Source organism: Rhinolophus sinicus, chromosome 14 (genome assembly GCF_057876585.1).
Source record: "Rhinolophus sinicus isolate RSI-liver-muscle chromosome 14, RSI-T2T, whole genome shotgun sequence".
In the NCBI taxonomy this organism is placed as follows: domain Eukaryota; kingdom Metazoa; phylum Chordata; class Mammalia; order Chiroptera; family Rhinolophidae; genus Rhinolophus; species Rhinolophus sinicus.
This window is the reverse complement of record NC_142514.1, coordinates 18,108,992-18,221,259: the sequence shown is the minus strand read 5'-3', so window position 1 is coordinate 18,221,259 and position 112,268 is coordinate 18,108,992. Positions and strand designations below refer to the sequence as shown.

The 112,268-nt window shown below is 44.7% G+C and overlaps 1 protein-coding gene and 2 long non-coding RNA genes across 7 annotated transcripts; 1 reads left to right on the top strand and 2 right to left on the bottom strand.

Annotated features, from left to right (window-relative positions):
- Positions 1-28,949: 28,949 nt before the first annotated feature.
- LOC148755520 (uncharacterized) lies at positions 28,950-33,325 on the bottom strand. Its single transcript, XR_016018463.1, has 3 exons — positions 32,588-33,325; positions 32,126-32,323; positions 28,950-31,750 (listed from the first exon to the last, which is right to left on the bottom strand). It is a non-coding gene; the product is annotated as an uncharacterized LOC148755520 (long non-coding RNA).
- LOC148755519 (uncharacterized) lies at positions 31,674-41,017 on the top strand. The gene is made up of 2 exons (XR_016018462.1): positions 31,674-31,766; positions 40,554-41,017. It is a non-coding gene; the product is annotated as an uncharacterized LOC148755519 (long non-coding RNA).
- A 24,340-nt stretch (positions 41,018-65,357) lies between these two features.
- On the bottom strand, positions 65,358-98,154 carry RPS6KA1 (ribosomal protein S6 kinase A1). Of its 5 annotated transcripts, XM_088790624.1 has the most exons (23): positions 97,990-98,154; positions 91,851-91,895; positions 89,832-89,942; positions 83,681-83,797; positions 83,335-83,416; positions 81,503-81,583; positions 81,258-81,337; positions 80,116-80,222; positions 79,326-79,363; positions 78,853-78,995; positions 78,382-78,452; positions 78,001-78,089; positions 76,922-76,986; positions 76,579-76,681; positions 75,008-75,138; positions 73,746-73,871; positions 73,443-73,532; positions 72,899-73,057; positions 68,300-68,461; positions 68,040-68,116; positions 67,650-67,767; positions 66,632-66,769; positions 65,358-66,314 (listed from the first exon to the last, which is right to left on the bottom strand). In XM_088790624.1, exons 1-23 carry the CDS (start codon positions 98,050-98,052, stop codon positions 66,192-66,194), a joined length of 2,319 nt encoding a protein of 772 aa, XP_088646750.1. In that variant the 5' UTR covers positions 98,053-98,154; the 3' UTR covers positions 65,358-66,191. The 5 variants fall into 5 exon arrangements, with proteins under 5 accessions (XP_088646750.1, XP_088646752.1, XP_088646753.1 ...); XM_088790626.1 differs by lacking the exon at positions 89,832-89,942 and having other exon boundaries at positions 97,990-98,152; XM_088790627.1 differs by lacking the exons at positions 89,832-89,942; positions 91,851-91,895 and having other exon boundaries at positions 97,990-98,152.
- Positions 98,155-112,268: the final 14,114 nt, after the last annotated feature.

Genomic DNA, 112,268 nt, shown 5'->3' with positions numbered 1-112,268 from the left:
ATGTTGTTCATCAATTTGTCTTAATCCTTCCTCATAAGTGGCTGTTATTCTTTCAAACAGATGTGTGGGTGCCAGGCAATGTGACCCCATCACCCACTCCACCCAAAGGAGCTCCTTGGTGCCCCTACTCCCCGAGGAGAAGCCTTTCTCCCGTCATTACTACCTTAATAAGGAGGTCTGTAACAGAGTTCCCTTTTCCCATCTTCTCCCTGGGACTTAGCAGCTCAAGTGCAGCTGGCCCTTGGCCAAGTTCTCTCCACAACACCTGCAGGCACTACCAGTGCTGCCACCTTATGCCCACTTCTTGAAGTAGTGGACACTGGGTCAGGCGCTGTCTTCCTCCCCATGAGCCCTGCTCTTTGCTGTTTCTACAGCAGTCAAGGTTGTGACTCATGACAGAGTGTGACCAGGAGAGGTCGAGGGTGTGCCGTGTGGGAACCCATGCCTGGTACCTTCAGACAACCAAGAGGCAGAGAAAGAAGCAAGTGCAAATGCACTTGGGGCTAAAGTGGGGCCTGATTTTGCAATCTCTCTTCCTGCGTCTCTTGGCTGTTTCTGCAGCTCCCATTGCTCTTCCACTCCTCAGGGTTCACTTTCATTTCCCTATGTTAGTCTTCACAGAATAGGGAACCTAAACGTCTCTCCCCGTCCATTTCTACCTGGATTGTTTGCACTTGCTGCTTCCAGCAGCATGACAGTTGTGTACTTAGACATTTGAATATGCTAAGTTACTTCTATAAAAAAAAAAGTCAGTTTAAACACTCTGCCCAACTGAACAGCAAAATGAGGAAAAGGTTTTCTGTTCTCCAAATCACGATGTTCTTCTTTGATAAATGAGGCTTATCCAAAGCCAAATTTTTGTTATGAAACATAAATTATCAGTCCCTTCAAAAAACTAGCATGGTAACAAAAGCACTTTCCCTGGATTCCCATGCCTGGACTTGGGACCTTGTCTGAGTTCATTTTGGGGCCTATAGTTCCATTACAGATTGTTGTACACTACCCCGTACTCCCTGAGTATCCCATCCCAGGTCGTGCCCTTACTCCTGGGAGTCTTTCCAAATTAAGGCTCCAGGTACCTCAAGCCTCACTGCCACTCTACCACACTCATTCAAGAAATGTTTGGACAGTCCTATATGCCAGTCCTGTGCTGTATATAAGCTCTCATGAGATTTTGTTCCTGGGATTTGGGGGAGGACATATAATGGTAGACTGCAGCTCTAATACATCAGTCATGTGCTTGGCTAATTTCCTCAGTATGTCTTGACGATCCCTACTCTCCCTGAGTGAGGCAGGTAACAAAAACCTTGCTGAGCTGGCCCAGTGACTCAGGCGGTTGGAGCTCCGTGCTCCTAACGCCAAAGGCTGCTGGTTCGATTCCCACATGGGCCAGCGAGCTCTCAACCACAAGGTTGCCGGTTCCATTCCTCGACTCCCACAAGGGACGGTGGGCTCCACCCCCCGCAACTAACAACAGCAACTGGACCTGGAGCTGAGCTGCGCCCTCCAAAACTAAGATTGAAAGGACAACAACTTGAAGCTGAATGGCACCCTCCAAAACTAAGATTGAAAGGACAACAACTTGACTTGGAAAAAATCCTGGAAGTACACACTGTTCCCCAATAAAGTCCTGTTCCCCTTCCCCGATAAAATCTTTAAAAAAAAAAAGAAAGAAAGACCTTGCTGTCTAGGACAGCAAGGAAGAAAAGCATATGGACTCATGTGGCCCTAGCTGGTAGACTTGCACATTTTCAACTTCGACTTACTTTGGCCTTTGAATAACCCGACAACCACAGACGTATCACAAAGGCGGAGGAACTTTGCGATAGCATTAATGGACTTCATGACATTATTGAATTCTTAAAAAATATATATATATATATACACATATATGTATATATGTATATATATGTATATATATGCATATATATATTAGGCATTGCTTAGAAACTGTTATTATATATCATCTTTGTTAATTTATATAGTTTCATATTATTCAGCAGTATAAATCACATCGTGGCGTTTTTTGTATGGTCATCCTTTAAGCCCCTTGGGAACTCAGAATAAGGTGTTACATACCTTTCCCATTTTCTACTCTTTGTCTTCCACAGGGCCAGGCATACCAATGGGAGCTTGTTATACTTTTACTGTTAGTCAGCTTGGAGAGGAATACATTATTTATTCGCTCTTGCTTGGGGGTCAAAGCAACCAACCAGATCTAAAGACACATTTGGAAGATCTGTCGATATAAACAGGTGTGTATTTACTCTGACTTTGCTATTACAATTTAGAAAAGCTTTATTTATCTAACACCTTTGGAGAATGTGAAAAGTCTGAATTAGTTTTCTAAATAATTGAAACTAATCCCTTTAAATACAAAATGTTTAAAAATTTGCCTTTAATGAAATATTATTTTACATAAATAGATCCCTGCCTTCGTAAAATACAGCAAATGTAATTTAACCTCTTCTTCTTTTCTTGGATTATTAGCATTCAGAACTAGAATGCAAAGTAATGCATCTTTAGGAAATATTAGAATATACTAGGCTCTTTGCTCTACTGAAAGTAATCCAGGGCTGGTGTGTTTTTGTGCTATTTTATGTTTTTCTAATAATTTTTTTGTGTTTTCCCCCTCTTTTGTTAAGCTATTAGACAGTACCTCTTGCTACTTCCTGGGTGCCTGGATTTGGCAGTTCTCTTCCTAATCTACGTCCTAGGAAACCGATAACCAAGTTTATGAGCATTGTGTATAAAGTAAGAGCAAATAGGTTTAGAATTTGAGAGTCTCTCCTGGAAGTGTGTAGTACAGGCTTTTCAAAAGCAGTTCAATGTTTCCTTTCACTTGCTCTAGTATTCTCAGTTCCCCTACAGATGCCCTAGATTGTTGGATAAATTACCTGCTGTAGAAAACGGAGGTTTTCTGCTAACACAATTCAGCCAGACATGATTTTCTCCATCAAAAGTTCTCCTTTGTTTCTAAACTATTCTTTTTAGCTCCTCTTGATTTCTGATTTCAAACCATCAGTCTTTACAATATGGGCATAAAGAGAACCTAAATAACTTAGAAACCTGGTAAGATTTACAGATCTCCTTATAGGTTACAGGGAGTCTTCCAAATACAATGTTTTTGTTCTGATAGTAAAAAGGCCCAAGTTGTAGTTTTAAGTTAAAACCAATGTACTCAATTTAGAAAATGTAACAGCTGGGCCGGCTTGGTGGCGGTTGGAGCACAATGCTCCTAATGCCGAGGTCGCTGGTTCGATTCCCACATAGGCCACTGAGCTGTGCCCTCTACAGCTAAGATTGTGAACAATGGCTCTCTGTGGAGCTGGGCTGCCGTGAGCAGCGGGAGGTTGGCGTGAGCTGTCGCAGGCTGCTGTGTGCTGCCAGAGCGGGCGGCAGCCAGTGTGAGTGGCCGGCAGCCGACCGGCAACCGACGGAGGGAGTGCAAGGCTCATAATATAAGCATGGGTCAGTGAGCTGTGTCCTACACAACTAGACTGAGAAACAACAACTTGAACTGGAGTGGGGAGGGTGGAAAGGGGGGGAAGAAAATGTAACAGCTACCATTTAGAATTGAGTGTCCACTATATGCCAGGTGCACATATTTTCTTCCCTATATTTAGAACAGTGCTGTACAGTATATAACAATCCTACTTTACATCTGTGGAAAACTGAAGCTAATAGACATTAAGTGACTTAACTGGGGTCACAGGAATATTAAGTATAAGAACTGAATTTCAAATTCAACCCTGAATCAAAAATCTGCATTCTTTTTTTTTTAAAAAAAAGAAAACAGAAGTTCATTTCTCAAATAACAGTCTGGAAGATCCTAGACAGCAGCAACTCTGCTCTATCTGGTCAATTAGGGATTTGGGTCCTTTTTATATTGTTGCTTTACCCTCCTTAAGGATTTCACCTCATTGCATGGTCAAAGCTCAGCGTCAGGAACATCTGGTAGTTAGCTCTGGAGTGGCAGCCGCTAGACAAAAGTGGGCAAGAGACCCTTCAAGTGCCTGTGTGTTAACAGAAAGGAATAGGGGATTTGGGTGCCTCTGGATGAATGAAGAGCGGTAAGGACTGGGAGTGCCTCCCTCCCTCCTTCCCTCCCTCCCTCCCTCCCTCCCTCCCTCCCTCCCTCCCTCCCTCCCTCCCTCCCTGTGGTACCCAGACCTAGAAAGCTACTCTCAAAGTCTGAATCAAGCTGCCTTCCTTATACTATTGCTCAGAGGTAATAGAGGGCATTCAGCGTGTATCCTAGTAATGTGGCCAACTTGACCATGGACATACTGGTAATGAGTGTTAACCAACAGAGTCTATAGTCAGCAGTTATTATGACAAAGTGGAAGCGGTTCTTCCCAACTGCTGGATTCCCCCCCTGAGGGAGGAGGTGGGAGTGACTTGGATTAGCCCATCTGGTTTGGCCCACAATGGCCAAATGGTTTAAAGGCCAGGGTTGGGTTCCATAAAAGCAGATCTAAAGCCACGTGATGAAAGCCAGATGGCCATCGGGGATAGGAACACCTCCATCCAGAGTGCAAAGGCAAATATTGGATTGATGGAATATGGAGTTGAGACTTTGATGAGAACAGGCACAGGAGTAGTTCAATAAGAAGAAATCTTAGGCAATTTCCTAAAACACCTGTGACTGCAAGATGTAAAGTGGTCAGCCTGGATTAAGGGAGACGTGGCCTTCTGTGAGAAGACATGAGATGATTTGACTCATAGGAGCCATTCACAAGTTCTGTCAGTCAGTGGTATGGTCCCCTGATGAATAAATGACAATAGAATTATACTTTTCTGAGTTCTTATTTAATATCTATAGCAGCCTTTTGAAGTCTTTAATTCTTTAGTTGTTTTTTTTTCTTTAATTGTGAAAAACCAATATTGGTTTGCCTTAATTAATTCATGTTTTTTCTTCCATTTTCTGCTTCTGCTTTAGGTTAGGTCAATATATATGTATATAGATAACTGCTTCTACCAAGTGAGCTATATTATATTATTCCATGATTCTCTGGCCAAAACCATCTTGGTTTTTTTTCATGACTTTTTTTCCCTTCAGATTTACAGTTTTGTCTGTTACTTGGCATTCAGTGCACCTACTACCTTTTTACCTAGAAGATGGAAACATTTCATCTTCGTTGTGGTAAACAGGGTCGGGATTCTAGAGGTTCTTTCTTCAGACCCTCCACTACATCAAAGTTGGGGCCCAAAATCATTTGTAGTCAAAACTTAGTTTAACTAAGAGTTTAAAAAGGTCAAGAATTCACCATTGAAAGCTTTGCTTTGGATCTTTGTGTGAGGAAGAGGGGGAAGAGGGGATGTGAGTCTTGAGCTCTGGCACTATCTTAATGTTGGGTCTTATGTTTTCTTATTAGTTTCTTGTTCGTTCAGTTCAAATCATTGTAAGCTATAACGATTGAGAATGGGGTTAATCTAGTGTATCTTGCTCCAATAAAGACTCCTCTCCAATGTATTATGACATATCCCTTCATACCTTATCTCATGCTGCTTCCTTCAGCAGAGGTACCCTATGGCTCCCCTAATTCTCATCTTAAATATCACCTCTTTGGTGATATTTGGAAGCAGTCTCTAATTCCCTGTAATCTGGGGTTGGCAACATTATTCTGTAAAGAACCAGATAGTAAATATTTTAGGCTTTATAGGCCAAGAGCAATGAGAGTGCTAAATAAAGTCTTATGTCCCAGTAATTTAACTCACCTCTTGCAGTGTGCAGAAATAACACCATTGGGAGAGGCTGTAGTGCAACAAAACTTTTATAAAATAGGCAGTGGGCTAGATTTGGCACATGACCATCAGTTTGTTGATCCCGACTCTACTTAGATATTTCTTCTCCAATCTAATTGCTCAACGCATCCATTATCCCACTTGTACTGTAAGTTTACCTCCACTAGAACATGAGCATCTTGAGGGCAAGTATTCTGTCTTTACATCTCTCTGAACTGAGCAAAACGAAGCTCCTAATGATTATAGGTACTCTATAAGCATTTGTAGAATAAAGTGGAAAAGAAAGGTAGAAAGAGGTTGGGTTCCTGATTAAGGAGGAAACGGGACACGCAAAGCCTCTCCTGATATGCAATTAAATATGACCTTCCCTTGGAGACACAAACAGATGCTGTTTATAAAATGGCTGCATTAGGCTCTTCTAAAAAGTTTGAGTTCAGCAAGCTGACATTTGGTGATTCATATATATGGCAGCCAGCCTCCAAGATGGCCCTCAATGTTCCTCACATCGTGGTATTCCAGGCACCCTCACATGCTGAATAGGGCGAATAGAATATTGTGGAAATAAAGATATATGACTTTTGAAGCAAGTCATGAAAAACGTGCGGCTTCTGCTTTGCTCTCTCTTGGCTCACTTTCTGGAGGAAACTATCTGCTATGTGATGAAGACAAGCAACCCTATGGAGTGTTCCATGCGGCAAAGAACTGAGGCTTCCTGCCAACAATGAGAGTGAACCATCCTAGAATTGGATTGTCCTTCCTCAGGGAAGCCTCAAATTGTTGCAGTCCGGACTGACATTTTGACTATAAGCTCATGAGACACTCTGAGGCATACGACTTAGACACTCCTGAACTCCCGACCCATAAAAACTATATAGTAAATGTTTATTATAGTCTTAAGAGGCTAATTTTGGAAATTATTTATTATCTGGCAATAGATAACATACAATATGCTAAGTGGCTTTCCTTCTGTCTAAATTTCCTGTAGTCTATCAGAACACCTTGTTTTTCTCTTCTTCGCATTTAAAATATCCAATTCTATGTTTGTTTAATTTTTGTCTATCTCCTTCTCTGGGGAAGAGACAACATCTAATTTTTCATCAAGCACAACTCCCAGCATTCAGGAGGCATTCAAATATTTTTTAGTAATTATCTAGCAACAAACAAAATAAAAAATCCTAAACCCAAGAGTGATTTGCTCTCAACATTTTGTATCCATCCCTAAAATAATATTGCAATTCTGTGTTTCCCAAAATCATCCTTCACATAGGATTAAAATATTTATGTGCCTCTATGGTAGCATTATCACACCAAGTAATAGTTGGCAGTCTGCGAGCTCCATGAGGGCAAGGACCTTAACACATATCACCACATATTTCCAGCATTTGCAAGTGCCCACCACAAAGGTGTCCAATAAATGCTATTGAGTGATAAATTAAGAGATGTGATCAATTTGTGGAGTGACTGATGATAGACTACCCATGATACTATTCAAGACGAGATAACGCCATCTCACTCAAGATTGTTATTTGGGGGGATTCTTTGCTTTTTTGTGGTATCATCAGTTATATTGAATTAAAAATTTCCAAAGCAAATTTAAATACGAGGTCCTACTCAGAGAGACAGTAAAATCAGAGGAAGGATAGTAGCATCTTCTGGTCTAGAAGCTGTTTCAGTTCGGCAGGCGGAGAGCACAGAAAATACAGATTCCTTAAGATATGTGGGTCCATGGACTAATCTATCCCTGTTTGTGCTGAACCAGCAAATCCAAGGATACTAGGTACAGATTCTGCAATTAGAAGGGCTCCCTTGAGAGCGAATGCCATTCAAAATACTAGAAAGTTCAAATGATAACAGAGGATTTGGATGATTTATGATACATGGAATAGTAAAGCCCAGAGCAAAATGCCTCAAGATTGTATAGTATTTACAATAATACTCATAAAAGGCCATGTGTGCAAATGCCATTATTATGATATCAACAAGTCAGCAGATACTTTTAAAATTAATTTTTATTTTATGTTACTGTGAAAATTTAGAGAACTAGTGAAGTCATTCTCAGTGGAAAAAGTACATCTAAAGTATCATATTATACCACAACATATCAAATACGATCTGTCCTGACTTCAACCAAAGCTGCTGATACAAATTATATAATAAAATATACACACTAACTAAAACTAGCAAAAGTATCAGTTGATTTACAGATGACTGAGAGTTGACTCAGGTAATTTTCTCTTGTTACAATTCTGGTCACAGTGGCTACTAGTATAACTTTTTCACACTAATGTATCCATATAGAGTTTCATCATCAAAATAATGATTTCATATCTTTCACTAGTTGTCTCTCTGACAGTCTCATGTCATATACAAAGAATTGCCATAAATAAATATCAAAAACAAATCTACCTTAAATTGCCAAAGTACAACGACCAACATAAAACACAGATCCTGGTAAAGAAGCAAAGACCACATTTAAGCTGACACTCTGAAGGTACTCCCATATTGAGATATTTTCATATAGATCATATCTAGCCCAAAAAAGGGGAGGATACACTAATTCCAGCAATGGACCACATAGCTTTGAAGATCTCCTAACAAACTCAGGGCAGCCGCCACTGTACATAGGGTGTTTGAATGGAACATTCAAACATGACGCTCTAGGGCTGGGCTCTGTTTATATGATGTTGATATAAAGAGCATCTTAGCTCCAACTGTGGCTTGCTCACCAAGTGTCTGTCATTGCAAGGGTCATTAGGGAAGGAGCTCTGTTACCTAGTTGATAAAGCCGACAAAGCTGTTAATTAACGGTTCCCACACCGATGAAGTAACCACGAAGACCTGAATTCCAACTTCCACAGAAGTAGCTAACTTCATTGTATCGCAATTTAATATATGCAATTTTATTACATATTCTTAAGCTACAACGGTAATCATTCATTCAAAACATACATTTTAAAGACCTACATTTTGCCTGACACTGTTTTACATGTTAAGGACACAGAGATGAACAAAGTGAACAAAAGTCTCTACCCTTAAAAACTTTCATTTTAGTGGTGGGAGACAGACAAAAATAGAAGTGGATTATATGTCAGATGATTCATTGGAGAAAAATAAAGCACGAAAAGGAGAAAGAGAATGCCAGGGTTCGGTAGGGCGGTGACTTTAAAGAAGATAATCAGGAAATACCTCATGAGAAGGGAACATCTGAGCAAAAACCTGAAGAAACTGGGGGAGGGTATCAGTCAGCTCATGGCGGCCATAACAAAACACCATAGATTGGGTGGCTTACATAACCGATACTTATTTTCTCAGTGCTGGAAGCTGGAAATCTGAGATCAGGCTGTCAGAATGCTCAGGTTCCAATGAAAGCTCACTTCCTGGCCTGTAGACCATATGGTTCTTGTGCACTCACATGGCCTTTCCTTGGTGTGTGCATATGGGGGGTGGGGAGAAGGTGAGAGGGAGAGAGAGAGACAGAGACAGCAAGAGAAAGGGAAAGACAGAAAGGGCTCCTCAGTCTTCTTGAGAAGACACTAATCCTATTAGATCAGGGCCCCACCCTAATGACATCACTCAGTCTTAATTACCTTCTTAAAGGCCCATCTCCAAATAGTTATATTGGAGGTTGGGGCTTCAACATATGAATTTGGGGGTCAGGACACAATTAAGTCAATAAGAGAGAGTGAGTAATACAGATATCTGGGGGAAGAACATTTCAGGCAGAGTTTGGACCAGAGATATAAGTTAGGGAGTTGTCAGCATATAGATGATATTTAAAGCCATCAAGCTGGATGAAATCACCAATAGAGTGAATGTGAAAGAGAAACAAAGCCAAGGTCTGAATCCTGGTGCACTCCAATATTTAGAGGTCAGAGAGATGAGGAGGAACCAGCAAAGGAGACTGAGGAGGAACAGCCAGTGAGTGAGACAGGAGAAAACTAGGAGAGTGTAGAATCCTGGAAGCCAATGAATAAAGCAGAGCATTTCAAGAAGGAGGGGGTGAGAGCTCCGTCAAATAAGAATGAAGGCTGAGTCTTGACCATTGACTAAACAACATGGAGGTCACAGGTAACTTCATCAAGAGTAATTTCATTGGAGTGGTAAGGGCAAAAGCCTGGTTGGAGTAGGCTCAAGAGAGACTGAGAGGAGAGGAATTCAAAACATTGAATAGACAAGCAAGAAAAGAAAAACAGATAAATTGGATTATACCAAAATTAAAAACTTTTTGCTGCAAGTAATAACATCAAGAAAGTGAAAAGACAACCTACAATATGAGAGAAAACATATGATAAGAGACTGGTATCCAAAAATATAGTTTTTAAAACTCTTACAACTTAATAATTTTTTTTCCACAATGGGCAAATGGACTTGAAACAAATTTCTCCAAAGATACGTAAATGTCCAATAAGCATACAAAAAGATACTCAACCATCATTAACCATTAAAGAAATTCAAATCAAAACCACAATGAGATATCATTTTACATCCACTAGATGGCTATCATAAAAAAGACAGATAATAACAAGTGTTGGTGATGATGTGGAGACCCTGGAACCCTCATACATTGCTGGTGGGAATGTAAATGATTCAGTATTTTGGAAAACAGTTTGGCAGCTCCTCAACAAATGACACCGAGTTACTCAATGACCTAACAATTCCACTTCTAGGAATATAGCTAAGAGCAATAAAAATATATGTCCACACAAAAACTTGAATACAAAGAGGTGTACATGAATGTTCACAGCAGTATTTTTCATAATGGCTAAAAAATGGAAACAATCCAAATGTTCATCAACTGATGAATGGATAAATGAAAGTGTGATGTTCAAACAATGGCATCGTTATTCAGCAATATAAAGGAATCAAGTACATATATATGGTACAACACAGAATGACCTTCAAAACATTATGCTAAATGAAAGAATCTAGTCACAAAAGACCACATATTGTATGATTCCATTATATGAAAAGTCCAGAATATGCAAATCCATATAGACAAAAAGATTAGTTGTGTAGTGTTCTATAGGATGGAGAGTGACTCTGTGAATATATTGAAATAATTAAGGGGGGTGGGGGGTGGGGGGTGGGAGATGAAGGTAAGGGGGATCAAATATATGGTGATGGAAGGAGAACTGACTCTGGGTGATGAACACACAATGGGATTTATAGATGATGTAATACAGAATTGTACACCTGAAATCTATGTAATTTTACTAACAACTGTCACCCCAATAAATTTAATAAAAAAAATAAAAATAAATAATTAAATTGTATGCTTTAAATGAGTGGAATTTATGGTATGTGAATTATACCCCAATGAAAATGTTTGTTGTGTTTTTTTTTTAATGCATAGTGATTACTTAGAGGCAGAGAAATAAAACTCTAGTAGATACTTAACAACACCATTTGGAATTCAGTTCTCAGTGTATCTGACTCCAAAACCTTTGTGTTCTTAACCACTCTGTTATACTGCCTCCTAAGGATTATTTCCTTACATTAGATTCCCAGAAGTAGAATTAATTAATTACTTTGACAAAGGATAAGAACAATTTACTGGAAGGGTTGAAGGAGTCCATGCAGCCATCTAGGCTTGCCAGGTACATGGCTCCCTTCTAGGCAAAGTAAACTATTCTTTCCTGCTCAAGTACTATGACTAATACAACCTATTTTGAATGAAGCAAACCCTGGCATCATAGCTGATTAACCAGTGGCTAAGACAAAAGCCAAAGGCAACTACAACATGCTAGCCCACAGACACTGAGGCAGTAGTGTTCAAAAGGAGCATTGAATACCGAGTAATGGCAAATCAACCCAATCAAATTCTTTCTTTAGGAATATATAAATGCCAGGTGAACAAAGAGAAGGCAAAAAACCCAAGTTGTTGAGCTTTGAGCAGATGTGTGGTAAGTACAGAAAATGAATTATTTGTGGAGAAGCTTTCAATTGTCATCCAAAGAGTGAACCCAAACACCTCCTGACCACTAGGAATCCAGGCATAACACAGGAGGCCAAGTCACTTATACTAATCTGATCATATGAAGCGTTCTCCAAGGATAAAGGAGTTTTCAAAGGGAAACCAAGTCATTCTGGGTAAACAGAAGTTAGAACATCTAATCCCATAAGGACTCTAACGCTTCTCAATCTTCATCTTTCCTCAAATATTAATAACCCCTTCCTCCCCTAAACTCATCCAGTGAAGTTGCCTTCTATGTCAGTGGGGAAATATAGGCACTCAGACAGGAAATTTCTCCTCTCACCACCAACATCTGCATCAGGAAATTTCTCCTCTCACCACCAACATCTGCATCGCACCCAAATTGTCTGTCTTCTCTCCTGTGACAAAGGGAGAAGTGTCTTTGCTACTATTAAAGGTCAATCATCCCATTTGGGTTCTGTACCCCTAGTCCTAGCCTAGTCATGGACTTTGCTCCTGAGATTTTCCCTAATCTCTCCTGCATCATCAATTCCCCACTTTCTATTGAAAACATGCAAGCATGCCCTAGTATCTCCTTCCCCATACTTAAAAAACTCTTCTGGGAAATTTAAAAAAATGCTTTTGGAATGGGGAAGCTTTTAAAAGTATGACACAAAACTCAGATAAATTCAACTATGTAAAGAAAGAAAATTCTGAGGGGTGGCCGCTTAGCTCAGTTGGTTAGAGCATGGGGCTAATAACACCAAGAAGGGAGCAGCTCACAGTGGCCCATGCGGGGGGAAAGAAAAATTCTGCGGGAAAAAATTCACTATAAACAAAGTGACAAGACATTTGCAACTCATATCACAAATAGAGGCTAACATGCCTGATATAATAAGAGCTCCTACAAATCAATAAGAAAAAGACCAATAACTCACTAGAAAAATGGGCAAAAGGTAGGAAGAGACAATTCAAAGAAAAATAAGTACTAATAGCTTTTAAAGTTTTAAGAATATATTAAATCTCATTCAAAAGAAATGCAAAAAAAAATAAAAATTGGGCGGCCCGTTGGCTCAGCAGTTAGAGCAGTGCTCATAACACCAAAGTCACCGGTTCGATTCTCACATGGGCCAATGAGCTGCGCCCTCCACAACTAGATTGAAAACAATGACTTGACATGGAGCTGATGGGTCCTGGAAAAACACACTGTTCCCCAATATTCCCCAATAAAAATTTGAAAAAAAAGAAATGCAAAATAAAAGAGACCATTGCTGATGCAAAACCAAGAGACAAGTTTTCATTTATTAGATTGTCAAAGATAGAAAATTTGATAACACACTGCATGGGGAAACAGGCCTTCGCATCATTGCTAGTAGGGTACATTGGTACAAATTATATTGAAGCATTTTAGCACCATATCTATCAAACCCTCAAATGTACTTACCCTTTGACTCAACAATTCTTCTAAATAATTTTATCCTACTGATATATTGCCACACATGCGAACAGACCTATGTACAAAATTATTCATTGCAGTGTTATAATAGCAAAAGATTGGAAACCACCTAGATATTTATCAGTAGGGATTCCTAGGGGGTTGGCTAAATAAATTAAGGTACAACAACAAAATGCAACCATAAATAAAGCAGAAGACCGTTTTATATACCTACATGGAACAATCTTCACAATATGTTGTTAAGTAGAAAAACAAGGGGCAGAAACAGTGTGTATAGTGAGCTACCATCTGTATATTTGTTTAAAAGGAGGGAAGGTGGAAAAATACATATAAATATTTGCTTGTATATACAGAGAATATTTTCAGAAGGACTCATGAGAGACTGGAGACATTGAAATGAGGGAGGAAAACGCTGTTACTGGGGGAAAGATGTGGGAGTGAGATTTTCACTGTATATCCTTTTGTACCTTTAAAACTTTGTACCATGTAATATAATCTATTAAAAAATTTATTTTTATTAAAAAATATTTTTAAAGTTTTCCCTGACCCACCTCCCTCCCAGCTAACATTTTATTTCTTTACAAAACTACTCAAAGGGTTTGTCTCTATTTGCTGTCCCTGCTTTCTCATCTCCATTCTCTCTTCAATCTATTCCAATCTAGGTTTCGTCCCCACCATTCTACTGAAACTGCCTTGTCCAGGTCATTACATTCTCTATCTTGCCAAATCCAGTGGTCGTAGCTCTACTTTCATCTTAACCTCTCAACAATATTCGACACTGTTGACTACTTCCTCCTTGAAGTAATTTCTTTCCTTTGCTTCTAGGATACTTCATTCTCCTAGTTTTCTTCTTGCCTCCTTGGTCACCCCTCAATCATCTTGGTAGGATCATCCTTTTCCTCTACCTAATTTCTAAAGATTGGCTTTGCCTTTGGCTCTTTTCTACTCTATCCACACTGTGCTAGGTGATCTCATCTAGTCCCAGAGCTTTAAATATTGCCATTGGCCACCTAATTTATAATCCAGCCTCACCTCTCTTCCCTGAGCTCCTAGATTCACATGTTAAATATACACTTGACAAATCTACTGGGATGTCTAGTAGGCATCTCAAACTTAATATATTTAAAACAGAACTCTTGATTTTTCTCTTTCAAACCCCTGTCTCTCTCAGTCTTCTCCAGCTCAGTAAAAGGTGCTTCTGGACATTCACAGTGGCTCGGGTCTAAAACCCAGAAATCATCTTTGATTCCTCTTTCCCTGGTACCTATATCCAGGCATCAGTAAGTTCTTTCAGTTTTAGCTTTAAAATATAACCCAAATTCATTCACTTCTTATGTCCAAAGCTTCCTAGCCTGAGACACCATCATCTTCTAGTGTGATACTCATCCTTTTGATATTTATTTGTAATTTAACATTTCTACCTCCCTAAATATACCATGAGCTTCTCAAAAACAGGACCACGTCTTACTTATTTTTGTATTCTGTTATAATACCGTGCTTGGTACATTATAGCTGCTAAATAAACGTTTGTTGAATGAGTGAATAAATTATTGGAGGAATCAATGAGTGAATCATGACAAGTAAACCATGACTCTGGTAGCTAATAGTATCCATATCCGGTGCCTCCTGTCATTTCCTTGCAGTTCTTTGCTGGAGAGGCCACATCTTTACAAAATTTCACTTAGTAGGTACCCAATTAGGTTTTGTGTCCAGCATCCTATTTTCTGTGAACTGCTTTCACCACCTCTCATCACATTAAATTCACCTGATAATGGTAATGGGTCTTTGGCAGCCATTTTGTGAAATTTTAGTGTATCAAAAGATTCCATAAACTAAATCAAATGGAAGAAAAAGCCCTTGTAGACAAAGAGCTAATAATACTAATGTAAAAAGAACTCATATAAATGAATGACAAAATGATAAACAACACAGCAGGAGGGGAAAGTGGGTGAAGGACAAGAGCAGACAATTTATAAATGATGAAACTCCAATGTCCAAAAAAGCAAAAGGTACTCAACTTCACTAGTCGTCAGGGATATACAAAAATAGATTTATTTTCATTGTGGTAGAATATATATAACAAAATGTATCATTTTAACCACTTTTAAGCATATAGTTCGGTGGCATTAAGTACAAATACACTCACATTGTGGTGCATCTATAACCACTAGCCACCTCCAGAACTATGTCATCATACCAGATTGAAACTCTGAACCCATTAAGCAGAAACTTCCCCTTCCCTTTACCCCCAGCCCCTGGTAACCTCTATTTCACTTTCTGTCTCTATGAATTTGACTATTCTAGGTACCTCATATAAGTGGAGTCATATATTTGTCCTTTTGCATCTGGCTTATTTCACTCAGCTTAATATTTTCAAGGTTCATCATGTTGTAGCATGTGTCAGTATTTTGCTCCTTTGTAAGGCTGAATAATATTCCACTGTATGTATCTACCACATTTGTTTATCCATTTATCTATCAGTGGACACTTCGGTTGCTTCCACTTTTGGCTATACTGAAAGCTGCTACTATGAACACTGGCATACAAATATCTGCTTGGGTCCTTGCTTTCAATTCTTATAGGTATAATATATCCAGAAGTGGGATTGCTGGGTCATATGGTAATTCTACATTTGATTTTTGGAGGAACCACGGACTGTTTTCTAAAATAGTGCACCATTTTACATTCCCACCAGCAATATGTGAGTTCCAATTTCTCTGCGTTCTCATCAACTCTTGCTATTATCTGTGTTTTTGATTACAGCCATCCTGGTGAATGTGAAGTGACATATCATTGTGGTTTTGATTTTCATCTTCGTAATGAACAGTGATGTTAAGCATCATTCATGTTCTTGTTGGCCATTTGTATATCTTCTTTGGAGAAATGTCTATTCAAATCTTTTGTCCATTTTTTAATTAGGTTTTTGTGTGTTTTTTTGTTTTGTTTTGTTTTTGTTGAGTTGTAGGAGCTCTAAATGTATTCTAGATATTAATCTCTCGTCAGATATAGAATTTGCAAATATTTTTCCCATCTGTGGGTTACCTTTTTATTTGTTTATAGTATCCTTTGATGCACAAAAGTTTTTAATTTTAATGAAGTTCAATTTATCTATTTTTTCTTCTGTTGCCTGTGCTTTTGGAGTCATATCCAAGAAATCATTGCCAAATCCAATGACATGAAGTTTTTCCACTAAGTTTTCTTCTAAGAATTTCATAGTTTTAGTTCTTACATTTGGGTCTTTGACACATTTTGAGTTAATTTTTGTATATGGTGTAAGGTAAGAGCCTTTGCATGTGGATATCCAGTTTTCCCAATATTATTTGTTGAAAGACTATCCTTTCCCATTGAATGGTTTTGACATCCTTGTTGAAAATCATTTGAGCATATATGGAACAGTTTATTTCTGGATTCTCTCTTCTATTCCATTGGTCATGTATGTTTTATGCAAAATAGACTTTTTAAGATACCATTTTTAACTCTCCAGATTGGCAAAATATCAAAACATTGATAACATTTAGTAGTGGAAAGAATGTGAGGAGATGAGAACTCTCACACATTACTGGGGGAAATGAGAATTGCTATGACCTTTTTGGAAAGTAGTGTGGCAGTATCTTTCAAGTTTTAAGACATCCTTTTCATGTAGCATATGGGATCTTTTCTATAGAAATAAAAAATACTTGTGCATAAGCATATGTGTACAAAGATATTTATTGTGGCATCATTTGTAGTAGGAAGAGGCTGAACTGAAAAATAGTCAGGTAGCTACTCTCTGCATCTTTCTCTCCCTGGAGTCACATGCTCTCTTATCTCTTTCTGTATTTCTTCCTAGACTTGCAGATAGACCAACCAGTAGACTTGAGTCTCTTGGAACTTAACAAATTTCTATGTTCACCACTTTCTCAGCCTAGAGTTTCCATTTTGTTCATTTACAAATCTACCATATTGTTTTTTTATGTCACTTTTTGTAGTTTCTAGTTCTCTGCCAAGGTTTTTAGTTTGGCTTTTATCTTGAACATAGTACACAGAGTTGTTTTATAGTCTGTGTCCAATGACTGCAGCATACAATCCTTGTGAATCTGTTTCTATCATCTGTTATTTCGCCTCTACTCATGGTGTCTTGTCTCCTCATGTGCTTGGTTATCTTTGTGTTGGACACTGTATTTGAAAAAAAAATTATATATATATATATATATATATATATATATATATATATATATATATATATATATATATATAATTTGTGGCCTAGAATAATGATATTTTCCTACAAAGAGGATTTTTATTTGTTCTTACTATTAGTAATTAAGGCCAATTTAACACAAATTCAGGCCCTGGGATTTTTCTAGACCACTTAGATGGTATTGAGTCAGGCTGCAGTCTGTAGGAGGGTGAGTTTACCTCTAGTGCTCCCTTACACCTACAGTGCAGCATTTTAAAGTCCTGGGCCAAAGCAGTGGGTGACATATCCGGGTCATCACCCTTTATGGGTCCTGGACTCCAACTTTTGTCCCCATCGGCTGTCAAGGCTGCCAAAAGTACAGCTTGGCTTCCCAGTTCCTTCTTCTGAATCAGTAAGTGCCTCCAGACAGAAGCAGCATGAGTGCTAGGCTCATCACTGCAAACTCCTTACCTAATCAAAATCTTGGTGCTATAATTCCTCACTATCTTGCTAGTGATTAGATGCTTTTCGATAATGCTTTTTATGTTTCATCCAGTTTGTTTAGTTGTCTTCAGTAGGAGGGTTGACTTGAATTACATAGTCTACCATTACTAACAATGAAAGTCCATTTGATTTATTTTATTCCTGCAAGAGAAAATCTCATTAGCTCCTGTCAAGGGCCCATTCTTGGTCTTGTGGCCAGGGGTACAGGGTCATTCAATATATATTAGCTTTGAGGAGGACAGGTTCCTAAGAAGGGGATGTGAGCATAAGAGAAATGATTGGCATCTCTAATATACCAAATTATTTGCTGTTCTCTAAATGTACCGTCCTGTATCACATTCCTGTGCTTTTTCAATGCTATCTCCTCAGCCAGGATTTCTTCCCCTTCCTGTTCACTAGGCAAACTCCTATTTCTTTTTCAAGACTTAAGTATTGTTACCTCATCTCAAAAATTAGCAAACAAAAACAACAAACAAACAGACACGTCTTCCTGTGTATGCTCTTTGTAATGTGCATAAACCTTTTCGTAGCAATTATCCTATCCTTGGGGACAGGAATTATGTTTTTACCTATGTGACCTGACATTGTACCAGGTACATTCAACAAATATTTGTGGCATAAATGAATGAATGTGAGTAAAGAATAATTCTTTCTAAGTTTCCTCAGATCTTAAGTGTCATGATTCTATAAATTTCAACTCCAAAAAATAGCTCATTTTGGTGGTTTGTCATTCACTGGAACTTAATACTTACAAAAAACTTTCCCCCTTCCTTCTAAGAATAAATGATACAGGCATGTTTTGAGGAAGAGTAGACAACATCATTTTAGAGGCAATTTCCTAACTTCTTTTACTCTTACTAGATTTGGTACTCTCAGATTCTAACTCTTTATTTTCATGCCTAGAAGACAAGGGCTACAGACTCATGAGTTGAATTTTGGGCTACTTTCCTTTTTGCCGACCTCCCTCTTCATTCCAACAAACTCTTATTTTTTCCTTCCACATTTTCATCCCTTCTTCCTTCTAACTTCTTTTTTTTTAAGGACGGCACAGCTCACAGTGGCCCATACAGGGTTTGAACCAGCAACCTTGGTGTTATTAGCACCATGCTCTAACCAACTGAGCAAACCGGTCACCCTCCTTCTAACTTTTAATTCCTTCTTCCATACAAAGGATATTCACTGATCACACTACTGGTCAAATCCAGCAACAAACAAACAAGCAAAACACATTTTTCTATCTACATAGTTCTGTAACTTCTGTAAAAAATCAGAGACCTTAAGCATATATCAAATATCATAAGGAATCAAAGCAATTACTAACAAATACAGAGCATTCCTCAGGCACCCCTATCAACCAGTTCTAACAGTTACACTCCAAGGGAGAAATGGCCAAATATTTGTGAGTACCAAGGAGCCACCTTTTGAAATCTTCTTGAGAAAGATTAAGAGGGCAGCCTGGCCAGTCAGATAGGCCACCCATCAGCAATCACCTTCACCAGGATAAGGAAAACGGAAAGGACCTGTTTAACTATATTCCCCCAAAAAATAGACAGTAGGAAGTAAAAAATAGACATTAGGAAGGAAACAGAAAAGCAATAGTAGTTCTTTCAAGAGGAACAAAAAGAAAGTTTGAAGTATGATCAGTTGTACAAAGCTTCTTAGGATGCAAGAAAAAAACTGTCATTAAGTAGTTGCTTCAACTCTAACGTGAAGATACTGTCTTTAGAAAAGCATCAGTAGTCCAAAACTAAAGAAGTAGCAAAATAAAATGAATAATAAAGTTTTACCCAAAGAATGAATCACAAAGTAGATTTTCTAGTTTTGTTCTTAAAATATGCTCATTTAATAATAGTGAGAATTTTCTGGTATTCCATAGGTACTGTTAATTTAAGCCATTTCTTTGATCTTTTGAAAGGCTTCTTTTTCAATAGTTTTGGCCTCTAGGCCCAAGACTCTTTAGTGACAGACCAAGTAGCTTTAATATAATTTCCCAAGGTCTGCATGAGAATTTTTCAGCCATGATGTTCAAGAATCTCACTTATTCCAACCCAATATTTGTATTTTTGTATATAAAAGAAAAAAAATTAAGTTGGGGAAAGGGCTAAAGAAAAGAGAGACTAGACCAATACATTTTTAAAGGCTGCTTTGGCAAACGCTTGGTGGATGAACAAATGGCTGGCAAAGAAGTGTTAGGGGGGAACCAGGGATGAGCAAGTGGCCAGTCACCCCAGAGCACACTCTTTCTTAAAGAACAACTGGCCACTTACGTAATATTTTTGCCAAAATGTTTAACTTTAATCACATGTAAATAATCACATTAATCCAAACAGGCCCACCTCAAAAATGGCAATATTATGAAAAAAGTGGGGAATTGTTTTAGAATAAAGGAAACTAAAGAACTAAACATATCTAAGGATAAAATGCAATCTTGAATTTAAAAAAAACCAAAACTATAAATTATGAGGACAAATGGTAAAATTTCAGTGTGGATCATATATTAGGTAACAAAATTGTATCTGTGTTAAATGTCTTAAGTGTGGCAATTGTATTGTGGATATGTAAGTTTACTGGGCTGAATGACAGCCCCCCAAAAGGTATGTCCATGACCTAAGCCCCAGAACCTTTGAATGTTATTTGGAAAAAAGAGCTCTGTAGATGTAATTAAGTTAAGGATCCTGCGATGAGAAGATCATCCTGGGTTATCGGGGTGGTCACTAAATCCAATGACAAATGTCCCTATAAGAGACACACAGAGGAGACAGAGACGAGAAGGCAATGTGACCACAGAGGCAGAGATTGGAGTGATGTGGCCACAAGTCAAGGAACACCAAGAGCCACCAGAAGGTGGAAGAGGCAAAGGAGAATTCTCCCATAAGCCCCCAGAAGGAGTACGACCCTGCCAACACCTTGATGTTGGACTTCTGGCTTCCAGAACTGTGCAAATATTTCTGTTGTTTTAAGCCACCACATTTGTGGAAAATGTTACAGCAACCACAGGAAACAAATACAGTAGGAAATGCATGTATTTTTTTTCTTAGGCAATACATGCTAAAATATTTAGCATATTTAAGAAAGTGCCATGATGTCTGCAGTTTGCAATTTACTGTTGAAAGGATAATAAAATAATATTTTTTAAAGTATATATGTGTGTATTTTATATATATATATATGTATACATACATATATGGTGTATAAGGCAAATATTAATTTAATGTTAACAATTGATACATTTAGATGAAGGGTACATGGCATGGTTGTTGCACTAGTCTTTCCAATTTTAGGCAGAATTAAAATTTATAAAAAATTAAAAGTTTGAAAAAATAATAAAAGAGTACTTCTCTAGCTTAAATATATATATATACATATATATACGTATATACATACGTATATATACGTATATATGTATATGTATATGTATATGTATATACATACGTACATACACGTATATATGTATATACATATATATGTATATACATACGTATATATACGTATATATGTATATACACACACACATATATGTTTACTGGCCACGCTGGGGCTGTCAGTTCTTAAAAGTAGCACCCATGGGTGAAAGACAGTTATTTCAGAAAGCTTCTTGGAAGTCCCAAATCAAAACCAGCAGGATCTGCTGCCTTATATCCCCAACCCAACCCTCAACATGCTAGAGCTATGAAAATATCTAACGCTTCCGAATGGCAGAGCTAAGCAGGCTCTGTATCTTACTTATAAACTGGGGTACCAAGGAAAAGGTATAGTGGCCAGTTTAAATAAAGCCAGAAAGAACTTAGAAGATAAATTTATTTCTGATCTTCCCGTTTCAGACTCATAATCATTTGCATCACCAATAATTACCCCTGCATGTATAGTTCCCTTTACATCCTGCCTTTACGGAGCTAAGTACAGAGACCATTAAGTTGAATGGTGCTAATATAATTAAAGCCTTCTGGGGAGGAAACACAAACTCAAAGTAACAGTTTTTAAAAATAATATAAATATTGTAAGCAGTGATCAGACAAAACAAATTCAGAGCCACAGTTAAACTCTTTGCTCTTAAAGCTAAAAATTAAGTGAAAGCAATTTTTACAAGTAAATCAGAAAAATAAATACCTTGGAAATGAGGAAAGCATGGACTAACCAGCTCAATTCTGTGATATGTGACCAAATGGCATCTGTTCAAGTGGCAAATCACAACAAAAGTGAAGAATAATCTTTGAAGATAATTTAGACTTTTTAGTTTCAAAGATGTTGGTCTGCATTCATACGCATTGCTAATTTAAGGAGAGAATTAGGTAACTGTCTTTCTGGATCCTAATGATAAAAATATAATCAATTATTTCAATTTAATTTTCCATTCATTCATTCAAATATCTTTTTGTGCACGTGCTATGTATAAGGCACTAGGGTTGGGGGGAGGGGATTTGAAAATACAAAGGTGAAAGTGAACTCCTAACTTTAAGGTAGATACTATACATACATATTTTTTTAATTGACATAATACACATACCATAAAATTTACCTTTTAAATTTAAAGTGTACAATTTAGTTGTTTTGAGTATATTCACAAAGTTGTGCAAGCATCACCACTGTAGAATTCCAGAATATTTTCATCACTCCACAAAGGAAACTTTGTATCTATTAGCAACCATGCCCCATTTCCCCCTCCCCTTAGCCTCTGGTGACTCACTAATCTCCAGGCAAATGGATTTGCCTACTCTGGACATTTCATATAAACTGAATCATACAATATGTAGCACTTTGTGACTGGCTTCTTACATTTAGCATAATGTTTTCAAGTTTCATCCATATTGTAGCATGAATCAGTACTTCATTCCTTTTTAATTCTGAATAATATTCCATTGCACGGATATACCACATTTTGTTTATCCATTCATCAGTTAACAGACACTTGGTTGTTTCCACTTTTTGGCTATTATGAATTATTGATGTGATGAACATTTGTGTAGGTTTTGTGTAAATAAAGTAATTAATACAGAATGATTAATTAATGTACTAATTATGTATCAATTAATATACCAATATTAATTAATACAGAAGAAATAGAATGTGGTGAGCATCATGTAGTGGATTTTTATTGGTTTTGGCTGCCCAGCATTTATTCCTTCTTCTTCTTAGTAATAATATCCATATTCTCTTATTTGTAATCACATAAGGAAGTTTCCAAGAAAGCTGACTTCACACCCAAATCCATGGTAGACCTATTTGGTTTAAGGCCAGCCCATCCCATTTCCAAGGACATTGATTAGTTCAGTGATGGGCAAGTGACCTTAATTCAGGCCAATGAGATATGAAACAACCTTTGCTGAGGCTTCTGGAAAAGATGCTTCCTTGCTATTCTGAAGTAGCTTCCACAAAAGATATTCTCAGGGTGGCCGGTGAGCTCAGCTGGTTAGAGCGCGGTACTCTTAACAACGAGGTTGCCAGTTCGATCCCTACATGGGCCACTGTGAGCTGCGCCCTCCACAATTAGACTGACAAAACTACTTGACTTGGAGCTGATGGGTCCTGGAAAAACACACTTAAAATAAATAAAAGTAAAAAAAAATAAAAAAAAAATGTTCTCCTCCTATTAGAGATGAGGGAGGCACACGTAGCTTTCCTAGAAACTGTTAGTCATATTGAGGTCAAGGAGCAAACTTTAGAAACTCGAATATTTTAGAAGAAGAAATGGAAAGAGACCAGGTATTTGGTAACATCATTGCGCCTCAATATTGAGGACCAAACTTTATCTGAGTTTTCAGTTGATGACTAGTAAATTCCCTTAATTGTTTAAACCAGTTTGCAATAAGGTTTCTTTTGCTTACAAACGAAAGATTACACCATAATATTAACAGAAACTAAATTTTTATAGCACTTTATACTGTAACTCTGAGCGATGTGAATTTAGTGGTGGATACGTTGGATACTGTCTGTGGGAATCATGAGAAGCTTCATGTAGAAAGTGACATCTGCATTACAGCTTGCAATTTAGAAAGTGTTTACTAAGTACATTGGGCTAAACAAAATTAAGCAGATTTCTTTCATTGGAGACCTTCTCAGAGACTTTAATATTCATTTATAATATATTCATAACATGAATTATGAATGTATTCAAGAGACGAATATAATATACAGTGTTTCACAAATTTATTTCACTCTGAACACCTAGTAATATCTCAAGGAATCCAACAGGCTTGGGAAATACTGGCATGCATAATGTGTTAATGGATGGCTAGAAGAACAAGATTATCTTGGCCATCTTATTAGGAAATTTGTATGAAGATTAGGGCATTTGAGACAAATTTTAAGACTGGTAAATCCTAACCAAGCAGAATGAATCTAGGTAGCTTTTTGACTAAGTCAAGTTTATCAGCCAAGTTCTTTAATCAAGAAGAAATCTGAAAGGGTAGTCATTAACCTGAGTCACTCTTTAAATTTTACCAATAAGGCTCTTTTTATTTGGAGTCCTGGAGCAAATTCTACAAATAAAAGAATAACTATTAGTAAAATAAGTTAAAGTGAAAATTTAAAAAATGTATTGCCTGCTGTATTTATAGGAAATACCTGCAGAACAGAGGCATGAGTAATGAGCAACTGATTCCTTTATATTTGAGAAGGCACCTGGTAATGCATTTGTCACATCTCAGCTTTACTATATAATTAGAATGTATCCTGAAATAAATACTACATCTTCTCTAATAGGAACAACTGATAGTTGGAGAAAACTGCAAGTTCACAGTTGATAAAATTAGAGAATTAAGGGTTGTTCCTTTATGAAGACAGAATCATTAAGTCTCTAAAACCCATTTACAATAATTGATGGTAGCTCCATTTACTCCAGATGAAGAGATCTTTCTCCTCTATGTTTTTCCAAATCAGGTCTATGAATAAGAGGATGATTAAAGCTTGAAAAGGAAAAGAGACAGATACTCACATACATATCCATCTTCTATTTTCCAAAGAAAATTATACAACTTTGCCATAAAATGCTTTCAACAAAAAGCAATCATTTACACATAAAAAGATGGTGAGGAGGTGAGGATGGGGGTGGGTTAGAGGGTAGGAGTGGAAGATTAACTAATAAAAGAAACCCAAAGACTATTTCTAGAAACAGCAACGTGGCAGAAGGAAGAAAATACAAACACTGACCTTTCTCTTTAAGAGTTAACCCTCCATTGACTGCTTACCTCTATCAGCCAGTGCTTATCCAAACTCCAGTCTGGAGTGGTGTCTCGCATACCACACATGTACCAACAGAAGGCCAATTTGTCCCAAAGCAGAAAAAGCACACAAAATCAAATTTCTGGCCTGCAAAGATGCAAATGCTGACAAAATAGGGGTTTACGAGGAACTTCTTATAACAGGTAAGTCTTTTAAGGTAACCTGACATACTCCTCAATCCCTGAGATGCTCCTCAAGGTCCCAGATTTATACACCAAACATTCAATCCTAAATTTTGCTACTTAGTGACTGAGTGTCTAGCTGAACTGTTGTAAAAATACATAAATTATGAGAAAGTGATTGCCTCTGCTCTGCCCTTTAAAATGTGTTACAACATTCTTAGGACCCAAAGATTTGCTCATTACCCTAAAATCTTTGACTTCTCTCATGTAAATATATTTTCTTGATATTTTACTCTGCTCCCCTGAACATAATCCCCAAAGGTTTTTTTCAAATAAACGATTTAGTATTTTAGGAATAAAGATAGGACATATTTTCAGCAGAGTCAAAAGGCAATTCAAGACTACTCCTGGGGTGGCTGGATGGCTTAGCTGGTTAGAGCGCAAGCTCTCAACAACAAAGTTGCCGGTTCAATTCCCACATGGGATGGTGGGCTGCGCCCCTTGCAACTAAAGATTGAAAATGGCGACTGGACTTGGAGATGAGCTGCGCCCTCCACAACTAGATTGAAGGACAACGACTTGGAGCTGATGGGCTCTGGAGAAATACATTATTCCCCAATAAAATTCTTTTAAAAAGTAAAATTATCCCAGCTACTCCCTCATGGTATCACCCCGAAAGTAAAAAAATCAGGAAATACAATTATTTCTTCACCTTTATTAATGGCAAATATGGAAAGAGAAAGAATGCACAAGCTAAGGCTGCTTTTGAATAGTAAAAAGGCAAAAACAAGGAAGATTGAGGTGATTAACTGAGAAGCATTGAAAGCTACAGAAAAGATAGGGGAGGAAAGAGAGAAAGAGAGATTAACAGATAGACCCAAGTCCCTACAATCGGGCTGTAGAAAACATAAGGTCCAGGGGCAGCCGCTTAGCTCAGTTGGTTAGAGCACGATGCTCGTAACACCAGGGTTGCCGGTTCGATCCCCACATGGGCCACTGTGAGCTGCGCCCTCCACAACTAGACTGAAATAACTACATGACTTGGAGCTGATGGGTTCTGGAAAAACACACTTAAATAAAAAATTAAAAAGAAAAGAAGATATAAAGTCCAGATAGAATGTGGGTGCTGAGATAGAAAGACCACTATACTGGGAGTCAGGATATTGTATTCTGGCCAAACCGCTGAGATAACAGCTTTATGATGCTAGTCTCTGTTTTCTCGTCTGAAGTAGAAGGAGATTGAGCAAACTGCCTCTGATATTCATTCCATCTCTAACTTTCTATGAATTGCTGGAAGACTCCCAGGTGGCGGAAGCTAATATAAGCCAAGATGGAAATTTGGAGGAATCTGAAGCCTAGCAAGAATCTTACAGTGTCAGGACAGAGGAACAGCCAGGGTAGGAAAAGAAACGGAGAAGTTGAAGAGTCAAAAGCAGATACACACGAACTATTTCCATTTTTCTGCCATTGCCATAAGAGAAAAATACATCACTACCTACTGATATGCTTACTTCTATTAGGCTGAGCCATATGAAATTGTTGATACTCAATTGTCACACACAAAAAAGGGCAATTTCAAATGGTTAAACTGAATATTTTCCCATTATCTCATTTGGAGAAAAGGAGTCTTCACACTGATGACAAGTAGCTGATTTACATGGAAAATGATAGATTTGATTTCTTAATTTTTTGATAAAGCTGATATTAAATGGCCCCACCACCTATTATTACAGTTAATCTCCTTATTTCAAGACTATAATTCTGAGATGCTATATTTCCCTTTTTTTCAGTATATTATTGCCTTAATTTTCCACCAATTAAGGAAACTGTCATATTAGGTTGGTGCAAAAGTAATTGCGGTTTAAAAGATAAAAAATAATTGCAAAAACCGCAATTACTTTTGCACCACCAAAATAGACTCACAGAAATGAAAACATACACTCTTCATTAGAATGGATAATATTGAAGAGATTTTGAAATGGAGTGGCCTATGAAAATGAGTTTAAAAAACAATACACTATCACTCTATGGGAGAGGGGGTACAAATAATAGCATACAAAAGAAGCCAACCATGTACAGAAAAAGGTTGGCCAAATAAAAGGTTTTGAACCTATAAGAGGACAGGGATATCCTAACCATACAGCTTTTCAATTTGAAAAGCTTCAAATTGATCCTTGCCTAATCATGAAGGAACTGAAAGAAACCTACAGTTTTGTTACTCTGGTTCTCTAGTAGAAGGAACTAGCTCTAAGGAACCAAGAAAATAAAAAGAGAAGTAAAAGGGGTGGCTCAATCTTTGCCATTCAAACACAAACACCAAGAGAGTCAGTTGAGGACCCATATCTGGAGACCTGAGTTTTGGGTCTAACTTCATGGTTAACTTGTTGTGTGACCTGGAGCAAGTCTTTACCTTCCAAAAGCTGAATTTTCACCTCTTCAGAGTAAGGAGATGAAACAAATGATCTCAAGCAATATCATTTCAAACTTACAGAAAAATTTCAAGAACAGTAGAAGGAACTTCCCTAAGTCCTTTTTCTGAATTCAAAATTATTTACATTTTGTTTCATTTGCTTTATGATTCTTTCTTCACATAAAGACTTACAAATATATGCATTTTTTCTGAACCATTTGAGACTGAGAGACATCATACTCTTTTACCCCAAATACTTCAGTGTGCTATTTATTAAGAACAAAGCCATTCTCTTATGTAACCACAGTATAGATATAAAAATTAGGACATTTAACATTGATATAATACTATTATCTAATTCACAGCCCATACTAAACATTGTCAATTATCCTAAAAGACATTTAGGGCTGTTTTTCTTCCTGGTCCAGGATCAAATCTAAGGTCAGACACTGCATTTAGTTGTCATGTCTCTTTTGTCTCTTTTAATCTGGACCGGTTCCTCAGCCTTTCTTTTTGTTTCCTGACCTTGACATTTTTGAAGAGTACAGGCCAGTTATTTTTTAAAATGGCCCTCAAATTGGGTTTGTCTGACATTTCCTCATGATTAGATTCAGTTTGTGCATTTTTGGCAGGGTTACCACTGAAGCGATGTTGTGTCCTCAGTGCTTCTTATTAAGAGATACATAATGTCAGTTTGTCCCAGTACCAGTGATATAGGTTTGATGACTTGGTTAAAGTGGTGTCAGTGAGGTTCCTCCATTATTTTCCCTTTATAACTATTAAGTAATTTATGGAGAGATACTTTGCCGTGTAAATATCCTGCTACTCATCAAACTTTCATCCACCATTTTCTCACTCCATCATTCCATCTGTATGTATTAGTTGTCATCCTACTAAAAGGAAAAGCCTTCATTTTTCCTACACTTATATAATGCTTCATTTACTTATTTATGTCAGTGTGGATTCATGGATTCCTTTTTATTCAATGGTTTATAACGCATTACTAATAGTATTTATTTTGATTACAGTAGGGGTTCTTAATCTTTCTTTGTACCATAGGCCCCTTTAGCAGTGTGGAGAAGCCTATGGGCCCCTTCTCAGAATAATGTTTTTAAATATACCAAATAATTACAAGGATATTATGAAGAGCCCTATTACACTGAAACAGTTATCAAAATATAAAAAATTTATGAGAGTAATAAATGTGTTTCTTTATTAACACATTAAATAACAAGATCTAGTAGTGAGTGCAAACTATATCAACGTGTCTGCTACAACTTCAGTGTGATAGGAAATTATCTGTGATTTCTATCAGTGACAGTCACAAGTATGGTACTGCTGTGGTTTTGTTACTAACATTTACACTAAAAGGAAATGCTAAACTTCAAAATAAAGATGAAATTTCCCCCTATCCACGTTCATGGACCCAATAAATTCTATCCTGGATGCCAGGTTAAGAATCCCTGATACAGTCTCTTTGTGCCCCTAACTTCTCTAAGGCCCTACCTTAAAATTACCTTATTTTTCAAGACCAATGTAAAAGTTTTCTCATCAATGTATAAAAATTAAATAATTAGGCTTGAAAGGACAGAGATTTGAGTAAAAGAACTTGCTTTAAGAGTCCAGGGTCCTAAGGCAAAGAAGTGGTCCCCTGAAGAATGGCCTGCAGGTGGTTGTGGATCCAGCAGACCCAAGGCAGAGAAACTGAAGCCCGTATAAGAGGAATGACTTATCCAGGATCCCACAAAGAGTGGAGTCAGAGGCAGTGCCCAGAAAAGTCGTCTTTAGAAGGTGTGGTGATGGAAAGACTTAATAATGGGCATCTATTCAAACCGTGGCTTCTAAAATGACTGAAGAAATAGTAGCCTTATGAATTCTAGCTTGGATAGGAGACCAACAATAAGGATCTGTTTATGTTACATGACACAAAGACAATAAAGGGAAAACAAGGCTTGAATTCAATTATGATCAAGCTGATGAGTTGTGTCAGTTTCTCTACAGGTTTTAGTCTACAATGTGATTTTCCCTTAAGAAATCAGATAGTGCTACTGTCTTCCCAGTTCAGTGATAATAAACCACAGCAACTTGACTATAATGTCTATGGGGCACGGTTGCAGGTTATAAATATGAATACAGTCACATACAACAGTTCTGAAAATTATCCCTGGATTTAATAAGTAATGCATTTCCACATGTTAACTTTTTTCATTTTACTTAAGAAAGACTATATTCTTGGGGTTCTTAAGATTTAACTTCTGAATTTAAATGTCAGAAACAAAATAGGATTGAGTTGAAAACCTAGTTACACTATCTTATAGCACCAACCCCATGAGAAGCATCAGTTTGCAGACCAGGATGTAATGGCAAGGTTGAAGTTGCAGTGAACTCGGGAAGAGGAAGCGGGAGCCCAGCAGAAACACTTAGAGGAGCTGAATAAAGCTAAAGTTTATAAAATCACTTTAGAAGGGTAAATTTGAATAATAAAGTTCAAATGCAATGCTTTCTAAATTGGTCAAAAGGTATTTCGATTTAAGTTACATGTTTAATCTCTGGACTATAAGTGATTTTCTTTGGGGGGTGGGGATCGGTAAGAGTTTTGGGGTCCCTAACCCAAATCAAAGGATTCTCCCCTTCTCTTACTTTAGGAAGTTTGAATTTCACTGCGAACTAAATTTTGCTTTTCTACCACTGGTCTTCCTTAAAAGTCTTCAGCAAGTCTACATATGTAAGCAAGTGCTTAAATGCAAGACTACTTCATCCTCCTTGAAATACAGGCTATGCTTTGGAACACTCATGCAAAGTTAAACAATCATAATTCCTAAGGCTTTCTCATCTTTCTTCAGTATTTAAAATCTGAAGACCTGGACATCGTTACATTTAAATTTATCTTTCCTGCCATTCCTACAATCTTATTTTTCAATATTGGACTGTGTCATTATTCATATTACCATGAAACCACTGCCCATTCCTGCTCCTTTCTGTTTTATGCTTAACTAGTTGTTGTTCCCATTTCTTGATCTACATATTCAGAGCTTGAGAATTCACTGCACATAAACAAGGGGGAAATTTTTGGAAACCTCAAATAATACATAACTTAAATGATTTTTAAATCATAAATTAATCTGGAAATAATGAAACTTTTACTGATTTGAACTAGTGGTAGGGAGTTTTATCTCCACTACTAGATTGCTTCTTAAGAATAGCCCTGTCTTGTCCAACTTTATAGCCCTCAAAAGACCTAACATAGTGCTATGCACACAGAAAGCATTCATCTACTGAGAAAATGTTCAGAAAGTGTTAGCACGCAACCTTCTCAGTCTACTTAAAGAAAAACACCGTCTTGTAACCAATCTGGACTCGTTCTTCAACCACTATGCTTATAAGACACCAGCCCAATAAATAATTTAGAAATACTTGCAATAGAGGAAAATCATGATAAAACTGTCATTTAAAACAAAATTTAACAAAACATCCATATTTACAATGCTTGGAATGAGGCTTTCAAAACATTTGAATCTGAAATAATGAATCTCTAGATGTACATAAAATTACATAAATATCCTGTTTCTTTTAATTCCCAGTTATAGCTTTAAAGTTTGTGGCACACAAAGTGTACAGGGGCAGTGCTTCAAGATTCTCGGTGACATCTCTTGCAAGCCTCTCATGGACTCAAGATAACTTTAATCAGAGCTGAAACCCAGGGAAGAATTGACTTTGGGGGTTTGGAGAAACTCAAGATAATAATAACCAACCATACTGACAAAAAGGAAAAGTTATCTTGTAAAATAATATTTTTAAAAATCTGAGACGTATTCCCTCAAAATGTTTTCAAAACGGAAATGACCTCGAATGGAGATAGGAATAAGAGAATTACAGTCTGAGAACGCATTACACATCATGTTAAAAAATGACTTTGAGCAAATCACCTGCATCATCTCTAAAAGCCTCTGTGCCTGCTAATATCTCCAATTAGCCCATCTTCTAACGTAATAATCGCTACGTAGTTGATTTGTGGTAAATTGTTTCTGTGGCTTTTGCTGCCTGGACTGAAGTGGCTTGACCCAAAGGATTGAGTAAGATTTGGGGATTGGCTCTCTAAATTGCTTAAATTACAGGAGGTCGAGGGTTAATCCTTCCAGTTGCGGCGGCGTTTGAACTTGGGAACTCGTGGAACCTTTCGAGTCCAGCCTGTCAGAGTTCTGGATCTGAACTTCCCCATCTGTAAAATGGAGCAGGTGATAGCTACTTGGAGGGAGGAAGAACGCAGGATTATAACCCGCGGCCCCGCTGTGAGAGGAGCCATCCAGTCAGGGAAAGTAGGAGGCGGCGCTGAAAGAAGCGAGAACAGGGCAGTTTGCAGGAAGTGCTTTAGGCTTGGGAGGGGAGCTAGAGGGCGGAGGCGGGAATGTGAAAGCCGAGCCTAGCTGCGGAGTTTGTACCGAAGCTCAGGGGAGGCGGGGCGAAGCTGGGGTGAAGGGGTTAGTCAGTAGATGGGCAAAGACGGGCCACCTCCCCCGAAAAGAGTGGGCTGCGAGCGGGGGAGGCTCGGAGGTGGCGGCTGAGGAACGTGGGGGGAGGGGGAAAGCGAACGCACTCAGGAAAGGGGCGGGAAGCGCGCGTCCACCGCACGCATGCGCGCGCTCGGCTCCTCCAGCTCGCAGGCCGGGGCTTCTGACTGACTGCACACCCAACGCCGACGGTGCGGACGTTAGAGGAGGAGCCACGCGGCCCCACCCCGCCGGGGCCTGCGTCCCGCCGCGCGTCCCTCGAGGTGGCGGGTCGTCACTTGTTTCTTTCATGGGGATTTGGGAAGCAGAGAACGGGAACACGTTTTACCCCCCTTGCGCTTTTCGTCCCCCTCCCCCACGAAGAATGGGGTGGGAGGTCCTGGGCGTGTCAGGGAGAGTCCGCTCCGGGTTTTCCCGCCCACTTTAACTCTGTGAGCGCTTCGACCGCGCGGCGGTTCACTCCACCGGGCGCGCCCGAGCCCTCTGCCGGAACTCGTTCCGCCTCCCCCACACATCTTTCCCCAGGAATGGAAAGTGGGAATTCGGACCTCTCCCTGAGCTCCTCAGGCCGGACAGCCACTTTCCATCCTTTCGGGGTTCCAACTCCGACAGCCCCTGGCAGCTAGAATTCTCTACTAAGGTCGCTCCGAGGGACTACTTGATGTCTCCGTGCGCTCGGTGCTGCGGCCGCGCTCTGAGCTCTTCCTGGAAACTCCCGCCTCGGGGAGCCAGGAGAGCCCGGCCGGGGGGAGGGGAGCGGAGGAGACGCACACGCCCCCTGTCCCAAGGGAAGGCTCCGCGCCCCCGCCCTCCTTCCCGCGGGGAGGGGAGGGAAGGCGTGAGAGGGGGAAGGGAGAGAACGGGGCACGGAAACGGGGGGAGCGGTTTCCCGCCCCACCCCCCACCTAGAGAACAACGGGTTCCCGCTGCTGCCCCCTGCCGCCCACAGCGCCCCGCACCCCACGTCCCTGTCCGGCTCCGAGAAGGGCGTCCTGGGCGCCGCAGCTGCTGGGGCCGTGGGAACCGGAGCCGAAACTTACAAGAACTGACGGGTTTCCTGTCAGAAAACTTCTAGTTAGAGAAGACCGTTGGGCCAGCTTGGTCCCAGCCGCCGTTAGCCACATTTCGCTACACGCTGGTGACTTCCCTTCTACTTTAAAACAACGGGGAATAATCTTGGGGAAAGCAGTCAGTTGATAAAACTTAGAGCAACACCAAGTTGGACTGCCCTGACTCAAAGGAAATTAAACAAAATACTGATTGTGAGGAATTTTCCTGACAGAAGGAACCCGAGTTTTTCAAGTTAAGGCTTTCCACTCCCCATATGTACACAAATATTTAAGTCATGAGAGTTTATTACAGCAGTACATCTGCTTGTAAGCTGACTAAGTTTGTGGTTTAAAAACCTTCGTGAACTTTTAAAAAGAGAGGCGTTTGTTTCTGAATCCAACAGGAAAAAAACCAATTCGAAAGAGCCTGAAAAAGTTCAATTAGAATAGCAGCCACATTTCAACATTTCCCAGATTTTGCAATATTAAACTGTGAGGGTTTGTGCCAAATTTTAAGGCAAGAATTCTTACTGCCAAAATCACAAATTTCTCAAAATGAGGGGTGTTCAACCAAATTGCTGCCAGACCCCATAAACAAGCACTAACAGCACTGCTATAATTACACCTTATTATCTCGCTCGCAGCCTTATTTGATTCACTGCCGGATAAAATCTTCATCCCGGGTGTCACTAGCTGGCCTTTTTCTGGGTCTGAACAATCACACACGTCCCAAGCCTTAGTTCGTCCAACGCCTCTTGAGCTGTGTAACCGAGCGCCCTCTATTCCATTCTTCAGAGTCCATCTATCTCTTCCTAAAATACAACCCAATCGGTCAGGTTAGTCTCACCCCAGCTTCCCTAGGGACTAAGAAATGAAGAAGGTGAAAAATTTATCAGAATTACAAGAAAAATTTCTTCTTTGAAGAAAGGGTTGTAGGCCAAGAAACCAAATTTGTTGTTTAATTCAAGCCCCCTACAGGGATTTAGCATAGTGGGTTGAATGCAGTTAAACCAGCTTAATCACTTTCTTTGTTCTGGGCTCTTTGCATTTATTTACTGTTGTATTTTAACACGATTTGACACAACCTAAACTAATTTCTTCTGTTAGTGTAGAGTCTACACTGTAGATCATACAACATAACCAAACATAAATTTCTGTGGAATCTTATGGACATTTTGTAGATTTTTGTACTAAAGCTGCTTTATGACCAAGATTAAAAAAGTGGGGGGGGGGTGTGTGTTGGGGGGGAGTCATGTTTTCATTTATTTAACTCCAGAGATTTTAAAAGATTGGCCATTGTACACCACTTAATTCCTTTGGCAGGATCTGTAGCTCCACAGCCCTCGCTGGGAGCCACATTTACTCATTTTTGTCATTTTTTTTTTTCTAATAAGGAGAAAAGGAAGCAATTTTGCTGGATCTCGTCCCTGGCAGATTCTAATTCTTCTAACCTTTACTCTCTTTACTAAATAACAATTCTATCCTGCTTCTCACCAGCCCCTGATCGAGGGGCAATTCATTCGCAAATGACTCTTGAGCCTCCTGAATGTCTACTTCCTTATAAAGCCAAAACCTCAATACTGTGCCTCAATAAATTTAGGCTTGTAAAGATGCAGGCAGAAAACCTAAGTGCCTGGGAGAAATAATCTCTTTTCTGATCGACCTTTAAATTCTCTTCCAACATGCAGGAATAACAATATCTCTCCTTTACTATGTGTGAGCCAGGCACTGTTCTAAGCTCTTGATATGAATTACCTCCTCACAACAGGCCTAAGAGGAGAGCACAATTGTTGCTGCTATTTTACAGATGAGGAAAATAAGACACACAGGAATTAAATAACTAGCACAAGATCACCCAGGCTGGAACCTACAGAGCTAGGATTTTGAACCCAGGCTGCTTCCATTATACTCATCATCAAAGCTGGTTATCAGCTTAACTATCATAGAGTGAAGAGTCATCATTAGTTCACTACCTTTTACATTCAGGGTGTCCCCTATATGACCAAGTCCTGGGCCATGCTTTTTCCTCTGGAACTCCAGTAAAGTAAAATTTGTTGTGAGATCTGCTTAGGAAAAGCATTCCCCAATCAGATTACTCTCTCGGAAGCCAGCCTCAAACTGTCAGCATATGCATTGTAAATGCTAACCAGGACAGACACACCCAGCTTCACCAGATTCAGAACATGCCCACCTCACCATTATAAAAAAGCAAGATGGTTAGAAAGCAATTTGGATTCTCTGATGTTGAGCTAGGTAGAAACCATGAGACGAAATGGGAAGAGAAAAGGTGATGGAAACCAAGAGGAAATAAGCGTAACATATATGCAGATGGAGAGATCAGTACTACACTACAAAGAATGTGGAGGATCAAGGTCATGCAGAAAAGAAGCATGTGGGAATGTTATGACAGACCTAGAAAAGGAACATAAACATGAAAAACAAGTACCTGGCAAGGGGAGGTGGCAGAGAGTTAGGTTGCAATTTTCCCCCTGATAATGGAGCTTTGGATGAATTAAATACAATTTTAGTCTGGATTAATAGAAATACAGCATCTGGAACAAGGAAAGCAAGAGCCCCACTTCATTCTGTGTTAGACAACATCTAAATAAAGTGTTCACTTTTAGATGGATACAATTAAAAACAACTAATCAAGATGGTGAGGAGACTTGAAACCCTGGTTTTTAAGGAAGATTTGAAGAAGTCAGGAGAGATTGAAGAGCCATCTTGAAATACCCAAAGGGCTATTGTGTAAAAAAAAAGAAGAAGAAAGAAAAAAAAGAGAAGAAAAATTGCATTTTTCTTCCTGAGGGGCTCCCCAGAATGGATAGTTAGGATCTTCAGAGATACACATTGTAGCTCAGAATATGGAAGAAGTCATGTAAATATGAAATACTGTCTTAAAATGTAGCAAGCTCCACATCCATCACCTGAAGTATTCAAAATGCATGTGGTGGCTAGACTATATAATGTTTAAGGTACCTTTCATTCTTACTCTGTCATTCACTTGAACACCCAAAAAGGGGAAAACAATAAAACCTACCTTATTAGGTTGTTGAAAAGCTCTTAGCACTCACTAAAAGTCAGCTGATAATAACATCCTGAAGTTCTAAGATTTGGTATTTCTAAATTTATCAGTGGGCAATTACTTAAATCTGGTGTTTATAAATCACTTTTTTTGGTATTATCATTATCCTGAATGGTGGCTTGTGTATCACTTGGCGCCCTTAGGATATCCTGGTGCAACTAAAACTTACTTAGTAGAATCCAGCGAGCAATATTGGGAATTCTATAACACCAAGATGTTAAAAATTGAATTGTTAGCACCATATTGCAATTCCAGAGGTAAACAACATGGTAAGATAATGTAGGGTAACTATAGAAAGGGTAGAGAAAATAAACTTAATAAAATCTGGCAGACTGAGAGAACTCAAGCAGCACAGCGTCGTGTTGAAGTTTGAAAAAGCAATAAATGTAACGTGCAGATGGAGAGATCAGTACTACACTGCAAAGAATGAGGAGGATCAAGGTCATGCAGGAAAGAAGCAATAGCAGAGGAGGTCGGCCTTATACTTCACATACAAGATTCAAATGAGATGGTTTGTCTTGAGCAAAAGGTGTCATGAATCCTATGGAACTAACTGGGTAAAGCTGGGAATGGAGACAAAGACAAGCCAACTGGGGAGCTGGTTACCTGCTCACCCTGGAAACTAGTTCTGTAAAGACTTTGTTATTTCATGGAGAATAAGGCTGACATCAGCAGCATCCTCAAACAATAAGAAAGCACACATGATGATTGAAAGGGACAGTGAAGTGGTCTTAGCACAGATTTACTTTAATTCTTATTTGGTTCCTCCAACCCAAAAGGGAAAATGGATAGGAGGCAGTATGGCTGTGGAATAAAACAAACCTGGGACTAGAATCCCAGCTTTGCCTCTGCTAGCTGAATGATTAGAGCAAATAACTTTACCTCTCCAAGTCAAAGTTTTCTCATCTGTGGAATGGAAATAATAACGCCCACCTCATAGCATTGTTGTGAGGATTATATGATATATTACATGTAAAACACACTTAGGACAATGCCTAATATGTTAACAGAATAAAGCTGGGGAAGTGGGGAAGAGATTAGTGGTTGTGATACAGATTCTGCTATATAGAGATAGCGACATTGTACAAAGGGAATGGAAAACCATGACCACCACGCAACCCTCGCATCTTAGGTGGGCAACAAAGGGCCTAAACCTTAGAACTTCTATAACTTATAGGAGAAAGCAGGCTGAAATGGAATTGCAAGTGTCCTTGCTCCAAATGCAAGATAAATGATTTCCCTTCTCTCTCCTCTGGTTCTGTTTTTCTCTTCATGCTTTAATCATTTTGACACCAAGCTGTACAAAAGTAATTTAAAATTAACATGTCTGACACTTGGTAGCTAGCAGAACCTGATTCTGAACCCTGCCCCCTCTCCAGGGCAGCCAGAAGTCTTTTTTGATTGGCTACTGGTCCTGCAGCAGCTGATGAAGGGCCCAGGAAAACACATCCAACAATTAATTTGCTAATTTAGTTTTCTGTTTAATTTGAAACCAGAAAACCCTCAGTCACCCAGGAGGTTGGCTTTCTGGCTGGAGCCTTGGCTTCTGAAACTTCTTGGTCAGTAGTGAGCAAAGAAACAGAAGAGAAAGGGAGAAAGCTTACCTACATGGTACATACCATACCCCGTGTGCCCTTCTATCCTCAAAATGGTTTTCTCCAGGCTCACAGTTGACAAGTCCTTTTACCAGGAGAATTCGGAGCAATACATTCATACTTAATGTAGGTAAACTACTTCCTGAATTATGGGGAATTTCCAGACCAATATATGTTCAGGATTTAGAAAATTACTTTAGGGTTACAGATAGACCCAGATGGGTTTCTAGTATTAGAATAAGCATTGCTCTAAACTGTGAAGCAGCTTTCAGTTAGTTTCCCTGGGAACTTTCTATTGATTTCAAAAGAGGCAACGGGAGTTTGTATCAGAGATGGAAAACATTTGTATTAGAGAGTTAGGCGAGAAGAAAGAGAAAGATATCTTCCCACAGGTCCCTCTGCCAGCTTTCCCTTGCTGGAGAAAGTCTCAGAATTAAGAGAAGGGGGTAAGCTTAACACTCAAGTGTGTACCACAGCCCATACTCTTCTGCCACTCAGAGAGGTTTTTGCTCAGTTGATGGTTTAATTTTAGTCTCTATTTTCCCACTTCAGGCAGGTTTAATTAACTCTTCTGCCTGACTTCCAAGACTTTCTATAATCTGGCCCAATCCTACCTATCAATCCCTATTTCTAAGTCTTCATCAAAGTGTATATTCTAATCTGTTCAGACTCAGTGTTCTAAGAACATGTTGCTATGTTACTGCCTCTGAACCTTTGTTCATTTCCCTACTGATTTTCCTCCACACGCACCTCTCCTTTATTCAAATCCTATTTGAACATCGAGGCCACCAAGATCTTATTTACTCCGTTCATTCTTCTCCACCACTGACTTACCTTCCGTCTTCACACTGGTAACATGTATATAATGTGCTACATGTTGACCACTGTGATGAAACCATGTTCAGTTATTTCTTATCTCAGTTCTAACTTTCTAAATCACTATAAAGTTCCTAGAATAGGGTCCATATCATATACAGTTAGTTGGTATCCCTTGGAGGGGTTCCCCAACCTGGCCATTCATGATAATCATCAGGTGCTTGTTTAAAAACATGGTTTATCAGATTGGACCCTCCCTGAGCTTCTGTTGTTAGATCTAAGATGGGACCCAGGAATCTGTATTTTTTGCAAGTGTCCCAGGTGTAGCCAGTCCCCTGATAGAAGTTGGAGAATCACTGCTCACAGCATGTGGCATAAGAATCACTTGACTTAATAATGGACATTCGGGTATAAACTATAATATATGTACTTATAACCACATGGTAACCTAATCAATGGGCACTCCCACTGCCAAATCGACACCTCAGGGTACAAACTGGGAGACAGATAACCTGGATTACTTTCTGTAACACCAGTCTGGTATGTTAGGAATCCAAGTCTCCTCTCTACCATATGATCTCTTTGAAATTACAATTGCAGAGATCAGGTTGATAGAATCGATGGAATGGTAGCTGGTTAGAAACACATACCCTCCTTGATCAGTTGCAATACATAGTATTTGTAAAGCGATATTTTGGGTCAAGGGGACTTTGATGTGTGAAAAAAGGCTGGTCATATTCTGCTCCAGACACAACTGTAAAATTGGTAAAATGAGTCTTCCTGCCCAGTCCTCACCCCATATCCTAAATCCAGCTCAAGTGTTAAATGATAAAAGATTAACTGTGATCTCCTCCTGGGGTACTTGTGTTTCAGAGGGAATCCTCTAGAAGTGAGAGGAGAGGATTATCTTAATGATAGTCATCTGCCAGAGTCCAAGATTTGGGAGAACATGCTCTTAGAAGATGACCCCCGAGCACCCCTCTGCTTCTTCCCATCCTCAATAAAGTAAATAGTGACCATAAAATTTCCAATCATTGTTCTCAGAGCTGAGAGAATGGGATATTTTCGGTTTAAATGTAGACACGTTGGTCTGCTGTAGCTGATGTTAGAAGAAGCATGGGGGTCACAGAGTCTCATTACTGTTTTGTCAAAATGCCATATTCTAGATTTCCCATATTCTTAATTTTCCATATTCTTACAGTATTAAATTCAAAGAGAAAATCCATGACGAGTTCTTTTGTTTCACAAATATTTACTGAGTACCCGTTATGTCCCAAGTATTGTCCTATTTCTAGAGATACAACAAGGAACAGATAGAATTCATGGAGGTTACATTATATTATAATGAATTATAATGAATTATTCATTATATTATAATGAATAGTATTATTCATTATAGTGGGGGACAAGGGTGGAGAAGGGAAGGGGCAAGATATAAACAAAATAAATAATTATATAATATTTTAAAGAACAGATGCTGTGGAGAAAAAAATAAGCAGAGTAGAAATGAGGAATGTTGGGGAAGATTTAAATTTTAAACTGAATGGGCAGGGAAGTTCTCACTGAGAAGGTATGTCACTAGAGTAAAGACCTGAAGGGGGTGAGGAAGCAAGCCATGTAGATACCTGGGAAAAGAGAATTCCTGATAACTGGTTTAATACCTCTCAGATCGTAGGTTAAGAGTTAGAACTTGCAAATTCTAACCTAACTCTAGTGCTTTGCTAAATGCGCAATCATTTCCCCTTTGAAAGTTACTCAGTCCTTCAAACTATAAAGTTTCCTAAGGCTTAGCTGAAAATTTCACATCAAAAAGTATATTTTATTGTTTTTCCTGAAAGCCAAATAGTGCTACCATAGTCACAAAGAGGTATGGAAGTCCACCCAAAAAACAAACAAAATTTCTTGTTATTTTCAGTTAAAAGATTCTCATTTATTTTAATTAAATACTTTAAAAAATGTATTCCCACAGGGGCCGGCCCAGTGGCTCAGGCGGTTAGAGCTCCATGCTACTAACTCCGAAGGCTGCTGGTTTGATTCCCACATGGGCCAGTGGGCTCTCAACCACAAGGTTGCCAGTTCAATTCCTCGAGTCCCGCAAGGGATGGTGGGCTCTGCCCCCTGCAACTAAGATTGAACACGGCACCTTGAGCTGAGCTGCCTCCCAGATGGCTCAGTTGTTGTTTGGAGCGCATCCTCTCAACCACAAGGTTGCCGGTTCGACTACCACAAGGGATGGTGGGCTGCGCCCCCTGCAACTAGCAACAGCAATTGGACCTGGAGCTGAGCTGCGCCCTCCACAACTAAGACTGAAAGGACAACAACCTGACTTGGAAAAAAAAAGTCCTGGAAGTACACACTGTTCCCCAATAAAGTCCTGTTCCCCTTCCCCAATAAAATCTTTAAAAAAAAAAAGTATTCCCACAAATAACTAGACATTGGATTTTAAATGGATTTGTTTTTTAAAAATGAAAAATAGTTTCTTTCATTTAGTTCTCAAAACAAATTATGAAATATGCAAGACTGGTATAATGCCCAGTTTACACATGAGAATGCTAAGACTCAGAGAGATTAAGTGCCTTGCCTTATGTAGCACAGCTAATAAGTAGTCAGTGTTAAAACTCGGGTCTTTTGATTTAAATCCCATTTCTTCCCTCTATCATAGCTGCTGTTTCAGTTCCTGCTCTTTCAAATTAGGAAAACAGCTCCACCACAGTATACTTACAGAATGTAAGCAACCTCTAGATGCCCTGTGAAACCACATCTGTCATATAAAAAAGAGAAATATCAACAGTATGTTGGGAAAGCTAATTGTGAAGTTAAACGTAAAACTGAAAGGATAGACAGCTGGCACCAGTTCCTAAGGCCTCAGTCTTAAAGGCTGGAAGTCTCAATCACAGCAGAAATATTATACCTTTCTACCACTGGGCTCCGGTACAAGGAATGCTTTCCACCTTGGGCCGAGTAGATGCTAAGAAACAGCACAATGTTTCATTAAGTACTAAAATTTATCAATACCCTAGTTCAGGCAAAAGAAGATATAGATAAAGTGGTTATATTTCTGGAATTTGGGTCTTTTTCCTCATTTCCAAAACCACCCTCATCAGGGCCCTTGTCACTTATTCCTCACATTTCGGTAAAAACCTACTATCTGTTTCTCCCACCTCTGTTTCTCCTCTTTCCTTGACCTCTTTCCAAAACACTTATTGTACATTCTCCAGATTAACCTTCTTGCAGTACTGTCATTCTTTTGCATAAAATCCTTTAATGACCCCAAAATGTAGTTCATTTCGGGAAAATAAGATTCAGTCTAGCCTTCAACACCTTTTCAACTACAGCTTACTAAAACTGACACAAGATGAAATGGAAAAGCCCTGTATCTATTAAATAAAATTTGTTATATCTGTGTAAAAATTTTCCCTAAAGAAAGCGGTAGACCCAGATGGTTTCGCTGGTAAATACTATCAAATATTTAAGGAAGAAGTAACATCAATCTTACACAAATTCTTTCAGAAAATAGAAGAAGAGGGAACATTTCCAACTCATTAGACCTTTTGTAGCCAACCAGATCTATGCCACTTCTGCCCCAACCACCAAAAACTATGAGTGCTTCCTAATTTTTCCACACACAACACGCTGCATGCTGTTGCTGACACCCATCCCTTTCTTGGAATGCCCTCCACTCCCTTTGCCTGTACAAATAATTTGGTGGGTAAAAGTGAGGATACTTAGAGGATCTGAAGCTTAGATCTGATTCTTTTATTACCTGCCTCTAAAAACAAGTACAGCCTTGACAAGTGAACACACAAAAAATAGACCAAACCAGTGTTAGTACTATACATAGACATTAAGGCCAGCATAGTACACACAAAAGAAGAATCAAGGGCTTTTCTGATTCAACAGATAGAAGTGTTTCCACTTAGCAGTGAAATGCAATACAGAGCTGTGCAAAATGTAGAGAAAATGAGATTTATTTTTTTTTAAGAAAAAGAAAGAATGGCAGCAGAATACCAGTAAGAACCTTACATGTCACTCAGCCTTTCAACAAATATTTGAGAGCCCATTATGAGCCAAGCATTGTGTCAGGCATTACGTATACATTTGGTGGTCTTTGCCTTCATGGAACATACAGTCAAGTGGAAGAGACAGACAATAAGTGGGTAAACAGAATTATAAATCGTGATGAACTTTTCTGAACAAAAAGAACAAACCATGAAAGAAAGGATAATGGTGGGAAAACATTTTAAAATTGATGGTCAGGAAAGGCCACTCTGAGGAAGTGAAGTTTCTTGCAGGAGGAGAAGGCACCAGTCCCTGGGGTGAGGGCCATTCCAGGCAGAGAGAAGAGAGTGTGTGATAGTTCTAAAACTGGAAAGTTGTCAAATTGTGTTAGCAGTCAGATAGAAGCTCATTGTGGTTGGTGGGTTGGACAAGTAAGGGAAGCCAGACCATGCAGGGTCTTCTTGGATTTGGAAGGAATTTGCGTTTTATTCTAAATATAGTAGGAAGCCATTAGAGGATGGTAAGTTAATGAAGAGAGAATTGAGAAAACCGCAGGACCATAATATTTCAAAAGGCATTATTTGCTGCCAGATTCAACAGACATGTATTGAGTATCTCTTTGCTAGGTACTCTTCTAAGCATTTTCACATCCCATTCAATTCTTACGATAGACCTGTGAGAGAGGTATTAATATCAGCATTATCACTTTCTTACTGATGAAGAAACTGATACTCAGAAAGGTTCAGTGACTTGCCAAAGGTTACCCAACCCAGAAGCCATGGATTTGAGATTTAGTCTCACCTCTGATTCAAGGCCTCTGTTCATTCCACTAAATTATCTAGTAGTTGCGTAGGCCCATAAACCCACAATATCCTTGACTCCTATTTTTCTTATCTTGTCCATCAGGCAAATCCCAGCACCTTTACCTTCAAAATCGAACCACTTGTTAACCACCGTCACTGCTCCCACCCTGACCTAAGCCGTCATTGTTTCTTGCCTGGGTTCCTTCAGTTGCCTCCTAACTGTTCTCCCTGCTTCTTCCTTTATACTCCTCACTTCTGTTTTCTACACAGCAGCCAGAATAAACCTTTAAAAACATAAATCCTATAATAAAACACAAGTTATTCCTCCAGCGGCTTCCCATCGCTCACGCAGAATAAAAGCCTATGATGACTTCCAAGGCCTTACAAAGTCTGCCCCCTGCACTTCCACTTCCCTGACCTATCTCTTACATCTCTCCCTTGGCTCACTTTATTCAGGTACAATGGTTTCCTTCAACAAAGGAACTCTTGTCTCAGGGCCCTAGCATTTGCTTTACCCTCCATCTGGAATGCTCCTCCCCCTCATATTTGTACGGCTTGCTCCCTGGCTTCTTTTATGTCTCCACTCAGAGATTCCTTTCTGACCACTACAAGACAGCCCAAGCCATAATCCCCATCTCCCTTAATTCTGTTCTCTGATTTTCCATAACCCTTATCACCATTTGATACACTATATATTTACTTATATGTTTATTGTTTGCCCCACCCCATTTTAGAAGATAAGTTCCAAGAGCACAGGAACTTTATTTTATCGTCTGTTCTTAGAACAGTTTTCAGCTTCTAGAACACTGCCTGGCACATAGTAGGTGCTCAGTGAATAGAGGCAGGTGACTAAACAACAGAGCCTGTTTGGTCAATGACTGAATGAATAGAAAGACAAAGCTATTCTGAGGATGGGAAAGCGCTTTGTAAACTAGGAAGTGGTATAGAGGTTTATTTCTTCTAGTTGGTTCTTTGGTTTCTAAGCCTTAAGAACCACTTCTGAAAGCCTTAACTAAATTGAGTGGACCCAAATGATGTTGGTTTATGTAGCGCTGACTCTTGGTAGGCCACCAACTGCATAACTGGGAACTCAGTCTTGCCCTCCTTGGCTTCTCGAAAAGCCAGCAAAGACCCCTTCTGTTTTCTAAGGCACTCTTGCATTCATTTGGCTTTTTAGAGTTTTTATTCTGGGCAATGAGAGTGATGGTTGGTGCCCTATCTGTGGTTGGGATTCTATACAGGGAAAGTCATTCAATTAAATCAAGCAGTATTGAATTCTTAATTGACACAAATGAGACAGACAGACAGCTGGAGGAGTGGGGGAGGGACAGGGAGCAGGTGCTCTGCATAATGGAGAAAGAAGAGGGGCAGAATATAAATTCAAATTGATGTTGGAGAAGCTCACTTGTAAGTCTAGATTTTGTACCACAAAAAAGGTAAGTTTTGCTACAGCTTACTCTACATACAGCAGAAAACACCCAGAGGTGTCTTTGCTAAGGATAAGGCAACAGGTTCCAAATGCTTGTGCCATTTTGGCGGGCCTGACGGCTACGTCGGCTTCTTTTCAGGTACTGTCATTCTTGGTAAAACTGAGGTTTTTGTTTTCGTTTTTTGTTTTTCAAGATTACCTTACAAGATAATGTTTGATGAAAAAAAACCACTTTTTAAATTCCATTTCTAAAAAAAAAAAAAGTGGGGATTCTTAACGCATGAATTAAAGAAGTTAGAGGAAAGGATGTTTCCAGATTTTCAAAAGCCAGATATAGGGGCATTCCTGCAGAATAGGCAGGTCCCTTGACAACTCTGGAATTTCCTCTGAGAATGTTGGGGGCATTTTTCCTCTCAGACCCCTCTTGGTCAGAGCTTTGACTCCCCAGCTCAGACAATTCTTCTCTGTATCCATGGGAATTGCTCCCATAATTAGCAGTGTCTCCTGCCTGGAACACAGACAAGTAAATGTTCAAACCTGGCAGCTGATCCTGGGAAGGAGAGCTGATTAAATCTTTCCTGTTGAGAGGCACCTCTTTGATTTGAATGCGACACCTATATCCTCAACCTCAGGTTTGTCTGAGGGAAGCAGTTTCACCCATAGCTTCATAACCGGAGATCCTAATATTTAAAGACACATTTAATCTTAAAAGGAGCCCCCTGGTTTTCGAAGTGAAATGACTTAGGAAAAAGCATAGTTTTTTTTTCTCTTCTCTCTCCTGGCCCCTTCTCCACTGAACACCACCCTGTGTTTGGCATGATGAAAGCTCCTGCTGCGCAGGTATCATCAAATGCCGGGGGCCTTGAGAAATAAAAGGAGTTCAAAACACCACTAAGTACACATAAGTATTAACTACAAATGGAAGAGTGAAAGACTGGGCAAACTATTTCTTTAGAAGTGTTTAGTAAGACAACCTGGAACCATCAAGCCCCAAAGTGAATACTCTTGGTGATATTCCCATCCAGGAAAGCTTTCTATGGGGGGAGGTAATAGTCTTATCTTGATGTAGCTAGGATTATGTACTACCATTCAAACATGTTCAGGAGAGACAATACCCATTTTCTTCTGACATCAAGGCAGCCTTTTAAGTTTATCCAGATTTATTTTGGTTAGTGCAATAAAAAAGCCAGGTTGGAGAATTATGTCTCACAAAAATAAAGCCATTGTGTGCTTAAAGTTTCCCACTGAAAGCCTGCTTTTAAAGCAGCTTGCTGCTCCACAGCTCCAGTCACCTCGCAGTACTTGCATTCAGGCAGGTTGTCTGTGAACAAAGCAAATTTGCTTCACACGCAACAGCCCTAAACCTACACTCTCAGGACAAAAGTTTTCCTTAGCAATGTTTTCTACATGGGTCTGGTTAAGGGCCATTCACTTACCTCCAACCTCTTTCTCCTGGGAGACAAAGGCACCTTTGGGCTGCACTGACACAGGAGAGTCAGAATCAGATTTGTTATCGACATTGCAGCCTTCAATTTCAGTAAGAGGCTAAATCTGTCTATTCCAACGACAGGAAGGCAGTCTTTATAACCCCTGGAGCGCTTGGCCAATTATGCACCTGCAAATATACCATACAGGACATTTCAGGTTCCTAAGCACTTTGAAAACCGATACTTAAACAGTCTCAAGGGATCCTATCACCCACCTCGAATAATAGCTGCTTTGGAATCTGTTGTTGGCACCAGAAAAAGAAAGAGTCCTCTGAAGTCATTCTAAAGCCATTTTTATTGTGCATTTTCAAACAAAGGACCTCACCAAAAGAACTTCTGTTACAAAATCAGGGTAGAAAGTCAAACTCATCTCATCTAAGAGTCAATTACCCTGGCAATTTTGTGAAGGGATGGGAAATGAGTGCTAGGGGAAAGGACTGTGGGGAGGGGGTGGGATTGGCTTTTAAAATCCCCTGGGTGAGAAGGGTGTTCCCACTGACTCTAAACCCTAACAATTACAACAGAAGGGCCTCTGTGACTTTCTAGCTATAAACTTTTTATGATTATTAACTGGGGAAATCTAGAATATGTGGAATTTTAACAATCGTTTTTCAACCTTCATTTACCTTCTGAGAAATTTGTTTTCGCATGGAGTATAATAACCTAAGGCTCAGAATTTATGTTGGCTACCTTGCTATTCCTTGTTGAAAAGCCACCTTCTTACATATTTTACTTCCAATAAAAAGGCAGATGCCCTACAGGCTGTTTATCTCAGGAAAGAAACACATGTGGGAAAAGAAGCAATTTCTTCTCATTGCAATTAAATTAAGGCATGACCACCTGTTGTGGGATTAGCCTGCCACCTGCTGTTCACAAGAGGAACAACAGCAGAGGAACTGGATGACTGAGGTAAAATGTCCCTCAGTTGATGAAGGGTTTTGGTCAAGTCTTCCTTCTTTTATGGGTACCACTCTCTATTTTTATTATTGTGAGGTAGAGAAAAATGTGATTAATAGCAAGAGTGCTGATGGAGGGTCCAAGAAATGCAAGTACAATTCTTTTTGAAAACAATTGGCAATGCTGTGTCAAGAGTGGTAAAATCTTCCTTGACCTAGTCATTCCACTCTGGAAACCTGTTCTAATGAATGAAACCCCAATTCAGAAAAAGCCATGCGTGTCAAGATATTCATAACAATGATCACTTTATATTGAAAAATAAATTTTAAAGAAGCACCAATTAGCAAATGGTTAAAACTATCCATTTGGTGGAATATTCTGAAGCTATTAAAAAACTATATTAAAAATGTGCAACTACATGATGAAGTGTTTATATTATAATGCAACATAAAAATAAAACAGTAAAAGAGCAGATTAAAATCTAAGCATAGGAAATAAATATTTTTTGGGGAAAAAAAAAAAAAGCCACACCAAAATACTACCAGGTCTTTGTGAGGCCATGAGGGACTAAACAGTTTTTCCTACTTTTCAGTCTTTTCTAAATTGTCTTTAATGAGCATATATTAATTTGTGTAATAGAACAAAAACTTATTACCCCTAAAAGATGTCTGGGTTCTAATTCTGTATTTTAAATACATCAAAGAAACAAATCCTATGTGACCATGGGCAACAAACTTCGCCTCCGTGGAGCTCAAGCCTTTCATCTGTCACTTGCTTCCCCCCCTTCCCAGGGCTGTTCGAGAATCAATCCAATAATGGATGTGAAAGTACTGTACTTTGAAGAGTATGACGTTCCATCTGATTTATTAGTGATCATTTATTTTGTCTAGAGGTTCTTTCCAATCTTATCCATATCTGGTTTCTTGCCTGGGATTAATAGGGAAAATATAAAAATTTTATTTCCCCTCACCCTTGGCAAAATAATAATTTATTATCTTGGTAAAAGGCAACACTCTCCACTCAGTAATCCAAGCCCTGCTGGTGCCTCCTTTGAGCTCTTGATTTGGCCTCTCTGTCTCCCATCCAATCCCGTCCGGCTTTTCTTCCTCCATGGCATTGCTTACGCTACTGCCAACCAGAGTGATCATTTCAAAATACAAAGTTGGTCAAGCTGTTCCCCAGCTCAGAATCCTTCAATGGCTCCCTCTGGCTCATGGGATTAAGTTCAAACCCCTAGTCCTCTGGTCAATCCAAGGCCTCTGTGTTGAACTTTCAAGTCTTCTGATATGTCAGGCTATGTCACATCTCTTTGATTTTGCTTCTGCTGTTCCCTCTGGCCAGAATGCCCGTTCTGGCTGCCTGCCTGACAAACCCCTCGCCATCTTTTGGGACTCAGTTTAGGCCTCAGCTCCTCTTGAAACCTTCCCTGCCACCCTGCCCTGTACCCCTGGCTCCTCTCCCCCACCATACTTTCATAACATCATTTAGTCAGGTAATTTTCTATTTCCTTATCTGACTCCCTCACTAGATCTAAAGCTCCTTGAGAGTTTACGAATCTTGTATCACATTGTTTGTGGGAAACGAGTAAACTCGTCATATCGCCTCTAGTTGGAACCGGCAAAAATTTTGCAAAGTAAATAAATAGAGACCTCTTTTTAAACTAAAACACTGAAAGTTTCATAGAAAAATATCAAGTAGATCGAAAGATATGAATATTTTACGGAAAGTCTAATTTTGGCGAGAAAATGTCAAAAAAGCCCCGCGTTACGACGCGATTTGGCGGGAAAATGCCCACTTACAAAGCGTTTAAGATGTATATACCAGCACCTAGTACTGTGCCTGGTTTATAGTAGAAGTTCGGTAAATGCTTGTTGACTTTAAAAAAAAGACTTCATCTAACATTTTAACTTTCACAAGGTTTTTGTTCTATTGTTCCATTTGATCCTGGTAAGTGGCAAAGCAAGCACTTGAGCTAAGCTTTTCTAAAGGAAGGGAAAAACCCAAAGCCTGTAGCAGATGTTATTGCTCATCCCAGGTCCTCTCAGATTTCTTACCAGTTCCTCCCACCCCTCCTTTGGCTGCTTTTGCTTCCAATGACTGGTACCTGAGGCTCTTCTGAGGAGGATGGTCCTCAGGCTACCAGAATGGCTTTGATCCTTCCCTCTTCCCTGGTCTCCAGCAAATGACTAATTGGATGTGGGAGTTTGAAAGCCCAGTTTACTTGTCTCCAGTGGAATTTCCGCTCCTGAGTTCCCTGAAGGATTAAGCTACCCTCTCTGGGACTGCCTGAAGTCTCATTTTTGCTTGGTTTCTTCCCTTTCTCTACCCTGCTTCCCCTATGCCCTTGCTGACTTCTTGGAGCACTTCCTTAATAAATCTCTTACCCAGGAATCCAGTCTTGGGGTGTGCTTCTGAGGTTCCCCAGGCATCCAGCTAAGCATGTTCTTTGTTTCTACTATATGTCAGATCCTATTAAGTGCTTTTTCAAAAGCTAGTTTGTTTATATATCACAAACTATGTATAAAGTATATCTATTTAAATTTTTTCTCCCTTCCTCCGCCTCCCCCCCCCCCCACTCCAGTTCAAGCCATTGTTTCTCAGTCTAGTTGTGTAGGACACAGCACGGTGCTCCAACCACCTGAGCCATCGGGCCGGCCCTATTTAAAATTTTTTATACCTGAAAAAACAGGCTCAGAGAAACTGGGTAGTTTATCCAAGGTCACACAGCACTTAGAAGAGTCAGCAGTTTGAACCTAGTTATTTTTACTCCGAAGGTGGGTCCTTTCTACTATGTCTTCATGCCTCTTCTAACGCTAAATTTAATGTTTTTTCTTTTTGTGAAGACTGTATGACAGGCTGGTTAAGGTAAAATCATTTGGTGGGAACACTTTTGTTTTTGGTGTTTATCTACATATCTAGTTGACTCATTTGCCAGCTTGTACAACGTTTAGTAATGTCAGATTGAGTGGCAAAACCAGGTAAGAGACCAAAAGACCTTCATCAGAATAGGCTCTCTCTTTTTTTTTTTCCTACTACAGGATTCTTCTAGATTAGCCATAAATCACTCTAATAACTAGGTGACCTTTGGCAAGTGTCCTAACCTCTCTGGGCCTCAATTTTCTTTCTTTAATGTGAGGAAATCAAATAATAAGAATGCCTGCATTATAGGATAAGCTAACAAAAAACACTTAGAATGGTGTCTGACACAAAGTGTGCACTAAATAAATGTTGGCTCTTATTATTACAATTTCTACTTATTAAACAGGTTATTCTCCAAAAGGCTGTTTGTAAGTTCTTTTGTTTATATGTGCACAGAAATTCAGGAAAGACAAGACACTAACAATCTGTCACTCACATAAGCCTTGGATGTAACATACTAAGAAAGAGTTGGTTGCTCAGATATCAATATTGTTATTTCCAAGTGGGTAGATAAAAATATTATTGAATCGTTCTCACAATCCACAAGAGTACATTCCTATTCCCTCTTGAGGTGACTCCTAGAATTACCATTACCACTTAAATAAATCATAGACCTTATGGGACCAAATTTGTAAGCATTCTTAGAGAACACATTTAGTTCAGAGGTTACCAAGCTATAGTCCCAAACCCCTACATGTCAGAGAAAGTGTTAATGAATATTTTCAAAATTTCAAAAAGTCTAACTAAAATTGTTCACTTACCTCTGACAGAAAAAATATTTTCAAGCATATTAACTCTTAATCCTCATAACAATCCTTTGAAGTAGGTACCACATTATCATTCCCATTTTACAGGTGGAGAAGTTGATTCATAGAGACGCTGAAACTTGCCCAAGGAAGCAAATAGCATAGATGGGTTTGAACCCATGCAGTATGGCTCCAGGAGGGCCGGTACACTCAATTACCCTGCTGTACAGTTGCAGTAACACCAGCTCTACTTGCCCAGCGCCTTCTACATGCCAGACCCGAAGCTAAGTTCATACCACACAGCCTTACAACTGAGCTGCATTTTGCAGGTGAAAAAGCTCAAACTCAAAGGGGCATAAGGTAGCTTTTGCAGGTGAAGGCTATGTTCATTACCTATTTGCAAAGAATGTTTCACAGCTGTACTCAAATGTCAAAAACTCATCAAATTGTACTCTCTGCAGTTTATTGAATATCAGTTTTATTTCAATAAAGCTGTTTTTAAAAACAACATGGAGATATCAGGTTATAACATTAGACTGGCAAACATCTGAAAGCTAGGTAATGTTACTTGTTAGCCAAAATGGGGGGATATTGGGAGCCAAAATGGGGGGATATTGGGAGTCTACTGGGTATGTAGATTAGCACAGCCATTCTGAAGAGCAATTTGCTAGTACATAGTCAAATGGATTTTAGCTGTAGTCCATGTCCCAGTAATTCTGCTCCTGGATCAATATTCAAAAAAGAATCCCATCAGCGTGAAATACACAAAATCAAGGAAGAGAAAATACAAAAATATACGAGAGAAGGACTTAAACTACCTGAAATCAAAGCTACATATACTGGGCCAGCCCGGTGGCCCAGGTGGTTGGAGTGCTGTGCTCCTAATGCCGAGGTCGCCGGTTCGATTCCCACATGGGCCAGTGAGCTGCGCCCTCTACAGCTAAGATTGTGAACAACAGCTCTCCCTGGAGCTGAGCTGCCGTGGCTGCTGTGGGCTACCATGTGCCACCATGAGTGGTGGGCTGCCGTGTGGTGGCCGGTGTGAGCAGCCGGCGGTTGGATGACCAGCGACCGACTGCCTCAGCTGGGGGAAGCGCAAGGCTCATAATACCAGCATTGGCCAGGGAGCTGTGTCCTAGACTGAGAAACAATGGCTTGAACTGGAGTTGGGGGGGGAGGCAGAAGAAAGGGGAAAATGACTATATATACTATAAAGCTATGGTAGTCAAACAGCATGGTATTATAAAGACATAGATCAATAGTAAAGACATAGATCAATAGAATAGAGAATTCAGGAACAGAGCCACCATGTACAGTTAATTAATTTTCAACAAAAGTGATTTAAAAAAAACAGTCTTTTCAAAAAATGGTGCAGAAACAACTGGATATCCATAAGGAAAAAACAAATATCAACCCTTGTCTCATAATATATAAAACTTAATTTAAAATGGATCGTAGACCTAATCATAAACGCTGAAACTTTTGCAAGAAAACAGAAGAAAACCTTTGAGAACTCAGAGGGCTAAAATAAATGTTGTATATCTTGACTGGGGTGTTTTCGCATGGGTGTATGTATTTGTCAAAACTCATCCAACTGTATACTTTAAGTGGGTATATTTTATTGTATGAAAATTGTAACAGTACATTTGATTTTAAAAATAAAAAGGATAAGAAGGAGGCGAAAGTAGTAGTAGAGAAGGTAGGGGAAGAGGAAAGAGAAGGAGAGGGAGAAGCAGCATCACTCCGGCTCCGAAAGGGGAAAGGGATTTACCTAAGGTCACACAGCTGATGAACTATGGAATTGAGGTCCCAATCTAGATATAACTGACTTCAAATCTCCATCTCTTTCCACTGCTCCCATTAGTGAATATGGTTTGATTACAGACACAGGGTTGGTGAAGGGGAAAATAACACAAAGGGAGCTTTAGTGGTTATCAAACAAATAGGTAAAACCATTGGTTGGCTCTTAATCCCCTATTTTACAGACGGGAAACCTGAAGTCCAGAGAGGGAAGTGACTTGTCACACAGCTGTTAAATAACAGAAGTTGGATAATAACTCTGCTTCAGTGTTCTGATGATTTCTCCATGGGACGCTTTCTCTCCCAACTCACTGCTTAATTTTCTCTGTCTCAAAGAGTTAAGAAAAGTAGCTCATTAAGAAAAGAGTAACAAAACAGATGGAAAAGCAATAGTCAAATGAGTGTTGCAAGCAACAAAAATAAGAGGAGACAAGAGCAAGCAATTGGGCTCCAATGGTCAAGAAAGGCTTTCTTGACGAGGTGGGACTTGTTGGAAATCTGAAAAGACAGTCATAGTGAGGATTGTGAGCAAGAGTTTAGTTACAGGGGAGCAGGTGGACTTCATGGAAATATGGTTTGGGAGGTACCCTACCATGCCGTTCAGACTTTTTTGTTCTGGTAGGTTGCCAACACTACAATGTTATCATTGGAGCCTTAATTTTTAGGTTCAGACCATATCTCTCCAGGGGTCCTAGGTCAGGGTAACTATCCAACACACTGATGGAGTTCAGCCATTGGCTCTTCCATCATTTGATAAGCTGTATCTACTGAGTGGAGGTGCCAGGTGTGAAGAGATCTGGAGTGAGGGGTACTACCCTGGCTGGCCCTCTGTGTGGGCTTCTCAGGTCCACAAAGACAGGTTCTGGGAGGCTTAGAGGATGTGAATTGCCAAAAATGAGAATGGACCCTTTTTTGAGGGTAGTACTTGTTGCTATAACGAACAAACCCACAAAACAAGTTTATTTCTTGCTAATGAAAAGTCCAAAACAGGTGTCCCTGATTGACAGGTGACCTCTTCTAAGCAGTGATTCATTAAGCTAGGCTCCTTCCATCTCATGGCTCTGCCGTCTTCACTACATGACTCTCAAAGTGGCCATGCTTGTCAAACTATAAGAAGGAGAATGAGCAAGGGGAGATCTCAGGGACAGATCACATTTGCTCACATCCCATTGGCTAGAACTCTGTCATATGGCCAGATCTAACAGCAAGGGAACATGGTAAATGTAGTCTAGCTGCGCGCCCAGTAAGAAGAGGAAACAAGACTCAGAGGGAACACAGGCAGAAGGGACCTTGCCCATCGCACTTAATAAATAAAATAATTAGCACTGATTGAACATTTGCTGTGTGCCAAATATAGTGCTGGGTACTTTACTTAATTAACTCAGTCTGCTGAAAAGTAGGTATATTACACAGAAGAAAGACAGGTTCAGAAAGGTTGGGTGATTTGCCCAAAGTCATCCAGCCAGTGGGTGCTGAAGCCAAGTTTTCAAACCTGGATCTGTCTGATTCCAGAGTCCAATCTAGTTATAAGAATGGGAGTTCTTTGTACCAGTGGTCCTATATTTATATTTATATTTATAGCGGATATCCTTTCTATAAACCACTACAGAGTAACAAATTCTTTATGTATTCATGCTCCCAGTGCCTTCCAGTATGTGCTTTGCACATAATTGGTGATCAATAGTGGTTTTGATTGAATAATAATAATACATGTGTAGAGTGCTTTAAAGGTATGCAAAACCCTTTCATACCTTTAAAACAATCCTTATTTAAAAACAAAGAAAAACAAACAAACAAAAATAAAGCTCAGAGCTGTTCAGTGGCTTGACCCAAATCATACTGTAAAAACAAGATTTGAATGTAGGTCTTCTAATGCCAAGTCCAGTGCCAGTACCAGCTTTACCGCTTTCTAACAGGATGACCTTGGGTAAGTAGTTTACCCTCAAACTCACAAGTACAATGAGTATAATCAAAGCTTCACTCCATGGGTAAGTAAATAAAGGCAATACTACTTATAAAGCACTTGGTACAGTGGTTGGCACCAGATAAGCCCTCAAAAGACATGAACTAATGATTTCGGGATTTAAGTTTTTTGAGATTCCATTTGATTTAAGTTCTCTGACATTCCATTTTTTTACGTGTAAATGGAAATATCAATATCTCCTTTGCTGGGGTTTTTGATAATTAAATGAGCTGAAGCAGTTAAGGTCACTAGTGAAGTGCTGAACGTGTGGTCAGTGGGAGGAAGGTCAGAGATTGCCTTTTAACAAACACCAAACCAAGGTCATACTTTTTCCCTCCAAAAATTTAGATGCTAGGTGGGTGCCCAGCAAATGTTTGTTGGCTGACCAATGAGCAGATGCCAGCATCACTGCGATGTACAGTGTAATAAATACATTTCGTCTTTCTAAAACATGTTGCTATTCAGGCAATCAGAATACCCTCCTATCCCTACACAGGCCTTCTAGCTTCTTGCGTTGGGGATCAGTAAATCATTTTCTTTTTGCCATAGCGTCCCTGCAAAGGGCCCAGGGGTTATATAGTTAAGACTCCTTTGAGATCCTAAAGGCAGTTAGGTGGCTCTTTAGGGCTATGGTCAAGGGTACAGCCAGCTACTTCTGAATCTACCCACCTCTTTTATTCTTAGGAAACATGCTTGGGGCAGGACTGGGCTGTGAAAACACAAATATACACACATTTTTTTAATGTATGAGTTTGTGGCATTCCCCCCCCCCCCACCGAATTCATAGTAGCTTAATTTTAGAGTTTGTTAAGTATTTAAAAAGCACAAAGAAGAATCATTGTTAATACTTTGTTATTTATCATTTTGGGTTTTTTCTATACATATAATATTTAAAAAATAAATTGATCTTCTACTGTACTTACACTTGCTATTTAGAAGACATTATATATCATGAATATTTCTCCATGTTCTTAATAATTTTCCCGAACAAGATTTTATTCATGTATGTATAATATACCATCATATAGCTGTACCATCATGCATTTGTTGTAATATTTCATTGGTGTATAATTAAATTTGATCAATTTCCCAACCAATAAAATAACACTGTGTACATAATTTTATATATTAATTCCTAATTCTCTCTTTAACATAAATTCAGTGGCATGCTAGAGCCTATTTGTACTGGCTCATGAGAGCCAATTGTGGGCATCTCTTCCCAATTACACATTCATGTTGGTACCTTGAAATTGGCCATTGTGGGATTAATTCTATCACAAAATCAGTAAAGGTTACAAATCAGGGGCCCCTCTCTCTGCCCCTGCCAGTTCTTAAACATTTTTCAGCACACCATTGTATAAGTTCCTTAAAGTAGTATTTCAGAAGCACAGAGTGCGTGCATGTTATACACATTTCAAACATTTTGTTATTGCCACATTGCCCTCCAGAAAGGTCAAGCACTTCTACTAGCAACTTATGAGAACGAGGCCTGGCAGAGTTGGTATTTTAGTCAGCTTCCAATGGAGGAGCCAAGATAAAACTTGCAGATTTTAAAGCAGATACCAATGAAATAGACAACAGAAAAACATTACAAAAAGTTGATTCAGACAAAAGCTTGTTCTTTGACAGTATCAACTGAATTGATAAACCTCTAGCCAAACTGATCAGGAAAAAAAGAAAAAAAACAAATTACTAACATCTGAAATAAGAGAGGGGATGTTACTAAAAATTCCACAGACATTAAAAGAACGACTAGGGGATATTATGACTTTATGCCAATAAATTAGATGCCAATAACTTAGGTGAAATGGACAAATTCCTTGAAAGACAAAAACTACCAAAGTTCATTCAAGAAGAAATAGATAACCTGAGGAGCTGTATATCTCAGGAATGCAACATTGGTTTAGTATCTGAACGCAATCTGTGTAATTCACATTAACGGATAAAAAATAACAATAACAACAAACACATGATCACCTCACAAAGTAAAGAAAGGGCCGGCCCGGTGGCCCAGGCGGTTGGAGCTCTGTGCTCCTAACTCCGAAGGCTGCCGGTTCGAGTCCCACATGGCCCAGTGGGCTCTCAACTACAAGGTTGCTGGTTCAACTCCTTGAGTCCTGCAAGGGGTGGTGGGCAGCGCCACCTGCAACTAAGACTGAACACGGCATCTTGAGCTGAGCTGCCGCTGAGCTGCCGCTGAGCTCCCTGATGGCTCAATTGGTTGGAGCACGTCCTCTCAACCATGGGGTTGCCGGCTCAACTCCCGCAAGGGATGGTGGGCTGTGCCCCCTGCAACTAGCAAGGGCAACTGGACCTGGAGCTGAGCTGCACCCTCCACAACTAAGATTGAAAGGACAACAACTTGACTTGGAAAAAAATCCTGGAAGTACACACTGTTCCCCAATAAAGTCCTGTTAAAAAAAAAAAAAAAAGTAAAGAAAAAGCATTTGACAAAATCCAACATCCATTCATGATAAAAACGCTCAGCAAACTAGGGAGAGAAGGGAACGTCAGCCTGCTAACGGACATCTAGGGGAAAAGCCACAGATAACACCGTACATAATGGTGAAGACTGAGCGCTTTCCCCCTAAAACTGAGAACAAGGCAAGGATGTTTTTAAATTTAATATTGTACCAGAAAGTCTAGCCAACGCAATAAGCAAGAAAAAAGAAATACAAGTCATACAGATCAAAAAGGAATAGGTAAAATTATCTCTATTTGCAGAGGACAGATTGTCTATGTAGAAAATTCTAAGGAATCTACAAAAATAGCTTTTAGAACTGATAATTAAGTTAAGCAAAATAGCACAGTACACGGAGAAAAGTCAGTTGTATCCCTATATACTGACAACACACCATTGGAAATTGAAATTTAAGAAGCAATGCCATGGACAATATTTTTTAAAAATATATCAAATTCTTAAGGATAAAGCCAACAAAAGATATGCAAGACCTGAACTCTGAAGTCTACAAAACGTTGCTGAAAAAATTAAGGAAAACCTACATAGATGAAGATATACTGTATTCATAATTAAAAGACTCAATATTGTTAAAATGTTAATTCTCCTCAAATTAAGCTATAGATCTGTTGCAATCCCAATATAAATCTTCCAGATCCTTAAAATACCCACACTAAGGATCACCTAGGTTTAAAAGTCTGGAGGCAGTGAAGCAGCAAAGGCTGGGAATAGGCAGCTCCAGGTTAGACAGACCTGCCTGCATTTAATCCCAACTGTTTCTTATTAGCTGGGTGCCCTTGAGTAAGTTATTCAACTTCTCACTGTTTAGGTTTTCTCATCTGTCAGGTGGAGATGATAATTTGTTTCATGGAGGTCACTCTGATGATTTAGCACAGTTATTGGTGACAAGGGCTCAGTGGTTGTTAGTATAATTTCCATTAAAATTACGGATTTCCCTTGAAATAAAATCTTTGTGATCATTAGCTAGGTCATAAAACTTTTTCAATAGAAAAAAAAAAGAAACAAAATTAAATTTTGAGAAATAAATTGTATCTCACCAAAATTTAAAAAGTTCTTTTCTTCAAATAAAATGGCGAGTGACAGATTGGAAGAAAAAATTCACAATACACAGATCTTGTATCCAGAATATACAAAGAATTCTTTAAAATCTATAAGAAATAACCCAATTTAAAAAATGGAGCAAAAGGTTCGAACACACAAAAGAATATATAGGAATAGTCAATAAGCATGTGAAAAGATATTCAGCATCATTAGTCATTAAAGAAATGCAAATTAAAACCACAAAGGGAAACCACTTTACACCCACTAGAACGACACGTTAAAAAGACTAAAAAGACTAATACCAAAGATTGCCAAGGGTATGAAGGAACTGGAACTTTCATACATTGCTAGTCAGAGTGTAAAATGTACTTTGGAAAACCGTTTTGTAATTTTTTTATATAGTTAAACATACACCTATCCTGTGATGCAGCAAAACCACTTCCATATATTTACCCAAGAGAAATCAAAACATATGTCCACACAAAGATCCTACATGAATATTTATATTAGCCAAAAACTGGGGAAAAATAAGTCCTTTAACAGATACATGGATTAAACAAATTGTGGCATATTCGCCCAATGGAATACTACTCAGCCGTAAAAAGTGGTGAACTACTGATACATGCAAGATATATTCCTGGATGAAGCTTCACAGATACCATGTTGAACAAAAGAAGTCAGACACAAAAGAGTACAAGCTGTATGATTCCTTTATACAAGTTCTAGAGCAGGCAACACTAATTTATGGCGACAAAAATCAGAATAATGGCTGCTTCTGACATTGGGGGACATTGAGAAAGGACATGGGGACATTCTGTGGGTAATGAGTGTGTTCTCTATCTTGAAAGTGGTATGGGTTTCACAAGTGTATGCCTTTGTCAAAACTTACCCAATCGTACCTAAAATCTATGCATTTTATTATATGTAAATTAAACCTCAATATAATTGATATAAATTGCACGTGGAATTCCCTCATGGTCTGTGGCCCGTGTTGGAGTTTAGGAAGGGAAACCCCCTCCCTGAGTCAGTTCAGAATAGGATAGTCACCTGCCACCTACAGGCACTTCACAAGCACCTCAGGAGGTGTGCCTACAGCTCCAAACCAGGCTCTCTGTGTGACCTCAGGCCCTTTCTCATGGAATGCTCATCCTGCTGATTTTGGCCACCAGAGGGAACTCGGGCAAGCCATAGACCTTGGAGGGCTCCTCTACTGGGACACAACGCCGTCAACTTTGCAGTCAGAGATTTGGGTTCCAATCTCCGCAGTAGGCTTGCTTCAGAAGCATGTGCCCTTGGCTGACTCACTTTACTTCTCTGAAGCTCGATGCTCCGGAAGGGCAAGGCGCATTCATCATTGTACGTTCCGTGCCTGGAACACACATGTCTATTGAATGAACAGCACAATGCTGGAACAGGAAGGCTGGTCCACGTACTTGTAAAGTAAGTTTTCGTTATCTGGTGGTCTGGAAACAATGGTTTGAACATTTTGGGGGCGCACAAAACCCTTTGAGAATCTGGTGAAAACCCTGCACCCTCTCCTCCCAGAAACATACACCTGTATTCAACATTTTACACATCCTGGGAAACCCATGGACCCCATGTTAAGCTCCCCTGGTCCTGGAAGGTGTCATCAGCTCTGAAGTTTCTATCAAGCATTCTTGTAATTCAGCTACCATTTGTTCTGCACCTAACGTGTGCCAGAACCTTTACTCTCATAACCCTCTGAGGATGGTTTGCACATGTGGAAAATGAAGCTCTGAGAGGCCAAGTGACGCTCAAGGTCAGACAGCTCGTCACGGCTGGAGTTGAGATTTGACCTCAATCTCATGCCTTCTGATTCCAATCCTCTACATAGTCCTCCGAGTGAGAATTTAGTTCTCTTCAGATGCTTTTGGAAGCCTATGCATAGGGCCTGGTAGTGACAGCAGGTGTGACTTTGCCCAAATCCAGCCCTGGCAAGAACATTGTACAATGGGTGAGTGACTACAGGCCCATCCCAGGTACAGGCCTCAGGCCCAGCTCAAACATGTGTCATTTGCCCCTCGATTTCTCGTCAGCCCACAGCCGGGGCTGTGGGGGTGGGGGTGGGTGTGAAGCGGAAGAAGAGAAGAGCAACAGAGGAAATTACTTATAAAAAGAAGTTTCAGATTGAGTCATAACACATGAGTTATAACTCAGAGAGGCTCTGGGGTAGAAGGGGAAGAGAGAGAGAAGGTCCTTATGACAGGGCTCCCCTCTATCCCCATGGGGCGAAGATGCTCAGATGAGTTGACCTCTCTCCAGACTCGGATGTGGTTCCCTCTGCTAAAACAGTGAGAGAGAGAGAGAGAGAGAGAGAGAGAGAGAGAGAGAGAGAGAGAGAGAGAGAAGAGAATGAACTGAGGGGTGGAGTCTATGCTGTGGGGGAGTGACTGGATAGTAGCCCATGCGTGTTAAGTGCTTCCTATGTGTCAGGTCCTGTGCTATGTGCTTCTGATGTATTATTACCTTGTTTTACTTTCACCAAAGAGTAGACACTACTATTAATCCCATTCTAAAGATGGGGAAATTACGGAAGAGAGGTTATAATGACTTGCCCACGTTCACACAGGCAAGTAGTCAAAATTGGATTCTAACCCAGGACTACTTATACTTCAAGAAAAAAGTTAAACAAAACCAGGACAGCCTAAGCCGAGTCTGCACTTAACCACAGCTCTAGACTGCTTCCTACGCCCTGGTTGTTGTTTGCTTATAACTGAGCAGCTCTGTAGAAGCTTCACACACCCTCTCCTTTAATGCTCACTAGCCCCATTTGACAGTTGAGGAAACCTCAGAGCAGTGAAATGACTTGCCCAAGGTCACACAGAAGGTCAGCGTTGGGGTTGGGATGTAATCACAGGTCCATCTGACTCCACGTCTGTTCCCACTACCCACTCACTGCTGCCTTCACAGGTGAGCTGGGCCGAGTCGAGGCCGGAGCGAATAGGTGGGGGCCCCCCTGCATGGTCCTGGGAGAGAGGGGATGGCTCCGGAGGCCCCCCCCACTCACCGTGCAGGGTCGTTCTCTCGGCAGCACAGCCTCAGCACCAGCCTTTAGCCTGCCGCTGTAGCTACCTCCACTGGGGGTGGGAGTGCTCATTTAGACTTCCCTTCTGTTACTGTTGAGTCATTTCTCCCTCGAGTCCTTTGGAGTTAGTGGGAATCCCCCCCTCCCCCCTGCCCCAAGAAATGGAAGATACTCAGAAGACCTCAGTTGAAAGTGGAGGAACTTTCCACCCGTGCGGGGGACTGTTTTGTGATGTGGCGGAGTCTCCGTGGCGGGCGGTATTTGAGCAGAAGCCAGATAGGTATCTTATGGGAGATTCCTGTACTGGGCGGAGATCGGTCCCGGCCTGTAGGGCCCTTCTGACTGTGCGAGTTTATGAGTCACTGGGTTGAAATCTAGCCCATACATCAGGGTGATATAGTATGAGCTTTGGGGCCAGATAGACCTGCATTCGAAACCTGGCTCAGCCACCTCCCCAAACTGTGCAAGTTTCCTCTTTCAGCTTCAGTTTCCTTGTCATAAGATAGAAATGATTGCTTTGAGTATTGGGGATGGTGTCTACACTGTACCCAGTGTAAAGCAGGAACTCGGTAAATCGTGCCTACTATTAGAACCATTAAATGAACGAGAACGGTGGCCTTTTATCACAGGTTTGAAAGAATTAAATGCATGTGTTAACCAAAGTACCAATTGTTTGGATACTTAACATATGTAGGAAGTTAGACTTTTCTCTGAGAGTGCCTGTGTCAGAAATAATCATGGAAAACACGATTATACAGAGGGTGCCAAAAAAAAGGTATACACAATTTAATAAAGGGAAAAACTGTATTAAAATTGTAATACTCAATATATAAACGAAGATGAATATAAGTCATGTGTACACATTTTTGTGGCACCCCTGGTATAAGTGGGTAACATGCAGGAAATGCTGAGGGATTTCGAGGTGTGTGCCAACAACTGAGAATCTGAGTCTCTGACTCAGAGGGGACATGTAAGGTCATCCAAACAGTCCTCGACTCGGGGAGGACAGGAATCTCTTCTAAGATCTTGACAAGTCTCATTAGTTCTCTGTGTGTGCAGCCCAGGTGATGGGGAACTCACTACCTCCTGAGACTGTCCATAGGAAACTCCCCAAACTTCCCAGCTTGTTCTGTTTGCCAGCTGGGAAATATAACTTTCTAACAACTACATCACCTAACGGAGACCAGACCCCGATACTATAGGAACCTTTATGACCACATGGTTGGCTGAGAAGAGCGATACCCAGATAGGTCTGTGGAACATTTAAGTAGATCTTGGGCATTCTCGGAAGCAGAGAAGTGGGGCAGCACACTGGTTAAGAGTGAGTTTCAGAATCACACAGACATCATTCTGAGTTCTGCTCTGCTGTTTCACTTTGTCCTTGGGCAAACCACTTACCTCCAAGCCTCAATTTTCTCATGTATGGAATGGAATGAATCTTATCTCCTTCACATGAGGATCAAATGAATAAAGCATGGAAAACACTTGGTGTCCAGCACCTCCACGTCGTCTGTTTAATAGACTGGAGCCCATGTGTCATAGGAAGGGGGGTCCTACAGACAGGAGCTCAGGGATGATTATTTGAGCATTAAGGGGCCTGGCGCTAGGTGCTGGGGGTACAGAAATGAACAGCACACAGCCACACCCTCGAGTTCATAGAATGGTGGGGAGAAAACACATCATCAGCTGTTTCTGAAACAGTGTGACGTGCAAAGAGATGGAGAATGAGAGTGTCCAGGGATCCCAGCAGGGGGCTGCCAAACCCTGTCTGGGCGGTCCTGGTTGGCTTCCTGGAGGTGTCATCTGAGTTTTTCTAAAGGATGAGTAGAAGTTAGCCAGGGCACACAGCAACAGAATCCAGTGGAGGCCTGAACTGGCAGAATGCAGTTCAGGCCTGTGAGCAATTTGGAGACAAGCTATGAGTGCTGAGGCTGGGGCTCAGCGGGGGACACACAGGACACTGAATGTCAGGCTAGGATGCCTGGGCTCCATCTTGCGGACAATGAGGAGCCACGCCAGGGCACATGCTGGGTCAGATTTGTGATTCTAAATGGAGCACGCTGGGGACACAAAAGACTGGAGGGAATCAGTGAGGCTGTGGCAAAGAACACAAATATGAGGACAGGGAGGAAGGAGAGGCAGCAATGGATGCCAAAAATGTTTAGGAGACAATTGATGGGGCCTGGATACAGATTCTGGGGGAAGCAGGGGCAGGAGTCAGGGATGATGCTCAGGATTCCAGCTGGGGTGGTGGGGTCGGCATGGACAACCTTGAGTGGCGGGTGGGACAGGCAATGTTGGTTTCACTGCACAAATGGCAAACTGAGTCTCAGAAAAGTGGAACACAACCAGGTTAGGGGCTCAGTACCGTGTCAGTGGGTATTCAGCCCTTGGGGCTCCAACACAGCTTCCTGCCCCTGTGGGGAGCTGCTAGCTCAGAAACTTCATGCCCAGGCCAGCTCTGAAGCTGAGCTGCTAGTGTCAGGATCTCCTTCCATCGTAACAGGCCTTATTCACCTCTCAGGCCCTGGTTCATAAGGCTTCAAATCTTCCCAAACTGGCAGGTCCCCACTCACTGGCTGTTACGTCCGTCTCCTGCTGGCTCTCCCTCCTCCATGCTGGCTTTACATGCTAGGATGTGCCAGGCTAAACCACAGTCTCTCTTTTCTCCTCTGTTCTCAGTCCCTACAATAGCACTTCTCAAACTTTAAGGCGCATACAAATCACATGCAGATTTTGTTAAAATATAGATTCTGACCGAGCAGGTCTGGGGACAGGCCTGAGAAGCTGCACTTCTAATAAGCGCCCAGATGATGGCGATGCTGCTGGTCCATGGATCACACTGGGAAGATCCCAGCTTTTTGGCATCACAGACTTTCTGCAAACTAATGCCTCCCAAACTTACACCTACAATCCAGACCTCTCTCCACAACTCCAACTTTTAATTACAACTCTTAGTTGACGTCTCTATTTGGATATTTAAAAGGTGTCTCCCACAGAGTTCTCAACCCTACTCTTCCCCAGCTTTTCCCTCAGTACCCCATTATTCAAGTCAAAAATCTGGAAGATATCCACGAATCTTTTTTCCTCTAGCCTCTACAGCCAAACTGCCAATAAGTCCTGTCTGCTTTACCTCCAAAGCACATCCTGGCCCTGCCCACTCCCTACCCATCTCCACTCCCACCACCTGGTCCAGGCCACCTCATCTCTTGTCTGAGCTACTGCAGCAGCCACCGACCTGGTCACCCTGCTTCCCACCAGTACCATCAATTCTCTACACATTAGTTAGAGTGATCTTTCAAAAACGTAAATCAAATCATGTCACTGGCCCACTTAAATCCTTTTAGAACTTGCAGCTCACTTAGAATTAAACCCTAACTCCCTCCCCTGGCCTACGAAGCCCAGTATGACTGGCCGCTGCCTTCCTTTCCTACTTCATGTTGTGCAAACCTCTGGCCCTGACATCAAAGCCATGTCGGCCTCTCTTTAGTTCCTAAGCATGCCCAGCCTGTTTCCCCCTTGGGGCCTTTGTCCTGACTCTGCCCTCTGCCTCTTGGTCTTGCCTGGCCTCTTCTCATCATTCAGATCTCAGCTTCTGGGTCACGTCCCCAGAGAGGACTTCCCTGATCACCCCATCTCTCACCCCAATTTAACTCTGCATATGTCTTATCAGTAGCTGACCTTGGTTTAATTGTCCGTTTCCCCACTAGGAGGTAAGACCCATGAACACAATGACCTTGTTTTCTAGTGGTTCACCAAGTGCCTGGAACAGGGCCAGAAATAGGTACTCAGAAAAATTTTATTGTGTGAGGCAATGTCACTCCCTCTCTAAGCCTCAGTTTTTCCCTCTATAAAACAGGGATAATAATAGCATTTACCTCACAGGGTTAAGATTAAATGACATACACGTAAGGCCCAGACACAGTACCTGGCACTTAGTCACTGGTGGCTAGCTAATAATACCTTTACTGTTACCAATAGCATAATGGTATCCCCTGGCAGGAATGTGTGGGCAGGGCCAGCAAGACTCCCACACGCTCCTCGAACAACCTGAGCTCCAAGCAGCTGGGCTAATTGGCCCTGGTCCATTACTTGTCATTGCCAAAGTCCTCAGCACCTGATAGCAGAGCGAGCACATTCAGGGATGAAAAGCGGAGGCAAGAGTGCTTCAACTCAACCGTAAGTTTATTAGAAAGGCCATGGACAGATGAACCCTGAGTTACCAGCTGAGAAAGAAATGAAAAAAAGCCCCTGCCCCTCCTGGCCCGCCCCACAGGCCTCCCGTGAACTGTCCTGTGGCAGACTCCTGCAGAAGTCAGCCAAAAAGTGCTTTCTGATCCTTCTCCGGGAGCCGCCCACCCTGACTGCAGGGGGCCCACTGGCAGGGCAGTTGTGGGTGCTGGTGCCTGGAGCTGAGAGCCACAGGGTCTCGGTGCTCTCCTCCAGCAGGAAGTGGTTCCAGACCCCCCGGCAGAACAGAACGGAAAAGGACTTGACCAGGGATATAGCAAGTTCTGCTAAACAGCCAAAGGCTGTGGAAGGTGATGCTGGACTGCCGCGGAGTTGGTTGCAGATGGCTACAGATGGCCAATTGTGGGGGTCCCCAGGGAAGGAACCCAAAGCTGCTCTAAGGAGTCTCAGCCACAGAGTCCTAGTGTGACTCAGTGCCCCTCCTGGGGCTGCACTGGCTATTTCTGCTCCCAGAAAGGCAAATGGATCTTTTAAAAATCCATGGTGGTTGATGTCATTTTTTTCCTTAAAAAAAATATAAGAGTTTGTACAGTGAATCAATTTCAACCAGTGGAGCCTGAACCGAGAAGAGTCTGTCTTGGGGAAGAAGGCACTTCTCACACCCTCACTGGGGTGATCGGGTCTGGCTGCTTCCTGGGCCCCTTGGGGCTCTGCTTCCTCTGGCCTGTGACTCAGGCCCGCTCCCTCTGGGACGTAGGCTGCCTGCATTGAGCTAGCACCGCCCTGCGGCCGAGACGCCCGGGACCCTCACAGGGTGGTGGAAGGCAGCTTCCTCACTCGCCGCTGGGCCAAGACAGATGACTCGATGGGCTTCAGCTGAGGCGTGGGCTTGGAGCTGTTGAGTGCAGAGTATGTAGCTGCCATGGCCCCCTGGGGGAGAAGTGGGAGGTCAGCTCACGATGGTGGCAGATTCAGGCAGGAGGGGGCACATGTATTCCTCCCAGTGTTCCAGACCCCAGCCCTGGTGGTTCTTCAGGGTTATTACTTCTGCCTCCTACAACATTCTGGAGGCTTCAGAGGGCAGCGGCTCTGTTCCCCAGAGGACTGGGGGCCTGTGAGTTTACTGTTGACACCTCTGCACGTTAGACCGGGGCTCCCTGAGGACAGACACACATGGCCTCTCCTGGCTCTGCCACCCCAAGTCCTTGCCCATGGAACCTCAGCTTAGGACCCCGGGGTGGTCATACCTTCACAAGTTGTAGGTCCTGGTGGGATAGCTGGCTCTGGGGAAGCTTGTCTTTCTGGGTGATCCATGGGTGCTGTAGGACCTGCTTAGCTGTGAGGCGCTGGTGGGGGTCCACGTGCAGCATCTTGGATACCAGGTCCTAGGGGCACAGCAGACAAGGGGGTTGGTGTAAGGGGCCAGCAGGGGAGCAGACAGCTGTGTCCCACTGATGGGGAATGAGCAAGGCAACCACCTCCCACCATCTCTTGCCTGAACCCTTGCAGTAGCCCCTGTGATCCATTCCCCACACTGCTCCAGGGACCCCTGAGCTCAGGCCCTTCTTTGGGACTTCCTCTGATATATTCTTTTCTTTCCCTTTCACCTTCTGGAAGCCATGCAGGAAGGTGGGAAGAATCTAAGTTTGGAATTGGGCAGATTCAGGTTCAAAACTTGACTCCTCTGCTCATCAACTGAGTGTCCTGAGCAAGTTACTTCAACTCTTTTAGTCTGAGTTTCCCTACTGAGAAATAGGCTTAACAATAGTACTGCCTCACAAGGCTGATAGGAGGTGGTACTGTTCATTAGGGCTCAACCCAGTGACTGGCATAGAGGTTCCCATAAAAAACTGGAAACTTGCAATACTCCAAGCTCAAATGTTCCCTCTTCTGAGAAGGCTTCTGTGTGGTCAGTAGCTGTAGTCTGTACCCCCACTGCCTGTCTCCCGGCCAGGAGGACCCGCCTCTCCGTGTTGCTTGGCATCTCTGTTCCTTGGGTGCAAGCCTGTATCTCCCCCCACACTAAGTTCCCCCAAGGCAGGGGCTGTGATTACAGCCTCTGCCCCCGCAGAGCCCAGAAACGGGAAGGGCGTGAATGATCACCAAGTTGTCCAAACAAGGTGGGAGTGGGGAGGCTGCCTGGGAAATCTTCCATTTGGAGAAACGAGGCTTCAGGTCACCTGTTCGTGACCTGCTGAAAAGCCCTGGGATGGGACTCTGCCTCCCCACCCCCAAACGAGCTGGGTCCTGGCCTCGCAGCCTCACCTTGGCTGTCTCTGAAACTGTGTTCCAATTCCCCCCGCTGAGGGTGAACTTCCCGCTGCCAATCCGGGTCAGGATTTCCTCTGGTGTGTCACTGGGTCCGTTGGCAAATGGAGTGTATCTGGAGAAAAGTCCACCCAGTCTGGGTATAGCCTCTGGCCTCCATCCTGGGGCTAGCGGTGGGGTGGGGGGCTGTGTCTCCCCCTCAGGCTGGGTGCTCCTGAGAGCAGCATCTTTCAAGGTGCCCCTCCCAAAGGCAGGGCGATGTCCCTATTCAGACCTTCCTGAGGCAGGGCTGTCTCTCCCATCAGACAAGCACCACCCCAGTCTGTGCACAGGGCTGAAGGAAGAGGTGGGGGTGTTGGGAGGGGGTCCAGTCAATGGGACACTCACCCCGCCAGCATGGTGTAGAGCAGAATGCCCAAGCTCCAGATGTCACAGCCTTCGTCATAGCCCTGGCGCTTCAGCACCTGGCAGGAAGGCAGGCAGGGGAGCGTGACCTGAGGGGCAGCCGTAAGTGGCCCCACAGGCTTGCCTGCTACTGCCTGAAGGGCAGGACAAGGGTCGGAGCCACGGGTGGATGCTCCCTTAGTCCCTGGGCCAAGGCCACGCAGACTGCAAGTCCTCACGGCTGAGGAGGCTGAACCACTCACCTCAGGCGCCACAAAGTTGGCGGTGTAGCAGGGTGTCATGAGGAGCCCGTTCTCAGCCCGCAGCTGCTTGGCAAAGCCAAAGTCGCAGATGCGCAGGCACTCGGGGTTCCCAGACTCGTCCACATACAGGATGTTGCTGGGCTTGAGGTCCCTATGCACAACCTGCGGGCAGAGGGCTGGGGTCAGTGCCCTGTGCACGACCTGCGGGCAGGCTGCTATGGCCCAGGTCAACTGCCATGGATGGGAGAGTTAGGAAGATGGGCCCAGAGAGACGGAGACGGACAAAAGGACCCAGAATCTGAAAGGAGGGGAAGGGGCTGAAACGGTGCTGCCAACTTGCAATCTCGATGTCAGTGTCTACGGGGCAGCTCTAACTTCACCTGTCCACACTCAACTCCTCATTTCTCCCCTCAAATCTGCTCGTCACACAATCTTACCTAAGGGCAACTCCAGCCTTCCAACTGCTTGGGTCACAATCTTAAGAGGCATTCTCAATTCCCCTTGTTTTCTCCTATTCCTCTACCAACTCATCAGCAAGCTCTGTGGGCTCTACCATTAAAACATATCCCGAGCCCTGTCACTTCTCAGCCCCCCCACTGGCAGCACTCTTATCCCATCCCATCCTGGATGGTGGCAACTACCTCCTAACTGGTCTCCTTGCTTTACCCTCGCCTCCTACAGTCTGTTCTAAACGCAGCAGCCAGAGCAATCCTGTTAAATTAAGTCAGATCATGTCATCCCAGCTCAAAAGCCTCCAAGGCTTCCTCTCTTATGAGGAAAAGTCCTTGTAATGGCCTACTGTGTTTCCCCGAAAATAAGACCTCGCCGGACCATCAGCTCTAATGCGTCTTTTAGAGCAAAAATTAATATAAGACCCGTATTATATTATATTATACCTGGTATATTATATCTGGTAGATTATATTATATTATATTATATTATATTATATTATATTATATTATATTATACCTGGTATGTTATATTATATCTGGTCTTATATTATATTAAAATAAGACCGGGTCTTATATTAATTTTTGCTCCAAAAGACGCATTAGAGCTGATGGTCCGGCGAGGTCTTATTTTCGGGGAAACAGGGTATGTGGCCCCACCTGATCTCTCCCCTGCCCCTCACCCACATCTCTTGCACGCTGGTCTTCTAGCCCCAGCAGCCTCTGCTCTTCCTTCCACATGCCAAGCACACTCCTGCCTTCAGGCGTTTGTACTTGCTGTTCCCTCTTTCTGGAACATTCTTCCCTCAGACCTCTGCCTGGCGCATTCTCTGCTTCTTTTAGGTCTGAGCTCAAATCTTATCGGCGAGGCGGGACCATCCCATGTAAAATGGCAATCACTGAGCAGTGCTCCTTAGTTCCCTTCCCCGGCCTTCCTTTCACCCACAGCATTTACCGCTATTTGACATCATATTTACTTAATTGTTTTCTGACTCTGCCTCCTGGAATGTAAGCTCCATGAGTGTGTTGCTCCGTGCTGTATCCCAGCATTTAGAAAGTTCCTAGCACATAGTAGGTATTCAGTAAATACCTGCTGAATGAATGGATGAATGACACTGACTACTGAGGCCCTAAGCACATGTATGTACGTGCTTAGCACTCGGGCCTGTGGGAGGCGCTACTATGTAGTGCCAGCGTCTTAGCAGCAACAGCGTCTCTGTTCTCATCAAGCATCATCGAATGATGTGCATTTAGGTGCCTGTGACCAGCCGGGAAAAAAAGGAAGATGACACCCTTCTATGTAAATCATCTGTTCAACAGAGAAGCCAAAGTGTGACTCTCTATTGAGTCCTCAAACAGGCTGTCCCCGGCACGCTGGGGCCCTTATAGAAACAACATGAGGGAAGTTAGAGACTTAAAGGGGCTCCACATATTAAACAAAGAACTCCTGCAAAATAAGATGAAAAATCCAATTTCTAAAGATGGACTAGACTTGAACAGGCATTTAATAAAACAGGCTGTCCAAATGGCAACAAACACAAAGAGGCACTCAAGTTCATTAGTCATCAGGAAATGCAAATTAAAACCATGGAGAGACACCACTCCATAGGTACCAGAATGTCTATGATTAAAAAGAGGGAAAATACCAAGTGTTGGCGAGTACCAGAACTCTCACACACTTCTGGTGAGAGTGTAAATTGGTAAAACTTTAGAAAACTGGCAACATCTACTAAAGATGAACATACACATACACTGTGTCGCAGCAATTCCACTGCTTGGTATACACAGAACGTAAAAACATACGTATATGCTCACCAAAAGCAAGTACTACAATGTCACAACAGCATTATCTGTCATAGTCAAAAATTGGTAACAACCCACAGTCTATTAACAGTAGAAGGGACAATTTAATTATGGTCTGTTCATACAGTGGAAACTACACAACATCAAGAACAAGTGAACTGCAGCCAACACAACAATGAGGGTGAATCTCAGAGAGAATGTTGAGTGACAGAAGTCAGATATAAAAGGGCATGTTTGTATAAAACTCGGCCAGGCAAAACTAACTGAAGCTACTAGAAGTTAGCTTAGAATGGTTATCTTTGGGGGGGCGGGGGGGAGGGCCTGAACTGGAACCGGCACAAGGAGATTTGGGGGAAATGGAAATACTTCGTGTCTTGGTCTAGGTGTTGGTTACATGGGTGTATTCATTTTTTGAAAATGTGTTGACTTGTATGTTACGATTTGTGTTTACGTGATACTTCGATAAAAAGATATAGGCGGTCCCAGTGGACCCTGCCCCTTGTCATTCCCTTCCCCTCCCTCAGCCCCTAAGTAATTCCCAGCTTCTAGACCACAGATATTGCCAATGCGTACTTAGCTCAGAGAAGTTCCCTCCGTATTTGGATTCAACAAGAGCTTCCCATTTCTTCATCTGCCTCTGGTATTTGGAAAAGGCCAGAAGCTTTGGAGACCCATAGACTCCTGGCTTTGGGAAAGAGACAATTTTCTCCCAATAACACCCCCACCAAGTGGTTGTCTGTACTTAGGGCTAGCGGAGGGGCTCACTACTTTTGGAAGAAGCTCCCACTCTTGAAAGTCCTGCCTTGTTTTGACCCACTGGAAACTGACTGCTTTGGCTCTGTCTTCTAAACCTTCCTGGGGGTAACTTTAACTAGTACTCACCTGAGAACAAAACAGGAAAAGGAAACACATTTACTGTCTGACCTGAGGTGTTTAAATATTAGTCTGCTTGCACTAGCCATTTCAAAAACCAAAACCACTTCAAACATGACCATAACAGTACATGTGGTAACCAAACTGAAGCTCTGGTTATGAGGTAACCAGAGAAAGAAAGAACCAGGTTCTTTCTTTACAAAAGAACCCCGTAATAAATTAGAATCAAACACTGCCATTTTTGCAAACCCCAATAAGTGATTCAGGCAGAGATCCTGAAAGGATGAAACCATTTTGTGAACGGTTGATGAGGATTTTACAATACGCCATCAGGCCCACCCACTGCCTGCCGCCCCTTCACCCTCCTAGACTGTAACCACCTGACATTTATGGCAACGTGACATTGCACTCATGAATGTGATGCCCTATGAAGTTAAATGTACTTTCCATGAAGTGTTTTTAACTCCTATCTCCCAAAAGAAGTTGAAGCTGAACCTATAATAAGTGAAGATTTCAGAGCACTTGAAGCTTATAGGAAACACAGGCAATAAAGAATTAAAACGATGCCATGAGGAAGCAAGCAGACACATTCCACAGAACCCATCTCTTCAACAAGTCAGTGGCATAAAAGGGTTTTACTGTGGAAGTCACATGGTTGTCCCCATTTGACAAAACTCATCACATTAAATACTTGAGATCTACTATGTGTAAATTTTCTCTGTTTCAGAAAAGAGCCTTATGGGATATAACAAGTGAAAGGTGTGAGCCTGTCACTCCAATAAACCAATCACAAAATGATGTTTTTGCAAGGACAGTAGGCGAAATATGTCTGTTGACTGGGTGCTGTGTGAAAACAAGTAACTGTTAATTTTGTTAGTTGTTATGAAAGAAAACACTTGTCTTTTTTAATTATAGATATACAACTAAGATGGTGTGAGGTCTGAGATATGCTTTGAAATGCTTTAATTACAAGTATTTATGGGTCAAGTGTCATAAACTTTGCAACTTCCTTTCAAATGCACCCATAAAAATATGTATTTATATATAGACAGAGACAGAAAAAGACAAAGAGAGAGAAAGAAAGACAGAGACAAAGAGTGATAAAGTACACGTAGCAGATTGTTAAGATGTGGTGACTCTAGAAGGGAAATGGTTTTCATTCTACTATTCTTTTACTTTTCTATAGGTTTGAACTTTTTCCTCAATAAAAAGTTGGGAAAAATACTTTGGCAACAACAAAAAAGGAGAAAGAAAGGAAGGACGGTGCCCGGTACATAGTAGGAACTGAATAAATGTTCCTGCTCACAATTTGGCCTCATCCTCTCTCCCTCCCTCCCTTCAATCCATGCCCTCACCCACCACCCGTCCCTGGTCTCCCCTCTGTCTGGCTGGAAGGCTGCCACTGCCTGGGCCAGTCCACGGCTCGTGCGCTCTGCTGACAGCCTGACCCCCCTTGGGGCCCCACCTGACTTACCCCCTGGGAGTGCAGGTACTCCACGGTCTTGCTGATGGTGTGCAGGACGAAGCTGGCCTCCCGCTCCGAGAAGAATTTCTGCCGTAGGATCTTGTCCAGCAGCTCCCCACCCCGCATCAGCTCTGTCACCAGGTACACGTGTTTGCCATCATCGTACACCTGCAGGAGACCTTGCCATCAGGCCCCTCCACTCAATGCCAGGCCTGGGCCCCTTTGTCACCAGCTCACCAAGACAGGAAAGAATGACATGAGCCGGGGGTGTTCTGCTTTGTGCATCAGTGGCCCTGGCAGGGCCTTCGCCTGTCTGGGTCCCTGTCCTCCCTGCACAGGAGGATGCTGGCTCTGGTCCCCTGATTGGAGGAAAGCTCTCAGAGAATGCCCAAGTCTGAACTGGGGGCTCCTGGGGTGCAGCCAGACCAGAGGCACCAAGGGTCTTACCCCTCCCATGAGCAGAGGAGGATCAGAAGTCAAAGGAATGGCAGCCTGAGAGCAATCCTAGAGTGGAGTGTCTGTCCCCACCCCAGGCTCCAGGACCCTCACTCACATCTTTCAGAGTGATGATGTTGGGGTGCTGCCCGTACCGCAAAAGAATCTCAATCTCTTCCGAGGGATCCCTCTTGCTCTTGTCGATGACCTGAGGAAAGGGCGTGCATGTGGCGGTGTCAGGGGGGACAGTCTCCAGAGTCCCTCGCTGCCCCAGAGCCCACCCTTCAGAGCCTGGGGTATCAGCCGCACACCTTTCACCTATCCAGAGGCTCAGGCACCAACCTTCCCCCACCAAAGGGCCAAGGCTACATCGGCCTCCCCCAGCCCAGCCGCCAGAACCGAGCCACGGTCAGAGGCCCACCTTGACAGCATACTCCATGTTGGTGGCCTTGTGGACGCAGCGCTTGCACACAGAGTAGGAGCCCACACCAATCGTCTCCTTTACCACGTAGCCATCACTAAAAACCAGGTTCTTCCCATGGAGTTGCTGCAGGAGACCAAGAAGTGGGGCTGAGCCTTCGCTCTAGAATGCAGGGGTAGCCCCCCAGCACCCCAGACCTTGGCTCAGTGGAGATGGCAGCAGGCAAGAGCCAAGAGGCCTGGGTAGAATGTTGGCCGTGTGGCCTCAGGCAAGAATCTGCCCTTCTCTGGGCCTCAGTTTTTTACTAGATGATAGCACATTCACTGGCTCCCCCTGTGGTCAGAGGGTGGTGAAGGAGGCAGGCAAAAGGTCGCACACATTGAGAGGTGTGTGGCTCTGAGAAGCCCAGGCAGGCCTGAAAGGGACACAGGAGCCCTGAGCTGGGTCCCAGCTCTGCCACTTACTGTGGCCTCGGACGAGTCGCCTCCTCCCCTTTCTGGGTGTCAGAGCCCCATCATGAGGTGTCTCAAGGTTCCGAGATACTGACAATAGCAAATGCTTCTGTGGTGCTTAGTGTATAGCAGGCACTAGTCTAAGAACTTCCCATAAGGTCACCCCGCATCCCGTGGACAGCCCTGATTTATGCCTGTTGTCCTCACATCCCGTCTGGCTTAACATTTGACCTGGACCACGATGTCCCAGTTGGATAATAAATTACACAGTCACATTAACTTTACACATATTAACTTATGTGATCCTCATAAAAACCCGATGGAGAAAGTTTCTATCATCACCCCCATTTACACATGAGACAACTGAGGCACCGGGAGGGTAAGTGTCTCAAAGTCCCTCACCATGAAGTTCTAAACCCAGGCAATGAGCTTTAGAGCCTAAATTCTTGTCTCTCAATTCTAAATTTTCCATGGGGCTGGGAAAGTGCAAATGGAGGTCAAATGTGAGGAGACACGAGATTCCTGCCACCTGTCCCTGTTAGGACCTGACAGCTACCTCCCAGTACCCCACGGGGCACCTCCTTGCACTTATCCAGGCTCTATAATGGCCCTGGCTGTGCTGGGAAATTTATAGCCATGTTGTCATCCCTGTGTTACAAATGGGGTAACTGAGGCCCAAGGAAGTTTGGAGGCCCCACGGGCCACAAAGGGTTTGAACCCAGGCCTGTCCAACTCCAGAGTCTGTTCTCAGCCGTTCTACGGCTTCTAGGTAGGAAAGGACAACTGGGCAGCAGTCCCTGCCCCCCTCACCTGTACTACTGAGTGCAGTGGTGCCTGGGTGGCCCGAGGCTTGCCGTCATCCTCCATCAGGCCGGTTGCCACGAAGCTGAAGCCACGGAACAGCTGATGGGCGCCAGCGCTAGGGGGGATGCCTGGGGAGTCTGCAGGGGTAATAGGGGGATATGAGCCCGAGGAGGTGCCCTCGACCCCGAGGCAGCCCAAAGAAGGGAGACCTTGGGGTTTCCAGGCCTGCCTCACCAGCTGGCTGTGGGGGGAGCTTGGGCAGGACCCCTCATCCCAGGCCTCAGCTAGCCCATGTGTTCATGTGTGTTTAGACCAGCCTAGTCCTGACATGCAAAGATAAAAGACCCCCACATCCTACATCCGGCCAGGGCCAAGACATTTCATCCCTTCCTGGATGCCTCCTCTCATCCTCCCTGCCTCAGGTCCGCCCCTTCAGGTCCATCTTCTGCACAGCAGCCAGAGGGATGGTTCCAACCACATATCTAACCCAACTGTACCCTTCAAATGCACCCCTCTGCCCTCAGGAGAAAGCCCAACTCCTCAGCTTGGCAACTGACGTCCTTTGATCTTAGCCTCCTCGCTCCCCACTCCGCAGCTCAGCCGGGTCGGACTTCTCGGACCCTTAAAGGAGACCACTGCACATGCTGTACCCCCTCACTGGACAACTGGCTCCTCGTCTGTCCTGAGGCTCAGCTCACCCACTCTCCTCTGAGAAGCCTTGCCTAAGGCGGCTCCTTCAGCCCTCACCCCTATTAAACTGCACTTGTCAGGCAGCCCAGTGGCTGTTTTCATGTCTCTCCCCTCTACAGCCTGAGCCATATGAAGGTAGGGCCTGGGTCTATCTTGTTTACCTTCAATCCTCCCATGGCTGACACACAGTAGGAACCTGGTACATATTTGTCAGATAAATAAAGATGGGACAAACTGCTCAGAGAAGTGCTAAGCTCCCTGTCACCAGAGATGTACAAGACACAGTGAGAAAAGCACCCCCTCTGCTAAAACCTGCCCCACAGGAGGCCTTCCAGAACACCATCCCCTGTATCTGGCCAAAATGTTAGGATTTACCAAGCTGCCTCCCAGAAGCCACCTCCTTGGCTTCTTGCAATAACCCCAGGGACTGAGCCCATATTCCAGATGAGTACACTGAGGCCTGGCAGTCTGAGTAGCCAAAGCAGTTTCCCACACTTGCCCCTGACCTGGAGGCGCTGTCACCTCTGCTCTGCCAGACTATCTCCACCTCGAGTTTTGCTGGGTCAGATTCTTTAGCCCTGACGTGAGTGTGAGCCTGTGTCTGGTCTTCCCAGTGGGCTGGAAGCTGCCTGGAGCAGGGGTCCTGACTCTTCTATTGTGGCCTTCACCACCCACTCACCCCCACTCCCTCACTGAGACACAAAGAGCCCATAGAACCCTGGAGTGGGAGAGTCAGGCAGAATTAAATGGGGACAAAGAGTCAGAGACCCACCCGCCTGTCTGCCCACACACCTGGGCCTGCCAGAGTCCTGACCACCCCTGCGTCCCAAGGTGCCCCCGCTCCCTGCTTCCCTCCTATACCCGCCCAAACCAGAAAAGGGACACACCTTTAGGTGTACGGGATGTGAACTCAGTGTCAAAGTAGAAGGTGTCATCGGGTTGTGCCACGGCCGGCTTGAAGGGTGGCTTGATTTCACGACGGTACAGCTTCTGTAAGGTGGGGTGGGGATTCCGGTCACCACGGCAACCCACAGCTCACCAGGAGCCCCAAGCAGGAGGAGACAAGCTCTGCAGACAGGGGCATAACCGCTTGCCCTTGGGAGGCCAGCCCTTGCCCCCAAGGCCATGCTGTCACCCTTTGCTCCACATCTGAGGCCCTCGCCAGCAGAAGCTCCCTCCCACCACAGCTGAAACCCTACTGGGGGCGCAGGGCTGGACAGACACACTCACATTCCAGTCAATGGTGGAGTAGAAGACATGCCGCTTGATTTCCTCTGCCCCGTCAGGGCCGGAGCCTGAAAGAGCCCAGATGAGGGGTCTGCCTTGGATGGCCCAACTCCCAGACACCGCCGCCCAGTATGTCGCCTCTCTGGTCTGGGCCCAGTGGCTGGAGCAAGCAGTCCACTGGGAGCATGAGGAGGATGGGCTCACCCTACCCCTAATCCACCCAGCATCACCCCAAGGCCTATTGCCCACTCAGCATTTTCCACTTTCTGGGGCCTCTTATGATCAAACTCCAATGTACTGATGGGAGAAGGAAGGCCCAGAGAAGTTACGCAGCTTGTCTAAGACCACACAGTAAGGATGGCGGCTAGACTTGTTCTGAGATCTCCAGAGGGCCCCCACTTCCCTCCCACCTCAGGCCTCATCCTTGTCGCTTTTGTCCCACTGCCCTTGTCAGCCACCAGACAAGCTTACGCTCCATTCAACCCAGGGAACTGGACTGGACCTTTCAAAGCCGGTCATGGTCCAGGTAAACTCAGTAGTCAAGGAGCCAAGACATACTGAGCAGCTACTACACACCAGACATGTTCATGTGACTTCATTTAATCAACAGAGCTTGAGACCCTCATCTCCTATGGAGACGAGGACCTGGGCCTCTGGGAAGTGAAGGCAGCTGCCTTCGGTCACTTGGCTCATAAATGGCACTCGTTCGTTCAACTAATATTTATGGAGGGACTACTATGTGCCGGGCAGGGGGGACCTGACACAGGCCCAGGATTGGGACCTGAGTCTTCTGATGCCTGAGCTCATGCTTTTCCTCTTGTGCCAGCAGCCTTGGAGGAGGAGCTGTGTGGGGGCCTCTGTCTTTGTCCCCAGGGAGAGTGAGGATGACTCAGTTCCTGCCTTTCCCCTACACACAGGTCACCCCCCTGCCCCAAACACCACACATGGAGCCAGAAAGCAGGGTGGCCAGCGGCATTGTCTGCCCACACAAAGGACAACAGTCCCTTTCAGTCCCAGATGTGGCCCCATGGCCTAGGTTGCAGCTGTACCCCGCTCCCCTCCCCTGAGCTAGGGCTGCTTACCGAGCCGGTTGGCAGGATTCCGCTTGAACAGGGCCCGGAGGAGGCTCTGGGCTTCCGTGCTCAGAAACTGGGGCATGCCTAGCTTCGCCCTGAAATAGCCCCCGGGTCTCATCAGGGCTGAGCCCCACCCCAGAGGCCCCGTCTCCCCTCCCGCTTCTGTTCTGTCCAGGTCTAGTTTCCAGCTCAGTCCAGACAAGCCGTCCACTAACTCGGCTCCCAAAGACTTCTGGGACTCCCCTCCCACAGGCCCTGGTGGATGAAAGGGGGCCCTGGAAAGCATAATGCTTCACCCAGGAGTGTCTCATTAATGGGGGAATCAGAGGGAGGTCTGGGGCCAGGCATGAAGGGACCCTGAGGTGGCAGGGAGGTGCCGGCGCTTACTTCAGAATCAGTGTCATAGTCTCCTTCCGGTCCTTCCCCTGGAAGGGCAGGGAGCCCGTCAACATCTCAAACTGCAGATGACAAGGGTCTATTCAGGCTCTGGTCTCTGTCTCCCAAGGCCCCCACCTCCTCCCAGGCCACTCAGCAACATTTCCAGGGTTCTTACTGGGCTGTTGGAGGTTCACCTGGATCAAGAATTGTGTCTGTCCCTCTCCCCTCTGTCAATCAGAACACCAGGAGCAGTACTAGGGGCCCAAAGCTGGGGAGAGACCCAATTCCAGACTGGGGCACCCCAAGTGGGGCCAAGCCTGGAATCCTTCCAAGGAAGGAAACTACAACTGGGTGGAGGGTGAGGCAGTTTGGCTGTGAGAGGACAGGAGAGCCTTAGAGACCATCAACCCTCTGACTACACAGAAGGGGAAACTGAGGCCCGAGGCCTGGGCTGGATATTTTACCCGTCTGGGCACTCACCATCAGCACCCCATAGGACCACCAATCTGCACTGTGGGTGTGGCCCTGGCGGTTGACGACCTCAGGGGCCATGTATTCCACCGTCCCACAGAAGGAATAGGCCTTCTTCTCGTGGTCAATGGCCTCCTTGCTCAGGCCAAAGTCTGCAGCCAGGAAGGCAAGAGGACACATCTTCAGGAATGCCCCCCTCCTTGCCGCCATCCCCTAGACACCCAAACCCCGCCCAGGCATGACTCCCAGAATTTTCAGGAAGAAGCTGAGGCCCAGAGAGGCTACGTGACTTGTACAAGGTTACAGTACAGAGCTGGGATTCAAACCCAGGCCATTCCAAGTCTGGGGCCTGGGCTTTTGATCACTTCCACGTGCCTGGCACAGCTTCTCAGGAAGAACAGGTCCCTTAGCATTCAGCCCAGGCCCATCAAGAACCTGTCCTGCCTCCCTGAGGGCAGGGAGTGCAGGGGCTCTCCACTCACCAGTGAGTTTGATGTGGCCCTCCTCATCCAGAAGGATGCTGTAATGGAGAGAGGGGAGTTAGGGCCCCTCAGCTATGGCTCCTTGGTGGGTTCTGTAGACACCACCAAGTGGTGGGGGTTGGCCCAGCCCAGAGAAGGTGAGCCACCCATTTCCATCTGATGAATGGGTGGGTGGAATGGGGTGGTGGCGGTGCCATGCAGGTATGCTGCCCACCATTTCTGCTAATCCTTGAAACAACTGTGTAAGGTAGGTATTATTATGGCCCCATTTTAATAATGGGGGAAATTAAGGCTCAGGGAGGGTAAGGAACTCCCCGTGGTCACAGAGCTAGTAGAGACAAGATTTGTAGTGGTGGAGATAAGACTTGAATTCAGGTCTGCCTAACTCTAAAGCTAGATCTCATTCCACCTTAGCACCTGCCCCTGGCTTCCAAGTTACCATTTGAGGGTACTTAGAAGTTAAGAAAAATTCTAGAGAGGCCATATCAAGGAATGACCTTGAATGGGGACATCCCAGATGTCACAATGGACTAGCAGAAAAGGTAGGCAATGCACCTGTATGGAGGTGCCTGGCCTTTGGTAATGGCAGCACTAGTGATTAGGCAGCCCCCCAAGGTGAGCCTGCTGCCACCACCAGTCCACTGCACCCACCATTCATGGGGCAGCCCGAGGGAGGGGGATTTTCTTGAGGAGAGTTACACCCACCCCAGGCAGGGCGGCCCTATCCTAAAAGAGGCCACAGGCTGTGCCTCTGCACTTTCTAGGAAGGCTGGGCTGGGGCTTTACTCACTTCTCAGGCTTGAGGTCTCTGTAAATGATGCCGAGACTGTGCAGGTGGTCCAGCCCCAGAGCCAGCTCGGCCAGGTAAAACTTCACGTCCTCCTCTGTGAACATAACCTGCAACAGGCGGGAGCGCCTTCAGCTGGGCTCGCCTCTTCCTCAGGAAATGGGGGTCCTGAGAGTCCACTCTGGGGAGGACCCTTAGAGACCCCGAGGGTCCACCCTACACTTTACAAAGGGGTTTAAGGGTGAAGTGACTAATACACAAGTCACTCACTGTGGCATTGCTTGGAAACAGCAAAAGGTTGGAAACAGCCCAAGGGTCAAGCAGTAGAAGATGGGAATAACCGCCTCTCCCCACATGACCGACTGCTATGCAGCTAAAAACTACCAGAAGTTTCCCTATGTGCTAATATGGATCAATCGCAAGATACACTGTCCTGAAAAAAGCGAGGTACAGAGCAGTACCGCAGAACTAGTACTTTGTACCTAAGAAAGTGGGGGTCAGGATTCAGAACAAATGTCAGAATGGTTTGTATTTCCAAAGAAACATGGGAAGCTTAAGCAAGAAACCAACAAAAATGTTTATGCATGTGGGGGTCACGGGGGCTGGGGTAGGAGGAGGACTTCTCAGTGAATATTATTCTTTTCGATCATGTAAATGTACCACCTATTCAAACATTAAAATAACGTTTTCAAAGTTTTTTTAAAAATTGCTTCTCTTCTTCTGTTTGAATTGTATCAATGGTCTCATTTTTGTAACTGGCTCAAATCCTTTTGTCAATTCAAAAGCCTTTTGGTTAACACGTGGGAAATAACGTTCAAGTGTCTAGCTTTCTGGGGGGATTCGGGCTCTCCAGGTCCTCACGGCCCTGCCCAGGGCAGCCCGAGAAGAATGGAGGTGGAGAGGTGACAGCCACGCTTAGCTCCGTCATCACAGTGGCATCTGACCCAGAGCCTGATCCACTCTGACATACGTTGGGGGAAACTCTCAGGGTGTGGGCTCAGCCCCAGGGTGGGGTCCTGGGTCAGGGACTGCTAGGCAGGCCTGGGTGGTCCCATATCCAGGTCACCCTGGACATAGCCTTCACTGAGGCCCTGTGATGGGAGGCTTCACTGTCCCTCCAGCTCCATCCTGGGGTGCCAGCTCACCTCTTTGGAGAGCCGTGTGAAGAGGTCCCCACCACGCAGGAAGTCCAGAATAAGGTAGAGCTTGCCCTCGGTCTGGAAGGCTAGGGAGAGGGGAAAAGGCAATGGTGGAGCCAGCTGGGCACTGCCCTCAGCTCCCTTAGCCTGTCATGTGGAAGGTGGGCAACGTACTGGGAAGGCAACAACCCATAGGCAAGGGCAAAGGCTGGCAGGTAGGGTGGGAACTCAGGTAGGGTCTGTGGTCTCACCATAGTGCAGCTTTACCACAAAAGGGTGGTTTACGTCAGCCAGGATGTCTCTCTCCATCTTGGTCCGAACGCGGTCACGTACTGGCCAGAGGAGAAAGGCGGTCACGAAGAGTCTAGCCACCTGCAGGCCCTGGCTAAGAAGGACTCTCTTTTCCACTTCTTCCTCACATCTCATGGCAGTGGCCAGGGCTGAACCCTTGCTGCCCTGCCCAGCCCTGTAGCCCCATCTCCCACCATGCCCCATCTAGGGCCATTCAATCCAGCCAGTCTGGGCAACCCATTTCTCTGTGTACTCTCAGCCTTTGCCTCCGGGGCTCCCCTGCGATGCTTTCACCAGCCTTTTCTCCATCTGCCATAAAACTCTCCAATTCCAGTCTGGGGGCTGGTGAGAACAGTTACTTGGAGAGCTAGTTAGAAAGGCAGATTCCCTGGGTTTCAAATTCAGATTCATGGGTCTGAGTAGGCAACACCCCCCCGTGCGTGCGCACACACGTTTTTAAAGAATAAAAGTCCCCAGGCAATTTGATATCAGCAGGTTCTTCTTTGACTCAGTTTAGGCCTCACCTCCTCCAGGAAGTCTTCCTTAACCTGCCATGCTAAGTCAGGATGTTCTTTCCTACAGTGCTGTGCTTTCCCCTTCGGAGCACCTTTTACATGCTAGTTTCACGTTTTTGTTTCCCTCACCAGACATGGCAGGGACCATACTGGAGTTAACTATTCCAGTCACTGTTTCCCAACTACACCTTACATTTTCAAACTGCCCTTACACTTTTGCTAAGGCAAACAATTCCTCCTTCCTGGGGAACCCTTCCTCTACCATTTTCAATCTGGAGAACTCCCAACTCATCCTTTAAGACACAGCTCAAATGGTTACTACTTATGTGAGCCGACCCCACTGGGAGGCTGCGCCCACCTTTCCTGGGCTCCCCGTCACAGCGCCAACTGCAACGCACTGCAAGGTCTGCCTTGCCTCTCCAGCCCCACGGGAGCCCTTCAAAGCAGGGACCAAGTCTTTTCATCTTTCGCTTTCCCCCGTGGCTCCCACTGTCCCTGCTGGGGAATGACTCCTACCCCTACCAGGCTGGCATTGGGGCACCAAAGCTACATCACCCCACAGATGCCCCTTCATGGGTCACATGACTCCTAATGTCCCCAAGGCCAACACTTCCAATTCTCCCCACCTCACCCCAGCCTGGTCAGTGGCCACTCTGGTTCCCAGGCTGGTCGGAGTCACTGCCCAGCACAAAGGCTACTCCCAATCACCTTCACGCCCTTTGGAAGTCCTGGAATTCCAGGCCTGGACTCGGGCTCCCTCCGAACCTCTCTGCCATCCATCTCCGTGGACCCGCCTCGACTACCTCTCCTACCCACCCAACCGCCTCCCTGGGCTCCCCGCCTCTTTGCTCACACCCTTCTCTACTCTGAGGTCTCCCTCAGACTCTTGTAACATTGTGAAGCAAGTCTGCTGAGAGGCCTCTGCCCAACCAGCCTGAAACCTGATGTGTGAAGGACTCCAACACAAACACACTGCACCCCCCGCCCCCCACCTCCTTCCAGACTACATAGTGGCACTTGGCTTGGGGGTGGGGGTGGGCGCGGGGTGCAGTGAACCCTGGAAATCTTTTCTTCTGACTGGACCCTGTCTTCATCATAAGGAGGGGTGGTGGGTAGTAAGGGAAGCGGAGAACAGGCCAGTGTCTCCACCTTCAGACCAGGCCCTGCTGGAGACTCAGCCATCTCCTCCATCGGACTTCAGGCCCTGGAGAGCTGGGCTGTCTCCCTCGAGCCTGCGCCGATCCTGGGACCTGCATGAGGAGGTGCCCTCTGCTCACCTTTCAGCGTCGCCTTCTTTAGGACCTTCATGGCGTACAGGTGCCCACTATCAGGCCGGGTGACCTTCCGCACCAGGAAGACCTGAGGAGGCAGCAAGGGAAAAGCAGGGGAGAAGTTGGGGAGGGGGCTGAGCCCATCAGCTCCCACCCTCCAGGTCCCAAGCTGACCTCTAACTTCCCTGAGTCCCACCTTGACCTTTTGCCCTCCCTGGGTACCAAGGTGAACTCCTGTCCTGCTTGAGCCCCATCAACCCTTGCCCTCTGATACTTTGAGCCCCACGGTGAACCCTCACCCCACCTCTGGTATGACCACTGTTTCCCTCCCAACTGTGGGGTCAGGACTTACTTTGCCAAAGGATCCCTGGCCCAGAACCTTGAGCAGCTCGAAATGGGATGGGTCAGCCTTCTCAGAGCCAGCCTTCACATGGTGCGTGATGGAGATCTCCTTGAGGACACCCTCATCCTGATGGAGGAACAGATGGAGGTGGGCACGGTGGGCCCCATCCAGGCCAGCATGGGGCATAGCCCCAATCCAAGTCCACTCACACCAGACCTCAGCAGATGGGGCCCTGCAGGGCCAGCCTCCAGGTTCATCAATACCAAAGGGCCTCAAAGGCCGGGGCGGGGGGCGTCAAACTACCAAGGTGTCTCTGCTCCTATTGCTCCTGATGCTCCGGCCTGGTCCGCCCAAAGGGATGCCCAGGGCATGGCCAGGCTGGCCAAGCTGAGCCAACTGCAGGCTCTGGCTGAGGCCCACAGACCTGCCCAAGGTCCTCCCCTCCCCCTGCTGTAAAGTTTTGGTTTTGCCACAATAGGAAGTAGGGTTTATTCTCACACTGGGGAGGCAGAGCTGGGTTTTTGTTCCTGGACAGGATGGATGACGGGATCCCTTTGGCCAGAAGGACAAAGCTGAGATGCATAGGGACCCAAGAGGCACCTGAGACTCCCCTCAACCCAGTAAGTGCCAGTTTGGGGCAGGTAGGAACTAAGGCCAGACTCCATGCCCCACCCTCTAAAAGTTCTTTCACACAAGTCTACTAAAAACCAATCTTCAGGTCCTAGTTGTCCTAGGACCCCTCGCCCTCTGCCCTCCCTCCAGTCTGCCAGTGCTACTACCCTGGAACCCTGAGTGCCTCCTCACTCCCCCAGGAAGCAAGTCTGGGCAGGGTCCAGTCATCCAGCAGGGCCAGGCCTGGGCTAGGAGAGCCCAAAGACAGCTGAGTCCACACTGGCTGCCCAGGCACCTGCTCCAAGGGCCACAGGCAGGCCAGCTCATCCGGGCACACTCACCGAGTCCCGCCTGGGGCCAGGGCCAGGGGCAGGCAGAGCAGTCTGGTTGATCCTGGGCCGCTGCTTCCTGGGCAGCCAGGGGAGCAGGGCCCAGAGCCGCAGACGGGGCGGCTTGGGATCCTGCTCCATCCGCCCGGCAGGGCCAAGGCACCATGGCAGGAGCAGGCAGCGTCCGGGGCTGCCTCGGAGGTGGCCGGGCCCAAGGCGGATGTGCAGAGTGAGGGCGGGGGCTGGGCCCGGGCCACCAATCACTTAGGGCCTGTGGTTTCCTAGCTCCAAGCCTACACCCTCACCACGTTCCTTTCCTCTCTCTTCCCCCGTCCCCATTGCCTGAAGGCTGCGCTCTGCATCCCCTGTGGGCCTGCAAAGGGAAAGCCCCATGCCAACGCAGCTGCTGAGGAGCAGATAGGCACCCCACAGGCAGAGACAGGCCCCCAACAGATAAAGACAGATGAAGGTGGGCATCCAACAGGCAGAGGAAGGAGTGTACACATGCCCAATAGGCTGAGGTAGGAAGAACACATATCCAACAAGCGGAGACAGATGGGGACAGGTACCCACAAGCAGAGGCAGGAGGGGACTCATACCTGACAGGCAGAGGTGGACAGAAACTCATACCCAACATGCTGAGGCAAACAGGAACACATATCCAACAGGCAAAGACAGATGGGGACATGTACCCGACAGCCAGAGACAGATGGGGACCCAATAGGCAGAGGCAGATGGGGGCTTGCATCCAACAAGTGGAGACAGATGGGGACACATACTCAACAGGCAGAGACATAAGGGGACATGAACCAACAGACACCTAACACGTGACATGTACCCAACAGGTGATGACAGGCACTCAAGTAGAGACAGACACAGGAGCCAGAGGTAGGTGGGCAGCAAACAGAGACCGCCAGTCAGTGAGGCCCAAGCAGACAGACACATAGGCAGGAAAGACACCTGGACACCCAGAAAGTCGGGCCCCGGACTCAAAGGCAAAGCTGGTTTGCCTGGGGGTGAGGAAAGAGGTGAGGGGATATCGCCTGCAAACCCTCAGCACTTGGGAGAACAGTCCAGTATTTGTGGCAGACCCATCTCAGAGGTCTTCCATTTCTTTGGAATGTTCTTCCCAGGCCAGGTCCGAAAGGGGGGCCCTGCACTAAGAGAGTAGGCCAAGCAGGATATCTGAGTGCAATCTGATGGCTCTGACTCTCATCCAAATATCCCAAAAGCAGTTGTGCCCATTTCGGGAACAGGAAATTGAGGTCCAGAGGACAGTGACTCACCCAGGCTCAAAGTGCACTGGAGGCAGAGCCAGCTTGAACCCAAGTCCTTCCCCTGGCTATTACTTGACCTGCGATTGGCAGGCCTCAAGTGCCAGGAAAGGGTGGGTAAGTAAATCAGCCAGAGCCATGTCTAGCCCTTCCAAGCCCGCCCCCTCCCTCAGTACTAGGGTCAGTCCGGGGACTTTTCATTCTAGATATTGACCCTCACAGACACAGACACATCCTCAGGGGACCCTGAACAGCCATAAAAAGCTGCAGCCACTAAAAGCTGCACGCTAATCAGGCTCCTGAGTGTAACCCCAGGGGGGACAGGCAGAAAGCCTGGCTCAGAGAGGGGCTACGGTGGGCCAAGGCCACACAGCAACCCCCGTCCCCAAACCTTGAGGTCTGAGCCTCTACCTGTCTGGCTCTGGCTGAGAATACTCCCTGGGGACAGAGCCAGTCACCCGGAAACCCCAGGGGAAAGAGTCACCCCCAAACCTATTCCTTGCCCAGAGTCATGATGACAGACACCAGTGGAGGCAGGGAACCCTCTGCTCACCTTTCTGGGACAGGAGAGTGGGTCTCTCCCCACCCTGGGGAGATCTGCCGGGCTCTGCATGGTGGGGCTCAAGCCGGTGGCCAGAGGGCCCCGTTAGTCCCTCACTTCTGCTTTTTCAGCCTTCCTGGCCCAGAAGGCAGGGTCCCTGACCCCCTCCTTCTCACTTCCCCCTCTGCAGAGAGGAGGGACAGAAGATGGGACAGGCTTCCCTGCTGAGGAGGGGACATGGTAGACCCCAAGCCCATGACTGCAGGGGTTGGGGCCAGGGATACACCCCTCCTTGTATCCTCTGATCCCAAGAAAGGGGAGACTAGAACACAGAGTCACGTGGTGACGAGGGGTTCGCATAGTGGGCATCCAGCAGCTGCAAACATCCCCTTAAGAGAATGAGGGCAGAAGTCAGCAAGCCCATGGGCTCTGACTGCCCCAGCCCACAGCACAGACTCTCCTTCCCCCCGCAGTGACCTCCCCATGGCTGGGCCCACCCAAAATGGCAGCCCACAGAACAGGCACCACCATACCAGCCCTGCCCTGAAGAGCCTGCCAGTTCAGTGCCCTGGGATGGGCAGAAAGCCTGGCAAGGACCTACAGAGGTCTCAGCGGAGGAGCAGGTAGCCTGGGTCAGGGGTTGACCAGGCCCAGCCCCCTTCTACGTGGCCTCGCCGCGTCATTCACACCAGTACCCCCACAGGAACTGATACGCACACAAATACACACACACAGGCCAATGATCGGAAACGATTTCCACAGACATCCCCTGTGTGGAAACACACGCCCCCACGTACACACGGACTTCCCCTTCCAAGCCTCGCAGGGCCTCTAGTAACAGTGTGACGGTGGTCTGCCAGGCTTGTGAAAGATGCCTCTGTAGACTGAGGCTTCTCATTGCACCCCCGCTGCTTCAGGCAGGGGTGTGGAGATGGGGACAACCCTGGGAGCCCCAAAACTCTCTGGTCCCGTGCCAGTGGGCCCCCTCATGCTTGAGACCCTGAGAATCAAAGGAAGACTCTATGGCTAGCAGAGTACAGGAAGGAAACAGTCTCAGAACTCCCTTCACTGAAGGGTACGTGCAGGGCCTGGGGGGCCTCTGGGTGGCAGGAGGGGAGGACAGGCACCAGACCACATCCCCTGGTCCCTGCCCCATTCCTCCCTAAAGATACTTCCTCTTATGCACTTCCTTCCACAAGGCAGCTGCAAGAGAAGCCTAGAGCCCCCTAACCTGATCCTTGGTCCCTAGGGTCCCCACCCTGGGCCTCCCTCCACTAGCTGCAGTACAAGCCCACCTGCCAATCCCTGGCCCTAACGGACACCAACAGCTTCTTCCCCAGCTGACAGCCTCTGCAGGGCCTCTCAGGCGCTGCCCACTCTGGTGAGACAGATGTCCCCAGACGTATCTCCCAGCATGCCTCTGGGCTGGGGAAGAGGGGTCCACAGTTCCCAGACATCCTTGACGGGGAGCTGGCCTCAGGCACTCCGTCAGGACTGGCGTGGAGTGACAATGAGAATTGTGCCTCCTACCAATTGAGCATTTATTGCACAAGGATGTTCTTTCCTTCAACCTTTGCTGATGTGGATTCTGCCAGGCCCCGTGTCTTAGCTCCAAGGGAGGTACTGTCATCCCATTTCAGAGATGAGGAAACTAGGCTCAGAGAGAAAGTGACTTGCCCAAGTCCACATGGCTAGAAAGGGGGAGAGCTGAGAACAAAATCAGTCTGTTTGCTTCCAAAGCCTACACTTCTAACCATTTCATTATTGCCCTCCCTGCAAGGCTGGCCAGCTGGCCTCCCCTTTGGACATCACTCGTAGCTACTGTTCCCGCGCTCTGTCCCCAGGCCAGGAGCCAGACACCAGGAGGCGCCCGTGTTAAGGCTCACGCCGGTGTTGACCTCAGGTAGATCCAGAAAATAAATACAGGAAAACAAAACACAACTGTCCAGGGAGAGCTGCAGTCAGGTGCTGTGGGGCCCAGGGGCAGTAAGCATCTGCCTGGGGTGAGGTCCAAGAACCTTCCAGAGAGGGGGCAGTACAACTGGACCCTAAAGAGGAACAGGAGTTGGCCAGGCAGAAAGGAGAAAAAAGGCACTTCATGTAGAGAACAGCAGGAACAAGAGGCTGAGGCCAGGAGCGCAGGGTGGGAAGTTAAGCACTGTTCACTCACTAGCTGAGTGTTCCCAGGCAAATTCTTTCTCTGTCTGAGCCTCAGTTTCTTCCTCTTTAAAACAGAGGTTAAAATGAGATGTTCCACTCTCAATAAGGTTATTTCTAGAAGCAAAATGGGCCACAGAGGCAAAGGGGCATTGTAAACAGAACATCCCCCCGGATGAGATGGCAGGTCTTACTGCTGCAGTGTCACCTCTGGGCAGGCAGAAGGATAGCGCCCAGCCACAGGGTCCCAGGTGCTGGGAGGGTAGGCGAGCCCGCCCTGGCCAGTCCAAGGGAAGTTCTCCCCAACACCTGAGGCTCCCAAGGCTCCCTGAAATCCAGTCACATCCTGCCTGTGCTCCAGCCAGGGGAGCAAAAGGGATCCGGGAGGGATCAGGGTTTCATAAACAGGAAGAGAGGAGGGGAGGGGAGAGACACTCGGCTCTCAAAATAGACCTGCAGGCGCTTCAAAGGGGTCCAGCTCCGGAGATTGGGGAGGGAAGCTGGGGTGCCCAGTCCACCCCCAGGAAGGGAGGGAGGGTGAATGGAGCTCCAGTATGCCTGAGGACACCAGGTGCACCTGGGGTGCTGAAAAGATTCAGGGAGCTCTCACTCTAGACTGCTGTCCACACTATGGCTGCTAAACCCCAAATCCCCCTTTCTGCTTGAAATGAATAAACAAGCGTTAAATACCAACATTGTGCCTCAGACCTTATTAGATTAGGTCTTTAATTTACACGCATCCCATGCCCTCCTCCGCCAGGCGTCCCTGAGGGATGGACTCTGTTCTCCTACAGGAAAAGCATCTGAGCCTCAGAGGAGCAAACCACTTGCCCAAGGTTATAAGGCAAACAGGAAAGAGGGGCAGGATCCTGAACTCAGAACGCATGATCCCCCAGTCCTCTTCCCACCGCCTCTCCCGCTGGAAGGCCCACTTCTCTCTCCAGCTGCCCAAATCCTGCTGTCGGGGCGCAGCCAAATTCCAGCTCTATAGGGAAGGTGGCTGGTGCGCCATAGCCCACCCCAAGTCTCCTCCTCTGCCACACGCAACAGTGACCATTCATCTGGTCCACGCTCAGCCCTGAGCTCAGATGCCACTGGCTGGGTTCCCCAGGACAGGCTCACCTCATCACGCCAAGAGAAATGTGGGCACCTGGAAGGTGGTGTATTTCTCTGCCCACTATGGGGCCTGGCACAGAATGGAGGCTCTGTGTGCCCACAGACATACTTGTCCCCATCACAGTACCCACCATATAGCTCTCTTGTCTGCACCCGCTCCCTAAGACTGGGAGCTCCGTGAGGGCAGGGGTGTTGACTTCATTTTCGGGTCCCCCAGTGCCACAGCAAGATGCAGTGAAAGTCTGATGAAGCAAAAGATAAACAAGCCAGCTCATCCCACTGCACAGTGATGAGGTCCCAACCACAGGCTGAGCGCCCCCTGGTGTGCTGAGCCCGGAAGTGGGCACTGGGGATACTGTAAGCTTCTGGGACAACGGAGAAGATGGATGAGCAGGTGCCTAGGAATGATGGAACTTGGGGTCACAGGGACCCAATATTCCTCCTCTTCAGCACTGAGTGTTCCCTGGGTTGGGAGGAGTGTGGGCTCTGTGGTCAAGCTATGTGCCCACCAGCTATATGACCTAGGGCCTCAATGTTCTCATCTATAAAATGGGGATAGTAACAATTTTTACCTCCAGGGGTGTTGTGAGAATGAAACTGAAAGCTCATGGTATGGTGCCAGGTGTGAGTTAAGATCTTTCTCTTCCTTAGTGTGGCATTCGAGGCTCTCCGCACCCCACCCATCTCCAACCTTTGTCTCCTTGACCCAGCTCTTCTGCTGTAGAGCAGGAATCCTAGGCTTGGGATCAAATGTAGGTTACCTGACTGGGTAAGCTCCTGCCCTCTCCCAGCCGGCCTCTCTAGCTCTTGAGGAGAGAAGCTGCACTCACCACCATCTCGCCCAAAGCTGTAAGCTCCTCTACAACCCCCAGAACCTCAGCTCCAAGATGCGGACAGCCAGATTCTTCACTGGGGACCCACAGCCTCTTCATTTTGTTACTAGGCAACTAGTGGCAGCTACTTTGTGGGAGGAGATTCTCCAGACATGGGGCTGAGACAAACCAAGGGGTCCAGTCCACACCATTTGCCTGGCCTCTGGCGGCCCAAGGTTGCCATAGTAACCAAGAGAAGAGGAAGTAGGAGCCCACTTCTCTCACCCAGCCCTACCCCAGGCAGCTCAGCAACCTTATCTTGGGAGGCTGAGTCAAGGCAAACATCGGGACCAGTCCTGGAGTCTATCTCAAAGGTCGTGCTTATGGGTGTGGCCACTAGTAGGAGAGGGAGCTGAGCAAGACTCTGAGGCAGTAACGCTGCATGCCAGGCACTTCCTGCCTCGTCTGTCCTTCACGTCACTCCTGGGAGGTAGGCACTATCATCCCCAATTTACAGATAACTAAATTGAGACTCAGAAGGGAGAAGAGCTTCTGGTCAAGTGGTGAAGGTACAACCAGGACTTGAACCCAGGTGTGCTTTGCGTCCAGAACCCACGCTCTGTCATGCCTCAGCGGCTTCCAAAGCCCCTCCACAGCCAGCAGCAATGTGGCCTGACAGAATTGGTGTGGTCTTTGCCAACACAGAGATGAGAAAGCCTAGGCCCAGGGGCACAAAGGACACACTTAAGGTCACACACACAACTGTCATCCAGCCCCAGCCACTTTTGTCAACGCACCAAACCAGCACCAATGGCTTAGGGGCAAAAGGGAGGAGCCCAGGAGAAGCAGAAGGAGCAGGGGTGAGGAATAGTCTAGCGCTAGGAGGTGGGAACCCTGTGTACACTGGGCCCTGGTGAGACTTAACTGGCTACCAGGTTCCCTCTGGAGCCTCGTACCCAGATGATTCCAGGCCCTCTTCAGGCCCCGCTGACCTGAGCCTCTCCCATCACCCCTTCAGCCCATTCCTTGCAGTGGGCCCAGCCACCACGAGTAAATAAACTGAGGAAGTGTCCTAGCTTAGGTAATGGGTAACCAGAATTCTAGCCTGGATTCTTCTGCTGACCCTGTCTGGGCTGCAGTTCCCTCACGAAACAGGAAGGTTGGAGCAATGCATAGGGCTGCCTCAAGGAGAAGGAAGGCCGAGCAGGGAAAGGGGCAAGAGGCCAGCCAGGGTCCTTCACACCCAGACAGGACGAGGGCAGGCCTCCTTCTTCTATGGCCATGCAAACCATGCCCCCCACACAGTCCTTGGCCCATGGTGCTATCCCTGGTCCTCACCTTCGAGGGCTGAAGTCCAGCTTCTTCCCCTGAGGCCTGTCCATTCTGGAAAAGAGAAGAAGATCAGGGCACATTGTCTGAATGTACCAGCGTGGAAAAGAGCAAACAGGCCCCATGCGGCACCCCTGTCCTCAGCAACTCCCAATAGCCAGGGAGGCCACAGAGGCGGGGACAGGAGTTCTGGGTGGGTCTCCCACCTCCACTTTCACAGTGAGGGCACAGGTATCAAGCAACAGCCCCTCAAAACCCAGGCAGAGCATTTCCCGACACTCCCTCCCTTGGCTCTCTGCCTGGCAAACATCTCATCTTTGAAGACTTAGCTCAAATGTCTCCTCCTCCCAATAAGAAAGAAAGGGCATGTGTGGATCCCAGCTCTGCCAGAGACAAACTGTGTGACTTTGTGCCAACTAATCAATTGCAAGCAGCCTCAGTTTCCTGATCTGTAACATGGCAGTAGTCACAGCCACCTCCCAGAGTTGCTGTAAGGGTGGAAAGAAACAAAATCTGGGAAAGTCCAGAGACAGTGGCTGCCCTGGCCTTGCCCCCTCTAGGACCTTTGCCCTGACGTTATGAGGCAGAATCGCTGCTGGCCCACCATGCCCCTGCTTTCCTTCACTGTATTACTTGCCACACTGCAGGGATTATTTACAGATAGGCCTGCCCTTCCTAATAAATGGGAGTCCTGGGAGGGCAGAGATTAGGGCTCCGTGCAAACAGCTGTTCTCCTCTGAGCTTCTGCCACATGCCAGGCACTGGGCTCAATGCCTCACCCCTGTGGCACCATTAAATCTTCATGACCTAGGAGGCAGGTCCTTGAACCATTTGGCAGTGAAGGAAACTGAGGCTGAGGGGCGTCGTGATGGCACCTAAGGTCACACACTTGGTAAGGGGGAATTCAAATTCTGGTCTCTGACACTCAGGAGGTACTCAAAAAAAATCTGCTGAAGAGCAGCCCACACCCCTGGCAGGGGGACTACCTGCAGAGGAGTGGGCACTGGCGCCCATCTCTGGGCAGTCCTGTTTATTCCAGGCCCCAGACCTCGCCCTCAGGTGAGCATTATTCACCCTGGGTTATATCAAACCCAGCTCATCCCTTTCCTGTGTGATATGAGGTAACATCTGGGCCTTGGGAAGCTGAAAGGAGCTTCTGGCAGAGCAATAGTGTGGGGAGGCAGACAAGAGGCTCCTAACAGCAGAAGACCCAGTCTAGGGCAGGTCAGGACTTTGGAGCCAGGGGCTAGGTCCACAGGGCAGCTGTGGCTTTGCTTGGCAGCAGAAGACACAGCTGTGCTCTGCCCATTACATAATCTCTCTGCCCCTAGACCAGCTGCACCCTGCCACTCCCAGGACATCCTGCCCCGAGCCCTTTTAATGCCCCCAGTCCTCCACAGGGCCAGTGTTCTGCAGGCCCCTCCACGCACACACACGAGTACGTATACACACTGTGATCTCTCTGCAGCCTGAGAAGAAGGGCCGGGTTGATCAGTGCTGGTGGGAGGGGGGCAGGCATGACGCATCTGTAGATTGAGCTCCACTTCAGCCAGTATTCTAGACTCTTGACATAACTCCCACAGATGTTCTCAACAGCCTACACACCAGCCCCCCACCCCAGCCTTCCCTCATTCCAAACCCTCATCCTTCCTAAAACTCAATTGTGATCATTGCACTTGAGCCATCAGCTCCCTTGAGAATTTGCTATATATTGGGCCCCAAAACCTTACACGGCTTCCACTGCCTGCAGAATAGTCTCCGCTTCTTGGCATAGCATTCAAGGCTATCATCTCCAACTGCCCAACACAAGTGATTAAGAATGTGGGTTCTGGAACTTGACCACTTGGGTTCAAATTCTGGCTCCAACCACCTGCCTGACCCTGAGGTTACTTCATTTCTCAGGACTTCAGATTCCTCACCTGTGAAATGGGGATAAAAGTAATGTACCTCATCAGGTAGCTGCAAGAAGCAAACAAAATAGTCTATAAATATATATACCCGGCACATGCTTGGTCCACAAATAATAGCCATTTTTATTGGGCCCTATTCTCAAGCTAAGCGTGAACAGATCAGCTTGTTTCATTCCCAAGCATTTGCATGGTGGCTCCTTATACCAAGAAAACCCTTCCTGCCTTGTCACTTGGGCAAACTCCTGGTCTTCTTCCAAGACTCACTTCAAATGTCATCTCTTCTGTTCATACAACCTCAAGCCCTTTCCTCCCTCTTCTGGGTCGCATGACACTGAGCAAGCCACAGGTTAACTCAGGAAGAAGCCGTGGCCTGTCCGTCACCATCTCCTTGGCACCCAGCTCAGGGTCCAGCATGTAGTGTGTCAAATGAAAGCTCAACCCACAAAGAGAGCAGGGAGGCCAGAGCAGGCTCTATTACTCCCATTTTTCAGACAAAGCTCAGACAGTGAAGGAACTTAACCTGAGGTCCCTCAGCTAGCAGGTGAAAGGCATGGGGCCATGGCCCCAAATCACATGGCTGCAAATCTAAATCCCCAATGAGGGAGGGGAGGAGGTGGTGGGTATACACAGAGGTGTGGGCTTACTGAGCAGTGTCCTAGGTGATTCAAGGGACCTCACAGGCTCTGTTTGGCTGCCTCCAGTCCCAGAGTCTTCTGCCCAGGTGCCATCCTCATGGAACCCCATGCCTGTAAGAGCTGATGCTACGGTCTCTAGAGGGAAATGGGTAGCCCTGGAGAAAAGACTGGGAGTGCAAAAAGGACCACAGGCGAGCTTCCCACCTCAGAGTCAGGATCCTGGGAAGACAGGGTTCATTTGTCCCTCGGACCTGACTGCTGCACAGATGGTAGAAAAAACACAGCTCTGCAGCCACGAAGACATAGCTACTCATCCTAGCTCTTCCAGCCACTTCCTCTGACCTTGGGTCTGTCACATCACTTCTCTGAGCCTTAGTTTCCATATCTGTACCATAAAGGCCAGTCTGTCTTGTTCACAGCTGTACCCTGTTGCTTGGAATAGTACTTGTCACATGATGAGTGCTCAATAAATATTTGCTGAATGAATGAATGAATGAAAGAAGACGATGCTGACCTTGCAGAATACTGAATGAAGGATCTTCTCTAAAAAGTCTGGTACAGGAAGGGCCCTTTGTCCTCTTAGAGGTTGGAAACTCATTCTCCTCCCTCTTTCTGAGAGCACTGCTCATGGGGACAGCTCCCCAGGGCCCCCAGACCACTGCGCCCCCTCTCCAGAGGTCAGAGATGGGTTCCAACAGGCGTCCTTCCTTCCTTCCTACACAAGCATCTGTTTAGGGAAGAGGGGCCCAGGGCAGTGTCTGGAGAAGCTGGGCAGCAGATGGACAAAGACAGCACGTGCTCCGCAGGCAGGAAGCAGCCCCAGGAGCTGTGTTCAGAGCCCAGCATTGGCAGGCCTGTACACTGCTGGAGGCAGGGGGGCCAGGTGCCAGGGCTGGCTGCCACCACCCGTCCTCGGCAAAGGCTGGACACGGGCCCTGCGGGACGAGGAGAATCTGCCAACATCCGGAGCCTTTCTTGGAGTAATTTCCACCTGGGCAAGTTTGATCCCAGCCCTTGTCCATCCTTGAGTCTCCCCGCACTTGGTAGAAGGCAGCAAGGGTTCCAATACTGACCCTGACATTAATCCATAGGCGAGTTTGCTCTGAGTTCCGTTGTCCCATGTAAAAATGGGGTATGTAAGAATCCCTACCTTGAGAAGCTGTTATGAGAATTATTTTATTTAAATAACGTGACAGATGAAGCAGGGTGGGTGGCACATAGTAAAGCTCTGTATATGGTAGGGCTGGGCCTGGGGACAAGGTTACTACAGCTTTCAGCAAGGCCAGGAAGGCAGAATTAATCCTCACCCACACTTCCAATGGGTGTGCTCCACCTGGGCCACACCCTGGGCCAGGCCCTGCCTCCCAGCAGCCCATTTTCAGCAGCGTCATGGGGAGGGCAGGGCAGTCCAGATCCCAGGCCTCTGCCAAATGCCCCCGCCAGCCCCTTGCCTGCCTCCTTCTAGGCTAGGAGCGGGCGGCAGCACCTATACCTGCAGGTCAGGCTACTGTATCACTTACATGTCACCTGGGCTAAGAACAGCAAGGCCCTGTTCTCCAGTGAGAACAGCCCAACCCGGGCCCTGTCTGCCCCAAGGCTCCTGTTACCCAAACAATAATACTCAGTCGCCTGGTACCTCCATGGAGTGGGGGAGGGGGGAATGGGCAGCCATACCCAGGGCTCTGCACCTTCTCAGGCCCAGGAAGCAGAGGCTAGAACCCAGCCCTGGCCACTGGAGAAACAGAGGCTCAGAGAGGCTAAGGACTGACTAAGGGTCACACAGCATTTCTAAGCTCCTGGAGACATCATACCCCCTCCACCCCCAAGCCTAGGAAATAAGCCAGTCGTCTCACAGAGTTCAAGTGCAGTACTGTGTTTCCCCAAAAATAAGACCGGGTCTTATATTAATTTTTGCTCCAAAAGACGCATTAGGGTTTATGTTCAGGGGATGTCATCCTGAAAAATCATGCTAGGGCTTATTTTCTGGTTAGGTCTTATTTTCAGGAAAACACGGTAGCATTCAAAACTGAGTTTTCTATTTAAACCTGGCCCCCTCCCCAGGATTCCCTAAAGGGAAGCAGGAAGTTGTGCCCTGGACTGGGGATCAAGCTCCTGGGTGTCTGCGCTCCCTATCTCCAAGTTAAGTCCTTGGGTTAAGTCCCTCCTGGCCTCTCTCAGTCTACCTTGCTCTAGGGAGGCCAGGGTTGCAGGGGCATGCCAGGGCAAAGGAATCCACCTCAGAGCACCCCCCACCCTAGGCCTTAGTGCCCCAGTCTGGGGCGGGGGGAGTATAGGGGCTGCAGAGGGCAGTGTTCCTCCTCTGGAGGGTGAGTCAGCGAGAGAACCTCCAAGAGTGTACAGGGCCTGTAAAAACCCCATGGCAGGGATCCCAGAGCAATTTACTCCAAATTGCGCCTTCAGGTTGGTTACCTAATCCTGCCTCGCCCACCCTCCAATAGCCAGTGTCAGCCATGACCATCCCTTTAAAGGGGCAGCACACCCTGGATGTTGGAGACCTGGGGTCCTCACTCTGATCTCAACCAGTGACCCTGAGAGACAAGGCCCTTGGTGGTTGCCCCAAGTAAGAGAGGGTAGAGAAGGGGACCTAGGCAGGGGCTAGGGGCCCAAGCCAGGAGGAAGTCACCTTGGCTCCCAGACTCACTGAGGTCTCCACACCCTCCCTGCAGACTACTCACATCCTCTTCGCAAAGGGAGTATCACCTGCCTCCTTCCCAACATGAGACTGAGGGGAAAGTTTCCCAGACCTCCCTAGTTCAGGGTCTTGACCTTGACCCTGGAGGTCAAAGGGCACAGGAAGAGTTGGCTTCCTGCATGCTTAGAGCCTGGCACTACAGAATCCTCATAGGAGGGAGGAGCTGCTTCTGAGAGAGGCTAGGCTGGCACAAGCCAAACTACCCCAGGGCCCAGCCCTTCCTATGAGAGGGGGCACAAGAAGGGAGCAGGCACCAAGGTCCTCCCACTCTCCAGGAATAATCTTCACAAGGTCTAAGGGCTTCCCCCCACTCTCTTCTCCACAGTCTGGGGCAGGGGACACAGATGTCCTCTGGCCCTAGCCTCCAGCAAAAAAAACCAAGTTTCAGCCCCAGACCAGAGGTGTCACCCCACATTCCACAACTGCCAAGAGTCAAGAAGAGCAATCCTTCTAGGGTCAGCAGCACAGAAGCGGGGAGCTCTTGGGGAAGGGCACTGGGAGACGTCAAGGAGAAATGGGGGTCTCATGACCCTCGTCTCTTGTAGAATCCCAGACATCAGATACCCCGGCCCTGACCGTCTGCGCTAATGGAGGAAGCTCCGATAGCGCCCGGAAGGGTCCTAGGTGTGTGGGGTAAGGGAGGGGTCAGACCTCAGCACACGGGATCCCCTCTCCGTACTAAGGGGGTTCTCAGCACTTGGCGGAACTGTCCTTCGCGTACACACACCCGGAGCAGAGGGGGGTGGAGCCGGAGAGGGGGCAAGAGAACGCAGGGCACTCGCGCCTTCTCCGGCGCCCGCTAGACTGCAACGGCGCCGCGAGCCGCCCCGCCCCTGTGGGGACCCGAGCTCGCTGGCCGCCGGCGCCGGTCCCCCGCCCCACTCACTCACCTCCGGGTCCAGCGGCACCAGCTCCATGAGCGGCCAGGGCTCCTTGAGCTGAGCGAGCGGCATCGCGCCGCCGCTGGGCCGCCCGCGCTCCTCCGGCGGCCCGGGCCGCACCGCCTCCCGGGTCCCGGGGTCCCCGGCTCGGCGTCCCCGCGTCCCCGCGCCCCACCCCCCCAGACCCTCGCGCTCCGGCTGGGCCGTCCGCCACCGCCGCCGCCGCGGCACTCGCACTTCGACTCCCTCCGTCACCCGGCGCCGCCGCGCCCATTGGCTACCTGCGTGAGGGGCGGGGCCGCCGAAGCCCCGCCCCAGCCCCCGCGGCGCGGCATTCCCGGCGCGGACCCCGGCCCCCGCCGTGCGGAGAGCGATGGCCCCGCCTCCACCGCGAGCCCCGGGCCCGCGCTCTGGTCCGCCTAGAAGAAGACCTCCTGGCTCCTCCCTCCCAAACCTTGTCCCCCCACCACCCCCACCCCCACCCCCACCCGGCGCCTGGGCCAGTGTTCTCTTCCCCACTTAGTTCGTTCGGAATCGGTCTCTAGATATTCCTTCTCCCTACAGCTGGAGGGAATTCCCCTGTTCGCCCCATCCCCACCTCCACACACACACTCACACCGAAAGTCCCGAGCCTGACGCAGGCAAAGGCTTGAAAAGAGCCTGGGCCCGACTCTGATGAGGCCCCCTCCTCACTAGGCCCTAGGGATACCCCCATACAGGAGTCAAGACTAGGATCCCCTGGGGATCTCAGCGGCCCGGCCCCAGGTAGGTTCCAACACTGTCACCACCATCACAGCACCTTCAGAGTAGTTTCTTAATAAGCTTTTTTTGCTCAATCTGTGCTTGAGGGGGCGCCTTTCAAGGCAAGTCTCCCCAGAATCTCTCCAACTGCAGGCCCAGATCTGGGCTGATTTGGACTCGCCCCCCTCTAAGGAGAGCAGCGCACCAGGCTCCCAGGATGGACCTACACTTGGGCTGCACTTGGAGTAAAAGGCCAAGGAAAGGGATTCTTCCTGGAGAGATCCAGCCTCCGCCTAAATAGATGTTAGGGATCCAGGTGTGGTGACATTTAGTCACAGGTGGGGAGTGGAGCTCGCAGGTTCATGGGTGGGGAAGAATGGCAAGGTATTGACAAAGCTGTTCTAAGGCAGGGGGATGGAAAGGATTGTTTATCAAAAGCCTTCTGTGAACAAGGCTCCACCAACATGTGATTTCCTTGAATGCTCACCACCACCTAGTTGACAAATCATAAACCCGCCTCAGAAAGATGAGGTGACTTACCCAAGTTCATACAGCAGGTCAAGAACAGGTTAGGACTTTGAAAAATCAAAGTGGATGAGAATTTCTCCTAAATCCAGATGCTCCCTTATTTCATGACTTTCCCAGGGTAGCACCTCAGCTGTTGAAGTGAATTAACTTTTCAGTAGAGAAGCCTTTGGAACCCAACAAATCTGGATTTGAATCCTCGCTCTGCCACCTCCTTAACATTGGTGAACTCATTTTATGTTTCTAAAACTCAGTTTCCTTATCTGTAAAAAGGGAATTATAATCCCAACCTTTCAGGTAGATGATGAGGATTAAATTCATTTTAATTCAGTAAATATTTGTGGCTATATACTACATGCCAGGCCCTATTCCTGAGCATGTATGGTAAACCAGGCCTGCTTCTAGATGCGGAGGATATAACAATGAACAAAACAAAGCCCTTGTCCTGATGGAGTTTACACTCAGTGTGATTAAATAATTACAGCTACACTAACAGCGCTTACTATGGACCGCACTGTTCTAAGCACTTTACCTGTATAAACTCACTTAACCCTCACAATAACATTCTGAGGTTGGTGCTGTTCTTATCTCCAGTGTACAGAGGAGGAAAGTGAGGACAGAAATTAAGCAACTCATTCTCTGGGTCCTTCTGAGGTTACACAGCTGGAAAATGGCAGAGCTGAGAGACAACCCAGCAGTCTGGGCCCAGGCTTTATTCTTTCATTCACTAGCTCTCCACCTCCCTGATGAGAAGAGGCAAGGGCTACAGCCAAGGTGGCCTGGACCAGAGTTGGCAGTGTTACTAACAGCAGTATTGGTATCACCTAGTTCAGTTGCCTGGAACTAGTTTGCAATGCCCAAACCCCTGCTGCTCAGGTCTAGTGTTGTAATATTTGGATAGAGACTAAAAAGTTGTTGATCTATTATAAAATTAAAATTTAAGTGGGTATCCTGTATTTTGATTTGCTGACTCTAGTAATCCTACTCAGGGCTCAGGATAGATAGCATACAGGTGCCAGATATCTGGCTGCAAGCCAAATATAAGACTACTGAGCTACTGAGACCCAGAGAATGAGGGCAAAGGATTGGACAAAGGAGATGGGGTAGATGGGTGGGAGTGGCGGAGGTGAAAGGGAAGCAGGAGTGATTTTTGCCTTCAGTCTGCCTTTTTCCTGGGGCTCCGGGCCCTCTTTCTTTTTCTTACAGGAAAAGATTTCCTATCGAGTGTATCATAACTTAAGGACTGAGTAGTGATTGTGCTTTCCTATGAATTTCACTTACTGTGTCCCCTCTCCCAAGGGTATTTGGGTCATGCTGGAAAAGGGGGGCCCAGAGCACATCTGGGCCCTGCCTAGAGAGCTTGCACATCTGCTCAGCAGAGAGCTGTAGAGACCAAACCGTAGTCTGCAATGTGCTAATCCTGCTGCAGCCTCAGCTCACAGTTTTCTCCATTTCTCTCTAGTCTGCAGCCACACTGACTTTCCTTCAGTCCTCCAGCCACAGGGCCTTTGCACATGCTGCTCATTGTACTTGAAACTGTCTTCTGTCTTCCTCAGGCCAGCTTATCTCCACAGTCACATCTTCCAGGACATATTCCCTTATTTTCCTGTTTTACACACATACTCATAGCAATGGATACTTCTCCTTAGCACTTTGCAATGTTGTACCTTTATGTATTTGTGATTTGATTAACATGTATATCTTCAATTAGACAGTAAGCTCTGAGGGGGCAGCAGTCACATCTTCTTGGTTCTTCATTGTCTTCCTGGCATCTGGCACTGCCTGGTACATAGTAGGTGCTCAAAGAAGCTAAGTGATATGTCCAACATCACCTAGCTACAAAATGGTAAATCAAGGACTCAGACCCAGGCAATCTAACCCCATGCTCTGAAATGCTACACTCTCTGAAATATCCATTGCTCAGAGTGGATAAATGCTAGCTATTATTATTAATAATAATAATGGGGTTAGAACAGGCTGTTCTGGGTGGTCACTTGCAGTATTAAGTGAATGACTCATGAATGTGAAAGGGCTTTGTGGACACAAGTGAGATTATTATTCTGTACCCTGTTGAAGAGATCATTCCGGCATGGAACAGAGGGCTCTACTGACAGGGGCTTAGGGCTGGGTTTTGGGTCCCTCTACTGCAGCTTGGGCTTGTGCTTGCTATAATGTTCAAGGGCATGGGTTCTGGATGGGCCCTGCCCCAGGGAGAGGGTCTGTCATTATTCTTTCAGTAGAGGAAGGTCTTGCACAGGTGTCTCCTGGAAGCATGTGGAACAGGAGGGGAATAATCATAATGGTCGTTACCTTTTACAAATGATTAACAAAGTTCCAGAACTTGGCTAAGCATTTAAATAATAATAATCACCATCTATGAGGGCTTATTAAGTGATAACTATGTGGCCTGCCTGGAGCTGAGTGTTTTACAAGCAAGAGCTCATCAAATTCTCCCAACAGAAATTATTGTCCCCATTTTCCAGATGAGAAAACTGAGGCTCCAATAGGGGTGGGATTGCCCATGATCAGACAGTTGGTAAGTATTACAGCTCTGTTGGGAACCCAGTTTTCTCAGACTCAAAAGCCAGTGCTCTTCAACCTAAGTGCCCATCAATAGATAGCTGGAAAAAGAAGAGGTGGCACATATATAGAATGGAATATTACTTGGCCATAGAAAAGAATTTAATCTTACCATTTGTGACAAAATGGATGGACCTAGAGTGGATTATGCTAAGTAAAATAAGTCTGACTGAGAAAGACAAATACCATATGATTTCACTTATATGTGGAATCTAAAGGACAAAACAAACAAACAAAACAGAAGCAGACTCATAGACCCAGAGAACAAACTGATGGTTGCCAGATGGTAGAGGGGTTGGGGGGCTGGGTGAAAAGGTGAAGGGATTAAGAAGTACAAATTGGTACTTACAAAATAGTTATAAGAAGGTAAAATAGGGCCGGCCCAGTGGCTCAGGCGGTTAGAGCTCCATGCTCCTAACTCCGAAGGCTGCCGGTTCGATTCCCACATGGGCCAGTGGGCTCTCAACCACAAGGTTGCCAGTTCAACTCCTCAAGTCCCGCAAGGGATGGTGGGCTGCGCCCCCTGCAACTAGCAACCGGCAACTGGACCTGGAGCTGAGCTGCACCCTCCACAACTAAGACTGAAAGAACAACAACTTGAAGCTGAACAGCACTCTCCACAACTGAGATTGAAAGGACAACCACTTGACTTGGAAAAAAGGCCTGGAAGTACACACTGTTCCCCAATAAAGTCCTGTTCCCCTTCCCCAATAAACTCTTAAAAAAAATAAAATAAAATAAAATACATACGCAAAAAAGATTAAAAAAAAAGAATGTAAAATATAACATAGGGAATATAGTCAATAATATTATAATAACTATATATGGTGTCAGGAGGGTACTAAACTTATTGGGGGGATCACTTTGTAAATTATATAAATGTCTAACCACTATGCTGTACACCTGAAACTAATATAAAATAATATTCACTGTCAACAGCAATTGGAAAAAAAAACAAAAAAGCCAGCACTCTTAATCACTTCACTACCCTGTGAGCCCAGAAGACGCTGCGGGGGTACTCAGTGTGCAGTGAGTAGTGGTGAATAGGTGAGGCGGTGGGGTCTCTTGTCTACTTCATCCATGTCTGAGGGATGGGGGTGACAGCACCCCTCTGCTTGAAATCTTCCTGTGGCTCCCCCATCATACTGCAAATAGAATCCAATGACTTTGCCAGCTTGTGTAACTGCCTCTGCCTCCTCTCCTCCCACTCACTCATTGCCCTGGGTCACCAGGCATCCTTGCTGCTCACTGACATGCCAGGTACGCTCCCACCTCAAGCTTTGCTCCTGCTCTGCCCTCTACCTGGAACGTTCTTTCTCCAATTCTCCTGAGAGCTCACTCCCTCACTTCATTCACACTGCTGCTCAAATGTCACTTCTTGAGAGAGGACCGGCCCTATCTAAAATAGCTCTCCACCAAAGGTATTACCTGTTATCTTCTTTTCATGGCATCCCTCTCTACCAGCAATCGCATTGTATATTTACCTGTTTATTGTTTCTTGCACTAGAACAAAGCTCCATGAAGCAATACTTGTCTATTTTGTTTATCGCTGTATTCCTGGATACGTGTACATCTAATATATTGCAGGCCCACAAAATATTCTTGTGAATGGAGCCACACTAACCTGGGCTCTAATCCCAAATCTGCTACTTCTAGCTGTGTGACTCTGAACATTTTAGTTAACCCTTCTGAATCTCAGTTTCCACATCCGTAAACTAGGGATGATTGTGAGTGTAGTAATTTCTCAGTATCTGCTAGGGATTGGTCCCAGGACCCCTGCAGATACCAATATCCACAGATACTCAAGTCCCTTATATAAAATAGGGTAGTGTTTGAATATAATTTACACACATCTTCCCATGTACTTTAAATCACTTCTAGATTAGTATAGTACCTAACACAATGTAAATTGTTGTGATACTGTCTTGTTTAGGGAATAATAACAAGAACAAAATGTCTATACACGTTCAGTACACACACAACCATCAGTAGGCCTAACTACATAGCACACATCAGCAACAATGTAACATTTTCCCCCAAAAGTATTTTCAATCCACAGCTGGTTGAATCCACTGATTCAGAACCCGTTGACATAGAGGACTGACTGTATTAAGTGAGATTAGACAATCAAATACCTGTGCAGTGCCTGGCATATGATAGGTGCTTAATAGGAATGGTAGGTAACAATCATAGATTCTCTCCTTTTCCTTCAAATTCCCCCTGCAAAGGATGTGGAGGGCAGGAGACTTGGGCTTAGGGAATTCACTGGGAGGGTTCTCCATTGGTGTGAGATAAAGATGTGAGATTTCAGCTTGAAGGAACTCCCATGACTGCGGTCATGAGGCTGGTAAAGAATGAGGCCAAAGATGGAGTAGTGAGGAGGAACAGGAGTGTACAGGTGACAGTCCCAGGGCTGCCGGAGAACTGGCCGGTGGGCTCCTCCACTGACCTGGGGCCTGGGGGTGAGGCAGAAGCTTGTTGCTACCAGTTAGAGAGAATGAGAGGTGGCTGTAGAGGTGGATACAGTAGCAGCAAGAAAAGGGAACGGAATTGCAGGTAGAGGAACAGAAGAGGAACTAGTTGGTCATCAACAGATACTTATTGGGCACCAGCTATGTGCCAGGCACTGTTCTGGGCACGGGGAATACAGCAGAGGAGTGGACAGACAGGGTCCCTATCCTCTAGGATAGTGGTGGGCAAACTATGGCCCATGGGCTAAATCTGGCCTACTGTTTTTGTATGCCTGTGAGCTAAGAATGGTTTTTACATCTTTAGATGATTGAAAAATATCAAAAGAAGAGTATTTCACGATGTGAAAATTATATGAAATTCAAATTTCAGTATCCATAAATAAAGTTTTATTGGAACACAGCCACACTCAGTTTACGTATGGTCTAGGGCTGCTTTCACACTACAACAGCAGAGTTGAGTAGTTGCAACAGAGAGCATATGGCCTGGGAAGCCAAAAATGTTTACTAGCTAGCTCTTTAGAAAAAAGTTTGTCAACCCCTGCTCTAGGAATTTACAATCTCTTTAGGGAGACAGTTAAACAAACAGGTAAGTGAATTTCAGGGTGCTTCTGAGGACAAGAGTCAGATGGCATCAGCATTTCCTTACACCCTGTTCCTGCCTCAGCCACCTTCCCCTGGAAGGGAAGTGCTCCATCCAGCTGAGCTACAGTACAGCAGCGGAGGAGCCCATGGCCACTGTGATCAGCCCCCTGTCTCCGAACCAAGAGGACCTAGCCTTTCCCTGGCTTTATATTTATTTATTTTTTTGGGGGGGGGAAGGGGTACAGGACTTTATTGGGGAACAGTGTGTACTTCCAGGACTTTTTTTTTTTTTTTCCAAGTTAAGTTGGTGTCTTTTCAATCTTAGTTGTGGAGGATGCTGTTCAGCTTCAAGTTATTGTCCTTTCAGTCTTAGTTGTGGAGGGCGCAGCTCAACTCCATAGCCTTTCCCTGGAAGGAAAAAGTCATACTCAGTGATTTGCAAAGTCCAGGAACCACTGGATTCCCCTTCCCATCTCCCAGAACCTTGATCCAGGAACACCTTCTGTGTGATTTCAGAGGAACATCATCACCTTTGTCATCAAGACCTGTCACCTGCTTACCTACCACCTGTGTGCATCCCTCGTTACAAAAAATCTCACACTACCTCCTGGAGCTCTTAAAAGGGAAGGCAGGGGTTGAGTTTATTGTTCCCATTTCACAGATGAGGAAACTGAGACTTACAGAAATGACCTGATTTACCCAGAGTCATACAGCTTAGAATAGCTTGCAGAGCCAGAAATAGAAAGGAGTCGAATGTCAGCTTTGGAAGGGCCCTGGGACTGTCTTAGCCAGAGATGGAAGAAAACTGGTGGCCTAAGGCAAAGGTGAATCAGGTAAGGGTGGTGGCGAGTCCTCCATGTGCAAGAAATAAGGCGTGCATTGTCTGTAGAGAATTTAAGAACTTTAATGAAACTGGGTGGGTCTTCTTTTTATTACTGCCATGCCCTGGCAACTCTAAACAATGTTGGTGATAAAATCCATTCTGTTGGTCTAAGTTCTAAATAATTGCTGTGATTATTGTGAGTTTTAAGAATGTAATATATATGTAAGTTTCAAATTAGGACATTTTTATCACCTGTCCTTTAATAAATAATATATTCTAAATGGAAGCTAATTTGGAGAACTCCCGTTTACACAACTGGCCCCCAATATATGCCTTCACTCAGAGTGCACAGCAGGAGCTCACTTCCAGAGTGTTCATATTCCCATTTATAGCATTTCAAGTCTGCATTTATAGCAGACTTGAAACCAACAGTGATAGTACAGTGATTGTAAAAATGAAAGAACAGGGGCAGCTGGTTTGCTCAGTGGTTGGAGCGCGGTGCTCATAACACCAATTGTCACCGGTTTGATTCCCACATGGGCCAGTGAGCTGTGCCCTCCACAACTAGATTGAAAACGACGACTTGTCTTGGAGCTGATGGGTCCTGGAAAAACACACTGTTCCCCAATATTCCCCAATAAAAAGTTTTTAAAAAATGAAGGAACAAAACTTGCGTTACTGCAATTCTGTTGTTCTCTGTGCAAATCATTCTCTGAACCTTGTCTAGTTGCTTCTTTTAGAGATGTTTCTTTGTGTGTGTGTGTGTTCCTCTTTGTAAAAATATATTAATGTAATAAAAATATATTAATGTAACAAAATATATTAATGTAAAAATAAATATATTAACGTAATAAAAACTATTAGTCCATTACTTTTTTCCCTTTTGTAATATAAGTTCTATTTTAAAGTTTTTTTATTTGTCTATTATATATATGAAATATATATATGAAGTTTGATAAAACAAAAATTTTACTGTGTTTTTCTGGCCATTATTTTTATTTTATTTTATTTCATGATTATGATTGAAGATAACTCTGTCATGATGGGGGTAAAAGATGATCCATTCTGGGTGTGAAATACATTAGATTCCCATTGGCCTGAAGACAGAATAGGACCCACAGACAATGACATCATCTTCTCAATCATAATCATCATCAGTATTATTTTATTGAGCACCTACTTAGTGCCAAGCACTGTTAAGGTTTGACACATGTCATCTCTCTTTTTTTTCCTATTTAACAAATATTTATTAACATCCTACATGTGAGGCACCATTGTAGGTGCTGGGGATATGGCAGTGAACAAAGTCAAATGCTTTCTTTCTCTTACACTTGAACCACTGGGCCTGGAGGTGGGATGGGGTTCAACTTGTGTATCATCTAATTTTTAAAATAAAGACAGAATTGCACAGTGCCAGGATTAGGGTGAAGTTAGTGAGGTCAAGTCACTCAAGTATAAGGTTTGATCCTGTTTTTATTTAAAATGTTGATATTTTGTTCATCATGGATTTTTTTTTTTGCATTACTTTTTTAGTGTGTTTTTCCAGGACCCATCAACTCCAAGTCAAGTAGTTGTTTCAATCTAGTTGTGGAGGGCACAGCTCCCAGTGGCCCATGTGGGGATCGAACCGGTAACCATGTTAAGAACACTGCACTCTAATCAACTGAGCTAACCGGCTGCCCCATGCATTACTTTTAACTGTTTAAAATATTACATTAAAATGTTAATTATCTTGATTGTTGAGTTTTTTTGGGGCCCCCTTAAATTTTGCACCCAAGATGCACCCTCATTAACCTCACTCTATTAACCTCACCCTAGTCCTAGCCTTGCTCTTGTAGCCCTCACAACAATCCCATGAAGTAGGTACAATAATTACACCCATTTTACAGATAAGAAAAGTGAGGCTAAATGATTTATTCAATGACACACAGTTATTAAGTAGTAGAGCCGGCACATGAACTTCTCTTTAGAGCGTAGGCTCTTAACCCTACTTTACATTTATTTTTTCTGGTCCATATATGAATAGGTAGCTAAATATCTCAAATAACTTGCCATCATTTTAATTTAAAATGATAAATTCAGCTTTCCAGTTTCTTTAAAGTCTGGCCACACATTCCTGTTTGTAACAACCGGCAGGGTGGAGTGGCAGCCTCTCTTAGATAAGGCAAGCTCATCAGATTGCCCCCACAGCCCCCCACCCCCACCCTCTCAACTCCTCACCCATTTCACTTGTTACCTGCCTGTTCCTGGGGGCATTTGGATTTGGGCCCTTAATCTGGCTGTTTCACAAATGGAAGAACCCAGAGAGAAAGAGGCTTACCCAATTCACACAGCACTTCTATGACCAAGCTGGGCTCCAAGCCAGGCCTCACACAGGACAGGAGACAATTGTGTCCCCTCAGTGACAGGAGACAATTGTGAGTGACTTTACATCTGATGGGAGCTCAGAAAGGGAGTTCCCAGACTCAGATCAAGCTAATTCCCAATGGTTGGCACCGAGGTGGACATTTCCACATCTACATCTCATGTGGTCCTCCAAACAACTCTGGCAGGTTGGCCTTGACAATCTCCATCTTACAACTGAGAAACTGGCTCAGGAGGTTAAGTGACTTTCGCAGGATCTCACTGCAAGTCTGTGACAGGTCTCTAACTCAAATTCACTAGCTCTTGACATAAGACCAGAGGAATCCACCGCCTGCTCCCTCCCTCCAACCCCATCTCTCGCTCTTGCTAGGATTTTCTTGGGCTCAGGCTGGAGTCACCCCTGGCTAAATATGCTGTCTTCCAGGAGGATGCTAACATCGGCAGCCTGAGAACCAAGTCGGAGTGGTCAAAACACCTACTATATGCCAGGCTTATAGTATCTTCTTTGCGTTTATTTAGCCTCTAAATTTCCCAAAATGAATATATTTTATTTCCTGTACAAGGAATTATTTGATCAAGGCCTGGAAATGATTATACTGAAGGTTTGGGAAAGTTGGAGATCAGTTTCCACAATTTGCAATTAAGGAAACTGACGCTCAGAAGGATTGGCCAAGGTTACACAGGTAATAAGTGATAGAGCTAGGATTCTGTCTGAGTCCAAGACCTGTGCTCTTTCCATTCCATTGCTCTGCCTTTTTTTTCCTTCTTCACCTTGTTTCACAAAAGAGTTCAGGTAAATTATAAAAATACATAGGAGGAGGGGGCAGCCGGATGGCTCAGTTGGTTAGAGCACAAGCTCTCAACAAGGTTGCCAGTTGAATTCCCAAGGCTGCGCCCTCCCCAACTAGATTGAAAGACAACTACTTGGAGCTGATGGGCCCTAGAGAAACACACTGTCCCCCAACATTCCCCAATACAATTAAAAAAAAAAAAAAAAACAACATAAGAGGAATCAAGTACTTATCCTGTCTTTCTTGTATAATTGTATTTTAGAAAAATCAAATAATCGGGAAAAGTTCTTTTTTATAGAATTCCACCTAATGAATACAAAAAGAATGACAGAATTAGAAAATTACCATTTTGTAACAACGAATGTAATAATGGATCATTAGTGGCTGCTAAAAACCAATAGATAAAAAGTTGATGGGGAATTTTATAATGAAGAGAGCAGGCCAAGAGCCCTGAATCCACGGATCAATCAGTAAAAATGTTTCAACTAAATGCTATGTGCCTTCAAATGTAACGTAATAATAAGTACACAGCACTATTGCCAATAAGGTATTCTTGACAAAAACATTAAACCTGAATCTAATCAAGCCTCCAGATCTAACTTTCAGTTTACTGGAAATTAGATCTGGAGGGACAGAAGAACAAGTTTAACTACACCATCAGACAGCAATCAGCCAAATCTGGTATGTGTGAACGTTTATAAGACAAATGCTCTGGTTTCTTTTACATATAAATAGCATGAGAAAAGAAAAATGGAACTGTTACAGATTAAAGTTACTTGAGACATATCAACCAAATGAAATGTGTGAACGAACCTTATTTCAATCCTGACTGGAACAAACCAGTCGTTAAAAGGAATTTGAACATGAACTAGGTATTAAATGATTTTAGGAAATTTGTATTAATTTTGTTGGGTATGGTAGTTATGTTTTAAAAAGCCTTGTGAAGATATATGCTGAAATAACTTGGGTGAAATGATATGAAGTCTGGGATTAGCTTTATGACACTCCAGAGGGAGGGGACGGTGGGGAAGTAGATGAAACAAGACTGGCAAAATGTTGATAATTATTGAAGATGGGTGATAGGTGCAGGTCAATGTGTTACATTCGTTCTATTGTTATGTATGTTTGAAATTTCCATAATAAAGAAGTTTGTTAAGGGTAAAACTAAATAATTCAGAAAATTGAGACAAAGAGAAAATACAGATCAAGAAATAGAAAAGTTCTGAGCTTCTTAGTAGCCAAAGCAAAGAGGGAAACAAGAGTCATGCTAGCCAAGTGTTGAGAAGTCTTATGGCTGCAGTCTATTGACCCCCACTCAGCAACATAAGAATGGGCCCTGAGCCTGGAACACTTCCTAACCAAGAGACAAAGAGCCCACACAGCCTGTGCTGGGTTTACCACCTTGTGTGGGAATATCTTTCCTTGTTTTAGGCGCAATGAGTATTCTTTTTGTCTCTGCTTAAAACAGGTGCGTCAGTCATATGGCATCTGGCCAACCCCACTGCTACTATATCTATTTGCCGGGAGGGGACAAGCTCCTACCATTATAGCAACAGAAGGGTGAGCATAGGCAAATTGCCCTATGTTGGCCACTGGGAGAGCTCTGCTGGCTGTGAGGGACCAATGCCCAAGACTAAAGCTGATCTTGCTCTGTCTCTTTTCCATGTATAAAGCATTGTTCCACCCAATACTAACTGCCTGTTTTCCTTGGCAACTCAGATACCAAGATGCAATGGGTTAGAAGGGTTTAGAGCCTTCCCCTGGGATTGGTAATGGGTGCACAGTACTCTACTCTCTTGGGATTGCCAGTGGGTGCACAGTACTCTGCTTGACACCAAGAGATTTAGAAAACCAACAAACCAGGATAGTTTCTTGTAGTCAATGAAATTCTGGTGATAGCAAAATTCCCCCCTAATATGGCCTACGAGGTCACCAGTACGTAGGCCAGTCCTCTGTCCTGCTTTGGGCTATAATGAGGGACTTGCAAAGAGCTGGAGCCGACTGGAGGGGAACGAGGTGGAGCTTAGAGGATGGGAGAAAGAGAAATGGGAAAAGCAGGGCATTTTAGTGGAGGGTACTGAGTGAGATAGAGCAGAGAGGCTATTTCATTTTCTTAAAAGAAAAAACATTATACAAAACGTATGTGAACCCAAATAAAGCTGGTCTTTTTTGCTCCCTTCTTGCCCAAAAGAAATCAATCCAAATCCAAAAAGCACTGACAGGAAACAAAAGTCTTTACCAAAGTTCCCTGGAGGACACTGCAAGGGGATTACACAGCACACCTCACAGCAAGAGGTCCTTTCAGAAATCCTCCTAAATCTTTTCTTTTCCTTAAAGTTCCACCCTCTGAGAGTAGCTCCCCAAACTTCTCCTTTCTTTCTCTTTTTTCCCCAAATTTCTGACCACTCAAACACTGTCCTCTCACTCCCCTCCCTTCTCTCAGTAGCAGCTTTTCCTGAGCGGGACTGGGAGGAAATTCCTCCAGGTCACTCCACTCTTTTGCTTAGGTCTATTCCTTTCCCTCTGTCCTCCTTACAAAGATTCCATAGAAGTCTGGGAAGGGGGAAAATCCATGAATATTTACATGGAAGTATTTTTGCCCTGTTGCATACCGTGTTTCCCCAAAAATAAGACCTAACCAGAAAATAAGCCCTAGCATGATTTTTCAGGATGACATCCCCTGAACCTAAGCCCTAATGCGTCTTTTGGAGCAAAAACTAATATAAGACCCGGTCTTGTTTTCAGAGAAACACAGTAGAAAATAGAGTGGAAGGAAATACACCCCAATATTAACAGTAAGAGGCCAGCAGAGCTTTGGGCAAACCTCGTTGGAGATATTTCTCCAAACCTCAGATTGCTCTCTGTGAATTACTTAGCATGGTATTTGGCATACAAGTATTATATAGTAAGTATTCCATAAAGTGAGCTTACAAAATAAAGGAGTTATCTCTAGCTGGTAGGAATATGGTGAATTTTATTTTGAATATCTTACCAATACTTGTGTCTCATCAATATTTTATTAACAAATGTTTACAGTAAGCAGATATTTATAATTTAAAATAAAAACACCATAAAGATTATAATAAGCATAGGCATAAACTAAATGTTTATCAGTGGAAGACCAAATGAATTATGGGGTACCCATATTCTGGAATATTATGAACTTGTTAAAAATGAGGTATTTCTATAACATCTACAGTAGAACAAGTTGCACAACGAAATGTGTAGTGTAACATTCTTATATTTTTATATAAGTATGTAAATAAACAGAAAAAGTGCTAGAAGTATACTCAACACCGGAGCTATCTCAGCAGTGAAGATGAGGGTTTTTCCATTTTTTAGATCTATATTTTTGTAAGGTTTAATTACTTAAATAAGACGCATGAATTACTTCTACATAAAAGGAAAATT

Bases quoted from the DNA above. Each gene is read 5' to 3' on its own strand.
- RPS6KA1 (XM_088790624.1), bottom strand. From the start codon at position 98,052: ATGCCGCTCGCTCAGCTCAAGGAGCCCTGGCCGCTCATGGAGCTGGTG. The intron at 83,798-89,831 runs GTGGGTACTGTG...TTCCTCCATCAG, and splicing joins GCAGACAAGAGAGCTATATG to GATGAGGGTGTCCTCAAGGA. The intron at 78,453-78,852 runs GTGAGTGCCCAG...TGTCATCTGCAG, and splicing joins GGTCCTATGGGGTGCTGATG to TTTGAGATGTTGACGGGCTC.